The 144179-nt window shown below is 37.6% G+C and overlaps 1 protein-coding gene and 2 pseudogenes across 2 annotated transcripts; 1 reads left to right on the forward strand and 2 right to left on the reverse strand.

The window, feature by feature from the left end:
- Positions 1–4945: 4945 nt before the first annotated feature.
- On the reverse strand, positions 4946–62305 carry LOC149816550 (peptidyl-prolyl cis-trans isomerase CYP71-like). The gene is made up of 13 exons (XM_089987281.1): positions 62118–62305; positions 61831–61916; positions 57715–57803; positions 57231–57470; positions 56982–57103; positions 45990–46065; positions 34266–34373; positions 33822–33998; positions 15305–15522; positions 14428–14560; positions 12890–13113; positions 5552–5705; positions 4946–5339 (listed from the first exon to the last, which is right to left on the reverse strand). Exons 1-13 carry the CDS (start codon positions 62267–62269, stop codon positions 5256–5258), a joined length of 1863 nt encoding a protein of 620 aa, XP_089843407.1. The 5' UTR covers positions 62270–62305; the 3' UTR covers positions 4946–5255.
- Positions 62306–93288: 30983 nt separating this feature from the next.
- Positions 93289–95207, forward strand: LOC149816551 (AAA-ATPase At4g25835 pseudogene; annotated as a pseudogene). Its single transcript, XR_016427709.1, has one exon. The product of XR_016427709.1 is annotated as an AAA-ATPase At4g25835 pseudogene (transcript).
- Positions 95208–122506: 27299 nt separating this feature from the next.
- LOC149816552 (pentatricopeptide repeat-containing protein At5g66520 pseudogene) lies at positions 122507–123871 on the reverse strand (annotated as a pseudogene).
- Between the last annotated feature and the right edge of the window lie 20308 nt (positions 123872–144179).

Here is a 144179-nt window from a genome sequence, read left to right on the forward strand (position 1 = left end):
ATATTAGATCAAGGAGTTGATCCAAGTTCGAATCAGGACTTGTCCCAGTTTAGAAAATTGTTAGAAATAGTGCCCCGAGTAAATTTTTATTTTTTATTTTTGCCCTGTAGGGGTAAAACACAGTACTAAACTAGTCTGAACTAATTTGCATTGGGTAGGTTTAGAATGAACTGAATCAGAAGCCAGTTATACTAAGGTGAACTAAAATCGAAGCTAAAGCACTAGCTCAACCAGCTTGGGTTATCTCAATTTTGATTGAGTTGAGTTAAAATGAGCTAAAATGAGTTAAAATGAGCTAAAATGAAGGTCCGAATATGTGAAAAGTGACTTTGAACTGGAACCGAACATTTCAAACTCTTGATGAACTCAGATTAGATTCCTGGGATAGGATCTACTGGATTTGGCTTACTTGAGAATAGTCTGACTAAAATTTGGGCTAAAGATGAACTTATTTTGCGAGAAATGAACTAATTTTAGCTGAAATGGCCAGAAATGATCAGAATTCGCTCATCACGAGCTTAGGGGAGCTAGAAATGATAGACATTCTAAATATTCTAAACTTAAAAATGAGCTTGGCTAGGTCTGACTAACAAAAAGGCTAAAGGTGACTCAGGGGTAAAATAGTAATTTTTTTGGCTAAACGAGGTAGACTATCCTCCAGATTGGGGTAAACCTAGGGATGAGACTCTACGTCGCCTTGCAAGGGTTTGGCATCTATGAAAAGGAATGTCAGGAATGGACTTGAAAGATTTACGGTGTGTACAGATACCCTAAGAGGCTCTAAACATAGGTTTGGGGACACTTGGCTAGGTTTACAAGGGTTTAAGGGATCACACATGGAAATTGGTTAGGCCTAACAGGTTCATACTTACTTGATTTTGAAATCGATTGGTTTATTAAAAAATTTGTATTTGGTATACAGACCACAAAAAAACATAAAATTTAGTCAATAGCTGACCAACATATACACGAGTTCACAAACCAAAATTCAGGCTCAAACTCTCAAGGACATGAGAGTCATGATTTTTTAGATGTTGACCATTTCATAGGGTGAGGTGCAGGCTAGGGTGTGGACATGGTGGTTAAACAGAGCCTATTCCAGAATTTTTATCTCTCAATAAAGATGTTCAAAAATTTCAAAATTTGGACAATAGGTTGTAGATGTGTGTAGGAAGGGACGATACAAATTTCATAGGTATACACCAAAGTTTTTTTGAAATATTAATTTTTTAACATGGATAACAAAACATGCTCAGATTCTATTTAGTATAAAATGAGACAGGAGGGTCCTGATAAAAAAAATTATCTCCCCATTGAAAACTCAAAACATTTTGAAAATTTGCCAAGGCTTGAGGAACATGTGAGTCTAAGCACATACCAAAAATCATTGGTTAACTCCTCACAATTTGGGAGAAACATATTTTTCAATCTAAGCAAAATTTAAGGATTATACACATTATAACTTAACTGGTCTTATGCATGCACATTGATTCAACCTTTGAGAAGCACTCACCAAATCATAAAAATGTTTGCTCTGACGATGAAGAACGTTCGCTCTGATACCAATCTGTTGCACCCTTTGGAAAAATTTGGATTCGCAATGGACACATCAGAGATGGAATCAAAATCAGGCCCGACGGGTAGGACCGAAGTGCAACAAATGACACTTCAATCAGAGTCTTGCATACTCGAGCAGATCGAACCTACTGGATCTAGGCCAAGGCCTGTGGGTTATGGTCTTTGTGATCTATACCCCTGTAGGTATAATGGACAGGAGGTCGAGGGATTCTTGGGGTTTTGGAAGACGAGGCCTTGTAGGTTTAGGAGAAATTGGCTAGTTAGGTAAGTTTGCATTGGGTTCAGTGAGAGGTTCAGGTATGTCTATAGGGCCATGACTTGAGGGACTTGGTTTATGGGTTCCTAGGTTTCTTTGGGATGTGTGCAAAGGTTTGGTACATGTTTTAGATGTATAGAATTGAAGGCAAAGCTTCGATAATGGTTGATGAGGCTGAATGGTCAATTTTGCACGGGGTTTCCTAATTGGTAAAGTCATTTTAGGAAGTTCATGTCTAAGGGTTGTCACCGGGGTTCAACAAAGCTTTCCAAGGCTAGGTGATAATGTTTAGGATGTAACTGAAGGTTTGGACAAGGACTGATCTGTTGGAGAGGTTGTTTGATAGTCCGCAATCAGATCCTTCCAACAGGTGGGTCAAGTTCTTGACAAGGAGCAGTTTTAGTCTTCAAGTTCTGAGAATGGGGCAAAGACTTGACCAAGGGTAGGATCAGATGTTGGACACCACTTACAAGTCTGCAACAGGTTGAAGAAGTGCCTCACACATTCTAAAGTGTTGTTTTGCAATAAGGAAACACTGATAAGATCGTTGGGTAATAGGGCCACACTCATCGGGTGCCAAAAGAGCTTGAGCTCGTCGAAAGGGATGACCGACCAGCCTATGGAAGCATGGTCTTTGTATGAGCCAATGGAAGAGAGGGATCAACAAAAACACAACTGAGGATCCTCACCATAGAGATAGAGAGATCGAGAAAACTTGACTCATAAGTAGAAAATTCATTAAAATATCACAATCTAAAACAAAAGGACCCAAGCTTCTATTTATAGTGCTAGGCCTGGGTCTGGACCGACTGCAATCCAAAAAGTAAAACCCAAACCATAAAATCCATGCACCCTCTACCTATCAACATATGACCTAACTAGCAGTCAAAACTAGACTATGAAGGGGGTCAATTGGATGGACTAAAGTCTTTCCCTAATGAGATCCTAACTAGACCTAAACTTACCAAAATAATAATTAAAAATTAAGAAACTTTGACTTGTTGGACCCCTTGCACACTTTTGGAAAGTGGAAAAGACCGAGAGACATCCCCCTTGTTTTTTTTCTTCTTTACCTTTTAAGTTGCCCCATCTATAGGCCCCACTAGCTTGACTTTTTCTTCCTTTCAAGTTGGTGCCTCCTATGAGCTTGACTAGTCTTTATTCTCTTTCTCTTTGGTGTGAACATGTATTCATTGACTTTTCTTCTAGGAGAAGGGCTACATTACCAGATGAGATAGCTTTTGGATCCTGAAGCATGGATTAAACATTTTCTTTAAATTTCTGACCATAACATGTAACCATTTTTTGACAGAGATCATACCATGGTAACTCCGCCATGTTCAACATCAACTCCCACATGTTAATGCAATCGTCCTCTTTCTAATAGATAGAAGCTTTGTTTCCAATATTCAACCTGCCTCCCTACTTGGTCTTTTTTAAACCACCACCCCACTTGTGGAGTTCTATAACTCGTCTTCAACTACTCTCTATCTTTCATAGGCACATGTAGAACACACTAGTAAAGTCTATCACAAAGAAAATTTGTGTATCCTCAGTCGGTTCACACATGTGAAAGTTAAAATAATCATTTTGGCACCCAACATTTGTGGTTTTGATCATCCGGCAGATTTTGGCAAATAGTAATTTTTTTTTAAATGCATTGCATCATCTTTATTTCCTACAATACAATCATTTTTCATTCTTCATATACATCCCCTCCCTAGATAAATGCTACATATGTTCCTTTGACTGTTGATTCATATGCTGTGTGGGAATCAACATTTATCCAAAGGAAGCCTTGATGAAACTCATGTATGAAGAATACCCAATGTGTGAATTAAACCACGAATTACAAATGTCTAAAAAATCTCTATTGCTATTTCTCAAGGTAATCCACATTGATGCAATGAAAGCAAGGGAAGGGCCTACCACAATGATGGAACGAGTTATTCTATTCCACTTATAGAGAAAAGAACTTAAAGGGGAAAAAAAGGAGAGAATCACAAACTCATAAAAATCCCAAAATCAGGACAACAAAAATTAACCAGCATAATCCATATGAGGCCTTGGTTATTTGAGACAAGCTTCACTTATAAGGAAATTTAAGTGGACATCGGGCATGTTCATTCTTCTGAGACGACAGAAATATTGGACATCAAGCAAAGGATGAATGATCTTTTTTTAACCATGCTAGTGGGGAACTAGTACACACGACACGACCAATTTGATATTTGGTAAAAGACAACACTTTCAACACAACGAAATGCTTGTAGACCAATGGAGATTCGAAAATACAAAAAACCCACCTCAATTTAAAACCCCTTGCTCTCTCTGTATTTCAAAACTTAATAGTAGAAAAAAACATCACAAAAATAATAAAAAATTAAGTCTTGAAATACTTATTGTGTGCATTTTTACTTTACAATATGAATCTTGTGGGTAACTGGAATATGTAAACCATGTAAACTGGTAGGAACGAAGATTTTCACAGTTTTTTTTTCTAAAATTTCACCATAAGAATGGGATCTAGATGCTTGGTTTTATAAAAACACTCCGAGATCATCTGATTACAATGTATAAAAATGATCTTTTTTAAGTCCTGAAAATCAACAGCTCAATTTTTGTATATATTCAAGCATACAAAATCACATTTCTTGATCCGTTTGCAATGATTCAATAGTCTATTCCAAGCAAATAGGCCATGGCCCATGCCTAATGCATATGTAGGGTTAGATTTTGCAAAAACCCTATAAAAATCGCAGTTCATACTAGTTTACATATTTTGCTGGTTTACATATTTCAGTTTTTCTAAATCTTGTTATATGGTAAACATATTCTTATGCATAAAATTTATTGAAAATGTAAATCTATTCATTAAATATTAAATATCTGTTCTGTCCTTACAAAGTTCACATATTCTCATCTTGTGCCTATCATATCCATCATGCACATTCCGGTGCACGCACATGCACACAGACACTTAAAGATTCAAATAGTCAAGAAAACACAATTCACTCTTTGAGACAACCGGAGAAACCTGGATAATGGTCTTTTATCAAACCATCCTAAAAAAATCTACAAGCATTCAGCAGCAATGCAAGTGAAAGATATCACGGGAAAAGCCAAATTACTATAAAAGGAAAAAAATGCAGATGATACATACTCACAGTTGAAGTTCCTTAAATATTGAATACAGGTCATGAATATGTCCTGGAAACAAGCTACTTTCACATGCAAGAGGGTGAGACTGAAGCCATTTTCTTTGCTACCCCTCCAAGGAAAGCCTAAAGCCCATCTAGCCCAAAAACCAGAAAGGATTAAACGGTGGCCTCAAACAGGCAAAGACTTGCAGGCGATTTTGAGCACACACACCTTTAACTGTAGTAGATTATACAACAGTTGGGAAAAGAAAGAAGAGGAACTAGGTTTTTGGGACCGTTACATTCAATATCTTTACGTCTTGATATGGCTTATCTGACCTGTCCGTTTTCACTTTCTCAATAGCCTGCCAAAAGACAAATTTGTAGTACAGAAATTGAGAATCAGAAACAATAAAACCAACAATAGGAGGGGGACCCAATGACACATCTAGATGGCTAAGTTGGACTATCATAACTGAGGTGTCACGGTTTCGAATATCATGGGGATTATTATCCCCCAGAAAGTATCGAAAAATTAAAACAAAAAAAAAAAGTCAGAGACAGGAAAGGAATGTACCTGAACTACATCCATGCCCTTTATAACACGACCAAAAACTGTATGCTTGTTATCCAACCATGGAGTAGCAACAGTGGTTATAAAAAATTGTGAACCATTCGTATTTGGTCCAGCATTTGCCATTGATAAGGTGAAGGGTCTGTCGTGCCTTAAGCTGGAACCAATCAAAGAAACAAATATAACCATCGAGTTGAATCATGCACAATCAATTGATCAATGACGGCAAACTTAGCAATAAAAGGGGTCATGATTGCAGGTCCTCTTTTTTGGTTCACAATCATGTCCCAGCACCTTGGGATCATGCATCAGCATAGAGCCAGTGCTACACAACCAATTAATTGAAGACTCATGACCAGGATACATGCTCCAACCAAGCAGAAAAGCACTCTTAACAACAAACTCTACAACACTACGTGCCTCATTGACAAAAGAAAGACAGCTATACTGAACCATATATATATATATATATATATATATATATATATATATATATATATATATATATATAGAGAGAGAGAGAGTAGGTGGTAGCTGCCTACCACTTTTTTGGCCAACTGCCAGCCTACCAGGCATTTGAAGGGTTTTTTCATGTTTTCATTAAATCTGACCATAGAGATGTGTTTTGCATGCTTGATTGTATTGGAATCAACTCTTGGATTGTCCAATTCCGACATGCAGGTAGGTTTTTCTAAGGTTTAAAAATCAACTGTCTAAAATTTTCATAAATATTCAAGACTTTCAAAATCATGTTTTTTTATAGAAAAAACATAATTCAAGTGTCATTTTTTAGCAAGTCAATCATGTCAAACACATCTGCAGGGTCAATTTTGTAAAAAACAACTTGAAAACACTCGTCCACTCTGTAAGCTGGCGGTATGCTAGAAAAGTGGTAGGCAGCTACCACTTTTCCTATATATATAGGGTTAACATTGGCTACTAATGAAGGTAAGGAACTAATGAGTAGAAATCACCTTTTTCTTCAATATTTTTCACTTTTTTGTATATCAAATATTAAGAATATGGTCTACATGGTTTGTTCAGTAGGAAACTTGTTTTGAATCATGTGACTATGACAAGTAGGTTTCTAAAGGGTCCAAAAACCAGGCCCACAATGTGCCAAAAATTTATAACTCAAAAGATCACATTTTTACAATAGAAAAGCATGATCCAAGGCTTGATCCTTAGCAATAAAACCACGTTGAACACATCTATGCGGTTAGCTTGAGTCTATACAACTTGCACCTATGATTTCTAGTTCATTAGTTCCTTACATTCATTAGTAGCAAATATTTTCTCATATATATATATATATATATATATATATATATATATATATATATATATATATATATATATATATATATATATATGGGTCACTAGAATATGTTAACTAGAAATATGTGAACCATGTTAAAATGAAAACATGTAATATACGTATTATATATAATAATAAAATAAATATATAATATATATTTATTTTATTTTATTTTATTTTCTCTTTTCGTTTATTCTTTTTGTAGTTCAAATTAAACTACGTAGTCAAGATCTTTTTAGATCTTGACTAAACTCCTTGTCGTTGGACCAAATCCAATGGCTAGAAATAGAGTCGTTGGACTAGGTCCATTGACTCTATTGGAAGAGCTCTCCACTCCCTCTTCCATATTGTATAAATAGGGGTGATCCCCTCCTTTGTAAGCATCAATGCTTCTTAAGCATTTTTGTGCATGAATAAAATATTATTTATTTTTCAAGTGTTCTTCCATTTATACCCTTTCAAGGGTCATACTTGTAGTGTCTCCAATAGACACTTGTTTGTGAGTTGTTCGTGCATTTGTGGAAGACTACCATTTCATTACATGGTATCAGATATACGAAAACCTTAGATCTTGAAGTGCTTCGGCCTCGATTTTCATGCCTCATTTGCAAAAGGTGTTTCATAAACTTGTTTTTGGCTCAAGAAGATTTGTTTGAAATAAGAAAGACTTGTGCTACAAAAATCAGTTTTGTATCCTCTCTCTCATTCTCTTGTCTACATTTTTTTTTCTCTTTTCTCTCATCTATTCCTCTCTTACTCTTGTAAAAGATGAATAACAATGATAAGATCACCATCATACCCATGAAGCTAAATGATACTAATTATGTAATGTGGACTTCGATTATGAAGCACCACATTTGGGAAAAAGGATTATGTGATGGAGTGGATGGTTCCAATTCAAAACCTAAACTATCTCTAAACAAGAAAGAGGGTGACAAAGAGGTTCTTCTAATGGAAGAAGAGAAGAGAAAAGCGTTAGCCACTTATGAAAAGAAATGGAAAGAGTGGACGATAGGGCATGCAAAAATTATGCCATAGCTAATTAATAGCGTAGACATTAAAAAATGCTATAGTCTTGCTAAGTTTGAGCATACTCATAAGGCTTGGAAATACCTTTAAAATATGTATTCTCTTAAAGATATTGCAGATGTGTGCAATTTATAAGACAAAGTTCAGACAATGACTAAAAAAGACAAAATTACTTAAGAGTATTACAATGAGTTGTCTGGACTTTGAGAAGAGTTGGCTTTTCTTGAGCCCAAATGGCATTGTGTCGAAAATATCGAGCTTCGCCAAAAATAATTCGATATGGAACATTTTTATCAATTTGTGAATGGTTTAAGGCTGGAGTTTGAATCCACCAAATCGATCCTTTAAAATCGTGAAAAAATTCCCTTCTATTATTGATATTATAGAAGAGCTCACTATAGAGAAAAATAAACTTGGAAAAAATACTCCAAAAGTTGATGATGACTCAGTTCTAGCTATGTCTAGACCAGAAAACCATACTCGCACTTACAAACTCCTTAATTTTGGAAGGCAAAATAGTGACTTTGACAAAAGAAAAGTTATTTGTCAACATTATCATGAATCGGGGCATTATAGGCCTCAATGCCCAAAGTTAAAAAGAAGAGAAAAAAAAAGAGTTACATCTGTTGAATCTGAGTTAAAAGATCAAGATGCACCTGTATTTAATGCTCAATTATTGAAAATTCTTCAACCTCTTTTCAAAGGAGTATCCTCCTCAACTGAAGCCTCAACTGGAGCGGTTGTTGCATCTTTCTCAGGTCCAGGTGACTTTCCTTGGCTTTTTTATTCTGATGCTTCTTTTCACATGACCCCGAATGTCAATTGACTATCTGAATGCCTTAAAAATAACTCAAGTGTGTTAAAAGTTTTTACCGTCGATGGCACATCTCTTGAAATAAAAGGAGTAGGATATTTTGAAATTTTCAAAAATCCAAAAAAATTGTTATTCTAGAAGTTAGATATATCCCTAAACTAAATTTAAATCTCTTATCCGTTTAGATGTAATATCTCATTCTCTTCTCATGGTTGTTGGGTACAGGATTGTCAGTCAGGAAAGCTGATTGGGGAAGGCTATAGTGAAGGATGACTCTATTACATGTACTTTTTGGAATTGCTCAAGAATGCATTTTGTTATAATGTTAGAAATTAGAATTGGATTTATGGCACAAAAGACTTGGCCACCCTCACATGTCTAAAATTCAATATTTTCCAAGTTTGGGAAAATTTTGTAATTCTAAAAGTTTTTCTTGTAAAGACTGCATTCTTAGCAAAATAAAAAGATTATCATTTTCTAATAGAACTTTTGTTTCTTCACAACCACTTAAGTTAATATATTCGGATGTTTGGGGCCCTGCACCAGTTATTTCCAAAGGTGGTTTTGCATATTATGTCATTTTTGTTGATGACTTTTCTAGACATGGATTTATTTTCTTAAACATAAATCTGAAGTTTTTGTCAACTTTAAAATATTTAATAAAATGGTTAAAAATAAGTTTCAAAATGATATTTTCATTTTTTGCACTGATTCAGTGAGAGAGTTTATATCCAAAGAATTCAAAGACTATCTCAATTTACATAGCATTACACATCAAAGATCATGTCCACACACTCCACAATAAAATGGCCTAGCCGAACGTAAACATTAGCACATTATGGAAACTACTAAGACCTTGCTAATTGCAAATCAGGTTCCAAAAAGTTTTTGGGCTGAAGTGGTCCTAATTGCCACCTACCTCATCAATAGAATGCCATCTTCCTCTAGCTCCATATTATTCTATATTAAGAGTCTTTGGATGCAAATATTTTGTTTTTACCAACAAAAATGACAAACTCTCTCAACGTGCAATCCCATATGTGTTTTTGGGATATGCTGATAATAAAAAAGGCTACAGGTGTTTCGACTTTCAAAATGAAAAAATATGTGTCAAAAAATGTATCTTTTTTGAAAAAAAAAAGTTTCTTTGAATTTGAAAAATCCAAGAATGTCACTAAATATTCTTTTTTAATTAATCTAACTTCAAAATCCAATAAATGTGATTTTGAATGTGACTTTGACCAAGATCAAAGTCCTATTGCTGTTGAAAATGATGATAATGGAGAGTAAATCCATAGGGATGTTAGTCTACAATATTCAAGACGTAGAGAGCAAAATCTTCTATGTGCATTAGAAAAATACTCTGAAGTTTCACTCAGAAGGACGTCTAAAATTTCTAGACCTCCTGAAAAATTTGTGTCTTACGAATCTTTTTCACCCACATGTAGGGCAGCCATTGCATTAATACAATCATATGTTGAACCATCATCCAATTCTCAAGCCAAAAATCATATAGAATGAATAGAAGCCATGAAAACATAATTGGATGCATTGGAAAATGCCAACACCTGGACTATCCAAGATATTTCTTCGAGTAAGAAACCTATAGGTTGTAGGTGGGTATATAAAATCAAAACCAAAAGTGATGGAACCTTGGAAAGGTATAAAGCTCGTCTAGTGGCAAAAGGATACGCCTAAGAGTATAACATTGATTATGAAGAAACATTCGCTCTTGTGGCCCGTATGACCACTGTCAGAACCTTAATAGCCTTGGCCTCCATTAGAAAATGACCTATCTTTCAATTGGATGTCAAAAATGCATTTTTGAATGGGCATCTCATCGAAGAAGTATACATGGAAGCCCCACCTGGTATCAGTATCCCTAAAGATAAAACTCTTTGTCTAGAAAAAGCTCTTTATGGTCTTAAACAGGATCTCAAAGCCAGGTATGGCAGATTTAGTCATGTTATGCTTGATATTGGTTTTCAACCTTGTTTAACTGACAATGCTTTGTTTATTAAGAAATCTGATGCAGGCATCATTATTCTCCTCCTTTATGTGGATGATAGGATCATCACCAAAGGCGACAAACAGAGAGTTGCAAATATGATAACTCTTCTTAAAACTCACTTTGAAATGATTGACTTATGGTTATTAAGATATTTTTTAGGCATTGAAGTTGTTTATTCCCCTCGTGGGTATTTGATATCTCAATCTAAATTTGCTTTTGATATTGTTTTCAGGTCTGGAATTTCAGATGATAAGAAAGTGGACACTCCAGAAGTTGTCAACGTTCAAATGAAATTTGATGATGAAGAATTTTTTAACGATCCTACTCCTTACAGACAACTTATTGGAGTTCTTTCTTATCTTTCCATTACTAGGTTAGATATCGCACATGTTGTTCACACTGCTAGGCAGTTTCAGCATGGTCTCACCTCTCTACATATGGGAGCTGTTTTGCGCATTATTAGATACTTAAAGTTCTCTCTTTCACGAGGCCTCTTCTTGTCTGCTTCATTTTTTTTAAATTTAATTGCATATAATAATGTTAACGGGGAAGGTGATCCCAATAATAGGCACTCAACCACTGGTTTTTGTGTGTTCTTAGGTGAATCCTTGATTTTGTGGAGGTGCAATAAGCAGAAAAAGGTATCACTTTCCTCCACCGAAGCTGAATACAGAGTCATGGCAACCACCACTATGGAAGTTGTTTGGCTCAGACGATTGCTAGCATATATGGGAGCTGAAGCGACACAAGCGCCAAAAATGTGTTATGACAACAAAAGTGTCATCTACATTACAAGCAACCAAACATTCCATGAGTGCACCAAAGACATTGAGATGGACTATCACAATATCAGAGAGGAGTACTTACAAGGAACCATTGATCTGCCATATGTTACATCAGAGTATCAATTAACAAACTTCTTCACAAAGCCTTTTTTTGCTCCCAGATTTCACATTCTCTTAGACAAACTTTCGCTCATTGAACCGTAAGTTTGAGGGGGAGTGTTAAAATGTAAACATGTAATATATGTATTATATATATAATAATAAAATAAATATACAATATATATTTATTTTATTCTTTTTTTTTCTTTTGTAGTTCAAATTGAACTACATAGTCAAGATCTTTTGAGATCTTAACTAAACTCCTAATCGTTGGACCTAGTCCAACGGCTAGAAATAGAGTCGTTGGACTAGGTCCAACGACTCTACTCCCTCTTCCTTCTTGTATAAATAGGGGTGATCCCCTCCTTTGTAAGCATCAATGCTTATTAAACATTTTTGTGCATGAATAAAATATTATTTATTTTTCAAGTGTTCTTCCATTTATACACTTTCAAGGGTCATGCTTGTAGTGTCTCCAATAGACACTTGTTTCTGAGTTCTTGCATTTGTAGAAGACTATCATTTTATTACAAATCAGAGTGTGAACTAGGCATTTCCGACATTCTTTTTGCAAATTCAACCCTGCGGATGCATTCGACGTGGTCCATTTGCAAGTAATCAACTGTTGGATGATGTATTTTCGATGAAAAAATATGATTTTTGGATGATTGAATATTTACAAAAGTTCTAAGTCATTGATTTTCAAGCCTTAAAAGGTCCTTATGCATCGTAATCGGATGATCCAAAAGTCTGTTTATAAAACCAAGCATCTGGATCACATCTGTACGATGAAATTTAAGAAAAAATAAATAAAACCCATGAAAATCTCAGTTCATACTCCAGTTCACATATTCTACTGGCCCATATATATATATATATATATATATATATATATATATATATATATTTTGGTCAGACTGCCATTACGTACAAGTGAGTTTTTTTATTTCATTTTATGGTTGTTTTTCATGAAACTAACCTAGCAGATGTGATCTACATGGCTGGTTTGGTTAGTAGGAATCGGCTCTTGGATAGTCCCATTGCAATTTTCTCAGCTCACGAAATCATGACTTTTCATCGAAAAATACAATCCAAAAGCTGGTTCCTAGCACTTGGACCATGTTGAATCCCTCTATGAGGTCCAATTGGGTCCATGGTTATGATTTCTAGCTTGATCGGATGGTCAGGTCGACATGACCAAATATTACCCCTATATGTGAGTGTGTGTGTGTGCACGCGTGTGCGCTAATGAGAACACATTCAAACAACCAAAAACTTCATTTACCTTTTGTGGAACTCATCTTCAAATTCCCTTCCCCAAACGGACTGTCCACCGGTGCCATCTCCTAATGGATCACCAGTCTGAATCATGAACCCTTTAATCACCCGATGGAAAATGAGATTGTCATAATACCCATTTCGGCAGTGTGTTGTAAAATTTTCAACAGTTTTAGGGCACTCTTCAGGATACAGTCTCATGTGTATGTCCCCAAGTGTGGTGTGTAAAATCTGCAAAATATAAATGGAACTTACAAAAATCAAATTTAAATAACAGAACAATGCCACTAGAAACATTCAACCAAAATGCAATATTGGCCTTCACTTGCCGGAGCATACATAATATAAACTTTAGTAGTTAAAGCTCATATTCAGCTTCTTCCTAGTGGACTGACTAGACTAGCTATGTTCCTTTTTCATTGGTTAGGGATGTATGCCACAGAGACACCTAGGACTTCAGGGGCTTGGCACCTAGTGCTTTTGATATAAAGATCTAAATCACAGAACAGTAACACAGGAACTCACTAAGAGCTAATTAACCATCAACATGGGGGCAGGTATTGGTTAATTTCTAATATTTGTTTACCCAAACAAATTAATTTATGAAACCCAAACTTTTACTAAGAATGAATGCTGTAAAAAGCATGAAGAACCCTCAAGGGCTGAGGCCATCAATATCTTCAGTAACTTATCACCTAATTAGAAAAAATAAGAATAGATAAAGTAAAAGCATTTATAAATAACAATGCAAGAGTCTCAGCAAATTTTCAAATAAGAAAATAAACAAGAGATTCATATACAATAAAAACATAATAGTAATAGCAATAACCAAGGTTGTCAAACTAGGAAGCGGCAGCGGAAAACGATACGGGAAGCGGAAGCGAGAAGCGATGCATTTTAAAATATATAGAGAGCGGGAAGCAAGGAATAAAAAAAAAACAATATAAGAATTGAATGGGAATCGAAATGGAACACAAATAAAAACTAAAATAAAAGTGATTATTCTTAAATTTCATGTTTGTTTAGTGTAAGAATTAATTATTTAACAAAATCTAAAAATGATGATTGTCAATTTAGAGAAAGCACATGGATTGAAAAAACAAGAATGAGCATGGTATTCATGTTGAGCCAGCAAGAACAAGGATTGAAGTTGCTAGGGATAAGATAACCCCATAGACAATCTATAGCCTATGAAGAATTGATGAAAAACTTGTTTAGCTGATATGCACTACTTGCTGATTATGGAAGTAAAACATAACTGAAGGATGAAGAGAACTGATAATGATATAATATTATTAATAATATGCCCTACAAATCACAGATCTCACAATCAATAATGGCAATATCATATTACAGTTGAAAAACAACTCAAATATAAAATATGACTTACTACTCTTCATAATAATTTTGTTTATGTGCATCCACGTGCACACATGGTCTTCTAAGGTTCAAAATTTACACTGAATGGTTCTTTCAAAGAGATCGGAAAGGAAAATTCACCTTTGACTGTGAGTGTGTGTGAGAGAGAGCGATTTAAAATCTTACCACATTGTCAGGTAAAGATGTGGTTACAGCCTTCCCAATATCAGAAACTGCCATAAGTTCTTCAGGAGGTGGCTTTTCGTTGAAAACATCCCTCCCCTTGGTTGCATCTTCAGGCTCCTCTGGCTCTCTCCGACTATTGTAACAAAGCCACATGGCATGATTTGTATCACAGTCAGACACAAAATTCGACACTTTTAATAATAGACAGAATGAAACACATGAAAGTTGGTTCCACATGCACTTGGATCATTGATTTCTTTCAGTTTCTTATTTTAAAAATTTCAACAATCACTAGTAGCTATGATTAGCATGTACCTTTAAAACCCAATAAACTGAATCATTAATCAATGTCTCTTATAATGTTAAAAAAGATTGAACCACACTAGCTAATTCAAAGCAGTTAGTATGAACAGAATTCTCTTGCTACACAACTTGTGTGAATACAATACAGCAAAGACTGAAATACAGAAAGCAGGGAAGAAAGAAGCCTTTCAAAACAGTATCAAACAACCAGTTTTATCATGTGACTAAACTGAATAAGAACAAAAAAGAATTAAAATCGCCACAATGTGGCAAACTAAAGAGATGAAAAGCCACTGGTTCTTAGGGATCTTATTTTGAAAGATAGCACACACTGAATTTCCCTAACAATTGATGGATTTTGTCACAAAGCAGTCATTTTCTTCATAGAGTTGAGCATTTAAATCAACTTCTTTTGCTGTTCCACATGAGGTGACTCAGAAAAATCCAATCATCACCCAAAAGGATCAAGCCGAGTCCAAATTTGTGAGATTTTAGCAATTACAAGGTCTAAAATCCATGCCAACAAAGGAAAAGAAGATTAGCATAACAGACAAGAATATTTACAGTGAAGAACCTGAATAAGTAAATTCGGTGCTTCTTGAAAGCACAGCAAAGCAAGGTAGGGTCTGTCCAGGGCTCTTTGCTCTCATTAACATTTGCTGAAGCTGTAGGAATTTTCCTAGCCTTTTTACTACTTCTGTCACCTTGGTAAAGAGCAATTTTTAAGAAGCGTTCATTGTTCTCCACTTTTCCAAGAATTCTAGCAACTTTATTTGTATGCAAATTAACAATCTGAGCAAAGGAAGATGCAATTCAGATGTTAACAAGGAATTGGAGGTGATTACATACATAAAACAAGACTGATCTTAAACAAGAATATAATTTGACAGAACGATTAAAAAAGAAGGATGATAAACATTCAGATGTAACCACCAGGAAGTGGTGGTGATTACATACATAAAACAAGACTGATCTTAAACAAAAATACAATTTGACAGAACAATTAAAAAAAATGATAAAAAAAACAAACAAACATTTGATAAAGAAAATTTGGAAAAAAATCCAAATGTACAATACGATTCAGGCCCAAGACTTTGCTCATGCTTTTGTACAAAGGAACAGATATACCAGTAGAAAGTCAATTTCCTTTTACATGGTGTCATTCGTTAACAAAGTTCAAGACTTGAAGGTAAGTTTGGGAGCATCTAAACAAGCATTCTCATCATTATATTTTAGAACAATACAGGACTCGTACATGCATCAGGAATCAAGAATAAAAAGACAAAAACTGTTAGATCAATGTGCAGAAGGGCAGAAGGATCTAAATCCACATGCATAGATGCACATTATAATATAACCAAACCCACAAGCCCTCAAACACAAGTGGCCTTGTGAGGTACGGTAGCTGTAAGCAAGAGTGGATGCATCCCTAGGCAGCATAGCTATTAAAAGCTAGGGCCTCAGCTAAGTCACAGGGATTCGGCCAGCAGGGTGCCGCACCTGCGTCTACGCGATGCGACTCGGGTGCGGTCAAACTGACACCGGATGCGGTCAACGCATCCAGGGTCATAACAGTCCAATTCTGGACTTGAAAAAAAAAACTGATGAAATGGGGCTGGGCGGGGGATTAGGGCAAAAAACTTCCTCCCCCCCCCTCCCGACCCCGACACCTCCTCTTCTCGTCTGAGCCGCCTCCAACCCAGCCCATCTCCGGCGCAGCGACTCCAGGTACGTCTCCTTCAATCTCTCTCCCCCCATTTCTCTCGCTCTTCTCAGCTAAACCCATGCCCCGCCTCTCTCTCTCTCTCTCTCTCTCTCTCTCTCTCTCTCTCTCTCTCTCTCTCTCTCTCCAACCTCCTTCAATCTCTCACTCCCCCGTCCCCAACATCAGATAAGTCAAAAGGCAAACCCTGCGCATATTCCTGAACACTGTGCTCAACATCAGCAGATTGACACAAAATTGCTTCTACTTTTGAACCTAAACCCAAACAATTTAGAAAATTAATTAATCAGATATAAGATTCATCAAGTTTTTGATGCAATATGAACCATTGATTTTCAATCTCCCTAAAAAACACATCTAAACATGAAAAAAATATAATCTAATACATGTTTTCCACTAGCCTATAGAAATTAAATCTGTAAATTTGGATTAATCAAACATCTGAAACTTTTCTCCATTGAAGCCATTTAGGACAGTTTAGGAGTTAAACTTACATATGTACGTAAGAATATATATACATATATAACTATACGTGTGTGTGTGTGTGTTTCATTTGATATTTACTAAGTCACAGGGATTCGGCTAACCGGGTGCCGCACCCGCATTGACGCGATGCGGGTGCACGTGAGGGTGTGGCACTCAGTGCGGTCAACTCACCCAGGGTCATTTTTGTCCAAATTTAAAACTAAAAAAAAATGATGTTTTATTGCTTGAGAGGAGGAGGATTAGGGCAAAATACTTTTGCCTTAATGCTCCTCCCCAGCCTCCCTCCTGAAGTCGACGTCGACATCACCTCCGACGACTTCGCCGACCCCGACGCTGACGTTCTCCGACTCCTTCTGGCCGCTCCTCCTCACTTATCAGGTCTCTCTCTCTCTCTCTCTCTCTCTCTCTCTCTCTCTCTCTCTCTCTCTCTCTCTCTCTCTCTCTCTCTCTGTGTACCCTTACCTGCAAACCTACGCCAGCAAAGGCCTACGAAAATTAACATCATCCTTTCTTAGTTCCACCCTAATGAACAAATTCCTTTTCCGGCTCAAACTCAATGTCAATGGATAGAGATACAGACAATGCAGAAGCTGTGAGAATGGTTATCTTTTTGTGGTTGCACGGAAGTCAAAAGCATGGAACTGCAAAGGCACAGTTGTATTCCACCTCAAAAAGAACATATGACTATTATAGAGAGTAAAAGAATAGGAAAAAATGCTATTGATAGATTATTGGGATCAACAGTAAGTGAACTAATGCAGATAAATCTCCATATATGTCCTCTAAATTGGATGAGTCTTATGCAAACCTAAACAGTAGAACTTTTAACGAGAAGATGAATAACCGGATAATGGTACTTACATCTCCATTCCCAAATTCAAAACTACTTCCTTGAATGATGTCTGAACCAATTTTGTGTGCTTCTTTTTCATCCACATTCCACTTGAGATGAACATTTTGATTATTTTTTATTTCATTAGTGTTAATGTTGTTAACTGTTAAAACTTAAAAATTATATATATATATAATATATAATATATATATTGCCGCACCCTCGCACCCATGTTTTTTGAAAGTGCCACACCCCCGCACCCATGTGACAGGATATTTATGTAAGAATAGCCCAGAATTGATGAACAAGAAGCTGCAAAGGAGAAAGTGAATGGGCTGCAACTAATCACGTTTTTCCATTATGGAAAAATCGTGACCTCTTCAATACTTATAATGTAAAGCATAATACATGACCTAATACATGGCTATATGACACAAATAGCCCTAATAAGTTAGGGCATTTACAAGTTTGTCTAATATCAATTAGACATATTACATAAGGGGAGTTTGGATCCGGGTCCGGATCCAAACCTTAAGTACAAACACAAGTATACCCAGTCTAATATCCTCCCTCAAGTTGTGCATGATTTTGAATCATGGACAACTTGCCTTTTAGAAACCAAAACCGGCACTTTGTGAGTCCTTTGGTGAACAAATCGGCCACTTGGTCTTCTGTTCTAATATAATGAGGCTCCATCTCTTTCTCCTCAATCTTCTGTCTGATAAAATGTTGATCAATCTCAATGTGCTTGGTCTTGCTGTGATGAATAGGATTAAGAGATATTTGAATAGCACTTTGATTGTCACACAAAAGAAAGCAACCAGCAATCGGCTCCTTTAACTTTGTTAACAAATGTCTAGTCCATGTCACTTCTGCCGTAGCAGCAGCCATCCGTAGCAGCAGTCATCGCTCTATATTCTGCTTCCGTGCTAGATCTAGCCACGGCCTTCTGTTTTCTGCTACTCCAAGAAACAAGATTGGCACCAATGAAAACACAATACCCTGAAACTGACTTTCGATCATCAGGATCCCTGGCCCAGTCCGCATCTGAATAAGCAATGATGTCATGAGCAGTATTCATGGATCTGCTTTTGGTGTACAAGAGTCCATCTCCAACAGTACTCTTCAAGTACCTCAGTATCCTTTTTACTGCATCCATATGTCCCGTCTTTGGCTCATGCATGAATTGGGAAACTTGATTGACTGAATATGTAATATCGGGCCTGGTAAAGGTAAGATATTGAAGCATTCCCACTAGACTCCGATATTTGGTGGGATCATGATACAAGTCTCTGTCTTGCACACTTAGTTTCTGGTTAAGCGCACTAGGAGTAGCAAGAGGCTTGCAATCTTGCATTCCACCCTTTTCTAGCAGATCTAGGGTGTATTTATGTTGGGTCAAAGTAAGTTTATTTCCTTGATTATCCACCTCTACTCCAAGAAAGTATCGAAGGTTTCCAAGGTCCTTCATTTTGAACCTTTGACTCAGGAGATCTTTAGTTTCTTGAACATGATTTTCACTGCTTCCTGTAATAATTATATCATCAACATATATCAACAAGAAGGTGGTAAACTCCTTGCCTCGAAGAATAAAAATGGAGTGATCCAATTGTGATCGATAAAAACCATGTTTTTGAATTTCTAGGGAGAAACTCTCAAACCAAGATCGAGATGCTTGTTTCAATCCATAGAGTGCTCGATTTAGTCTACATACATACTCCTTTGAATCTCCTTCTGTATAGTCTGGTGGTTGTTCCATGTATACTTCTTCCTTCAAATCTCCATGAAGAAAAGCATTCTTCACATCTAGCTGACTTATTCTCCAACCATAATCTACAGCCAATGAAAAAACAATGTGAATTGTGCCCATTTTGACAACTGGACTAAAAGTTTCATCATAGTCTTGTCCAAACTCTTGGGTGAATCCCTTTGCTACAAGACGAGCTTTGTATCGTTCAACACTCCCATCCAGTTTGTATTTGATTTTGTAGACCCATCGTGACCCAACAACAATCTTATCTGGAGGTCGGGGGACAACTGTCCATGTTTGACATTGGTACAAGGCTTCCATCTCTTCATTCATAGCTTGAATCCATTTTTTGGAGTTAATGGCTTGATGAAAGTGTCTAGGCTCAGTCTCTTTCTCAATCTGTGACAAAAACAATTGAAAATCCATGGTGAAATTCTCATAACTGACCCACCTTTCAATGGGATGCCGAGCTCTTTCAGATCGTCTGATCGGAATGGCTACTGGATTAGAAATTGGAGAAGTAATGTCATTGGATGACATAGGCTCTTCTTGTTCAATATCATCCGGAGTCAAGGGTGAGTCCCTTTCTCTTCTCCTATAAACTTGCCCAGCAAACTTGTGAATCTCTGGAGGATGTTCTACTTCAAGTTCTTGTATGCTACTATTTCCATCTTGACAGGATGTTCCTTGAGCACAGGAAGAAGAATACTCATTGTTGGTTGCAGGAAATAGCTTTGCACTGAGCCATGGATCATAAAATAGCGCATTCATATTGGTTTGGGCAGAAACATATTCTCCTTCTCCAAAATCATTTTCATCAAAAACTACATTCCTAGATATCTTGATTCGTCTGCTGTCAGGATCATAACACCTGTACCCTTTGTGATGATCTGCATATCCGACAAACCTACACTTTGATGCCTTAACCTCAAACTTGTTTCGCAAAGAAGAGTCAATATGAACATAACACATGCAGCCAAAAATTTTTAATTCATCATAATCGGGATGTTTCCCAAATAGGATGAAATAAGGGGATGTATTTTCTAAAAGCTTCATGGGCAGACGATTAATAAGGTGAACAACAGAGTGAAAAGCCTCTGTCCAGAGTCCTATGGGAGTACGGCTGCCGTGCATCATGCTCATAGCGCTTTCCACAATGTGACGGTGTTTTCGTTCTGCAATTCCATTCTGTTGGGGCGTATGCGGGCAAGATACTCTACGAGTTATCCCATTATCTTGGAGGTAATTGATAAAATCCCTGGAGGAGTATTCCCCCCCACCATCACTTTGGAAATGTAAAATATTGCAAGAAAAGTGAGTTTTGACAAATGCATGAAAACAACGAAAAATAGAGAAGACTTCGGATTTATTCTTCATGAAATATATCCAAGTGAAGCGGGAGAAATGATCAATAAAAATAACATAATATCTGCTACCAGAATTAGAGGGATTAGGAGCCGGTCCCCATACATCGGAACAGACGATTTCAAAAGGCCTTGAAGCTCTCTCATTTATTGGATGAAAAGGAAGAACATGACTCTTACACATTTGACAACTTGAACACATTTTATTATCTGGTCTAAAAATCAAGCTAGACTCAGGAATAAGACCATCAGACACTAGTCGCTCAACAAAGACTCGACCACAATGACCAAGACGCAGATGCCAAAAATCAGGCTTATTACATTTATTTGAAGATTGCAAACTGAACACATGAATATTCTTTGACGACATAGACTTAGGAGATGTCTTCAAGGTAGGTTGAACACAAGTAGAAGGATCCTCCTGGAAGACATACATATTTCCCCGGCGTTCCCCTCTAGCGAACGTCTCCTTCGTTTGTAGATCCTTGACATAAACAGAAGATGGAGTAAATTCAACAGAAGAATTGGTATGATCAACAAGCTTAGAAACAGAAATAATATTTTTTTGTAATATCTGGGGCATGAAGAACATTGGACAGATGAAGTGAGGATTTAGGCAAGGGGATAGAAACATTTCCAATGTAGGTGATGTGGTGGTGGGACCCGTCTCCAGTAACGATGTTACTTTTTCCAAAATAGGGAGTTGAAGTAGAAAATTTACCCGCATTACCTGTGACATGAGTAGCTGCTCCAGAATCAATATACCACACTCCTTTATCATCACGCTTCAGATCAAGTTCAGACAGCGTTGCCAAGAGAAGCTCTTTCACATCGCCACCGAACTTTGAAGAGTTTTCCTTTCGTCCTGACGAGCTCTCACCCTTTTGGAACTTTCCTTTGTTCTGCGGATTGTGCCAACAATTGGCTTTAATGTGGCCTCGCTTGTTGCAAAGATAACAGGTGGGTACGTTTTTTACATTATAGAGAGGTGAAGCATTTGGGGTAGGTAATAGCCCACGTCCCCCTGGAGTACCTCGACCTCGTCCTCTGCCACCACCAAAATTATTATCACCACGTCCCGGGCCAAAAGAAACCCCAGTAGCAAGAACCTGTCCACCAGTCTCATGAGACATCCCTTTCAAAGTCATCTCATATTGAAGTAATTTGGCTTGCAAGTCTTCAAATGATGGTAGATCAGGCAGGCATAACAAGGAAGTCGAGAGAACATGAAATTCCGGTCCCAATCCATTCAAGGTTTGTCTGACCTTGTCTTTATCTGCCACTTCATACCCAACAACTGCAAGTTGATCACTGATGATCTTAACCTTATTCAAGTACTCCATGACGGACAAGGAACCCTTAGTCAGGAGTTGAAATTCACGCTGAAGAAAGGAGATTCTAGCTTCTGATATCTGAGAGTACGTCTTCACTAGTCTGTCCCATAATTCTTTTGTTGAGCATTCATCTGGAATCCCCACCAATACTTCTTGAGAGATAGTGGAGATGATAAAGGCAACTGCAGCTTGATCACGCTTCATCCAAATCTCATATTGAGGATTTGGAATTTGTGGTATGAGATCAGCCTCATTTACATTCTTAGCTTCCTGTATGATAAATTCTGGAGGAGCTGGGATTGATCCAGTGAGATGTCCAGAGAGACCTTGACTTTGAATAAAAGGAAAAATGTCTTTTCCAAATCAGGAAATTGGAATTGGTAAGTTTTTCAGAAATGAGTTGACCGAGAAAATTAGATGAGAGAAATGATTGAGAAGAAGCATCCATGGCTAAACCTTTTTTTTTTTTGAAAAGTGCAATCAGTAGAACAGAATGAAGGTATCTGCAGACAGATCACGATGCAACAAGTCTCGTTTTTTTTTTTTTAACTTGAGTACTTAACTTGAACGAGAAATAATAGATCTGGTGTACAGATCCAATCTGATTTCAAAGTTGCATACGTAAGATTGCACACAGCAGTAACAAATGTAAAGAGGCAGCAGGCTAAATCAAGGATTAAGGAAGATAGATAGAGAAAGGTAAATCTAAAAGGGAACTTTAGATTTGATTCTAGCCAGTTATCGGATCTGATGCACAGATCTGGGAAAACAAAACCCGATCCAACAAACAAACCTGATATGCAAGAGTAACGTGAGAAGAATCAAACAAAGCAACACAGAGAAAGAGAAAAAAAAAATGACGTGAAACTGATTTGGGGCAAGAATAAATCAGTTTCAGGAAATAGGGTTGTCGTGAAATGGATTTGACGCAAACCCAAAGAAGACGTGAAACTGATTTGAGGCAAGAAATAGGGTTATCGTGAAATTAGTTCAGCACAAACCCAACTCAGTTACAGATCTGAAGAGCAAAATCGTAATCCAGAGAAAACTGGAGAAGAATAAAAGAGAACAGCAAATGAATAGAAGAGAGATAAGAAGGAGAGTTAGGTCTCTTAGGTACGTACCTGCTGGAAAAACCTTCAGCCCTTGGATCAGAGTCGCTCTGATACCATGTAAGAATAGCCCAGAATTGATGAACAAGAAGCTGCAAAGGAGAAAGTGAATGGGCTGCAACTAATCATGTTGTAAAGCATAATACATGACCTAATACATGGCTATATGACACAAATAGCCCTAATAAGTTACAGCATTTACAAGTTTGTCTAATATCAATTAGACATATTACATAAGAGGAGTTTGGATCCGGGTCCGGATCCAAACCTTAAGTACAAACACAAGTATACCCAGTCTAATAATTTATATATAGGTTTCAATGGTTCAGGAAGGTTCTCACTTCCAAGCTTCCTAAACCCCTCTTTAGTATCAACAGGTATACTTTATATTCACTTGGAACATTAAAATGATCATACAGCTTCAATTATCACTTTTCATTTATCTCTCCTTTCCCCACTTCCCCTCTTCTTCATGGTGAGTGCATGAGTTCCAATCTCTACATGGCTTGTGTGCATTTGCGTGAGTGCAAGAATTCCTGAATGTTTCTGTTTTCTTTTTCGAAGATGATTCAGAATTTAGATCACTTGTTTTTTTTTTTGCTTTTTTATATCTAACTTCTTCAGAGTTTTGATCAAATGTATTGGATTTTGTATCTTTCTCTGTTTTTCTCCTCAATTATATGAAATTTAGTTCGTTTTCTTGTTTTCTTTTGCTTTTTGATTAATTTTGACCAAAATGTGTTGGATACTGAATCTTTTCCTAGTTTCTTATGGAACAGAAAATGTACATTTTCAGGTTATTCAGTTGTGCCAACTAGTCTAGTTATTATTTTTGAGAGCTCAGGCTCTTAAATAGGAAAATAAAACTCATTGAGAATCTTCTTTCTGTTAAGATGTTTTCAGCCATTTAGAATCAGAAAATTTACAGTGCCAAACATGAAAGATGAAATCCTTGAGATTTTGTTTTGACATTGCAGGGTTATTGATCAAAATTTACAGAAAATTTATAAACAGAAAATTTACAGTTCCAAACATGAAAGATCAAAATTCTTGGTAGATTGAGAGGGGTTTTCTTTCCACGGATATTTTTTCCTTTTTTCCAACATGTGCGAATTTTCTCCTTTTTTGGGCTTTCCTTTCCGTGGTAATTTCTTTCTCTCTTGAATATTCCGTAAGTTTTCCATTTTCCTTATTTTGTTATTTATGAGTTCTGTATTTTCATCGATGATTATTGTTTCTGTTTTCCTCTATGAATTTTATTTTAATATAATATTTTTTTTGTTTTAAGGACAAAAATGATAGATAAAAAGAAAGGACTTGTTAAAATATATATGCTCTCTCTCTCTCTCTCACACACACACACACAGATATATATATATATATATATATATATATATATATATATATATATATATATATATATATATGTGTGTGTGTGTGTGTATGTGTGTGTGTGTGTGAAATACCTGATAGGGGTATTTTTGCCATTTTACATAGTTGTTTTTAGAAATAACTATTTTATGTAAATAATTATTTTTAGTTTTTTATTTTTTATTTTTTATTTTTTATTTTTTATTTTTTCATTTTATTTTGAATAAGGGATCCACGCATAAGGGCCCCCACATAGAGTCGTTGGGGCCCTAACAATCACAAATGTGACCGTTGGGGCTCCCAACGTCTCTATGGGGAGCTCCCAATGGCTCCCCTTTTTCAGCCATCTTTCTTGTATAAATAGGGGTCTCTACCCCATGTATTTTTATGGCCTTTTAGGCCCTCATTCAATGAAGTATGTGCAACTTATGCCTCTTCGTAGGCTTCTTGTGGAGTCCCTTAGTGGACCATTTTGTTTTTCCCCATTACGGGGTTGTGTTTGTCCAATATTGGACCTTATGAATGCATTGTGCATTCTTGTAATTCATTTCCGCATACTTTCTAACATGGTATCAGAGCTCGGTTGGGATCGAGTTTTTCTTTGGTGCATCGAGAAGCATGTTATTCAAGAAATTTTAAAGAAAAATGGTGAAGTTTTCAGTTCTCTCTCTCCTTTCTTTCTTAAAGTTATTTGGTATGCATACTATTTCTTTAAGTGTCGAACATTACGAAGAATTAGATATGTTTTTCATATGTGTTCTCTTTGTCATTATGTCTTTTTATAAGAGTTTGGGTTACTTGATATTCCATTGAACCTTTTTCATATATTATACTTTTTCGTATGTTTTTCTTTGAAAATTTTTAAATGATAATTTCTAAAAACCGGTGAACTTGTTTTCTTTTTCAATTAGATATATGATTGCTCAAAACGTGCTTTAATGGGTCGGTAAAAATTTATGACCATTGGAGTTTTTGAATTTATATTTAACTTTGTTTGTAAGAATACCTTTTATATGAAATGATAAGTCTTTAAAGAAAGTAGTGTTAAGATTAAAATGCTTGTACAATATATAGTATTGATCACATACTCTTCTACACTCTCATCATATTTGTTGTTTCGTATTGAAGGTACGTGTTTATCCACTAAAAAGTCTTATATGTGGCTTCTTATAATATCGTGTGTTTTTTGAAAAAATGATTGACATATATCATCTATGAAAAATTCTTATTAAGTTTTGATTTCCTTACCTAATGTGTCTTTTTCATATGAACAATATTTGATTAAGAAGGCGTCTTATAATACCGGTTGAATTAAGTTTTAAAATGGTCTTATGGAATATGGTTATTCTCTTTACATCTTTATACTCTTAAAGATTCTTCAAATTTGATTTCAAGAGTTTGTCTCATTGTAAAATTTATGGTCTTAATTAATGCTTGTTGCATACTTATTGCATTAGGAGTTGGTTATAACCTATTAAGTCATATGTTTTTGATAAACTTGTGAGTTTTGATTTTTTTTTCAATAAATATTTGATTTTATAGAGTTATGCCATAATGCAATCTTATTTTGTTGTAAGGTTTTTTAATAAACCTATTATTCTTCTTTGTTGGGATTTCTCCCACTTTAATGAAGTTTTTCCTCTCCTTTTCGTGTGTACCCTCCTTTGGGGATCTTGCATGTTTTTTTGTGTTTGAAATCTCTTTGAGGAGCCTTTTGGTCCTTATAATCTTCTTATGAGTATATACTCTTTGTGAAGATTTCATAGTTATTGTGAGAAGATTGTTTGTGAGTATCTTTCTCTTGCATAATATCCTTCAAAGATTCATTAATAATTGTAAACCTTTGTGGATCTTTTGAGATTGGTTGTGAGCATCTTTTTTAAGTTACAATAGTAGTTTTCATAAGATTTTCAAACTTCATAATCTTACCATCTTTATGAATGCCTATGTTGTCATAAATTTGTTATTTGATCATTCAAGATTATTGTCATTTGACATCTTGTATTGCGTAAAAGTGCATGCTTGCTCACTTTTTTTTGTATTTTACATATTTGTGCAAGTGTGGTGTAAGTGCATTTGTGCACATTTGTTTATCAAGTATTTATGCGTGTATGCTTATAGCCTTTGTGCACATGACGTTGCTTAATATTTCATGTTGTGTTTGTTGCATAATAAACCTTTTTAACTTCTTTGAAGAATTGATCATGATTAAGCACAATTCGTGTTTATGCAAAATCATTGTTATAAAGCATGTTGTTGTGATTGATTATATTGGACCTTTGATTTGATTTTTTCAAATCGGTCCTCTTGTAAAATCATCTATTTGGAAAATGATTTCTCTAAGTGTTCATTGCCTTTTTATGGCATTTATATTTATCCATCACAAGTTGTTATATGATGCATCAATCCTTTTTTGTCTTATTATTGTTATATTAAAGATGTTTGTTGAGGTGAGTTATAGGCACCCCGTGTTATGTCATTTTAGATTGTCAACTTATAGTTTGACTCTAAAATGACTTGTTATGTGATCTCTAATTATGAGTGTGTCACTCATTTATTTTTTGCCATTGTTTTTATGAATGATCTTAATTATGTATACCTGTGATAGATGTATGAAGTTTGAAACCTTAAATGTTTTAAGGTATATTGAAATTAATGTTTTATTTATTAAATGTTTGTCATTACAAGTCTTATTGCCTCAAAAGTCTTCTCCTTTTTATACCTCTTATCTAAGTGTCATCATACGTAGACAAGACATATTATTACACCTTTGTGTGTTGGTAGCCCTTTAGTGGCATATTCTTATGCTTTTTGTTTAGTGGTTGAACACATTTGTCTTGAGTGTCATTATATGTAGGCAAGGCACATTGATTCACACAATTGTGTATGATTTTAGTTCATGTTGGCATTTGTGTCCTTGTTCTAGTCGCTGAGATGTATGCCCATGGTTGGCTTCTTTCACTCATTTCAAGTGTCATTTTATGTAGACAAGAGATGTTTTGTCACACATTCATGTGTGTTTTTGCACATGGTTGGCTTGGTACTCTTGTTCTAGTAGCTGAACATACTTGATTTTGAGTGTACTTTTACGTAGACAAGAGATGCTTTTGGTCCATGTTGGTGTGTATTCTCTTGTTCTTGTCGTTGATGCACTCATTTGAAGTATTATTACATGTAGACAAGAGGTATTTTTACACATCTTTGTGTGTGTCTTTGGCCTTTAATGGCAATATATTTATGTTCTTGATCTAGTAGCTTATACACTTGATTTATGGGTTTTGGAGGACTAATGAGGTAGTTGCTTGTAGTGGATGAACTATTGTTGAAATTTGCAAAATTTTATTCATAACTTGTGTTTTAAGATATTCTAGTGGATCATATCATTGATATGTATATTTGGAAACCAATTTAATATTTTGGCATTTAACCTATATATTAAGTGTTTTTTTATTTTTCGGCCACCTAATGAGTTTTTGTATTTGCAAATATTTGAGTAAGAATTTCCTCAATGTGCATTTGTCGGTGTCCGCTCTTGTACCTTTTAGATACATTTATTTAAGTATTCTTAGTATGGCCTTTGTGCACATATCCTTCTTCAAGAACATAGTGTGTTTTATCAATAGAATATTTAAGTTTAAGTTATTTTTGCATAATACTCAATTAAAATGCATGAAATATCTTTTAAATAGTTGTTTTGATGAAATCATATGGTCAATCTTATTTATCTTTTATTTGATTAAGATATAAAGATATTTTTTACTTGGAGTTCTTTTGGCTTGTTCTACAGGATCGCCAAGATGAGACGAAAGAAGTATCTATGATACATCGTGGAAGAAGCTTGAGGATGATCATTAAAGACAGTTAAAAGTTGACATTTGCAAAGTTCTTTCATATACTATAAAGATGATGGCTTCCATTGAAGATTCTTTGAAGACCTGGAACCCTCCTTTTTGTATCTTCAAACTTTTCGTTATCCCCACGTAAAATTTGAGGGGGGGGTGTTAAAATATATATGTTCTCATATCTATATATATATATATATATATATATATGTGTGTGTGTAAAATACCTGATAGGGGTATTTTTGTCATTTTACATAGTTGTTTTTAGAAACACCTATTTTATGTAAATAATTATTTTTAGTTTTTTGTTTTTTATTTTTTTATTTTATTTTGAATAAGGGATCCACGCATAAGGGGGCCCACATAGAGTCGTTGGGGCCCCAACAGTCACAAATGTGATCGTTGGAGCTCCCAACGTCTCTATGGGGAGCTCCCAATGGCTCCCATTTTTCAGCCATCTTTCTTGTATAAATAAGAGTCTCTACCCCATGTATTTCTATGGCCTTTTAGGCCCTCATTCAACGAAGTATGTGCAACTTATGCCTCTTCGTAGGCTTCCTGTGGTGTCCCTTAGTGGACCATTTTGTTATTCCCCATTACGGGGTTGTGTTTGTCCAATATTGGACTTTATGAATGCATTGTGCATTCTTGTAATTCATTTCCGAATACTTGTGTCATCCTCATCCTCACATGCAAGTTTTGCTGCTAGTGTTGTTGGCAGTGGTAGCGAGAGTGTTGATTTAAATTTGTTAGTTGCAACATGTGACGATGGGAGACTTCTCCATTCCTTTTCATGAGATAAATTTGTTAGTCATGCTCAAGATCTTGGAGACTTCTCCATTCCTTTTCATGAGATAAATCGTGACTTCATGCGCAAGATTCAAAAGAAAGAAATTGCAGAGGCTTTGAAGAAAATGAAATCAAGAAGGGCAGTTGGCCCAGATGGTATACCTATCGAGGCTTGGAAATGCTTGGGAGAGAAATGTTTAGAATGGTTGACAAATCTTTTTAACAAGATTTGGCGGACAAATAAGATGCCTAATGAGTGAAGGAAGAGTACTTTGGTGCCTCTATATAAGAATAAGGGTGATATACAAGATTGCACAAACTATCGTGGTATAAAACTCATGAGTCATACTATGAAACTTTGGGAGAGGGTGATTGAGTCTAGGTTGAGGAAGGTTGTCATGATATCGGAGAATCAATTTGGTTTTATGCCTGGAAGATCTACTATGGAAGCTATACATCTTCTTAGACAACTTATTGAGAGAAATAGAGAGAGGAACAAAGATTTGCATATGGTTTTTATTGATTTGGAGAAGGCTTACGATAGAGTACCTAGGGACGTTCTCTGGTGGACAATGATGAAGAAAGGTGTTTCTCTCAAGTACATTAGTATAATTAAAGATATGTATGAAGGAGTAGTAACCAATGTCCGCACTTGTGGAAGGGTGACAACCAATTTTCCTATAACGGTTGAGTTACATCAAGGATCTGCTTTAAGCCCTTTCCTATTTGCTATAGTGATGGATGAGCTTACGAGATCAATTCAAGAAAATGTGTCGTGATGTATGTTGTTTGCTGATGATATTGTTTTGATTGATGAGTCTAGAGTTGGGGTTAATGCTAAGTTAGAATTATGGAGACAGACATTGGAAGCAAAAGGTTTTAAGTTGAGTAAGAGTAAGACTGAATATATGGAATGTCGGTTTAGTAAGCAACGAAGTAGTGATGGGAGTGTAGTGAAGCTTGGTGAGCAAGATATACCGGTGAATGATTATTTCAAATATTTGGGATCCATCATTCAAAAGTATGGAGAAATTGATGGAGATGTAAATCATAGGATAAAGGTTGGGTGGATGAAATGGAAAAGTGTTACTCGAGTGTTGTGCGATCGTAGAATGCCATTGCGGTTGAAGGGAAAGTTTTATAGGACGACTATTAGACCCGCTTTACTATATGGTACGGAATGTTGGGCTGCCAAGAGACATCATATTCAAAAAATGAGTGTAGCTGAGATGCGGATGCTTAGATGGATGTGTGGAAATACAAAAAAGATAAGATTCGGAACGAAGAGATACGTAAGAAGGTAGGTGTTGCACCCATTGAAAATAAGATGCGAGAGAATCGTTTACGGTGGTTTGGACATATTCGGCGAAGGCCTAATGATGCTCCAGTTAGAAGGTTGGAGAAATGGGAAAATATATTAGTTAAAAGAGGTCGGGGTAGGCCTAGGAAGATTTGGATGGAGATGATAGGAAAGGATATGAATGCTTTGAACCTCACCAAGGACATGGCGTTGGATAGAAATGATTGGAGGAAAAGGATTCATGTGGAAGACCCAAAATGAATTTCTTTTTTGGTTCATATCGCTGACCCCAATTGTTTTGGGATGAAGGCGTAGTTGTTGTTGTTGTTGTTGTTGTTGTTGTTGTAACATGTGACGATGGAGGCTACTATGGGCACATGTGAATAAGCTTGAAAAAGCTGAAGAAGGCGGTGAAAATAAGAGATTTCGATGCAAGTTTCGTGAGAGAGATTATGTTGGGTATTACACAAGAGTTAAGGCTCATTTGTTGAAGATATCAGGACATGGCATTTCATGATGCAAAATAGTTGATGAGGCAGTGCGAAGACAATACAAGATGAATATGAGAAGAAGAAGACAATGAGTGATTCTTGTGCAATTAGTGTACCATTTTTAAGTCGCCGAGAAAATGCTAAAAAAAATGGATGTAGAAGGTAGAGGAAGATGAACGATATAAGCATCATTCAATACATATAAAAGGGAGGAGATATATAGAAAAGTAAATGGTATTTTTATTTTAGTTCACTTTCATTTAATGCAGCTATAAATCCTTATTAGAAAGGTTTAGTTACTTCATTGTAACTTGAGCGGCTATGTACCTCCAAACTTAGAAAAACTACGAACGATAATTCTTACAAAAGATAGGGCAAATATTGAGAGATTGCTAGAGATTAAAAAAAAATTATGAGAACAAAATAAAATTTTCATTATTTTTTATGGGTTGACAGATATTCAAAGGCGTCCATTGATTAATTTCATCGCTTCTTCGCTTAGTGACTCAGTATCCTTGAAAGCAATTAATGCATCTGGACAATATAAAAATGTTGAGTATTTGAAGGGATTGTTTATAGAAGCAATAAAAAAAGTGGTGATCAGAAAGTAGTGTAAATCATTACAGACAACGCTCTAGTTTGCAAAAATGCAGCATTGAGTTTAAAGAGTGAGTATCCTCATATTTTTTGGACTCCCCATGTAGCACACAGCTTGAATCTAGTCTTCAATAGCATCTAAATTCCCAAAGAAGAAAAAAATTCACCAACATATACTCTATGTTCATGAATTAAGGAATTAAAAAAAATGTCAAAAGCATTAGAAATTTTGTTGTCAACCACCATCATGCTAATGCTATATTTAATAGGCATTCTGATATGAAATTGTTAAAGGTTGCTGAAACACGTTTTGCGTTCGGTGACTGATGAGAATTGAATAGTGTATCGTGTTAATGATGATGTTAAGGATCAAGAAATTAAGAAATTCATTGTTGATAATGAGTTTTAGAAAAGAGTCGTATATTTTCTTCAATTTACGCAACCTATTTTGAAAATGTTGAGAGAGGTTGATAAAGATGAGCCCATGCTTTACAAAGTTTATGAAATGTGAGATAATATGATTCAAAAAATACAAGTTGTAGTTTTCAAGCATGAGAAAAAAAATCATGCATTGGATGAATCAAAATTAGTTAATCATATTCATTTAATTTTATTCAGAAGATGGGATAAGGGCAATACTCATTTGCATTGCATAGCACATTCTCTCAATCCCAAATATTATGCAAAGAAATAACAGAAAGGTGGTGTTTGTCGTGTCTCTCCAAATTTAGACCCAGAGCTATCAAGGCATAGAAATATGTGTATAGCAAGACTTTATCATATTCTAAATCAATTCACACAAGAGTTTGAAAATTTTTCATCTTCGAAATTATATGAACAAACATTAATAGAAAGAGATGAGGAGAATATAGATCATATTACATGGTGGTAAATATATTGATCAGAAACGCCTAGATTGCTATCACAACCTGCTAGTTCTTCTTATTGTGAAAGAAATTGGAGCACATATTCTCAAATCCATAACATGAAGAGAAACAAACTCACCATTAAGTGTGCAGAGGACTTAGTATATGTTCATTCTAATCTTCAATTACTTTCGTGAACCAATGACGAATACAGGTACTAATGACTCTCTTAGTTATTTGATTATTTTTTAGTTTCTTCATTTAAATATACTTGTATTTAACATTTTCAAATTGGGTTTGTAATGCAGACAAGGATCATCCAAATTTTGTGATGTAAACCCAAAAGAGTGTAACTTAGAGGGAGAGAATGATTTCAACATTACAAACATGAACTTATTTGAGCTTAGTCTTCCTTCTAACGATGCATTTGATAATGAAGCAAAAATCTATTAGGATTCATTACCTCATCATCATATACACTGTGTAGAATATACGTATGTAATTATGCATTGTTTGCTTCTTTTATTAGTATACTGTATAATTTACTAATTTTCTGCTTTACTTGTTTGATTGATTTCATAATATATTTAGGTTGATTTAATTGTGGTGTTAGTTTTTATGATGAAGAATATAATTGTAGATTATTAATTTGATTTATTGCATGCATGATGAATTGATTTGATGATATTATGCTAATTATTTTTTATTTCATTAGTGTTATTGTTAACTGTTAAAAATTACATATATATACCCTCCCGCACCCCAGCACCCAAGTTTTTTTTAAAGTGCCGCATCGCCGCAGCCACACCTATGTAACATAGGGCCCCAGTCACTTAGCTAGGTTGGAACAACATAGCATCTACTCAAATACATGCAATATAAAGAGAACGCCATGATCACATCAAAGCTAATCCAGAACCAGTCATGAAACAACATTAGGCACATGAAAACAGGTGATGACAATAGCATGACATACAAGAAATTAGACACCAAAATTGATTAATCAGTAAATTAGACACCAAAATTGTTTAATCATTACTGAAACCATATGATCGTTCATTGTAATGCAAAATAACAAGCCTTAACAACAAGATTTTACAGCACGATATACTCATTGATCACAAAAGCACATACTGCCAATTCTATGACGCTAAAACTGCAAATAAAGCCACGTAAAACAAAAGGCAAAGAAAAATCAAGTCTAGCCAAATAAGCATAAAATAGAGCACCTTACCTTTATACCCAGCAGTGTTGCATAAAGAAGAAAGTTAGAGCTTTCATCAAAAATGGCATTGATCTGTGGAACATTTTCTGTTTTCTCTATTTCTTTTTCAACAGCCATTCTTCTCCCAAAATCAATTGCTTCTAACCGGTATAGTGGAACATCACTCCTTTGCAGATCTTGGGCCACCTAATCAGTAGTAAATAGCTGATCAGTGAAAATACTGCAATTTTGCCTTCAGAAAATAACAGCAGAAGAGAGAAATATAATGAAAAAGTTTCTCTCAAGGGACATAGTGCAACAGGAAAAAAGAAAGCTTTGTTTGCACATGCAAACTAGAGAACCACTTCTGCAGTTTCATCGAGAAAATAGTGTGTAACAAGCATTTTAGCATGGCCGTGTCCCCAGTTAACAACCAACATGAAAAACATTTTCACAGAACTACTGAAGCCTTACCTCTAATGATTCATCATACACTCTCCTTAATTTCCCTGTCTCGAACCAAAATACACGTATTCTGCGGTCAGGAGATGTAACAGAGAACTGCTTGCCATCTGAACTGACCTGATAACAAACAAAGAAAACTTGCAATTACCTGACAAATGTAAGGCCAAAAAGGAAGTGGAACAATAATTGTAAAGTTTCCAGAGTGAAACTTAAAATTATAAAAAATTTCAGGACACAAGTTATACACGAATCATTTATCAGCATGGCATAAGACCCTTTGTTTGAATCACTTTATAACTTGCTCCTTGCCATTCATACCTGTTTTAAAGAGCAAGTTTTGGTGTTTGCATCTTTTACTTTTATGTTTTTGAATGACATTTTATAAATTTCACCCCTTTTTTTTTACAACTATTTATTTTCTTCCATTCCACCCCGATCATCACTACCACCACCACCATCACCATTGTCATCACCAATGCCACCATCTCCATCCACCATCACCATTACCACCACCACCATCATTGTCATCATCACCATTATCACCACTACCACCATCCACCGCTGCCACCACCACCATCATCACCACCGCCACCATCTACTGTCACCATCATCACTACTACCCACTAATCTTTTTTTCTTCTTTATTTTAATGTAAACAGTTGGTGAAACCAAACATTCACTTAATTAAAAGTAAATGTACCACCATCATCATCCACCACCACCACCACCATCTACTCTCACCATCACCACTACTACCCAGTAATCTTCTTTTCTTCTTTATTTTAATTTAAACAGTTGGTAAAACCAAACATTCACTTAATTAAAAGTAAAGGTAAGATTTTTCTTTATAAAATATGCTTAAATTTATATATGTAAATAATAAATAAAAATAGATGCAAACAGCGCCCAAGACTTTTAATAGTGATTTTTGTTCTTGGAATAATATTATGTTTACTGTCTCACTAAGTGGTACTTCTATCTTTAAGCAATATCAATAATTATCCATTGCTTAAACATCTTGTTCATGTATCCAGAGAATGTTTTACCCTCAACATTCAACTATACCTAGATCCAAATGCAGTCCTAAATACTCCATGATATGCAGTTCTTCTCATAGTAACAGTGCTATACTTTCTCCCCTACTTCCTGGAGATAGTAGTTAGGTATGTTCCTCTCCACTCTCCTTCCTCTACCTCTGGTGCCCCTCCTTCCAAACCCACCAGTGCCACCACGTGGCCTGCGTCCCATCTCCCAAGAAAAGGAGAAAGAAATGATAAAATGAAAAGTTAAAAAAAGAGCCAACAAAGATCCTGAACTCATTTATTTCATGATGCTCCACATGTAGATGACCATGTCATGTCCAATTAACAGAACAGATTTTCAAGCCTTGAGAGGGCCACCATGCAAATGCTAGCAAATGTGCTAGGTTAACCTTAAAATTTTGATGATCAAAGGGATGTACTTTAAGGAACTTCATTTGGCTTGATGCTAGAATATTCCATTGGAAATACCTACTCATATATTGTGTTTAATGGGTATCCAAGGGTACTACTGAAAGCAAGTTGAAGAATGAAAAAATACTAAGATAGCAGCACAAGAAGAAGCCATATACTTTGTAACGCCCTGAAATCTTAACCTAAAATTTGAGGATTTTTTTTCAATACAGCGAAAACCAGTCATACCGTAGGGCTAAGCATTCCAGAACATTACAAACAGAGCAAGACCAAAACATTCTTTTCATTTCAATATCAATGAAAATTAAGATCAGAGTTCTCATACTATCCTTGGAACAGTAAATCCAAAAATCCCGATCGAAGCCTCATCCTGCAGTCGCTCCTAAATCCAACTCTTGACCTGAAAATTTATAGAGATTAGACTACAACTGTCTAAGTAGGAATTACTGTAATTCTTCTTTCAGGTATGTCGTGTGGGTGCCGAATGTGAATTTCAACCCATACAAGAATAAGTAAAGAACTACGCTACAACAGTCAACAATTTATCAAAAGCAATCTGGGCAATAGCATGAATTAAAGTTCAAGTAGAACAGAGTATTTAACACGCACTAGAAATTAAACATCATGCATCCACCAAACAGATCACAATTAAGAGAGCAGATAACATATGCATGATCTAATGCATAGCAGGAAAATGCATGAATTCCTTTATTATCTTACATTTAAGTTTTCTTTTCTTTTTCCACATGCATGCCCTATTTAATGCATACATCTTTAAGTTCCTCTTTTTAATTACTGTTGCCCGCGGATACATCAAACGGGTACAATCTCCGAGGTCAAGTAGGTTCTCAGGGTAACTTAGCACACAATTTGTATTTTATTACCGGGTTCCAACTTAGCCCTCGACTGAATCACCTTCAGAACATTAGACCTCCACATCTAATGTCGGGGACACAAGGGACACTCACGCCCACAAGTGTCACTTCCTTGGTACCATAAACAACAACTGTGTCAAACACACCACTCCCGGGTAAAATGGCGGACTCTCCCTAAAACTGTGGTCAGGAGAAAGAACCTCAATATCGAGTTCAGGAGACAAAATTACAGCACACGAAGTTTTTGTATCCTCACAGTCTCCCCAAGACCGGATCTCTAAGATTCCCATACTCCAGATGAGATATCCCAGAACGTACATTACATTGTTCTTATTCATTATCTTTTTATTAAAAGCCAATTATTGAGTTTTGCAGTTCCGCATACAAAAACAAGGCAAAAGCTCGCATCTACCCCTGCGAAAACCATCACGAGACTCCAGCCCGTGAAAACACATTGAACAGTGCAATATCGAACAATAATATAAAATATAATTTTTGTGATGCATTTAAACAATTAAGGAAAGAGTGAACCAAAGCTCAAGGCTCTCCAGCCCTGTGATGATTCATTTAAACCATCGATGCATCGAATGCAAAAATCATAACTTGCAATTCGTTAAATGAGGTCAGCATGCCTCCAAATGCACATCCATTCAAACCAATTTAACAATGTGCATAAGTTACCATAATCATATGCATGTGTTTATCATCCACGTGCAAGTGTTTTTATGTAATCACTTAACACACATGCATTCATTCATAATTCATAAGTACATGAGAACATTTATGCATGATTTTACATGCTAAACGCACGTCGACTTCAAGTAGGCACATGTACTCAAAACGAATCCATACATGCACGATAAATAAACATGTCCCATCAATGTAGGCACAAGAAACCTTTTCATGTGTTAACATCCACACACATGAACATAGCCCGAATCTAAAACTTGAATTTCTAGAGTTGCACACATTCATATCATGTACGCACTTCCTAAAACAAGCTTTGCAATAACACGATAACAGGCATGCATTCATATCCAACATGCTAAAATCAAACTGAAACATGAGAAGAACTCCATTCATAAGATTAAGTCCACCATTCTTATGTCACTCTAAAGTTTACATCCATGGGTTTCTTTAACCATATGCCCCTTTATGCAACTGCAACATGACCCAACATTTCATATTGGTACATATTCACAAAATATCCATATAGTTAACATTGCCTTTGAATATCGACCACGCAAAACGTGTGAATCATAAGCAGGTAAGGATCTAGAATCTATAACGGCAGCACACAATGCAAATGATATATGCATTTTTTTTCTAAAGAAACTTGTACCCAAGTTGACAGTCCAAGTACCAGCATCAGGTACCCAACCCATATGATACGCAGGAGATAACATCACAAAGTATATCTAACTATGGATCCATCCTTAAGAACATCAATTTGTTCAGTTATACCTATCAATTTATTCTCCATGAGCCAGTCGTCATGCATCAAGCATGAAATTGATCATTGGGGAATAGGCCACTCAATGGACATTTTATCACAAGCTAATGTGCAACTTAATCCAGCATTTGAACATTCCATAAGGTATGCACTTTGAATAAGAAACAGTTACACACCTACACAGGAGAAAATTTTACATAGATAAATTAAGAAAAACCTGTGAAAGAATTTTAAATCAACATACATGCACACCATGCATCTTAGTGTGGTTACTTATCTCCATGCTTTTCTCTAATAAACCATCCAGCTCATACCCAGCCAAACACCCGGCTGGGTCTAACAGCATAACACTGTAAGTAGCACTGAATACGCTCCAGCACCCAAATGCATATGTACACGCTATGGAAGTTCTTTTCATGTGTGAACAAGAAAGTGGTGAAAGAAAATTCTACAAGTAATATTCCCATGTGTGCATGTACGTGTACAATAATGTCCATAACAAAAATTGTCATGAACTAGGTATGTAAGTGTGCTGCAAAAATACAGACAAGGATACTTATAAGACTTGAATACAAACTGAAATGTAAATAACTCCAACCGTTGTCAGATAAACCTTACTATCACATAATAGATGTCAAGGCTGATTAAAGGCATTTAACTCAACTAAAAATTTATGCATATAAACGAATCACAACATTAAGACATTCTAAGTATTAAATTTTCAGAACTTACACTAATTCAGACAAAAATTAATTTGAACCTGAATTCATTTTAGATAGTTTAATATAGGTTCCATAGTTGTAACACACTGATCAGGTGTCCTATATATATATATATATATATATATATATATATATATATATATATATATATATATATATATATATATTTCTTTTTCACACAAGGAGGGGTTTTGTGTTTACACAACATCCCTTTCTTGATATTAACAGAGGTTAATCGACTTGGATTTACAGCACTCCAACCGTGAAATTAGAATAACGTGATCCCTCTCGTAGGAGTAACATAACATTGTAACTAATAGTGGATAGTTTCAGTGATTTAACAGAATAAAATGGACATTCAGGAATCAATTATGGAAATAAAATAGGGAGGTCACGGTTATCAAGAATCAGGGTATATGCCCTTAACAAAAATCTGAACCCCTCTCTATTATTCGAACACCACTGTAGCATCTAGATTTTTGACAGCAGCCGAAACCCAAACCCACACCAAACATAATAACTCCTACTATCGATAATCCATAATCCCCAAATCAAGGATTTGGCATTTTCGGTGGCTTAAAAACCTGCGTTTGAAAGGCTTAATGCTCACAGACCTCTCTGTTGTTCGAAACAAAAAGATCATCAAGAACAAACTATGGTTGCTAGGTTTCTTACAGGTTTATCTTCAGAATTTTCTGTTGCAAAAGTCCAAATGTTGACTGGTTCGGATGTACCTACTCTTGCTGAGGCATATAACCGTCTAAGCAGACTTGCGATATCTCTTCCACATTCTCAGCCTGTGACTCAGTCATCTGCCTTAGTTGTCTCATCTGGTTATGGACGTGGAAATCTTCAGAACATCAGAGGACGAGGTCGCGGACGAGGTGTGGGAGGCAGAGGAAAGCTTCAATGTACATTCTTTAGAAAAGCTGGACATTTAGAAGATCGTTGCTGGGATAAGCATGGCCGACCAACCTCCTCTTCATCAAAGTCATATGCTCCTAGAGCTAATACTACTTCTCTCGAGGTAACAAAGGCACAAGAAAATATCTCTGCAAGTGACAGTAGTATAACCCTCAGTCGTGTTGAATATGATGAGATGATAGCTCTTCGTCCTTTGAGTTCTACCTCTCCTGTTGCTGGTGTTGCCTATTCAACTGGAAATCTTCTTCATCCGACTGACAGTAAGTGGATTATTGATTCTGGTGCATCCAGACATTTGTGTGAAAATTCACTTGCTTTTTCAGATCTAAAGGATATTAAGGCTCAGCTTGGAGTCTCATTAGCCGATGGGAGTACCTCCCCGGTTGTTGGTCAGGGAAATATTTCTATATCCTCCTCATTACAGTTGAAAAATGTTCTTCATGCTCCAAAATTTCCTCAAAGTTTATTTTTTGTTAGTTGTCTTGTAAAAGAACAAAACTGTAGAGTAATATTTGATCCAATGGGTTGTCATTTTCAAGATTTGCTGACGGGGAAGAAGATTGGTGGAGGCTATGAAGAAAAAGGAATCTACTACTTACATCATCCAATGGGTACTGTTCATGCTGCAGTGGAACATTCATTTAGTCATGTTCAGTGGCATCGTCGTCTTGGTCATCCTTCATTGTCAAAGCTTCGTTCGGTCTTTCCTCAGATTCCCTCCACCACATCATTTCAGTGTGAAGCATGTCAGTTGGGCAAGCATCATCGAAGTTCGTTTCCTTCGAGTCAGAGTCAGTCTAGTAATAAAGTCTTTGAACTTCTTCATGCAGATGTATGGGGTCCTAGTAAGATTTCTACTAGGACTCAGTGTCGATACTATTTAGTTATTGTTGATGATTTCTATAAGTTATCATGGGTGTTTTTAATAAAGGAATGATCTGATGTTCCAAATATTATCAAATCTTTAATTCTTGAAATAAAAACTCAGTTTAAATCTAGTGTCAAGATTGTTCGCACTAATAATGCTCTCGAGTTTAAATAAAAAAGTCTGTTACAATTTTACCAAGATAATGGCATCCAACCACAAACTTCCTGTGCCTATTCATCTCAACAAAATGGGGTGGCTGAGCGAAAACATCGTCACCTACTTGATGTTGCCAGGACCATTATGATCCAATCAAATGTTCCTGCGTTATACTGGGGAGATGCAATTACAACTGCTTGCTATCTGATCAACCGCATGCCTTCCTCTTCTGTGGGTGATCAAATTCCAATTCATATCCTAAAACCAAATACCCCTCTCTTCTCCCTCTCGCCCAAAGTGTTTGGATGTGTTTGTTTTATACACAAACTTGGCCCTGACCGTGATAAATTAGCTGCTCAAGCTACAAAATGCATATTTATTGGTTACCCCAAAAATCAAAAGGGATATCGATGTTATGATCCTACTTCTCGCCAAGAGTATGTTAGTGCGAATGTATCTTTCTTGGAATCCACTCCATATTACTCTAATACTGGTTCCCCGCTGCAGGTTGATCCAGCTGAGTCATGTCCATTACCTATACCTCCTTTTCCCTTGGAATCCGTGCCCTCATTCCCGAACCACACTTCATCCTCTTCCAGATTTCATAATCCTCCATTGGTATATGTGCGTAGAGATCCACCTCTGCAAGTGCCTCCATCTTCCTCTTCCCCTGAGGCAAGTTCTACTGACAATATTGATCTTCATGATGATGATAACAGGCTGATTGCTCTACGAAAGGGGACACGACAATGTACTTTATATCCCATGTCTCATTTTGTCTCAGAAGCCAGAATTGGAAATCAGTTGAAATCTTTTATTTCAGCTTTATCTGCTGAAGTTATTCCTCTGAACTATCAGCAGGCAGAGCTTGATACTCGCTGGAAGATGGCTATGCAAGAAGAAATGGATGCCTTAATATCTCAGCATACTTGGGATCTAGTTGATTCCCCAGTAGATGCTGACATTGTTGGATATAAATGGGTATATACGATAAAGTACAAATCTGATGGTTCAATTGAACGGTACAAGGCCAAATTAGTAGCCAAAGGGTATACTCAGACATATGGTATTGATTTCTTTGAAACTTTTTCTCCTGTTGCACAGATGGGTACCATTTGTCTTGTTCTCTCAGTAGTTGTGCAACATGGTTGGAACCTGTACCAATTAGATGTAAAAAATGCATTTCTATATGGGGACCTATCTGAGACTGTTTACATGCAACAACCTCCAGGATTCGAGGTTGAGGGGGAGTGTCAGAAGGTGTGTAGATTGAAAAAGGCAATTTATGGCTTGAAACAAAGTCCTCGTGCATGGTTTCAGAAGTTGTTTGAAGTGATGTCAGGTTTTGGCTTTAATAGGTCAGCAGCAGATCATACACTATTCATAAAGAAAACTAGCTCTGGCATAGTCGTTATGGTGGTATATGTGGATGACATCATTCTTACAGGTGATGATGTGAAAGCTATTGAAGCCACAAAGGCTCATCTTCAAAAACACTTTGTTACAAAAGACCTTGGTTCACTCAGGTATTTTCTGGGTATAGAAGTTGCCAGGAGCAGTGAAGTGATGATTTTGTCTCAACGGAAGTATGTTCTTGACTTATTAAAGGAAACAGGAATGTTGGGAGCTAAACCAGCAAATATTCCCATGGACCATAAAGTTCAGTTGTTTGAAGAAGGGTCAAAACTGGTTGATAGCAAAAGCTATCGCTCCCTAGTTGGGAAACTACTGTATGTAACTGTGACCAGGCCTGATATTGCTTTAGCAATAAGTAAAGTCAGTCAGTTTATGGACAAACCAACTGAGGTACACTGGAATGCAGCTATTATGATTCTCAGATATCTAAAATCTTCTCCTGGAAAGGGGTTATTGTTCAAGAAAGGTGAAACTCTGGATATAGTGGCATATTCTTATGCTGACTATGCAGGATCTGTAGTAGATAGAAAATCTACCACAGGATTTTGTGTGTTCCTGGGAGACAACTTGATCTCTTGGAGAAGTAAGAAGCAAAATGTGGTTTCTAGGTAGAGTGCAGAATCAGAATATCGGGCTATGGCCCAAACAGCTGCTGAATTGATGTGGGTTCGTACTGTTCTTCTTGATCTCCAGGTGAAGGTTTCCTCTCCCATGACCATGATGTGCGATAACAAAGCTGCAACATATATAGTGAACAATCCTGTATTTCATGAGAGAACAAAGCACATTGAGGTTGATTGCCACTATGTAAGGGATATGGCTCAAGCGGGTCATATCACTACCCAATATCTAAAGTCGGAAGACCAAGTTGCAGATATGTTCACAAAACCTCTTGCCAGACCAAATTTTTCAAAATGTTGTGACAAGCTGAGCATGATTGATATCTATGCTCCAGCTTGAGGGGGAGTGTTGAGAATAGGTGGTTTTAAGTAAAGTTATTTTACATTAAGATGCTATTTGTAATTTAGTTTTAGAATGGGGCTTTATTGTAATTATGTCTTTAAGCCTCTCTCTATTTAACATAGAGAGAGGCCCTAATATCGAACTAGTGTTTTGAGGTTTTCTGTGCAGCCGTCTCTCTCTCTTCCTCTCTCTCTCTCTCTCTCTCTCTCTCTCTCTCTCTCTCTCTCTTCTCTCTCTAGGACTCGGGTCAGATTTCTACAATAGTAATAATGAATCTTTAACTATTGATGATGTTGAATCAGAAGCTCAATCCAATATCCAAGGTGGTGTACATAGGGGTGGCAATCGGGTAAGGTTGGCGGGTCGTGTCGACGGGTTGGCGGGTCAGCATACCTCAACACGAACCTGACCCGTTTATTAAACGGGTCGGCTGTGGCAAACACGAACCCAACCCATTTATTAAATGGATAACTCGACACAACACGGTTAACCCATTTAATAAACGGGTTGGGTCTGGTAAACAGGTTGGTGGGTCGGGTTTGGGTAAACGGGTTGACCCGACCTGCCTAATCCGTTTATTAAACGGGTCGACGGGTTGGCATACCCCTAACACAAACCCGACCCGTTTAATAAACGGGTTAGGCGGGTCGACTCGTTTATGACACGAACCCGTTTAAGCCAAACCCGAACCCGCCTAAGAAGCGGGTTGGTGGGTCGTGTCAGAAATTGCCACCCCTAGGTGTACATATTGAACGGGTTAGGCGGGTCGACATACCCATAACACAAACCCGACCCGTTTAATAAATGGGTTAGGCGGGTCGATTCGTTTACGACACGAACCCGTTTAAGCCAAACCCGAACCCGCCTAAGAAGCGGGTTGGTGGGTCGTGTCAGAAATTGCCACCCCTAGGTGTACATATTGACCAAGAAGGAAGTGAACCTATAGTTATCTAATATAGAAGAGGAGGAAATGATAGGCACCCCAGTGCATTAGAAAGATATGCCAATATAAGAAAAATAAAAACCAAGTACTCTTAGAAGGTCAAATAGAGTCCCTAGACCACGAGATAGATTTGTATGATTTAAATCATTTTCTCCCCAATATAAAGCTTGCTTAGCTAGGATATTTTCTTATTTTGAACCTACCTCATATAGTCAAGCCAAAAATTACCATAATGGATAGGTGTCATGAATGATGAATTAGAAGCCTTAAAGAAGTCCAAAACATGGAAAATAAAAAACCATAGGTTTTAGATGGGTTTATAAAGTAAAAACGAAAAGTGATGGTGCCTTAAAAAGATACAAGGTCGGGTTAGTGACAAAAGGTTATTCTCAAGAGTATGGTATAGATTATGATGAAACCTTTGAGCTCTTAGCCAAGATGACCTCAGTTATAACCCTTATAAACATAGTTGTTGTTAAGAATTGACTCATCTATCAAATGGATGTCAATAATGCTTTCATAAATGGGAAAGTAAAGGAAGAAGTCTTATGGGCCCACCACCTGCATACGAGATTCAATCTAGAAAGATTCTTCATCTAAGAAAAGCCATGTATGGTTTGAAACAAGCTTTTAAAGACTAATATGATAGATTCATTTCTGTTATGATTAAGCTTGGCTATAAATCCCATTATACTAGCAATGCCATGTTTGTTAAGAAGTTTGATGCATGTATTGTTCTTTTGCTTATTTATGTTGATGACATGATTATTATTGGAGGAGAGACAGAGTTAGTTACATTAAAAGTGTCCCTAAACAAAACATTGAAATGATTGATTTAGGGTTTCTTAGATTCTTTTTGGGGACTGAGGTAGCATATTCTGCCTATGGTTATTTACTGACTCAATCCAAATTTGCCACCGAGATTATTGACAAGTCTGAAATTACTTATGAGAAGAGGGCGGATACTCCTGAAGTAATTAATGTCAAGATGAAGACAGATGATAGAACACCTTTAGAAGATCCCACTCCATTCCATTAGATTATTGGAGCTCTCACCTATTTGATGATTACCCGACCTAACATATCTCATGTAGTGTATACCACAAGTCAGTTCCAACACTGTCCCACTATTGTGCAAATGAGTGCTATGATGAGAATTATTAGATAGATGTAAAATATTGTTTCTAAGAGCCTTTTATTATTTTTCTCCTCTCCACTTGAATTAATTGCATATTTTGATTTTGATTGGGGAGGAGATTCAAATGATAGACGCTCAACTATTAGTTTATGTGTTTTTATAGGTGACTCGTTAGTGTCCTGAAAATGCAAAAAACAACAAAAAGTATCGGCAACAAAAGTTGAGTAACGCACTATGGCTACCACGACATCAGAAATCGTGTGGTTGAGAAGACTCTTAGAAGACATGGGGGTATATATTCAATCGGCTTAAAAGTTATGTTGTGACAACAAAAACATCATCTACATAGCTAGCAATCATACGTTTCATGAAAATTCTAAGCACATCGACATGGATTGACACTATGTTCGTGAAGACTATTTAAAGAAGACTTGCACTGCCCTATATAACATCGAAATTTTAGTTGGACTTTTGCACTAAGGCGCTTCCTTCTCTTCAATTTCATTTCTTACATGACAAACTTTTTGTGTTATCACCGTAATTATGAGGGGTGTCCCATTGAAGATCTCAGTAGATCTGAAGTCTAAATTTAGACAAACATGATCTATTCACCACATCAGGAAGGTGAGGTTTTCATCAGTACAGCTGCCAATTGTGCAACAATTTACTAGCAAAAGTTCTATCAGCATTGTATTGATTTCAAAGGTCAAAACAATGGCCAGGGAAATAAAAATAAAAACTGGTGATTCTAAGGTCAAACAAACCTCAAATGTGAATTCATTGAGCTGTTGAACAGAAAGTCGCAAAGTATGTAGACTTACCTCTACGGTAGAGACGGTTGTCTTGCATTTGGCAATATCAAAGAGACTTGTATCAGTTTTCAAGTTGAAACTAACTCTGCAAACCAAGTGCATAATGTCATCAGTTATCAGAAAGCCATGTTCCTTACAGTAAAAAATAAACAATAAATATGACTGCACATCTAGATATCAATGAAAGATCATTTGGATGAAAAAAAGACATAGAAAAGGGTCAAGGGTGATCTACTGTTGCATAAAAACAATTACTCAGAAAATACCAAAAAGCTAGGAATAAACATCAGAGGCAAACAATTACTCATAAGTCATAAAATACCACAAAACTAGGAACAATAATCACAGGAAATAAGGAACATGGCTAGCAAATATCAACACTTGGTTTTGCATTCAAATTCATAGTAGAGCAGCATGCTCAAGTAGGATCTGCGGAAATGTACAGAGCTCAGGAAGCCCACCTCCTTAGAGCCTGAACCACAAGGAGGAACATGCCACAACACATGAGATATACACCAGGCCAAACAAGGACATCTCCAATGTCAATTCCCATAAAGGTACGCAATAACACTCATTTTCCTGTTTTCTTAATAGAAAACCAACAAAAGTTGATAACACATTTTTACATCGTGTTAATCGTTCTCGGTATGGGGTTTGTTTAGTTTCCTATCCATAATAACCTTCATGAATTACAGTATTGTAATATTAATACACTATAAAAAATACATATTAAACCTGAAAATAATTCAAATATCAGATATTTGAGAGCCACCGCAATCACCTTTCAACAAGTAAAGAGAAGGAGATGCACAGAAAACGGCAGCCACACTCAGCAATGTGCGTGCCCTAATCTCTTTTATATATGTTTTGATATACATTAGAAATAAACCTTTAAAATACAAATAAATTACATGCCATTACACAATGTAAAACATGATTATAATATCAGACACATAGATCTGGATTGGATCCAGATCCAATCATGCCTAATCACCCTCCCTCAAGTTGTGCAAGGACTTGTACCATGGACAACTTGTTCTTTAAAAACCAAAAGTGATGCTTTGTTAGGCCTTTAGTAAACAAGTCGGCAACTTGACTTTCTGTACGAATATGATGAGGCTCAATCTCCTTATCTCCAACCTTCTGTCTGATGAAGTATTGATCTATCTCAATATGTTTTGTGTGATCATGATGTATTGGGATATAAACAATGTTAATAGCACTCTGAGTGTTGCACAACAAAAGAGATTGAGAAGCTCCATCCCCTTAATCAACAAGAAGATGTCTAACCCATGTGGCTTCAGTCGTCCCTGCTGCCATAGACCTGTACTCAACTTCAATACTAGATCTAGAAACAACTCTTTGTTTTCTGCTATTCCATGACACTAAATTTTTTCTAATGAATATACAATACCCAAAAACAGATCAACTTTCATCTGGATCCCCTGCCCAATCTGCATCTATATAAGTGATGATTCCATGCCCCTTGTTGTCAGGCCAATTCCTTTGATAAAGGAAACCATCTCCAATAGTTCTCTTCAAAAATCTTAAAATTCTCTCCACAACTTCAACATGACTAGTTCTTCGTTTGTGCATAAATTGGGATACCTGATTAACAGAATAGACAATGTCTAGCCTGTTGAAGGTAAGGTACTGAAGCATCCCAACAATGCTCTGATATCTAGTCGGATCATTATATAAGTCTTCGTCATTAGAGCTCAGCCTTTGATGCAAAATACTAGGCGTGTTTAGGGGTTTACAATCTGCCATTCATGTCTAGCTAAAAAGATCTAAGGTGTATTTATGTTGTATAAGAGTTAAAACATCACCTTTTCTATCAACCTCAACCCCAAGAAAATATCTTAAATCACCAAGATCTTTCATCTTGAAATTTTGCATCAACAATCTCTTTACTGTATGTATATAACTGAACATATATAAGTAATAAGGTAGTAACATCTTTATTCTTGAAAATAAACAGGGAATGATCAAGAGAGCATCTGCAAAAACGATAATTTTGAATTTTGAGAGAAAAACTCTCAAACCAAGAGCGAGAGGCTTGCTTTAATCCATAAAGTGCTCTTTTAAGTTTGCACACATAGCCCTTGGGATCTCCTTCAGCATATCCAGGGGGTTGTTTCACGTAAACTTCTTCCTTCAGGTCTCCATGTAAAAATGCATTAATTACATCTAACAGACTTAACTACCATCCATAATCGACTGCCAAAGATAATAATGATTCGTATTGTTGTCATCTTAACCACGAGACTGAAGGTCTCATCATAATCTTGTTCATATTTATGTGTAAAACCTCATGCCACAAGTCTTGCTTTGTATCTCTCAATACATCCATCAAGCTTTTATTTAATCTTATAAACCTACTTGCACCACACAACGTTTTTCTTCTCAGGTCTAGGAACAATTTCTCAAGTTTAGCATTCATCTAAAGCCTCAATCTCTTCATTCGTAGCTTCTATCCATTTATGAGATTCAATGGCTTGATAGAAGTTGACATGTTCATCATACTTCTCAACTTGTGATAAATACTGAAAAACCATAGAAAAATTATCGTAGTTGACCCACCTTTAAATGGGATGGCGTATCCTTTCTGATCTTCTTAAGAGAGGTTGACTCATATTCTGCTCTGCATTATATGAGACAGGATTTCATTCTCTTCGAACATAAACTTGACCAGAGAATCGCTGAATTTCTTCAAACCTTTCATTTTCTTTCATTTTTTGAAGTATGTGGAGGTTTGAGAGTCTCTCCATTGGAGCTTAACTCTTCACAAAATGGCTGACAAGTCCTCCCTTCACTTGCAAACAATTTTGCACTCATCCAAGGATCATAAACTTCAACATTTTGAGGTAAATTTTGTTCTTGAGACAATGGCGTGCTCTCAAAATTATGTTCATCAAATATAACATTCCTGAAAATCTTGATATGTTTAGTTACAGGGTCATAACATCTGTATCCTTTATAATAATTCGCATATCCAACAAACCTGCACTTCACGGCTTTATCCTAAAACTTATTTCTCAGAAACTTGTCAACATGAACATAACAAACACAACAAAAAATACACAAGTCATTATAATCAGGGTGTTGGCCAAAAAGAGTAAAATAAGGAGACTTGTCTTGAAGAATGACCATGGGCAGACAGTTAATCACATGAACTGCGGTGTGAAAGGCTTTTGTCCAAAGATTAATAGGAACGTTACTATCATGAAGCATGCTCATAGCACTCTCAACAATATGGCGGTGCTTTCGTTCAACCACTCCATTTTATTGAGGAGCATGTGAACAAGACACTTGTCTGCTTATCCCATTACTTTGAAGAAAATCAATGAAGTCATTTGAAGAATATTCACCTCTACCATCACATTGGAAATGCATAATATTAGAAGAGAAACAGGTTTTTACAAGTGCACAAAAGTCTTGGAATAATCTGAAAACTTCAAACTTGTGTTTCATGAAATATATCAAAGTTAAGCGAGAATAACTATTTATGAATAACCATAATATTGGCTCCCAGATGAAGAATACACAGGAACTGGTCCCTATACATCAGAATACACAATTTCAAAAGCTCTTGAGGCTCTTTCATTAACAAGATTAAAAAGTACATGACTCTTGCATAATTGACAACTTGAGCACTTTTTAGGATCCAAAACAGGGTGCAGACAGGACTCTGGAATCAAATTCCCTGACACAAGTTTCTTGATAAAACCACAACAACAATGACCCAAACAATTGTGCCACAAATCTGACTTATTATATTGAGAAAGACTTTAGACATCTGAATGACAAAACTTAAGACTCTGTGATGTTGGTTCCAAGAAAGAAGACTTCAAGGCAGAAGGTGAATGAGTAGAGAGATCCTCCTTGAAGATGCACATGTTTCCTCATCGCTCTCCCTTAACGAATGTATCCTTCGTTCGAAGATCCTTGACATACACAAAAGAGAGTGAATTCGACAGAAGAATTTGTATCATCAACAAGTTTTGATACAGAGACAATATTCTTTTTAATGTTAGGGGCAATAAGAACATTGGATAAACTAAGAAACGAACTAGACAAAGGAATTTGTGAACTTCCAATATGAGTAATGAGATGATGTGTGCCATCTCTTGTGACTTCAACTTTTTCCGAAATAAGGGGATAAGTTCGAGAGCTTACCAACATTACCTATAACATAAGTGGTTGCTCCAGAATCTACGTATCATTCTCTTTGCTCATTCTGCTTGATAGTCATCTGAGATAATGTTGCCAGCAAAAGTTGTTACATATCTCCAGTAGGCTTCTGTCCCTCAAAATCCTTTTTGTTTCCTGCTTTGCTATTCTTCCCTTTGATTTGGGGATTAAACCAGCAGTCAGCTTTCATATATCCTTTCTTATTGCACAAAAAACATGTAGGCACTCTCCTCTGACTCTCTCCATTAAAATATCTTGGTGAGTTCATAGTAGGAAGAATGTCACGACCTCCCTGTCCAAAACGGCCACGTCCTCTACCGCCTTGAAAATTGCTACCCCCACGCCCAACACCTTCAGACATGTCTAAGGCCAGGACACTATGAGTGTATGTATGTTCACCACCATATGTCATGGTCTTTATGTTCAGCTCATACTGAAGAAGTTTGGCTTGAAGATCTTCAAAATTAGGCAACACTGGTAGTAGGGGTGGCAATCGGGTCGGGTTGGCGGGTCAGCATACCTCAACCCGAACCTGAACCGTTTATTAAACGGATCGGCTGTGGCAAACACGAACCCGACCCGTTTATTAAACGGGTAATCCGACACGACCCGCCAACCCATTTATAAACGGGTTGGGTCGGGTAAACGGGTTGGCGGGTTAGCGGGCGAGTTGGCGGGTTGACCCGCCCGCCTAACCCGTTTATTAAACGGGTCAGCCGGGTTGGCGGGTTGGCATACCCCTAACACGAACCCGACCCGTTTAATAAACGGGTTAGGCGGGTCAACCCGTTTATTAAACGGGTTAGTTTAAGCCCAACCCGAACCCGCCTAAGAGGCAGGTTGGCGGGTCGTGTCAGGTTTTGCCACCCCTAACTGTAGGACCGACAAGGATGTAAAGAGAACATGGTATTCTGGACCTAGTCCATAACATGGTATTTTGGACCTAGTCTATTAAGAGTTTGATGTGCTTTTTCCTTGTTAGAAATTGCACTTCCAACAATAGCAAACTGATCTGTAATGGACTTTACCTTGTTTAAATACTCCATGAGTGACATTGAGCCTTTCCTAAGTATCTAAAATTCCCTCTTTAAAAAAAAAACTCTTGCCTCTGAAATCTGAGAATATGTTTGTGCAAACCTGTTCCATAATTATGCAGCGATACAATCATCTGGTATTGATATCAACACTTCATGTGATAGCGTGAAAGTAATATGTGCAACCAAAGCCTGATTTCACTTCATCCATGTTGAAAATTTAGGATTTGAAATATAACTAACTGATGCGACTCCTTTATCATCCTTCGTTTCTTATGAAATAAACTGTGGTGGGACTGGAATTGATCCATCCAGATGCCCACACAGATCTTGGCTCCTTATGAAAGGAACAATTTTCCCCTTCCAAGTCAGAAAATTAGTGTGATAGATGTTCGGAGTCAAGCTGACTCAGAAAATTTAAAGAGAGTCCAGCGTAGGTAGAAGAGTCCATTGATTAAAAGGAGAAGAGAAATAAGATAAAACAAGGAGAAGGACCGATTCAGTCATGTAATAACGTGCAGCAATCAAAATCAGATTCAGCCAAAAGACAGGGAAGAAAGAAAATTTTATGCAAAACGTGCTTATTTTTTTTAAAATAGGCACTTCTCCAGACACAATCTGATCCCTGTAATCAGGCCCAGCTAACACAGAAAAGCCGCTGCCAATATATAAACTGACTGAATATACGTGAAGACGAAAAAGAAGAATAATAACACTCCAACGATAAAGAGATGTCAACACAAAAGGTAATATTTCAGAATGATCGACAGATGAAATAAAATAAAATCTGGTTTAATACCAAAAAAGATGAGATTTGCAGTTTAAGATTTTTGCAAAACACGAAATACAGATTTGATGTCAATAAATTTGAGTTTTAGATTGAATATTTGACATCAAAGAGAAATATATGCTGTTTTGAAGAGAGAAACCCAAAAGAGAATAGAACGACTGATTTGATGTCAAAATACTTTGAGTTTTAGATTGAATACTTGATGTCAAAAAAGGATAATATGCTATTTTGAAGGAAAGAATTCAAAGGAGAATGAAACGACGAGAAAAGAAGAGAAAAGGATTTAGATTGAATAGGAATAAAGAGGGTTTAGTTTCTGACAAGAAGATCAAATTTCAGATCTCTATGGGCATACCTTTTGGAAGAAATCCACAGCCTTGCTCGGATACCATGAAAATAATTCAAATACCAGGTATTTGAGAGCCACCGTAATCACTTTTCAACAAGTAGAGAGAAGGATATGCACAGAAAACGGCCGCCACACACAGCAATGTGCACTAATCTCTTTTATATATGTTTTGATATACATTAGACACAAACCTTTAAAATACAAACAAATTACAACATGCCATTACACAATGTAAAACATGATTATAATATCAGACGCATGGATATGGATTGGATCCATATCCAATCACGTCTTATCAAAACCACCTGTATTTACAAAAATTACGCATGCACATATATCTTTCAAATTTTGCCATTCATTTGTAAAGCGGTTGGTTTAGGAAGAGGGAGTCTCACCTAGTAACATTTAAAAGTGGGGTTAATACGAATCAGATAGATTTTTTCCTACTTAGAAAAAGAGATAGGGGTTGTTGCATCGATTGTAAGGTTATACCGGGAGAAAGTGTAGCTACACAACATAGAGTCTTAATTTTAGATCTTAGAATTAGAAAATGCCGCAAAAGAGATAGACATAGGATAGATCCCAGAATTAAGTGGTGGGCACTCAAATGAGCTAAACAAGAAACGTTTGTAGAGCAGGTAGTTAAGGAAGTTGATTGGTGTCTCGAGGAGGATTCAGAATCAATGTGGAATAAGATAGCGGGTGGCATGAGAAAGGTGGCTAAGGAGGTATTGGGTGAGTCTAAAGGCGGTGCACCGCTAGGTAAGGATACATCATGGTGGAACGAGGATGTCAAATTAGCTATTAAGGTTAAAAGAGAGTGTTATAGAAATCTAAGTAAGAGTCGTGATAATGAGAATTTGGAGAAGTATATGATATCAAAGAAAGAAGCTAAAAAAGTAGTTCGAAATGTGAAGGATAAAGTATATAAGGAGGTTTATGACAAGTTGGATATCAAAGAGGGCGAGAAGGATATTTATAGGCTTGCAAAGATGAGAGATAGAAAATCGAGAAAATTGGGTATGGTTAGATGTATCAAAGATGAAACGCAAAGGGTTTTAGTCAAAGATGAGGAGATTAAAGAGAGATGGAAAGATTATTTTGATAAGCTATTTAATGGAAGTCATGCTCAGGATCTTGGAAACTTCTCCATTCCTTTTCATGAGATGAATCGTGACTATATGCACAAGATTCAAAAGAAAAAAATTGCAGAGGCTTTAAAGAAAATGAAATCACGAAGGGCAGTTGGCCCATATGGTATACCTATCGAGGCTTGGAAATGCTTGGGTGAGAAAGGTTTAGAATGGTTGACAAATCTTTTTAACAAGATTTGACGAACAAATAAGATGCCTAATGAGTGGAGGAAGAGTACTTTGGTGCCTCTATATAAGAATAAAGGTGATATACAAGATTGCACAAACTATCGTGGTATAAAACTCATAAGTCATACTATGAAACTTTGGGAGAGGGTGATTGAGTATAGGTTGAGGAAGGTTGTCATGATATCGGAGAATCAAATTGGTTTTATGCCTAGAAGATCAACTATGAAAGTTATACATCTTCTTAGACAACTTATTGAGAGATATAGAGAGAAGAACAAATATTTGTATATGATTTTTATTTATTTGGAGATGGCATACGATAGAGTTCCTAGGGATGTTCTCTGGTGAACAATGATGAAGAAAGGTGTTTCTCTCAAGTACATTAGTATAATTAAAGATATGTACGAAGGAGTAGTAACCAATGTCCGAACTTGTAGAGGGTGACAACCAATTTTCCTATAATGGTTGGGTTACATCAAGGATTTGTATTAAGCCCCTTCCTATTTGCTATAGTGATAGATGAGCTTACGAGATCAATTCAAGAAAATGTGTCGTAGTGTATGTTGTTTGCCGATGATATTGTTTTGATTGATGAGTCTAGAGCTGGGGTTAATGCTAAGTTAGAATTATGGAGACAGACATTGGAAGCAAAAGGTTTTAAGTTGAGTAAGAGTAAGACAGAATATATGGAATGTCGGTTTAGTAAGCAACGAAGTAGTGATGGGAGTGTAGTGAAGCTTGGTGAGCAAGAAATATCGGTGGATGACTGTTTCAAATATTTGGGATCTATCATTCAAAAGTATAAAGAAATTGATGAAGATGTAAATCATAGGATAAAGGTTGGGTGGATGAAATGGAAAAGTGCAACTGGAGTGTTGTGCGGTCGTAGAATGCCATTGCGGTTGAAGGAAAAGTTTTATAGAACGACAATTAGGCACGCTTTACTATATGGTACGAAATGTTAGGTGTAGCTGAGATGTGTATGCTTAGATAGATGTGTGAAAATAAGATAAAAGATAAGATTCGAAACGAGGAGATACGTAAGAAGGTAGGCATCGCATCCATTGAAAATAAGATGAGAGAGAATCATTTACGGTGGTTTGGACATATTCGGTGAAGGCCTAATGATGCTCCAGTTAGAAGGATGGAGAAATGGGAAAATATATTAGTTAAAAGAGGTCGGGGTAGGCCTAAGAAGACTTGGATGGAGATGATAGGAAAGGATATAAATGCTTTGAACCTCACCGAGGACATGGCATTGGATAGAAATGATTGGAGGAGAAGGATTCATGTGGAAGACCCAGAATGATTTTTTTTTTGTTCATATCGCCGACCCCAATTGTTTTGGGATGAAGGCGCAGTTGTTGTTGTTGTTGTTGTTGTTGTTGTATTTGTAAAGCGGTTGGTACTAAATAAGCCTTAGTTAAAGGACTATGTCATATTGAAAACTCAAGGATCTATCTTAAAAAAAGGTGTATGGGCTTCTAAATTGTTGGTAAACATGAGTTGGGATTTCAACAACCAACAAAGCTCAAAGATAAAAGTATAACTTCAGTCACATGATCATCAAATAAACAAGAATCTATGTCACATGGGTGCGGGTGCGGGTGCGGGTGCGGGTGCGGGTGCGGGTGCGGGTGCGGGTGCAGGTGCAGGTGTGGGGGTGCGGCACTTTCAAAAAACTTGGGTGTGGGGCTGCAGCAAAAATATAAAAAATTATATATATATATATATATAGTCCAAAAGTTGGACATAAATGACCCTAGGTGTGTTGACTGCACCCAAGGTCAGGTTGATTGCATCGGGTGCGATGCAGGCGCGGCACCTAGTTGAAGAGTCCCTGTGACATAGACAATAATCATTCCTCAAGGTCCTCTACACTTAGTTTAAATGCCAAAATAAGCAATCTAAATGTCAAAATGGGTGTATGGTTTTGGAGATATAGTGCTACCAAGTAGTGCATTCAGAAAAGACCAATGGTGAATAAAAGCATAACACACAAAAAGCTACAAGACTAAACTACAACAGAGGAAGAAAAAACAACAGATATTTGAATCTCAAAAGTCTTTGTTCCAAGTTGGTTCTCTCTCTCATACATGCATGTAAGCATGCATACATATTAAAGTAATCTCTCACATTTATAGGTATACACACAAACACAAGCATACATGCATACACATTTTTTAATGTGCGGATGCATGTGTTGTGCATGTGTGTGTGAATGTTCCAACATTATTTATTTGCATACATGTAAATCAAAGAGAGTGAAGACAGATAAAAATATCTTGAAGTAAAAGAATACAAGGTATCTGATGCATTCCGGTGGGCCTAGGTTAGGTTTATGGGTTTAGGTAGGCTAGGTTAGGTTTAGGGTCAAGTCAAAAGTCAATTCGGGTAACAAGGTAGGCTTGTTCTGACAAGGTTCGGTAAAAAATATGGTATGCCCAATTGACGTAACAGAAAAATCCCAAAAATTAGAGAATGATTCTAGACACCTTAAGGAACGAACACGTCAAATTTCAGGGTCAGGGGATTTGTATTTTGGAAATTTAAAATCGAACAGTTACAGGTCGAGATTGAATTTTCTGCAAGCTGAAGTGGGTTTGGGTAAAACATACTCGGATTGTAAAATCAATATCTCCATACAGAGACATGATAAAATCCTGATTTTCGGAAGGTCTGATATAAATATCATAAGAGTGTTTGGGTCCAAGTTTAAGGTCTAAATGACTAACGATTTGGGTTGGGAAGCTTCTGCAAGTCTGAAAAAAATTCTACTTCGTCAACAAACAGATTCTGGATAGGTTGGAGTTTAGGAGAGGTTAAGGCTTGAAGGGGGCTTAGGGAAAATGTTTCAATGACTTACATGTTTAAGGAGTGTCCTAAGGCTGGGGAAGGGTCTGGTTTGTCTAGGTTTGGCTAAGGTTCCTCGTACACTGCTGGTTTGGGTCGAGTACTCCACATTGATGATGTGGTCCACCAAACACCAAGTAGAAATGGTCCTGCTTGGCACTTAGGCAAATATACACCCAAGCAAGGTCTCAACCACCTTATGTTGATGAAGAGAAGAGCACTTATAGAAGGGTGAATGAGTCAGGGGGCATGGACTCGCAGGGGTAAGGAGAGAGAGAGAGAGAGACGTTTTTGAGAGAAAGAGTCTAATTCGAATTTTCATGATATCACACATACAAAATGAACTCCTTTTATATGCCAAGGGAGGTCATTTAGTGTCTGCAGGGGAAATGCATGCAAAGAAATAAAAAGTAATGCCTCGTACACATTTTCTAGGAATTGAAAAGTAATGCCACATACACATTTTCTGGGAATTGAAGAGTAGATGGAGACCAGTACTCCAGAACACCTTTAGTGTCTGCAGATATCACAGTATCATAGGTATGATTGTACTTCATAACTTTAACTGGTGCCATATGAACCTACAAAGAAACATGTGGCATAAGTTGGGGTCGGGGAGAGGGGAGGGGAACCACATTTTGAAGACCCCACAATTCAATTTAAAGCCAAAACATGTGGTAATAAAAAATAGATATATACAGAACCAACCTCCTTCGATATTATAGGTTCAGCGGAACCAGCATGAGCATCATAGACATGAACATAAGGGGAGTTCTTGTCACTAATGGCAAGTTTAGCCTTGACATCACCATGCTTGTACACCCATTCAACCGTACCAGGAATATGTGGTAAACACATCATAACCATCATGTCGTAGTTGACAACATCGTATATTTTCACAGAATGGTCACTTGATATTGTACAGCAAAGGAGACCATCAACACTAACCTGCATTACTGAACCACATTATGGTTGACAGCTGCCTATTAAAAAAACAATATCCAAGGACCTTTTTTCGTAATGGCATCTAAGGACATTCAGACACAAACATGTAGGTTAAACATACAACTGAAGCATCACACACAATCCATATTGATGCTTAAATGTAAAGCTTAAGTATAGGGTCAGTCAAATAGGCACCAACATGGACCATGAAATAAAACCTCGATGAGATGCATGCAAGATGACTCACAGCCAAGCCTTCGATGGCACCAAGATGAGATCTGAAATGTTTAGCAAACTCTATGCCAGCAGGCTTCTTCTTCCAAAATTTCAAGTGCCCTGGAAATATAGGAAAGATTCAGTGTCCTTGTGGATTACAAAGCAATGAGATATCTCTGGACTTTAATGTAATATAAATCATATTTCTTTGCTAGTAATTAATCAATGAACGTGAACTCCTATTTGTTGCAAGTCCACAGAACTTACTCACAAAACCACAGTAAAGAAAGAGTTTTAGTATCAGTAATAATGAACCAGACCCGTTACTTAAGACGGTTTTCTTCTTTGGAGACAAAAAAACAGGAAAGGAGAGAGAGAAGAAGAAAAACAAGTTTGAGTTCATCAAGCCAAATCTTTATTCTTTCATGCAGCTCTCCAACTAAATGGCCTATAAAGCCAGTCATGATTCATGAAATGAAGCTAATAAAATTGAAAAAATGCATGTAAATGGGTCAAACATGTCATAAAAACATCATGTACATTAATTTATATTTGCATTTATTACCAGTTAGACTATGCTATGAATTAGATATTGCCAAACTGCAGAAACTACAAATGGTACTTAATAGCAAACCACAATAGACAACTTATAATATATGATGCTCATGAACTGCTTGTTTAAAGTCTGACTATGCAGTGAATGTTATGTCATGGCCCTGTATATTCTAACTTCAAACCGCAATACAAAACAAACAACAACTACGCCTTCATCCCAAAACAATTGGGGTCGGCGATATGAACCAAAAAAGAAAATCATTCTGAGTCTTCCACATGAATCTTTCTCCTCCAATCATTTCTATCCAATGCCATGTCCTCGGTTAGGTTCAAAGCTTTCATATCCTTTCCTATCACCTTCATCCATGTCTTCCTAGGCCTACCCCGACCTCTTTTAACTAATATATTTTCCCATTTCTCCATCCTTCTAACTGGAGCATCATTAGGCCTTCGCCGAATATGTCCAAACCACCATAAACGATTCTCTCTCATCTTATTTTCAATGGGTGCAACGCCTACCTTCTTACGTATCTCCTCATTCCGAATCTTATCTTTTATTGTATTTCCACACATCCATTTCAGCATACGCATCTCAGCTACACTCATTTTTTGAATATGATGTCTCTTGGCAGCCCAACATTCCGTACCATATAGTAAAGTGAGACTAATAATCGTCTTATAAAACTTTCCCTTCAACCGCAATGGCATTCTACGATCGCACAACACTCCAGTTGCACTCTTCCATTTCATCAACCCAACCTTTATCCTATGATTTACATCTCCATCAATTTCTCCATACTTTTGAATGATAGATCCCAAATATTTGAAACAATCATTCACAGGTATTTCTTGCTCACCAAGCTTCACTACACTCCCATCACTACTTCGTTGCTTACTAAATCGACATTCCATGTATTCTGTCTTACTCTTACTCAACTTAAAACCTCTTGCTTCCAATGTCTGTCTCCATAATTCTAACTTAGCATTAACCCCAACTCTAGACTCATCAGCAAACAACATACACCATGGCACATTTTCTTGAATTGGTCTCGTAAGCTCATCCATCACTATAGCAAATAGGAAAGGGCTTAAAGCAGATCCTTGATGTAACCCAACCGTTATAGGAAAATTGGTTGTCACCCCTCCACAAGTGCGGACATTGGTTACTACTCCTTCATACAAAATTTGGTTCTTTTTTTTCAACTTCGTACTCTTGCTCAAAAGTTGAGACAGTCATATTTTAATTGTGTTCTATTTGACACCAATAATTAGTCATTGAAAGGTGTGTTCCAGTACTGCCAGCCATTACCAGCAGTGAAGTCTCTCAATAATGAATCATACAGACCGATAGAAAACATGAAACTAACGTCCAAGATTTAAGTATAAAACACTTGATTTCAGATTAGCTTACTCTTCTGATCACCCATCAATGACCACACAACAATTCTTTATCAGCATTCAGATATTCCACTCAAAAGATCTAGTCACATCCATCAACATGCTTGTGAGGTCTCTAGTTCAAAAAGAGTACAGCTGAAATGAATCCCTTACAAACCCCAGTATTTAATCAAGATCTACTTCATTTATTTTACAATGTCAGTACTTAGGAGTTTGACGCATCAAGAGTTGGATACAGATTTGACTTGGAGTGGTAATGATCACACTTTAACATATATTCATGAATTACTTTAGGAAGCATAAGTGGGAAAACCCAACAAAAAGAAAACACACAAGACGCTGCATTTGGAAATAATGGAGCATGTTTTCCTCTTTTTGAAAGAAAAGATGTGCTTCCATTAATAGTACTGAGGAGTCAATTAACAAAAGTTCAGAATAATTAAGAGAAAAACCTAAGATAAAGGCAAAAACAATTATGGTTAAAAAGCACATGACCCATGTCTCATTTTTATGGCCCAGGCAATATCCAATTCCCCCCATTTGTCTCTCACAAAGAATAGCATGGAACTGTGGATCTTTAGGATGATTATTAAAATATCTTCTCTTTTGTTTTTCAAAGATTCTTCTGGTTCTTTCCTACTAAATGGACAACCAAGCAACGAAAAGCCACCATTTCCAAATACTTGGTGCTTCCCTTTCTTTCTTTCCAAAGGAATCATAAGGGTACACATAAGGAACACTTTCCTAGCAGTCATACCAGTCAGGTACGTTTCAGAAAATTACTAAAGAATTGCAAGACCAGACAATGTGCCAAGTGGTTTCCTCCACAATCTGCAAGAGCATTGATTCACACTAAAGAAACCCTTCCGTTTAAGGAAAGAATGCATGGGAACCATTCCTATCAAGATCAGCCACACAAAAGTCACTCCTCTAGGATTAGGATTAGGGCCTAAAATAGTTCTTTTAGGATAAGTCGCAGCTAAAGGCTAAATAAGAGATAAATACCATAGCTCAGCGCAAAAGACACCTGAATCTAAATATCCCCAGAGTCGCAGCTAAAGGCTAAATAAGAGATAAATACCATAGCTCAGCGCAAAAGACACCTGAATCTAAATATCCCCAGATTCCAATGTCTTCAACAACATCTACTGAATGATCGACATTTTAATGTTGAGTTCTAAGTTCCAACCAATCCTCAATTTCATACCTCATGCATCTTTACAATGTAATTTCCCAAATACTTCCAACAGACGGCTACCAATAAAGTTCTACTTTTTGCAAGCTTGAAAATAATTGTTGTGGGTGTCTTGAATTTTAGACCCACTCAAATCCATGACCCGATCCAAAATACTTTGGTGACCATACAATGGGGATTTTCAATGGAGGTTTGTGGTGGTAGTGGAGGGATCAGGTCGTTGGGCCCGATACCAGAACCCACCACAAACCCCTCCGGGGGTGCAAGGGCCGAGCCTCCGCAGTATAAACCTGTCCAGTTTTTTAATTTTCCCTTTTGTACTGGCTAGGGTTTTATTCCCTTAGTCATGTATATAGTCATCTCCTTTTGAGAGTTGGGTATTAGAGTTTCGGGTGTATTGAGGATTAGAGTTTTGAGAGCTCTATTTCTCGCCTCTCTATTTCCTCACATCTTGCTAGTGGATTTTGCTCCTCCTTTTGCCCGTGAACATAGGCCTGAGTGCCGAACTGCATAAATCTTGTGTCTTCTCTTTTTTTGTTTCTTCTCTCTATCTTGTGGTTTGCTTCGTATTTGATTGTGGTTTGCATAACAATATTTTTGATATCTAGTTTTCAAGGACCCACCCTCTAAAAAACCAGCCAGATAGAACAAAACTTGTAGTTCATCATACAGTATGATACATTATGATACGAAAGACCCACATCTTAAACCCTTCCCACATGAGGAACGTTACACTCGTATCTTTACGACCATAAAGGAATAAGTGATTACTCTCAACTAAAAACCATCACTTCGTTAAACAAAATGTGGTACCCAGAAAATGTTAAGCAGATTCCAACCAATGGGATGTCATAATGTACATATAAAACGCACCACCAGCCGCATGAGCAGCATCCACGGACCATACAGCAGGCATAATAATGCATCAATGCATGTTCGACATTTTAAATTTTACAACAGAAAAAAAAGGAAAAAAGGGTCAAGTGAACATATTCCTACCATCAACACTTCCAGTTATGAAAAATTCCGCTGCAGAAACAGCAACATGCGTCACCACATCTCGATGCATATAACTTTTCTCATACCTACAGAAACACGACTCCCCGAGACGTCAAAATCGTGTGATTACAGTAGTGCATATTTCCGTCCAAAAGGCCCAAAACTCTAAATCTCAAGTCTTCGTTTACGTATAACAAAACCTTAAAAATATCTGATTAACACACTTGAGAGAAAAATGGAAAGACATGGAAGCAGAAACCCTATCCACTCAGTGAGAGAGAGATTACATGTTGGCGGAGGGAAGAGAGTCGAGGAAGGCCTGCTCGAACTGGAGGGGACGTTTGGGACGGAGGCGAGCGGCCGGGCCCGGCCCAATCATCGCCTTCTCGCCGTCGTCCGCCCCTTCCGGTGACTCCTTCCCGTTTCTGCCGTCTTCCATGGGTTAGGGTTTCTGGGGAAGCGGGGAAGCGAAGTCCTTTGGGATTCGAGAGGGAAAGGGAGAAACAGAGGGATTCTTCTTTATTGGCTGGCTTCCCGCGGTGTTTTCGACTGAATAGTTTCCGAGTCGGACGAGTCTTTCAAGATTCGTTCCGATTATATCTTTCTCGTTTCTCGGCCTTTTTTATGTTTTTTTCTTAATTTTCAAAAACACGCTGAAAGATTGGGCAATAATAAAAAACGCACTTAAGTTTGTAATATTTGCTACCTCATGGGTCAGGAATCCCTAGTGAAAAATATTTTTTTATTTATTTATTTTTAAAATTATTTATTTATTGTACATCTTTACATCTGACCCTTCAAATGTGATATACATATTAAATTTTGTAGAAATTGGCCTTTGGATCGTATTTTTCTGACACATATGTCAAATTTTACAAGGATTGAAAATTGAACAGCTTAAATATGCCAAATTTTTAAACTTAAAATGTTATTTTTATGAAACAAGGGTTAATTCCTATTATTTTGACTATGTTGAACACATCCTTGAGGTTATTTACAGTGTAAGGTAGCACATGCTATCTCATGTTAAAAACACACCTAAATTTATGATCTGTTAATTCATAGCACGTTTTGTTCAAATTTAACTTGGATGTACTCACTAAGCACAGTTCAGTTAGGATAAATTCACATAATTACATTTAGAATAATATTTTAAAAAAAAATTAACAAAAATACACCTAAATTTTTGGCAATAGTGAAATATACACCTAAGTTTTGTTAATTGCAACATACATTTAATAGCAACTTTGATGAACCCTAAGTTTTCTAATTAAAAAAAAGTTTAGGTGTCTTTAAATATTAAAAAAAACTTAAGTGTGTTTTTTCTTATCACCCAAACTTTAGGTGTGATTTTGAATTTCTCTGCGTTTTTTCTAGGGAAATCCAAAAGGTTAAGACTTGGCATGACCTAACTTTTATTAAATTTGGTGCATCGGTGTTTATTGAAGTGATTAACATCAACTCTAATAAAAGAATTAAGAATTTAGAAATTGACGTCAATTTCTAAATTCTCAATGTGTTCCGATTAAGACCCATGCCCGATCCGTGTTCCCATTAAGACCTGAAAATTTTCATTGTAAAAATGATAAAAAACAACATTTTACCGGGTATGGTCTGGGTCTGGTTCATGTAGTTCTTATCGGGTCCGGGTACAGTTTCTCTTATAGTAAATCAGACCTGATACCATACCTGAAAATCTGGTGGTTCCACCTTGGTCGGAACCTAACCCAACCCATTGACACCCTTACTCACAAGGGCCAGCCAATGTGCAGTCATTGATGGGAAGCAGCATTGTCAACGGATAAGGTTTGGTTCAGACTCAGGTGGAACCAGACTTGGCCCTGATTTTTTAGTATAATTTCATGTCCGGACCCGGGTCTAATCTTATCCACCATAAGAGAAACCATACCCGAAGCCCATACATGAAGCAGGCCTGGCCATACTCGGTAAAATAATATTTTTTATCATTTTTATATTGAAAATTTGTGGGTCTTAATCGGAACTTGGGTCGGGCCTGGGTCTGGTATAAAATTTCACAAACTATACCTGAATCCATGTGTTAATTGGGCCTTCGGGTCTGGTCTCAGGTCTTAATTGGGTCTTCTTATTTATCACCATACCCGGACCCTATAGGGTTTGGTACGGGTCCGGGTAAACCCGACCCCGTTGACACCCCTAATGGGAAGGTTTTCCCTTTGCCTAGCCCAAAAAAAAAGATTAATGTACAATAAATAATATACCATGTATAGAATACAGAAAAAGGTTGCCAGATTAGCACTAAACCTGTAATAAAATTGTATAAAAGCTAATCTACTTCCAAATCTAACTTGCTTTTGAATTAATTATCAAAATGGATCAAGATCTTTTTTCTGAATATGAATATTGTTTGGATATAGTTCTTCAACTCGGATTGCAGAACTTCAATTTGGATATATAGCATCTCGCTTTGGATCTTCTAGTTATGGTATACCCTGCAGGTTATAGATCGCATGTCGACCGATGTTGATAGATTGACCCTAACAAATTTAGGATTTGGGAGATCGATGTTGGGGTTAATTAATTAAAATAGATATGAGCTGTTTTTGGATCCAGATACTAGATATGATATGTGAGGTTTCATTGTTGTATGGGTTCAATCCAATCGATTTGGGCCCCAAGGGGAGTTGGCGTAGTGTGGTGGGGCCTTGTCTGTTAGATGAGCAGTCATGGTTTGATTCTCATGGGCATAACCCTTCTGAACAAGCCAATGCTTAGCATAGGCCCCGGGGCCAGGGGTCCTAGCATCATCTTTTTATGCTGCCGGCACGACGACCGTAGGTATGGCAGGCTGAGCCAGTGCGATCAGGTCTTCGTGTTGGGTGTGGTTTCTTCGGGTTATAAATTTAAAAAAAAAAAATCCAATCAAGTTGGATTTCAAGTCAACTTTGGCTGGCCTTGAGTGTGTGTCAAAGAGCAGTTCTGATGGGTCCAACAAAATGGATTTGGAATTATTAAGAGATAGTGGATGCAAATCTTACTTGATTGGCTTTGGGTTTGGTACAGATTCAGAAAGAGGCTCCTTTAGATGGCATTCAGTTTGGTTTATATCTGAGTCTACCTGGTAAGACAAGGAATGGACGTATGAAGGTTTGTGCTTATAGGGTGGATCCAATGTGGATTGGATATGCATCTCTCACATATCATGAAAGTAGGAAATAGATTTGGATTCAGGCAAACTTAGCGGGACACAAGGATATAAATAGATTGGATGTGTATGCATAGAATGAGAACCAGTTGTCACTAGTAGATTATTGGGCTTGGGTTAGATCTGATTGGATCATGAAAGGATTCTTTTGGTATGAATGATGAGTCAACAAACCTAGAGTATTGGGTTGAGCAGAATCCAAAATCAGGTTTGGTATGCTAAAAGTTTAGTCCAAACCCGATCCAAAACCATAATGATATTGGCTACAGTCTTGACCTAATCCAGCATACTGAAACTAGTGCTCTGTTCAAGTCCAATTAGGTCCAGTTTGGGACTAGTAAGATAAACTGAATAGGTATTTAGGTCAAAATAGGTTAGATTGGTCGGTTTAGAGCCGGATCATAGTCAAGAAGGGTCCGAAACCAGTTATGCATCACGAAACTGGTCATTTGGATTGATTCGTGACCGAACGGGGTCAGTGACAATTTAGTTTATCCCAATTGGAACCATCAAGCTATCTCGCCCACCTAGGGGCAGGTTAGAGCTGGATTCGGAATCTTGCATTATTGAATCCGACCTAGTTGGACCTAGCTGAATCAGATTCAGGTTCGGAGTTTGACGGGGAAAAGGATATATAACACCAAATCCAGATTTGATTAGTCATTAATATGTGGGCTGGATTGTCCGTTGAGTTCAGATTCACATTCCAATGCATAGCTACATACTACATTTGAATCCTATTGTGAAATCAACACTAGTTTTACCGAATCTGACTAATTGATTTGAATTTGGATTTGGATTTTGACGGAATCATGAGATGGATTGATATCCCTACTCCTACTGGCTGTTGAAGTCTTCCTGACCAACCAGGTTTCACTCATCTCCTATGTCATTCCCTATCATCATTACCCACAATGAAATTTCATTGATGCAAGTTGTTTTGATAAAATCACGGATTCAACATATATAGTTGATTTAAGAGAAATCGACCATTGGATTGTGTTTTTTTTTTTATAAAAAAAGATGTCTAAAATCGCATAATTTTGGTATTCTTTTTCAGCCATTGATTTCTAAATCGCTAAAAATCCTACACACAAGTCAAATTCTTGAAATTCAAATGTCGTTCTTCATTAAATGGATGATGTGGATCACATCTACAGGGTCCTATTTGATCAGAACAACTAGCAAATGAGATATCAAGGGTATGATGTTATGGATGACTTTGGGGATGATCAGAACTGAATTATTTCCCGACTAACATCTGTGTAAGCATCTGTTGTTCTAAGTTGGTATGCAACTGAACATCATAGGCTTTTTTTTTTTAAAAGAAAAAAAAAATATTTCATTTTTTTTTAATTTTTACTTGGAGAAACCACCTCACGGGCAAAGACCTAGACGTGCTTGCTTAGCCTGCCGTACTACGGTCTTTATCCATGTCGGCATAAAACTCCGAGGGCTTACCCTTGGCCTTCTGCTTACACAGGAAGGTAATGCCCATGAAATTTGAACCTAGATTCCCGTCAAACTAGGGGTGGCAATTTCTGACACGACCCGCCAACCCGTTTAATAAACGGGTCGACCCGCGTAACCCGTTTATTAAACAGGTCGGGTTCGGGTTGGGGGTATGCCAACCCGCCAACCCGGCTGACCCGTTTAATAAACGGGTTAGGCGGGTGGGTCAACCCGCCAACCCGTCAACCCGACCCACCAACCCGACCCGTCAACCCGACCTGCCAACCCGATCCGTCAACCCGCGAACCTGAAAACCCGTTTACCCGACCCAACCCATTTATTAAATGGGTTGGCGGGTCGTGTTTGCCACAGCCGACCCATTTAATAAACGGGTCAGGTTCGGGTTGAGGTATGCTGACACGCCAACCCGGCCCGATTGCCACCCCTACGTCAAACGGTGTAGAAAGAAAATATCGGAGCAGTTTTTTTGTTACATTTGAACAAAGGATGAAATCATCGCAAATTTGAGTTACCTCATTTAAAAATAACCATGAAAAAGACGTCAACCAGAGTTGATACCTAATTAGAAGCTGAATCGAACTGAATCAGCAATCTTTTACCCAAAATTTGACACGTGTTACAAAAATGTTAAAAAATTATTTTAGCTAATTTTTACAAAATATTGAAAAATCAGCCTGAATTGGCTTTTGTGGAAAAAAATAACTGGAATTTTATAATTTATATTTAAGATAAGAAATAAAGTAGTTTTTATTCTAAAACTACCCTGACCTTAGGAACGAAAACATTCTTATCTTATTTGATTTTTCAAAATTATTCTATACATGGCTTTGGGTTTGACTTATAAGAGAGACTATTATGGTCGCTCATCTGGTTGGGGCAACTTGTGAATGCCACCAAGTTGACAGAACGTCACAAGTTCGAAACCCATGAGTGGCATCCCTCGCTGACCGTACCTCTCGGTGGGCAGAGGGACCTAAAGAGTTTTACCAATCAAAGGTCAGCCAAAGTGCACTAGGTGATGGGGTGTTTTTTTTCTTGGATTATAAAAACAAAAAAAACAAAAATAGACGATTATGTAAAAAGCTCAATAAAGTAGTAATAATAGAAAAAAAAATCATCCATAACCCTCATAGCCCCTATATGTACTGATGAAAAGCTTCCAACCCTGCTTAACTTATAATTTAAAACTGTCAATGCTAATATGCTTTCAAATCTAATATACTTTAAATTAATTATCATAATGGATCAATACCTTTTTACCCACAAACCTTCTTTGAATCTGGATCTTCAACTCAGGTTGCCGATCTTCATTTTGAAATTTGAATAGCATCTTGCTCCGAATCTGCATCATGACCCAACCCATGGACAGTAATTGGATTTTGACGGACTCAATAAAACCTGACAAGCCATGCATATTGAATCAGATGGTGGGGATCCCATGAATGCAAAGCAATAGCTTTGACAGGCTTTGGCATCTGCCTTCTGGTACGACCATGACCCCACCACCAACGCAATGCCAAACCCTTCCTGTTCTTTCTGTCCACTGTTCACCCTACTGCTTAGTGAGAGAGAGAGAGATGTAATCAACCAGAACTTGCATTTCCACAAAAAACAAAGCTTGATAAACCAATACATTCATCAATAATCACAATATTCTGACACTAAATGGTACAAAATTCAAGCATACAGCTGCTGTCTCTTGTCTATCTTTCAGCAGCAGAAATTACACAAGAAAAAAGAGAAACAGAGAGAAAGAAATTAGTGGTCAGAGCAGGAAAACGAGGAGGAGGAGGAAGAGGACGAAGGCGACGCCCCAGGCGGAGCCTCCTTGGCCGGAGGTGGCGCGGTGTGCGACGTGGGAGTCGGGGAGGAGGGAGAGCCAGTGCACCACCGCCACCAGCAGCAGAGGGGAGACCACGAGGAGCCGCTTGAACTGCTCGGCGGCCGTCACCACGATGGCCTCGTAGAGCACGTACCAGCAGAACACCATCACCGTCACCAGAAAGAAGCCCAAGAAGAGCCACTCGTCCGATGAGTGCCGACTCGGCGGAGGCCCGGCGGGTTCCGAGTCGAAGGCAGCCATGAGAGAGAGGGTAAACAAGGAATGGGCGTGGGGTGTGGTATAAAAGATGGTGACGATGAGACAACCGTGCAATTATGTCTGATCCCATCGTAATCGTCCAAAGATATTGGGGTTAAGATTGACGAATATGCCCCTACATTTTTGTTTCTATGACCACAAGCCTGCCTAAGAACGGGCTTGCTCCGCCCACGCGCATCCACGCACCCTGCCGGTACAAGACAGGATGGTGCTTTCCTGTCCAGCACTGTCCGCAATTCAAACGGGCTCAATGGGTCAGGGGCCTCCCTTTTAGTTCGAGATAGTAAACCCCCCCGTTAGAGCACTACCCCGCAAAGGGCACCCACCGATACGATATAAACTAATTAGATCATGCATAAAAAAAAAATCAAAATATTTTAACAAGTTCAAGCTCATTGAAGTGTTTTCGGTAAGGGTTTTCTATATAGGTTCAACACAAAAAAAATCATGAAAATGTCTAATAAATCTATTCTAACAGACATGCGAGCATCAAATAAATATAGATACGATTTAACCAACAAAATGCATTTTCATTATTCATACATATAACAATCCGCAATCGAGCCCTTCGAGAAATTGAAATCGAATCTCAATCACATAAATACAACTCAAATTTAGTGATTAAACAAGCAAACAACAAAATCAAATCAGATTTAATCCACAAAATTCAGTTCAGTTTTTATAAATGCCTAATAATCTGATACGAATAAAAAACACAAAAAAACTGAAATTGCAATAGATTCGTAAACAATTTTTCCTACGAATTGAAATCAATGCATAATGATCAAGTAGTTGATTAAGTTTGAATCGACAACAATCACCACATCAAAAATCAAATCATTCAAACCAAACACACATGCATCAAAAGCAAAACAAGGAAAAATCATAAATAACTAAAGAGGGTGTCAACCAAGGGGGTTGGGGATTTCATAGCTCTCGTCCTTCACGTTCCGTTAGCTCCAATGCAGTTCCAACCAGACCAAAGGTCTCACAACCGGCTACCTTCCTGTGCAACAGCTCCACACACAAACAACTCCAATTCAAACGAGACACCATGAGCAAGAGAGAGAAAGGGGAAAGAGGGATGCCGCCTTCCAACTTCTTCTTCTTCTTCTTCAATAGTGTTCCACAAAGGGGATAACTTAAAGCACAACAACACAACAACCATCTCTAAACCCCCTCACAACTTGGGGTTTTAAATAACAAAGGGGGAAGAAGGATAGTCATTGAGAGAGACGTCGCTTCCTTGGTTTGCACAGTCCCGCCCAATGGAGCCAGCCCTACCTGTCCCCTCTTTTCTTTGCAACAAACAAAAGGGGAGGAAGAGACGTTGGGGAAGAAGAGGGAAAAATGAGAGTCTCGTTTTGGGGCCTTCACACAACTACCTAAGACTCCTCAATCGTGGGTTTTGGGTAAGGTGGTGTGTGTTCTCCCTGAAACACAAATTTGCATGTTCCTGTGTGTACGGAGGAATATCTTGAGACGCGCAATAATTCATATGCCAATGTTGCCCACTATGACTTTATAATAAAATAACATATAAAAAAGGTAGATATGCTTTTGACGAAAATGTCCTCCGATAAGATAGATATGCATTGGATGACAATGTCCTCCCGCTCCCCATAAATAGATTTGCATGTTTCGCCTTTGTTTTTAGCTTGTGTTACAACACATGGCCGCCTTCTCGTTCCTGCCTGATGAGTTGTGGAGCCTGATTCAAAGTTTTTGCCCTTGCAGGAAGGGGGGTCCGGGGGCTCCGCCGGTGCGGGTCCTCGATTTTGTTTTGGGCTTATGTTTGAGACTCGGTTTTTTATGGATCAGACCCAACTTGTTTAGGTTTAGGGTTGTCACCCTTGTCTTGTATAAATTCTTTCTTTTATTTCTCTCTTGTAATTGTTGAAAAGAGCAATAAGATTTCTCTCTGAGCGGTCGTGGTTTTTTTCATTCTCTCTCTGTTGAAAAAAGCGATTTACAGTAGAAATCAAATCAGAGAGTAACGATTTACAGTAGAAATCAAATCAGAGAGTAGAAATTTCATCCATAAGAGAGTATTTAACAACTTGTTCTTAAGATAATGCTAACAAAATTTTAAAAAAATCTAGATCATTTACCAATAATAAAAAAAAATATCATCTAACATAAAAAAAAGAAATGACTCTTTGCTATAAATATCACAAGATAATTCAAAACCCTTTTCCAAACGGAAAAATGTAAGAAAGGGAATAAAACACAATCTAAAAGTTAATAATTCAAAAAAAATTCAATTCTTAAAATCAATGAAAAAATACGATTAGCAAAAATCATGCTATTGAAATATGCAATGAAGCGACATCCAAAAGAAACTAAATTCTATAAACTATGGGCATCTATGAAAAAAATCAAAATGTGGCAAATGCTTAGAAACCATATAAAAATAACATGCCGACACTTCACATTCTATTTCATGCCTAACTAGAAGTGTGGTAGATGGTTTAGTTGGGCTATGCTTGGGTGTGAATAAGGGAATAGGTAGGTCTCTAGAGGGTCCTAACAATATTTTCAGTCATCCATGCTTGAACGAGTAAGTGTTGACTTCTTCTATTGCATCAACATATTCAAGGCATTCCTCTTGCACAAAAATCTTAAAAATTTGTTCTTTAATAACATGGTTTTCATCTCCTAGATCCTGCATCAAGGCCAAGCAAAGGCGATCGATCATCCTGACCTATCTCAAATCCTCAGATGAGGTCACTTCTACTGGTTCTTCTTCAAGTTCATCATCAAATACTAGAGCACCCTCAAATTCATGTGAGGGTTCTTCCTCGCCAAAGATGAGTTCACTCTCAAATTCACACAGGGGTTCTTCGGAATCCTCATCTACGAACATGACATTGAGCTGATATCCAAATGCCATATGTCTCATTTTGCCATATTCATGACACTCCACAATATCCCTAGAACCTATATTTCTCACTGGGGTGTAGGAAAGAATTGTGGTATTGTCTTGGCTAGTTCCATGGGCAAGTCGACTAGGTGGGACAAACAAAATAGGTTGTGCAAGCGATGCAAGAATAGGGACCTTAGTCATAGGGGCTGCCCTATAATAAGTGCTCTTTTGGAGAGTCTTCTTTCCACTCTTGGCACATTGGCGCACCTCAAAAATTTATATTCAAAGTGCGAGTGCATCCATGTATTTTTTATGCTCACGGTGTTGCTCTCGAATGACGTGTAACACTTTCCATGTGTAGACCACGTCTACATCTCTCATTAGACATCACGTGTAGTTAGATTATGTCAAGTTGGGGAACTTGACAAGCTGAGCTTTGATACAACTTGATGGTGATGCCTATGAGGGACATGAGTCACAAACGTGTTCCCAAATACCAATATACACAACTAGCACACATGCCCTAAGTTAAGCATAAAACTAAACTAACATAACCCTAAAAAATATTGTACTATATGTCCTAAAAAGTTAAAGTACTAAATGATGCAACATGTCCTACACAATTAAATTCTAATGCATGCAACATAATGAGTGCGGATATGCTAATGACGCTAAAAATGCACACAAGCACAATCTATGCAAAACCTAAAATGACTATGGCTGAATTTTAAAATGTATATTCAGACACCCAAATGACTTTAAAAAAAAACTAAATGCAACAATATAGACTAATTAGAACATGCATTGAAAAAAAATCAGAATATTTTAACATGTCAAGCTTGTTGTGGTGTTTTACCGAACACCTAGTGAGCGCCCCAAAATCAAAAATTTGGTAAGGGTTTTCTATATAGGCTCAACACAAAAAAATTATGAAAATGTCTAAAAAATCTATCATAACAAAATGGAAACATACAATATATATAAAACTGATTTAATCAACAAAATGCAGTTTCATCATTCATGCACATAACAATCTGCAATCGAGTCCTTTAAGAAAACTAAATCAAATTTTAATCACATAAACACAACTCAGATTTAGCGATTAAACAAGCAAACCTCAAATTGAAAATTCAATTTAGCAAAACTAACATTCAAACAAAAAATCAAATAAGATTTAGTTCACAAAATTTAGTCCAATTTTCATAAATGCCTAACAATCCGATATGAATAAAAATCACCAAAAAACTGATATTGCAATAGATTCCAAAATAGATTTCCCTACTAACTGAAATCAACACATAATGATCAAGTAGTTGATTTAGTCAGAATCAAAGACAATCACCACATCAAAAATCAAATCATTCAAACCGAATACAGGAGTATCAAAAGCAAAATAGGGAAAAATCAGAAATAACTAAAGAGAGTGTCGACCAAGGGGGTTGGTGATTTTTTAGCTCCCATAACGAGCACTGGCCAAATCCTTTATGTTCCTTAGCTCCAATGCAACTTCAACTGGAATGAGGGTCTCACAACTGCCCACCTTCCCGCACAACAACTCTACACACGAGTAACTCCTTCACATGAGGCACCACGAGAAAGAGAGAGAAAGGGGGAAGAGGGATGCCTCCTTCAAACTTCCTATTCATCTCCAACATTGATCAACAAAGGGGATGACTCAAGGCACAACACAACCACCATCTCTAAACCCCCGCACGACTTGGGGTTTTAAACAACAAAGGGGGAAGAAGGAGAGTCGTTGGAAGAGATCTCTCCTCCTCGGTTTGCACACTATCGCCCAAGAGAGCCAGCCCTACCTGCAACTTTTTGTTTTGAGCAACAAAAAAAGGGAGAGGAAGAGATGTTGGGGAGGGAGAGGGGAAAATGAGAGACCCATTTTTGGGCCTTCACACAACCACCAAAAACCCCCAATCGTGGGTCTTGGGTTCTAATGGATGGAAGGGCAACTTAAGTGCCAAGCTGGATCCAACTCACGACAACTGTGTCCCGACCCACCCAGGCAAAGATCCGGCTTGGCTAGAGTTTACGTCAAAAATAAAAATATACAAAAATTAAGAAAAATATAAACCTACTTAGAAAACCTACAACACTCGCCATTGGCTTAAATAAATCCTAACGACCAACAAAACTAAAAAAATACAATTATATTTGCATAAAATAAATCTAACTACTAAAAACTTGAGTTCCATGCTCCTCATGCTTGGTGTGAGCTGAGTTCGGGTGATCAGACTCAAGCTCGTCCATATGTGTGTGTTACAAAAATTCGTCTACACAAGGACATGTGAAATTGAGTTTGACTCATAAGTTAAAAAGAATGTTTTAGGAAATGGGACATGAGGACATGATTTTTTATAATTTTAGAAAATAAAAACTATTTTTAATGTTTTAATAATAAATATATATTTTTACTAAAATAATATTTAATAAATTAAAAATATTATTAAAAATATTAAAATAATGTTTAAACATGTCATTGTCTATAATGACATGCCAGAGCTTTTCTACTCATGTCACCAGAGACACACCCAAGATGGTGTATCCCTTGACATGGATGGTACTCATTATTTTAGGGTGTTGCAGCTACTACCCATAATCCCAAGATTTATATCATGATATATCTCAATGGTTTGAAAGGTAAAAAAAAAATAGGGTCAAACGGCTAAATCGGGTAGGTCAAAATTGTGAATGATATGCAAATCATGAAGAGATTCTGTCCTAGATCTAAAAGAACTTAGTCTAAGGCTTCTAGAGAGACCTAGAAACGTGTTGGGGTCTCATATAGTGTTGGGGTCTCATATAGACGCTAGAGATTAGAGAGGTAAGGTTGAGTCATTGAAGAGGTTGATGAGGTTAAATGAGTAAAACTACATGTTCTGCCAAATCGACAGGGTGCCATTTTGGTATTTCAGGTCCTGAACATGAATAAAGTCTTATATAAGGCTGAAGATAAGTTTCAAAGATTGAATAGCAGGTCTAGGGAGGTCATAAAGGGGTCTATATGCTTATGTGTGGTCAAGGTACGCGCATGAGATTAAAAAAGAGAACAACTTGCAAAACGAGACTACACTGCTCTTTTAGGTGCGATCTTGGCTTAGTGGGCTTGGACAACTTTAGGAAAGGTAATGGCTGGTCCTAATATATAATAGAGGCTCAGAGAGTGGTATAAATACTTGAGACATGTTTGTAATGAAGGTTGATAAGCAAAACCGCGATTGATAAGACTTCTACATCGATTTCCAAGGTAGAAATCACTCCACAACAAAGATACATGTACAAAAAGGGCTTGGGCCCTTGGAATGAATAAAGGACCATCTTAAGGAGGCCTGGCATCATGTAAATCATATAGAGGAGAGGGAAAAACGTGAGGGAGTAGAGAGATAAGAGAGAAGGAAAAAAGAAGATATAGACATATATAGAGAGAGGCTCTGAGAAAACTTTAATATTATTTCATTCCCTAAAAGAGAACCTTAGACCTCTATTTACAAATGAGAGGGCTAGGATAGAGTTTTTGCTTAATTACATAAGTCATAAAAAGTCTTATTGTGAAACAAAAACTAGACTAAAGAGAGGATTCTAGGGTCCTACTTCTGTCATAACTCATACTCTAATTAAAATTTTATAATTAAAAATAACTTGAGAAGACCTAATTAGACACTTCTTAATCACTTGTTTAGAAGGTGAAAAAATCCTCTATAGAGGTGGAGACATTTCATCCTAGACTTCTTAATTAACACTTTCCCATGTGGGCCCCGCTGGCTCTCTCCCTTCTTTTGGCGTGGACAAGTGTTATGCTCTTTTTTCATCTGGTATGGACATGTGTCCATTGAGTTTTCTACATATAAAGATGATACCTCATATGCCACATCATCTTTATGGGTCCCACCTAAGCCTGAACGACCCTCATTGCCTGTAGAAAAAGGCATGTGGATTTTGGAGCTCGAATCTGCATCAACTTCTAAAACTATTTAAAATGATTGTTGTGCCTCCACGAGTTAAAAAATGAATGCAACTTCCTGATGTTTTGCAAAAAAGGTACTTTAATGAGAGATAAATGATCATTTTATGAGCATTTATCAAGATAAGAAAAAGAGGGACCAATTTGTAAAATGGAATAAGACATGGAGAATTTTGTAAATCCATTATAAGGCAAATACTGATGTGAAAAAAGCCTTTTTTTTTTCTAAGACAAAAGATGCTTCCTCCTATCCCCACCCACACATTCACAAGTATTTGCTTCGTAAAACCTCGAGATCCCTCAAATCAATGGACACTATAGTCAGCTTCAACCTTGCTGCAAAGGAAGCATCCTATGGGTTTTGAGCTGAGGCATGTCAGATGACAAATCAAGGTCACCCTTAGTCAGGCAAAACCCTAATATGCTAATTGAATATGATTTTTTTTTTATATATTTATGAGGTTAGACTATCCATCAAATTCATAATTTGTTTCAAATGTATATAGCTGCACAATCCAATTAATTTATGAATCCCACTAATCAGATCGATTTCGCCAGTCTAAATGATTCTCCCAAAATAATGATTTTTTTGCAGTATTTTTTGGGAAAATCATTGTTTCATTTTTTTTATTCTCAAAGTATTATTAAAAGAAACGTGTATTAAACAGAGTTTTGCTAACTATGGACATTTACACTTGGTTAAACTAGAGATGGGTTTATTTTATTTTATTTTTTTCAAAATAGAAACTGCAACTATAGTTACCATCATATATTTGCCAAGAAGTCAGGAGATCTTACAATTAAATGCCAAAGTAAGTATCCACCATTCCCGACACTATTTTGTGTTCTAAACATGAATTGAAATAGAGTGTGTATCAAGTTAGAGCGGGCTCTGACAGATTACCATCAGAGCATACTCACCCTGATACTATTCATTCATGCGATGAAAGAGATCCAAAAGTGTTGTCTTTTAGATGGGTGTCTCATTTTTTTTTAGAGCCATTGATGCCTTGGATGAACAATATCTAGAGTATGCAAAATGAACAATTGAAAACATATATAGATTCATCCATGGCATTCTAGATGCATGTCATTCATCCCATAGATGAACGACATCAGGGTGAGTTGTGATGGTAATCTGTTATGCACTCATTGAAATATATTAACCACATAATTAGATGAGCTTTAACCAATTCTCAAGCTTGTTTCGTTCAATTCGAACCTGGACTCTTGGATATCCAACCCATTAGAGTTGGATTAAAATGACTTCGTCGAAAAAAATGAAATCCCAAGTACATGCATAATTTAGAGGGTACTTAAAAAATAAACTTTTTTTTTTGGATTATCCAGCTGGGGTTAGGAACTTAGGCCGACCCCTACTAGTTACATCGAAGATCAAAAAATCATTCACCCAAGGAAAACATTCAGGTGATTTATCCTTCCAACTTCTGTAATTCCCAAGAACTCCAAGTTGTGCAAGATGCACTGTAGTGTAATTACACTCTTTAGGAGTCCATATACATTTAATCCAATAAAACTTGAAACGGCGCCACAACCCCTATTTAACTTGATTCCAGCAGCTGGTCTCTCCTGTAGTTTTATTTAGGATCTTCACAACATCGCTCCTGGAACTTTCCACTATGAGTTGTGAGGTAGGAGCTTGAAAATTCTCTAGAATGGCCTTCTACCACACCCATTCACGTGTATTCATAGAAGATTGTGGGACCATCCATCCAACCTTCAAGAATATGCCCGCATTATTTCTAATTGCATATCCCACCTGCCATATGCACTGGAACTTGCCAAATTTATCCAGCCCTCTGGAGGAGGTTTCCATCGGATTGGTGAGAAGAATTCCTCATGATTGGAAGCAACTGTTCCCTAACTCTATTAATGATTCTTATAGCAATTGCAGACCTGTCAAGATGCTCTTCATTGAAAATACTATAGCTCCTAATCTCCCAAATGAATCTCACCATTAGTTGAAGGACCAGAAGCCAACACAACCTGATCATCTTCTGAGGAATAAGAACCTTATGGGTTGAATCTGTCCCAAGGACGTGTTCAAATCATATTGGGATGGTGATACTCACGGACCAGATCAGGTATGTCTCTAAAGAAGATTGTAGAAGTATTGTGCAGGCTGGCGGGGAAAAAAGATTCTATAAAGATTTTATGTTCATTGTAGTTTCCAAATTGAAAAAAGTTAAGCATCTTCTGAAATAGTGGAATCAAAATGAAGTTGGAAACATCCATGATAAAATCAAGATCTGTCAAGAAAAACTCCTGAAGGTCCAATCTTGTACTGACAAGGGAAATATTGGTCTCATTGATAAAGAATCCTTGATCAAGGATGAACTTCAGGAGCTGTGACAATGTGAGGAAAGTTTTTGGAAGCAAAAATCTTGTGTGCCTTGGCTTGAAGGAGATAGGAACACAAATTTTTTTGATGCAAAATTCAAACAAAATAATATGCATAATGGGATTAGTGTCCTGAGAAGCGGAGATGGTAGTTTTTGTCATGATCAGTATGATATTATGCAAGAAGCCACAAATTTTTACAAGATCTTTTTTCTTTGCTTGTGATGGAGACATGTTGCAGTATTTATGAATTTAAAAATAACACACGTGACCTATTAAGGCTCATGTATCAAATTTAATACCAAATTCATCCTAGAGTAAAAAATCACAAAAATCCTAATCACATAGGCACATAAGCATTCATTTCAAAAACATAGGCACCTCACTTACCGTTATTAAAATATATTTCAAAACCTAATCATATAGGCACATAACATTCATTTAAGAATGAATATTTTACTATCAATTTTAGATAAATGACATATATACAATATAATGTTACTAAAACAAATTTTTTAGAAGATTAGTTAAGATATATTCAATCTTTTTTGATGAATGGCTTTAGTGCAATACCATGCCTCAAAAGATCAAAGTACAAATTTGTCAAAGAAAACCAAGAGCATGAGAAAGGAAGAGTACAAGCCTAAAATCAACAGTGGCCACAACATTGTAAAATCAAATAAAAATCAAATAAGTACATAACATTCATTTGAGAATGAATATTTTACTATCGACTTTAGATAAATGACATATATACAATATAATGTTACTGAAACAATTTTTTTAGAAGATTAGTTAAGATATATTCAATCTTTTTTGATGAATGACTTTAGTGCAATACCATGCCTCAAAAGATCAAAGTACAAATTTGTCAAAGAAAACCAGAAGCATGAGAAAGGAAGAGTACAAGCCTAAAAGCAAACAAAATTGCTTATTGACAATGCAAAAACCCGATTTATTAAGAAATAAAATCAAACAGTGTTTTCAACGTATCATCTTTATCATACAAGATACACAACATATAAACAACAAAACTAGAGGATAGAGGCATACTAATCGTCAAAACAAATGAAAATAAAATGATGTTTCAAAAAATTTTTTTTGGTTCGGACCAGTCAATGGATGGCCGACTAGCCAATTTTTTTCATGTTTTTGTTAATTTTTCAAATTTTTGAAATTCAAAACTTTGTTTTTAAGGTTTTGAGTCATCCAAACACAAAGAAAACCTGGTTTTGGGTAAACTAAGTTTTCAAAAAACCAAATTTACAAGAAAACCATGTTTTTGAAAACTTGGTTTTGCCTTCCAAACTATTCCTAAGCCCCGGGTTTTTTTTGGGGGGGCGGGGGGGGGGATAAAAAATGCACATAAAGTTTGGGCATTAATAAAAAATGCACCTAATTTTGAAATTTCTTAAGAAGGAGCCTAATTTTTTGCACCGTAATAAAAATCAAACTTTCATCTATTTAACTTAAGTTCTCACTAACCCAAGATGAGTTAAGAGAGTTAATTTAGTAATTGATCCTTCAAAGATGAGTTAAGCCTTTTTTTTGCCACCAATGATTAAGGACCAAGTACTCAAGTTACCCAACCCATGGATATCTGTTTTTTTTATTGGTAAGGGATAACCCCCCATGGCATTCGAACCTGAGACAATGCAGCCTATCTATCCAACTATCTCGTTTGATCCCAAATATTTCTCTCTTTATAAAGATTCAATATACAAAAAAGTAGCCAAAATAGAACAATGGGGGAAAGCCATTAAGACTTATCACATAACCATTCCAAATCACCCTTTGGCAAACATTTCATTGAACTCATTTTCCTTTTTCCATGGATATGACAACTTTTCATCATTCAATATCTTTAAAACCGTTTGTTTTACTCAGAGAAGGGAAGGCTCTTTCATGGGGAATGGGCTCGAGTTCCTAAAAACTATCCTGAACTCAATTTTTTCATAAAAGTATTTTCATATGGAGGAGGTACCAAAATATGTTCTCATAAAAAGATAAAGATGGTGGGAATATGAGCTAGCATATAATTTTTTCACCATGGTGGTTGAGTGTTCATTTCACCCACAGTGGGCAAGAGATGCCACCTCAACACTTTCTCATATTTTCTTTTTTTGAAGGAATCACCTTCTCGTAAAGTTATATAAACAAATAGGCCAAACAAGTGTTTAATCTTCACAGATTTTAGCTTTGTTTGCACGCCATTAATAATTGGTTACATATCAATCACTAATGATAATATACAAAATAAATGAAAGAATGTGGCACTATAAAGTATGAGTTACTTACAAAGATGTCTTCTGCTTCGCTATGTTTGAATGTTGTGTCATATGAATGGATGTATGTCTATTTGTAGAACGCACTCGTTGTCGGTCTCTATCTATTTATTTCAGTCTATAAATAACAAATTATGAATCTATTAGATCAAACATATTTAGCATTATAAGCATATAAAAAAGAAAACCTTACACTAAATAAACTTACCCTTGTATGATACCTCTGGAGGTACGTACATGATCCACTAGTATGTTGGACTGTCTATTTTGCTCTATTCGTTGATTTTTTTTTACATTCATTGTTAACCAAAAGAAGACCAGTTAGTACACGAAAATCTAAAAAATTAAACATTTATTTACTTATAAATATATATTCAATATTTATCGTCTAATAGTCTCCAGTGAAAAATATGCAAATTCCTTTTTACACTTCAGAGTTGGCTCCCTCTCGAAGATGTTGGTCTGCTACATCATAGTTTTGAAACTTTTGGTAATGCTTGTAGAAACCTTCTAACATCTTTGAGTATGATAGTTGAAGCTTATTCTCTACGCACCACTGATGTTCAGGTATATATTTATCTAAATCAAACTCTTCTTGAACTAAATTATCAAAATATAATTAGTAACATTTCTTTCATGGATTAATTTGTTTATCAAAATATAGTTTGGCAATATACTTACATAAACTGCCTCCTGCAACACCATTTTTTCATCGTCTAAGACATTCTTCCATGAGTTGTGAGTGAGAATGACCCGCTCCCTGATAATGCATGAAAGCCTCTTATCGAATAGAGAGGAGCACTCGCTCACGACTCCTTGCATCCTAGGCTTGATAGTTATCGACGTCTTTCGTTGCTTAATTTACCTTTGGTGGGTTACACATTTGTTCTTATCATGTTTGTACTGAAAATATTTTGCAATTGCTAATTTATAGTAAGAAACAAAATAAATATTAATAAAAATGATAATAATAAACTTTTAATTATAATAAAGAAATACTAGATTAATATTTACTTGAAGTTGATACGGATGACTCTGGGGCTCCAATGGCCTATGGTGTATGGGGGGTCACCTCTTTTGTCCCTTGAAGTATCATTTGTGATCTGAAGTGGATCTTGTCTAGGTGTCCACCTTAGCTGGCAGGTGGTGAACTAAATCTTAAGGAGGAAGAACACTCACATCCTCATCATGAATATATCGACATCTGTTAATTTCATGTAAACAATATTATATCAAACTAAATTGTACATAATTGAATCATACAAGAACAACATTAAATTTAATATATATAATAAAGAACCGATCTGCAAATTACAAATATATCAAATGAATGATAGCAACAAGAACATGGAGTTAAAATATCACACAATTATGAAATATTAACAAAGGCCATATGCATTTTTTAACTTGTTTTGAAGAGAAACAAATACAAGAGCAGAAATCAAAGCAATAACACATGCACTTATCTTACACTTTTTTTGTGACCCTATATACTTTGTCAACTCTTCAATAGGTAAATGTTCAATTGCACTTATATCAATTTATGAGTCTAGTCATGAGTCCTCTAACCAATTAGGACTTTCTTGTAACACAAGGTCTTTCTTCTTTGTTTGTGATGGAGACATGTTGCAATATTTATGAATTTAAAAATAACACATGTGACCTATTAAGGCTCACGTATCAAATTTAATACCAAATTCTTCCTAGAGTAAAAAATCACGAAAATCCTAATCACATAGGCACATAAGCATTCATTTCAAAAACATAGGACCTCACTTACCGTTATTAAAATATATTTCAAAACCTAATCACACATTCATTTATTTCAAAAAATATATTGGCATTCATTTTAAAAATATATATTTCAAAACCTAATTATATAGGCACATAACATTCATTTGAGAATGAATATTTTACTATCGATTTTAGATAAATGACATATATACAATATAATGTCACTTAAACAAATTTTTTAGAAGATTAGTTAAGATATATTCAATCTTTTTTCATGAATGAATTTAGTGCAATACCATGCCTCAAAAGATCAAAGTACAAATTTGTCAAAGAAAACCAGGAGCATGAGAAAGGAAGAGTACAAGCATAAAATCAACAGTGGCCACAACTCTCAAGCCATATCACAAAGATATTGCTTTGACCCAACATGCGATAGAGGTTCAATTCACAAGTTCAAATTTTCTTTTTGTGAGACCAGAACATGGAATTTTTTGCATTTTTTAATCAATAAAAACCGTTTTTGATAGTTTCATAGATAGAAACATATTTTATTGAAATATTATTAAAAAGTAATGAAAACTTATTAAAATTATTAAAATAATAGTTGTACAAATCCATGTCCATATCAATGTGTCATTAGCTTGTCCAGTGGTGTGACCATCGATATGAAGTCAAAATGGCGTCTATGTGACACAACTTTCAATGAATTGTGTTAACAATATATGATGTTATTCTATAATCCTTTTAAAACCGTATGCAATACCATATATAAAGCACAACCAAACACTTACATTTAGGAAAACTATACTTGTGGGAATTGATTAGCCATCATGATGTCTAGAGCTACAAAACCCAGATGTCCTGGATCATTTCATATTAAGGTTTTCAACAGGGATTATGCCACGATTTTATAGGAAAACATGTTGTTTGAGATCAAAGAGGTGAAAATGGTTCTAACACAGAGATTGGCAGGTTAAAAGCTATGCGTAAAGCTTGTGATACATAAACCCTAACCTTGTAGGCAAGTATCTATAAATATGATAAAGAAAACTAAACTGATTTAGTGAAAGAACTAAAGCAAACTTTTTCAAGTTGTCATCATGCATGAATCTTGAAAACTTGACCATGACAGCAACAGAGCAAAGCAAACTTGAAATAGTACTGTTGGGTGGTTAATATCTGAGCATTGTAAACAGTGCAGAACAGAAAAAGATTCAAGAAAAATTGAAATAGTTTTGCTTGTTGACGTCTTCTGCATAAACAAGCACAGAAATCATATTTGTAATAGCCATAGAGTGCGTGTTCAAGGTATTCTGCATCTGCGTTCTCCTTAATCGATCGACACCCACGATGAGCTCAAGCCTAAAGTCGACGGTGAGCAAAACCCTGTACCACGTAAACCTTATGTGATATATGGAGTAGGCTTATAGTTATAAATCTAACATCATTTTCATGGCAGCCTACCTTCCTTATATAATGGGAGGAAGAATCAGTTACGTGAATGTGGTCTCTCCACATTCATGTAATTCCCACCCACTAACACCCCATTATGTGGCCCATTAATAGTGTCAAATCGGGTCACTTAATGGGTTAGACCCAAATCCATTATGTCCAACACGGCTGCCGATATAAAAGAGAATCAAAAGAGATGGGCTGATACAAAAGTTATCACTCAATTCATATCATATATGGCGCTAAAAAATGAGATGAGCCCCTTGTGGCTCGGCTCTTGTTTGGTTCATAAAGCTATGAATCTAACGGTTTCTTCACATTCATGTAACTCTCACCCACTAACATCCCATTATGTGGCCCATTAATGGTGTCAAACCGGGTCACCTAATGGGTTAGACCCAAATCCATTATGTCCAACACTGCTGCCGATATAAAAGAGAATCAAAAGAGATGGGCTGATACAAAAGTTATGCTCTTGTTTGGCTCATAAAGAGCCCATTAATACTTATGAAATAGGCTGGGCAAGCTGAACATGAACAATAAGTTTTGGTTTGGTTCAGATTTTTACAGGCTCGTTAACTAATTATGTCTTACATATATTTTGCATCATAGATTGTAGATTTTTAAGTGTTTAGTTTGAAGTAATAAGCCTAGAGTTCAAATTGTACTATGAATTATATAATGCATTTAGTTTCTAAATCAGTCAGCTTGAGCTCAATGGGTTTAGAGTCCAATTCTATTAGTTTCAGCATTCAAAAATGTATTTCTTTGTAAATGAGCCAGCTACACTGATTTAGCTCAAGCTTACCTCCACAAGAACAAGCCGACGCCCTTTTTTGGGCTTGATCATTTACCAGCTCTATGAATTATATCCTATCAGCAATCTTCACTTTCAATCATCAGTTCATCGCCACTCTCACTTGTAACATTTTTCTTTGATGTTGAGCATGAAGAATGATTATTCATCAATAAAAAAAATTCTCGCAACATGAACAAAGGAGAAATTTAAAGGTCTACTTATAAATGCTCTCTCCTAGAAAATCTGGACATGTCAAACAATACATTAACCGGCCCTATGCCCAGTTGCCTTTCCCAACTGACTTGTTTAAGTGCCTAGGGTCCGCTCCAAAATAAGAGGTCCTAGGCAGTGGCCTCAAATTTCAAAGAGGCCAGCCAACCCTCATCACAAACATGAAGATTGTAGAACTTAACCAAATGAAAAATAGACAATAGTATGCAGAAATTTTTGATGTTGATCAATAGAGAAAGAGAAAGAGATACTAAAACCCTAAAAAATAAAAAAGAGAGATGCCACAATGCTAAAAAATTAAGAGAGAGAATACAAACCGAAAAAACATAGAGGGAAAGAACTCGATTATGACCCTCTCTGCCCAAACATGAAAAAGATTTCAAGAGAATGGATCGGGAGGTGATCATCGGCGGTGTCACTCGAGCAAGGAGGAGGATCGAGAGGTCATTGTTGGCGGTGTCACTTGACCGGGTGGGGGGTGTTAAAAAAAGGCTCGTCGGGCTCTTTTTAAATACAACTCTATAACAACGCGAATAAGTCTCACCGTTATAGAGTAAAAACCTATGACGGTGCGGTCTATATCTCGTTTTTATTGGTCTAGTCCACATAATCAAGTACCAAGAATGAACTTGTCTGACCAAGCCACCAAAAGAGCATGGCTCACAACTTCAAAAAGTTGACCTGGCTCTTTTACATGTTGAAGGTAAGGGCTCAAACAGATCAGATACATATCGAATCATGCTAGATTCATATTTGTGTCGGAAATGCAAACTGTAGTTCCGGATCTACGTTCAGATCTTGTTAGGTAGGGTTGAATCTGGATCCTAAATATATGTGGTTATACTAAATCCAATAAAGAAAGTAAAATCGATCCAAATCGGAAAATAACATGTTGGATTCCGATCTGATATCCAAGTATATAATATCCGTTTGTACCCCTAGTTGAAGAGAATAGTTCATGGAAAGATTCTGGTCCAATCTCTATTGGTTCAGGTCCAGATCCAATCAGCGACGACCCCAAACTGTAGGTGCATCTTTTAAAATTTCCCAGAGAGAGAGAAAGGGGACACCATGGCACATGTAAAACGTGAACGTCTAGTCCTCCAGCAATTCAAGCTGCCAGTTGCAGGAGGACATTAGTCACAGTCACTAAGGATACTTTGAAATTAATAGAAAATATAAAGGGTGATTTGAGGAAAAGCTTTGGCTTGCATCATAACGTGGCAACAGTTAGCTTAAGACTTCATTTAAAAAAAAAACATAGCCATTGCACTCGGATATAAATGGTCTGGATTCAGATATCCGACTAACCGGATGTTGGCTAAATGGATTCCAATTCAGATTCAGATTCAGATTCAGACAGTGAAAAACTCATATCAAATACTCAGCTCTTTTACATGTAAAAGGATTCAGATATCCATCAAATTTGAATATTTGTCGGATTAGGTAGCAAAAACCCAAAACCATATCTGCATCTGATTATAATCAGATATGGCTCTAGTTTACCAAATGCAACTAAATGAAATGAGATTCAGTCAGATATCCAATAAAATCCGATCCATTGACATGCACGAAGAATTCAATAAAAAAGTGGTCTAGGTTGGACCCGGGTCCAACTCAACTTTGCCTCCTGTGATCCACATAATATACTTCTTCCAGAAGCATGCCCCAAAATGTGCGTAAGATCCAACCCGACACATCATCAAGGGTTTGGTACATCGGAGGTCAGATAAGACCCTGGTGTTACTGGGTCATGTTAGAACTGAATATGAGATACAATGCAAGCCAAACGGATTGACATAGCTGGACCCAACCTATCAGCAAACTGTATCCATATCCATCCATCTCATATGGATCGATCATGGACGAGGATGTAGACTGAGCTGAAGCGGGTCCATATTTTTTTCAGCCCCATATTTATCCATCTTGGCTCCAATAACCTAAACGAGGCCAGGATTCTAGAAGGGAGGTGTAAAGCAAGGAGCTAGTGTTTAAAATATGCTTTCATGTGTGAAGCGTGAAGCCTTTAAGAAGCATAAGGATAGAAGAGTAATAAGCTATAATGAGATCATGTAGGAAATAACATAAAAAATAGATATAAAAATTTGTAAATGCATCTTTGAAATACTTATCACATGTTGATTTTATAATAAAAATTGATTTTTTAAAAACAAATACAAATTTTCTAACATGAAAAACACATTTCCTCAACCCAGAGTTTTACCTCGCAGTCTTTCGACATGTTAATGAATTATTTTTTTCTTTTAAAAAACAAAAAAAAAAGTTACCCAGTTCTCTCGGTGAGGGTTTTCCTTAGTCATAAAAAAAAAAGGAAAAAAAATGCATTTACATGAATAAAGGTTTAATATATAAACTTTCGGAAGTGTGTGGCTTTGCACTCATGAAGTGAGCTTCCGAGGCTTTTTTGAAGCTTATAGTAACTATGGTCTTATGAGAAGTTTAAAATTTCCATTTTTCTCACATTTTTTGGAAAAATATTAGCAAAAAAATTAAAAACAAAAGCTACTTTTTTACAAAGAAAAATAGAAAAATTCGAATTTTCACAAAATTTACGTTTTTATCAAATAGGCAATTTATCGCATTTTTTCGTGATTTTCTTAAACACCAAAGTTTTGTCACTATGACTAGGGCAACAAGTGTTGGCAATGTCTTAAAAGCATCATGATATTACGCTTGATACTTTCAAAGACCACTATTATACAAGAAAATATGATATTTTCAAAAATATCGCCCAATTTGAAATATGTTGGCTTAATTTATTGCACTACTAGTTTCTAAAGTTATACATATTTTATTTATACCTATATATATTTACGTATTTTATATTTTTACATACACTGATACTTTTCTTTGAAAAACTAGATTTTCAAAGATTTTTGCTCACCGATGCGCTTCATGTCTGCATTTGCACCACTGAAAAAACAGAATATTATGTGCAAAAGTCAGGAAATTTCTGATGAAAAAAAAATCGACATTTTTACTAAAAACTTTAAATTGGCAAAGTTTTTTAACGGTTTCCAAAGAAAAGAGGAAAGGGCACGTTAAAACGGAAAAGAATAATGGCATCTTTGCCTTTCTCTCCTGTTGTAATAAAGCAGTCGGAATAGATAACGTGACTCGGTATGGCAGAAATTGCACTTTTTAGTGACTGATAAAGGAGATTTTACATGACAAAGTGAATAAATAGCAGCCAAGTATCTACCTTTAGCCTATATCACAAATGTCGCCGCGATATTTTCAAAGGCCGATTTAATACCAGAAAAAAATGTGATATTTTCAAAATATCGCATATTTTAAAGATATCGCATTTTTTTAAGGTATTAACTCAATAAACACAACTTTGTGATAGTTTTATATTATTTTATTTTTTTTTACACATTTTTTAATTTTTTATTTATACCAATATGTTCCCAAGATTTTCTTGAGAAAAGCTAAAATTTTGAAAATATCCTGTGATTTGCAATATTACCTTCCACTAACTCTGCAAATAAGGATGAGCATTGTGATGAATTGGGCTGGCTGGGTGATGCAAATCAATTGCCCAACGGGTCGGGTTTGGTTCGGACCCAGGTGGAACCAGACCTGGCCCCAATTTTTGGGTATGGTATTGTGTCCGGACCTGGATTTAAATGGATCCGCCATAAGAGAAACTATATCTGGACCCGATAATAACTACATGAACCAGACTCGGGCCATACCTGGTAAAGTAATATTTTTTATCATTTTTACATTGAAAATTTGTGGGTCTTAATCAGAACTCGGGCTGGGCCTGGGTCTGGTATAAGATTTCACTAACTATACCCAGCTCCATGTATTAATCGGACCTTTGGATCCAGACCCAGGTCTTAATTGGGTCTTCTTATTTATCTCCATACCTGGACCCTTATAGGGTTTGGTACGGGTCGCACACCTAATTTGCAAGAGCTTACCAATCTACAATCTATGATCTACGCCTACACCACCAAACTACGTAAAAAGCAAGCTAATAGGGTTTAGAGAGAAAGAGAGGAGTTCAATCAAGTTTAGGAAAATCAATCAACCAAATCCTCTACAATTAATATTTATAGGCAAAAAAATGAAAACCCTAATCTAATTTGGATCTAAGATAGCTCCAAATCCTAACTAAAATCCGAAAACACAAACCAGATCTATAAATGGATCCTGAACACAGATAACGACTGTCCTATGACATTCTATTTGGGTTTTAGAAGACTCGCCCTTGAGTCTGGCGCACCTTCAGTTCTTCCAATTTCTTTCAACCTATGCAAACCATTCATCTAATACACCTCCTTGTGCATGGACCAAGAGGATCTGGTACTGGTGGGATCTGATCCATGGTAGCCCCAAGCATGAAGAGTGGGATGATCTGATCCATTGGTAGTTGATTTAAGATGGTAGCAAATGGATCTTCATGTAGGATTTGGGTCAAACTAGAAAGGTTCATTTGGAAATGCTCTTGGAGCCAATTAGGTGGGATTGGGTCCAGATATTCTTTGACTGGGTTTAACACAAGTTCGGATAGAGGCTCAACTGGTATGGGCTTTGAAATGGGTGGTCCAAAAGGCCTAAGTGGGTTTGGATCCAAAATAAGATTTGTTTTAGGGTTCAAATTTAGGAGGATCAGAATCTGTTTCATCTGGATCTAAGCATCTAATAAGCTTCGGTAACAGCTCCAAACGAGATACATGTGGTTTGGGTTCATGTGGGGTCACATCTAATTCGATAGTTTTGGATATAGGAGTATAGGATGGATATGGATCATCAACAAACCTGGTTTGCATTAACTCGTTCATCTTGTCTCACGTTGGAAATCCATTTAATCCTTGACTCTCATAAAAACTCTTTAGCCTGATCCACCAATCTTGGCTACATCAACTAGTCAAGCATATGCCATGATGACCTTATGATAATCAAGAATCTGGTCTCGCTTGAATATGCTCGAATATGGATCCAAATAAGAATTTTGGATTGGATTTGAAGATGGGTTAAGGTTTGAGTAAGTGTTTAGGTCAAATCGGGGTTAGTTTTGGTGTTTTGGGGGATGGATACAGATAGAAAACAGGTTTAAAGGTCTTAGGTCAAAGATCTAGGTTGATCTAAGTCAAATCTAATGGGACTTTAGCAAAATAAGGTTCAAACCTGAATTAGGATGGTTTATTGGAGGTTGGAACCAGTTCTGACTAACAAAACTGATTTCTAAATAGATCCAAGTCTTAACTAAAATACAAAAACACAAAACAGATCCATAAATGGATCCCGAACCCAGATACATTATGACTCTGTCTTGCATCACTAGGTCAGGTTGAACACAATTGATTGAATCCACCAGGCTTTTATTCAAAAAAAAAATGGTCTGAGACTACCCCGACCAAGTTCTTACTAAATTCCTGCTTAAGGCCCGTTTTAGTCAAGATTAGACCCAAATTATGCTCATCATCTGTAATGTGGGTGAGTTTTGATGAGTCTTGCTTGTGATCATGGGCAAGTTCGAAAAGGGTATATATTTAGGTACAATCTAGTTTGAATCTCACTATGCAAGATGTTTCGACTCAATCTAGCATCATGGATCTATTCAGCATGGTCGATTTAGTGGGAATTGACCCTTGGATCATGTTTTTTCGACGAAAAAACAATTTTTTTAAGTCAAGAAAAAACTATGCATCTACAATTATCGATTTTTGCATCACCGGAAATGCATGTACACAAGTCAAATTATGGCGATTCAAGAGCCTGTTCCCATCAAAACCAATATGTAGATCACATCCATGACCCAACAAAAAATGAGTTTGCTATGTTGTTTGTACATGCAAATGATTCTAGCAAACTTTAACCCTTTGTTAAAAGCTCTTTTAGAAGCTGAAAGGAAATGAGTGTGTATGATGGTCCAGATTTAGCATTTTTTGTTGTGTTTTCAAATGTACACTTGATGGATTTTTTTTTTCATTTATTACATAGAGAAATTGCTCAACTGTTCCACCTGAATTACTTTTTAACTTTTTATTCACCTAGCTCTAGTTAACTCTTAAAACAGTTTTAACCTTTCCTTTTTTTTTATAGGTAAGCTGGGATTAGGCAGAAGACTTCTACCAGTTATAGAACTATACCATTGGGTTTTGAACATGCAACGTGCCAACACATGGTGTCGTCTGCTCCTACCAGACAAGCAGAGCCCCCGTTGGTAATGAAGTACCAATACTTGGTACTTGGTGACCACATGAGCGGAGCCCTCTGTTCATGATGCTAGTGTGTGTGTGTGTGTAGAAATATCACCATTTTTTTCAATCTTTGCAGGCCCTACTAATAATTGGTTGCCAGCACCTTCTCAATCAACATCATCTTCCACTTCTGTGGCCTGCTTTCAAAGTTAGCTACCGATCTTACCACGAAATGTGGATCTTTCTAATGCAGGACTTGCCAATCAATTTCATGTTCTTGTCAGGTTTTCCATAGGCTTTCTTTGACAGAGAATCATATAAGAAGTATCGATTCCTCAGGCTGTTCTTGCGTGATATCAGCAGTGGCCAGCTGCATCTTGATATTTCCTACACAAGTGTGGAAGCTTTTGTCTGGATAATGGTCACCCCTTTTCACAAGGCTGACCTCCCACTCTCGTGTCTGCTCCACACTTTCTTTCTTTTTTTTATGTTTAAAGAACGCTGAAATTTCAACTTAAAAAAGAAACTCATGATGGCTGTAAAACACCAAGATACCCACATTTTTTGGCCTCAATGTGACCCATGCAGATAGCCTTTTTTTTATAACAAAAGTGAAGCAACCAGACAGAAATTTGAGCCTTTTGAGAAGACAATTTGAAGCAAAGAGCACAAAGGTTCAATTTTCACTTTAATGAGAAAATGATTGATAAATTAACATCCCACGGAAACTTAAGCCCTCACATGCATGTAACATGTAAAAGCATTTTATGATCTTGGTGCCGAGCTATATATTTTATAGGACCTTCTCCCCTTTGGAATCGTCACTGCAGTAAAGTTGAACCACCAAGTTTGGGAAAAATGATGTGATAAAGTCACAAAGGAATGAAGCATGCCTGCATAGAGAATACAAGTCCCTCAGCATCACCTGGTGGGCTATTAAACTCACCTGGCTCAGCTAAGACTTGAGCAGCTCAGCCTATTCAAATTTAGCTCATGCCAATTGATATCTGAAATCCAATCATCATCATTGATATCAAAGCTTCTGAATCTGAATGGGATTATCTATAGGCCATCTTCTATGCGCTTGTATTGTACTCATCTCCTATGTGTGTCAGCAGCCGATTCACATGGCAGCATTCTATGGGCCTCACGGCAACAGAATGCGGGCTTCACTCAAAATGCTGTCATTTGATTCGCTGCACGCACATAAGATGAGTTAAGAGATTAGTGGATCCCCAGTACAATATCGGGCAGGAGAGGCTGTGAACTGGTTATGGCATTTGCCTTAGGCCTAAGCCTCATCAACCACCTCGTGGGCCGTCCATTTGTGACTGAGAGATGGACGGCTGCAGTTGTTGCATATTGGTGAGCTCGTTCAAACTCATAACTAGAAATAAATACATTTTACATATATTTTAATTATAGAATATAGATGGTTGAAGTGTTGGGTTTGCAAACAATAAGTTTATAATTATTCAAATCCTATTGCTTACATCTTTACAACAATGTATTATTTTTTAAATGACTCAGAGCTTGGCTAGGTTTAGAGTCTAAGTTCTCTTATTTCAAATTTTGAAAAATGTCTTCTTTTGTAAATGAGCCAACTTGAGCTCAGCTTGTTTAACTCAGGCTCACCATGAACTCAAGCTTGGCTTAGCTCGCTACAAGGAGGAGCAAAGCTTGTTTACCAGCCCTACATGAGGTGTAACACCATTTGATTTACAAATAGGTTTTCTTTAGTATTGTGAGATCTACCAAACAACATAAGGAAAGTATCTTATCTGTTGTCCTTGACAAAGATATATATATATATATATATATATATATATATATATATATATATATATATATATATATATATATATATAAAAGATTGATTTCCAAAAGAAATCATAAGAAAAAAGTGGGAGGGAAAGAAAAAGTAAAAGCCATAGTCTGTGAGCGTGCGGGAGGGACACCGTTTATTCTCCTTTCCTTCTAAAGCTCAATATTTACTGTAACCCTAATGAAAAAGAAGGTCGTGTCTTCTTGCTTTACCTTTTTATCCCTGAAACACAAACTTTACTCTCCAAAAGAGAAACCCACTCAACTCTCCCCAATTGAGAAAAAGTTTACAGACTACCCTTCCTATTAAAGAATTAGTTATTATATTACCCTCCACTTTTTTTTTCTTTTTTGCAGACTCCTACCAGATTACAAAATCATCTATACATCAAAAATAGAGTTCAAAGTAGGATACCAATCTGGCGGCTTATCCTTCCAAATTCGATAGCAACTGAGGATTACCCCGCATCATATTTGAGCATTACAAGGCAAATCCATTGCATGAATTCGTAGCCATTTCCTTTTTAAAGAGAGGAGATTTCACACACACACACACTACCCAGTTTGAGAATGAACTGATGAACAGACCGATTAGTTCTCAATGTTGCAGGTGTTTTCTCCTCAATCTAAACCCGTAGTTGTTTGCAGTTGTACTATTGCTTCTTTACAAGAAAACATGCTTTAGATAAAATTACTCGATAGAAAGAAAAAAAAAATATTTTTCATAGTAAAGTTTTAGTGTAATACGAGCCATAGATTTTTGGTTCTGAAAACCTGTTAAAACATAAATAAGTTTCTGCACTTGGAGAGAGAGAGAGAGAGATGAGATGATCATAAGCACGAAACACGATACTACAACATATCCTAAATGTTCAAATAGGCTATTATTAATCCAAGATTTCATAAGCAAAACCTAAGAAGCTGAAAATCAAGATTCGTATAAATGAGCCAACTAAGTTCTTAGTTTTACCCAAATACCAGGGAAACTAAACCACCCCAGTAGTGGCAGTTATGAAATACATCACCATAGCAAGGGCATTCTTGCAAGCACGACAAAATAAAATGAACGAATTGCAGCTTGGGAGAGAGTCCATGTGAGACAGAAAACAGAGAGAACAAAAACCAAAGCAAAGACAAAGTATCGGGTACTGATGGAGATCTTGACCCAGTTGTGGTCGTTCCTGGGACTAGTCACAGTCCTCCAAAACGTCCTCCCTTCTCAACTCCTCTCCCTCCTCCAGTCATGGTGGGAGTCCCTCCAGGACGTCCTCAACCACTACTACTACTTCGAGATCCCCGAGTTCAACAGCTACTGCGGGGTGGACGTGAACGAGCTCTACAGGCAGGTCCACCTCTACCTCAACACCCTCGATGAGTCCTCCCCACGCAGAGTCACCCTCACCCGCCCCAAGAACTCCTGCATCATCTCCTCCATGGTCTCTCCCAACCACACCGTCGAAGACTCCTTCCGTGGACACCGTCTCTGGTGGACGCACCACGTCGAGACCGCGCAGGACTCACTCGAGGAGAAGCGCAGCTTCTGCCTTGAGCTCTCCAAGTCTCACCGCAAAACCATTATTCCCGAGTACCTTGCAGAAATCGCCGCTCGTGCCGAAGAGTTCGAGCGCATGTCCCGTGACCGGCGTCTCTACACCAACAATGGCCATGGCGCATGCGAGCTCGGCTGGGCCTCCGTCCCCTTCCGCCATCCTGCTACGTTCGACACGCTTGCACTGGAGCCGGAGCTGAAGAAGTCGTTGATAGCTGATCTCACTGCATTTTCCAATGGAAGAGATTTCTACAGGAGGATCGGACGGCCGTGGAAGCGGGGGTACCTGCTCTACGGCCCTCCTGGGACCGGGAAGTCGAGCTTGATTGCAGCAATGGCGAACTTTCTGCACTATGATGTCTACGATCTTGAGCTCACCAAAGTTGTGGACAACTCTGAACTGAGGGCGCTGCTCATCCAGACGACCAACAAGTCGATCATAGTTATCGAAGACATTGACTGCTCGCTTGATCTGACAGACAGACTTGCGAGGCCGAAGAAGCCAGTTCAGAGCAGGAGATCTGGGCACTCAAGCTCGGAGTACAGTGTGAGGGAGGAAAGCCGAGTCACACTCTCGGGGCTGCTCAACTTCACTGATGGTCTGTGGTCATGCTGTGGAGATGAGCGGGTCATAGTCTTCACCACGAACCACAAGGACAACATCGATGCTGCACTTGTGCGGTGCGGACGAATGGATATGCATGTGATGCTCTCCACTTGCAGGTTTCATGCATTTAGATCATTGGCCTTCAATTACCTGGGCTTGGCTGAACATAATCTGTTCCCAGAGCTGGACAGGTGCATCGAGGCTGGTGGCAGCCTAACGCCAGCAGAGATAGGGGAAATCCTGATAAAGAACAAGGATGATGCTGATACTGCCATTAGAGCAGTTATCATGGCATTGCAGATGAGCATCCTGCATGGCCGTCATGAGTCGAGTGTTGGGAGCTCAGTTGAGCTTGGCGATGACGTTGTGGCGACAAAGGAGAAGAAGATCAGCAGTTTCTTCTTGGAGTCACCTGAAACTGAGGGTGAGGAGCCTGAGGACAGCCTCGCAAGCAAGAAGGCCAAGGTTCAGGGGAGTTGGCAGAGGAAGGTGAGATGTTTCTTGAGGATGAGGAAGCTGATGCGGACAGCGTCTGTAAATGGCATCTGAATTTTCTTTGATTTAAAGGCTGTCTTGTAATTTGGATCCCCTTTGGCAGTGTGTGTAACTAGTTAGAAATAGGAGGCAATGCACGATTTTCTCTCTTTTTCCTTGTCTTTAGTGATGCTGTTACAGAAGGGTCTGACTATTTAATTGCTCCTTGCTCCCAGCCACTTGACAGTTGCAGATGGCAATGCATGATATTCTTCTCCTTGTCTTTAGTGATGCTATTACAGAAGGGTATGACTATTTAATTGGTCTCAGTCACTTGATAGCCGCAGATGGACTGCCCATTGCAACCACCAAAGGTCTGCATCATGCATGCCCACAAACAAGGATCATATAAACAATATAGAACCACTATGCCGTAGGGTTGCACAAGCGGGGGCGTAGCTAGGATTCATGTGAGGGGGGGGGGGGGGGGGGTGTAGAAAAAAAAATTGGTGTGATAGTCTTGGGTTCGGGGGCAGCGCCCCTGAAAAAAAAATTGAGATAAAATAAAAAATGGCTACAATTATTAATAAATATCTATTTCATATGGATAAATCAAACTATTTCCTGCAGTCGTTCTCAACCTCAACAGAAAGTTCTTAAACATTATCTAATGGCAATATATAACACTGGTGCGATAATTTGAAGTTCATAACAATGCATAAATTTTATTTATAACAAAATAAATCAAAATACAAAAGTACCAACTAAAATGGACCCCGACGATTACCCGCAGCATAAAATTCATCTACAAGAGAATCTATAACTAAAGTCATAGTATATTCTCGTTTGATGTACAATGTCATATAGTCAGCAAGAAAACCGTCGTCCATTTTGTTACGAATTTTCGGCTTCACATGCTTCATCACTGAAAATGCTCGTTCTGTAGTGGTCGTAGAAACTGATAATGTCAATACAAGATGAAATAATCTAGTTAGCATGACATAACTTTCTGACATTCCACTTGCAACCAACTTTTGATACAAATCAGGTAGAGTAGGTACTTGAAATCGATGATCAGAAACCACATCAATCTGATAATGTTGTAACTCTGCTTTCAAGTAAAATATATCTTGTGGTGTAAAATCTTGAGGATAGAACTTCTCTACAAGCTTGCAAATATAAACTATATTAAAGGATTCAAATGAGTTTCTAGGATCTAATGTAGCACTGAGAGAAAGAAGTTCGACTGATGTGTGATTAAATCTAGTATTTAACTCCACCAACAAGAAATCTATAGCTTTATTGAAAACATCAAAATGATAGTGATGCTCAACCGAAGGATACTCACGACCACGGGATCGACCAACCATATATGAACCACTGAAGTCAAGTAGGCAAATATCATTTGTTGAACAAAATTATGTTACCTCTTGAAAGAATTCTTCCCAACCATCTTCTCTAAAAGCTTGAAGCACAATCTTTGTAGTGTAGACAAATCTCATAGCAGTTAAGATATCTTGATTTTTCTTTTGAAGGGCCTGACATAGAATATCAGTAACTGCGAATATTCGATTCATCAAATGCAAGACAAATACAGATTTGAAACTTGTAATGCAAGTGTATGCACGATCAACTTCGGCCTGAGATCTAGCACTTGGAGAATTTTCAATCAGGCACTCAAATACTTTACATGTTGCAACGTACATATCCATCAAGCTCTTTACAGATTCATAATGAGAACTCCAACGAGTAGCTTCTGCTCTATGCAAGTTCTCAATCTGATTAGCCCCACTTCTTGTCGATCATTCCCCAGTTTCTAACAAATGCTTAATTTTTTTTATGTGCAACTTTCAACTCACCAACACGCTTAGGCGAAGAAGTAATAATGTTAACATTATCCAAATGAGAAAAGAATTGCCAAATGTCACGAACATCCTTAGCTGCAGAAACCAATGTTAATTGCAAACGATGCGCAAAATAATGGACATAATATGCATAAAGACAATCCTTCAAAAATAAAGCTTGGAGCACATTCCAAGCACCCCACATATTACTAGCACCATCGTACCCTTGTCCTCGTATATTCTGAATTTGAAGGTTGTGACTACTAAGAATATCAGAAATTTGATTTTTCATATTCAACGCAGTAGTATCACTAATACTTTTAATTGCAAAAAAACGTTCTCTTAAAATTCTCTCTTCATTAACAAACCTCAATACAATGCACATTTGTTCTCGTTTAGATGCATCTCGTGCTTCATCAACAAGGATACAATACAATGCATGTAACGCCCCAGAAGTTCGACTTGAGAGAAAAAAGTTTGCATAGAAATACCTTCGAAAATCAGAGTTTGCAGCAAAGATTTTTCTTTAAGACACCAAAGGATTTAAAAGCACAAGTCAATTCTTCTGAGCACGTTAGCAAAAAGACTCAGCGCAAACACAAACTCATTTTCTAAGCCAAAATAGTGAGCAAAAGATAGAAAAAAGTACATTCATATAAAGGGTTTAGTTTATACAAGGCAAAAGGGTATCCACTCCAAAACAACAAAAAGGTACAAAACCGAATAGCCAACGTGTCAACGAGAGATGCGAGGCTTTGATCATGTAGCATCTGCATCGCCGCCTGTAAGAAGAGCTACCTGTCACCTACACCCATAAAGAATGGGGCCAGTCCTGAAAACTGGTAGGTACGCAAAAGGAATAAGACGAACTAATCTAAAGCATGCTTAAATAGAAGCAAGTAGAAACTGATACAACCTATGCAAGTGAACAGCAAGGCTAATCAATATATTATGAACTCAAGCAAACTAGTGTTACAATGATAATAATCTAACTGTAAGCAATCACAACCAGGCTTATCATGCATACCTTCTAACTATCGCAACAACAAACTGATAGTAAGGTAAAAGCATTCAGTCTGAGCGAAGAACAAAAAACAACTGTGAGCATGCCATACTGTGATCTGATTATTATATGAACATTGTGGGTACGCACAATGTGTAAACGTAGAAACAACCGAGATTCGTTCGGGGGTTCATTATGCTATGTATTTTATTATACCCCGAAGGACTGACTGAGTCCGCTCCTAAGAGAACGACCAGTGGTCGAGAGAGTAAGTCCCCAAAGGCTAAAAAGGGCCCACGGATGCATCCAACTTCTGCAGAAGTGTCGGGCGACTACCACCTAGGATACTTATGGTAACGCCATTCCCCTACCTCCGATGACTGGGAAAGCCGGATCTTTGCCCGAAGTGGCCATGAATGGTCTGTCCATCGAAGGTTTTGTACCATCCATCCTCTCTCTTGATGAACCAGCCCCAACAAGCACGATGATGGGTTGTTCGTCATCATCGCCTTGCTTTGTATGCCCTGGTCTATACGACCCACTCGAGCATCTTGCCTGTGAAGGCGCATGATTACATTTAATGAGATATCCAAATGCAGGATATGAGGCCCATTCACTTTGTGCTACGCATCATAGCATCGCGTAGCACCGCCAAGAGATGCGGCTAAGTTTATAGCCACAAGCCACCAGAAATACTCAAAGGAGTTCAAGTGTTGACAACAATTTCTAGGGATACCTGCAAGGCAGAACAATAGCGTAATCGAAGTCTATATGGCACAAGCAAGAAGTGAGTCAGCATAAGCAAGCAGGGCAATAAGTAAGGTGCTGAAACATAAATAGCCAAGGCGCATAAAGCGCGGGGCAAAAGAAAGTAAAGCGCTGAAACATAAATAGCCAAGGCGCATAAAGCGCGGGGCAACAGAAAGTAAAGTGCTGTAAAGTAAACAGGACAAGGATTGCGAAACCGCGTCCTTGAGTTTAAAAGACAGAAAGTAAGGTACTGGAAAGTAAATAGGGCAAGGATCGCGAAACAACGCCCTTGAGTTTAAAAGACAGAAAAGAAAGTCTGGGCACATATAGCGCGGCGGCAACAGAAAGTAAAGTGCTGACAAATAAACAGGACAAGGATCGCGAAACCGCGTCCAACCCATAACCCAAACCCATACTATCCCAATCCTACCCACCTAGAGCCCGAGACCCGACCAACCCTTCTACCTTTAGCTGGACCACCTGGCATACCAGTGCCTCAACGCCAGCCGCAGATGGTTCCCACTCACGGGAGAGCCAGACTGAGGCAGTTTCCAGCAGCCGCCATGCCGATTCAGCAGGGACCGGCGCGACTTGAGCACCGACCACACATCATGGGAGTTCGTCAGCACCAGCCTCTAGGAAAGCAGTACCGTGAAGGTGGTGATGAAGCAGTGTTGGATGATGATGCTTTTTAGAATGAGTACCATGCAGGAATGGTAGAGACTCATCAGCAAAGAGCACCAGAGCACCCCTCCACCTACGGGGTGAAGCTAGACCTTCCAGAGTTCGCAGGACGATTCGATGAGGAGCAGTTCTTTGACTGGGCCTATGCCATACAATTTTTCTTCGACTACCACATTGTAGCTGAGCCCCATCGTGTCTCTCTAGCATCCACCCAGTTGAGGGGCCTAGCACAGACATGGTGGGTGGAGTTGCAGAGGTCGAGGGAGCGGCAGAGACTATAGCGCATACAGACATGGGAGGATAAGCAGAGGTTGATGTAGTCAAAGTTCGTGCCTTCAGACCAGGCTGAGAGAGCCTACAAGGAGTACCTGACCCTGCGTCAAGGCATCCGTACTGTGGCGAAGTACACTGCTGAGTTCCATTGTCTATCCCTGCGAGTGCAGATCGAGGAGACCGCCCGCCAGCAGGTCACAAGGTATATTTATGGTCTCCGTCATGCTATTTCTGACGATTTCAGTTGTATCATAGTTGAGTCATTAGATCAGGCAAGCAGTTATGCCATGAATGTGGAGAAAAAATTGAAAAGGAGGCAGGAATATAGGACCTCCCATAGTGACCAGTCCAGTCAACCCAAGTCGAGTTTCCCAACCAGGGGAGCAAGCTCCCCTAGAAAGGAAGACTCAAAGTCCAACCATAGAATTGACCCTAGCAAACCTGACCAGTCCGGACCCGCATACAATACCAGATCCAAAGTCAAACCTAGTGAGTCCACCACCCGTTGTTTTAGGGGTCAGGAGTTAGGACATGTCGTGTTAAAGTTCCCCACCGTGAACAAGAACGGTCATCTCGTCGAGGGTATTGTTGACTCAACGTCCGATAGTGAGGGTGAGTCATTGGTTGAGGAAGCGGATGAGAGGGAAGTCGTAGAGTTCGACTGCAACGTCAAAAATTTATTGTCCATCCATCATGTTTTGACCGCACCCCGAGAGTCGACCCCTGCAAAATGGTTGCGGAACAACATTTTTAAAACCCGGTGCAACTGTGAGGGGCATGCGTGTGATGTTATTATCGACACTGGCGCGTGTGAGAATATGGTGTCTGAGAGTGTCGTGTCCACCCTGAACCTGAAAACGGAGAAATTGTCTCAACCATACAAGATAGCACGGTTCAAAAGAGGAAACGAGGTTCCTATTACCCAGCGTTGTTTAGTTCGGTTCTCCATGGGGGAGTATTACCACGATGAGGTGTGGTGTGATGTAGCCCCTATGAGTGTGTGTCATATTCTTTTGAGACGTCCCTGGCAGTTTGATCGCACTACCATTCACGATGGCCGCAGGAACACATACTCATTTATTTTTAAGGGTCATAAAATAGTTCTTCTCCCTATCAAGGAGACCGGTCTTCTCACTGTGGATAAGCCTGAGTGAGTTCCCCGGCTCGCGGGCCTATCTTACCGGTCTTTCTTGAGCCATTGTCAGGAGGATGGTTATTGTTATGCCCTGGTGGTTAAGTCGTCGATGAGTATGACGTTGCCCGTTCCCGCGGATATCGTGCCCCTTGTTAAGGAATTTTGCGACATTATGCCAGACGACCTTCCTGATGGTCTACCTTCGATGAGGGTGGTGCATCACGCTATTGATTTTGTCTCGGGATCGAGTCTCTCTAACCTCCCTGCGTATCGCATGAACCCATCCGAGCATGTCGAGTTGTTGAGGCAGGTTCAGGAGTTGCTGTAAAAGAGGTTTATTCATGAGAGTGTGAGCCCTTGTGATGTACCCACCCTGCTCACCCCTAAGAAAGATGGGTCCATGCACATGTGTGTTGATAATCGAGCAATCAATCGCATCACTGTCAAATACAGTTTTCCCATTCCTCGTTTAGATGATATGTTTGATATGTTGGTTGGTGTCTCTATTTTCTCCAAAATTGATTTAAAAAGTGGGTACCATCAAATCCGTATCCGAGAGGGGGATGAATGAAAAACGACATTCAAGACACGTGATGGATTGTATGGGTGGTTAGTCATGCCATTTGGGTTATCAAATGCCCCGAGTACTTTCATGAACATGATGACCCAAGTATTGCACCCTTGTATAAGGAAGTTTGTCGTTGTATATTTTGATGACATTTTGATTTATAGCACATCTTTGTCTGATCATTTGAGTCATTTGCGTCAGGTCTTAGAGATTTTAAGGAGGGAGAAGTTGTATGTCAATGTCAAAAAGTATGAGTTTATGACGTCAAGTGTGGTCTTTTTGGATTTTATTGTGTCGTCTGATGGGGTGAAGGTAGATCTCGTCAAAGTCCGTGCGATTGTAGAATGGCCTACCCCAAGGACTATAGGAGAAATCCGTAGTTTCCACGGGTTAGCCACTTTCTACCGTCGTTTTGTGAGAAACTTTAGCACCCTCATGGCCCCTATTACGGAATGCCTAAAGGGTACTAGTTTTCATTGGACGTCTGTTGCAGGAAAAGCCTTCACGCTCATCAAAGAGAAAATGACTAGTGCCCCCGTCCTAGCCCTTCCTGGTTTTAACGCAGTCTTTGAGGTCGAGTGCAATGCCTCTAAAGTAGGGATTGGTGCTATCTTGAGTCAGAACCGCACACCTATTGCATTCTTTAGTGAAAAGCTGACTCAGGCAAGGTGCCAGTACTTCACTTATGATGTCGAGTTCTATGTCGTTGTACAAGCCCTTCGTTATTGGAGGCATTATCTCATTTATAAGGAGTTCGTCTTGTACATGGATCATGAGGCATTAAAGTATTTGAATAGTCAAAAGAGGTTGAGTGTCCGTCATGCCAAGTGGTTTAGTTTCTTGCAAGAGTACACTTTCACTATTCGCCATCAATCAGGTACTCTGAACAGGGTAGCTGTCGCACTTAGCAGGAAGAAAAGTTTGTTGATGACTATGTCGGTGCAGGTCATTGGGTTCAAGCAGTGCAAGGAGTTGTACCCAACAGACCCTGATTTCCAACAGGTCTGGGAAGGGTGCCTCTCCCCTAATAGCACAGCTGACCCACAGTTCAGTATACATAATAGTAATCTCTTTCGAGGTAACAAGTTATGTGTGCCTGCATTCTCTCTTAGACTCCAATTGATTTCTGAGTTACATGAAGGGGGACTAGCTGGACATTTTAGACATGATAAGGCATTCACCCTGTTAGATAAATGATACTTTTGGCTCAAAATGCGCAGAGATGTCAAGTTTGTCCAAAGTTGTCGAGTGTGTCAAGTGTCCAAGGGTCGACGTCAGAATAGTGGTTTGTATACTCCTTTGCCCATCCCTGAGCGGCCTTGGAAACATGTGTCCATGGATTTTATTGTGGGTCTTCCCAGAACCTCGCGTCGTTTTGATTCCATTTTAGTTGTGGTTGATCGATTTTCCAAAATGGCAATTTTGTCCCATGTAAGCGAACCACTGAAGCCTCGTTAGTAGCTTCATACTATTAGAATATAGATCGGATATGGATCCAATAGAGATCCATATCCGATACAGCCTCTTATACATATATGTAATATGTGTTTCTTGCAAAGGACAATTTATCATGGTATCAGAGCAGCGACAACTCTGGGCATAACAGAGTCTTCCACGTAACGTGACAGGCTGAATCTTCCTCATCACTCTGGGCGTAATAGAGTTTTCCTTGTCGTTCCTCAGCTTCACGCTACCCTCCTCGTCACTCAGACGAGTACTCTTCTGACCATCTAATCTCGTCAGGCGCTGAGCCTTCCTCCTCGTCCTTCAACCGAGTACATCTTCCTCATCGTGACAAGCTGAACCCAAAGGTCGAGTTCTCTTCTAAGCAGGTCGATTTCTCGTCAGCCGATGAGCCTTCCTCCTCTTCCTTCAGTCGAGTACATCTTCCTCCTCGTGACAGGCTGAACCCAAAGGCCGAGTTCTCCTCTAAGTAGGTCGATTCTTTCTTGTTTCTTGTTTCACGATTCAAGTTTCCTGTTTTTCCTTCGTACATTATCATACACGATCTCCCAATTCTCCAATCTTAATTCCTCTTCAATCGGGTCGAACCCAAAAAGGCTGAGTTCTCTTCGAAGGGCCGAGTTTTTCAGTCAAGGTCTATTGCTACTCCTTTTACCAGCCGCGTCCCTTGATCCACATTTTTCTGGCCTAATACCAGTCGAGTCCTTCCCGTTCGTGAATCTGCTCACGCCTCCTCCTTCCTTTAATACCAGTTGAGTCCTTCTCGTTCGCTTGCTCAAATATTGCAAATGGATACTTCAGCTAATCAAGGTCTTTCCTCTAACTTCCTAGGGCAGCTAGTTTCTGAAAAGCTAAACACAAACAACTATTTGACTTGGAAGAGACAGATTACTCCTTTCATTCGTAGTCAAGACCTTTTAGGTCATTTGGATGGCTCCACTCCACCACCTGCAGAATTCATCACACAAGAAACAAAAGAAGACGGCGGTTTGTCCAACATCATTCGCAATCCTGCATTTGTCGATTGGATGAAGTGCGATCAGGCTCTCGTCGCGTACATCACTTCCACATTATCACAAGAAGTATTGATTTCTATTCCTGATGATTGCACAACCAAGATATTGTGGGAGAGTCTAGCTCAGACCTACTCTCAGATATCAGAAGCTAAGGTGTTATATCTTAAGCGTGAATTTCAACTTCTAAAAAGGGAGACAATGACCATTATTGAATTTTTAAATCAAGTCAAGAGCATCACAGATCAATTAGCCATTGTTGGATATCCAGTGTCAAATAAAGAAAAAATGCAGCAAACACTGAATGCCCTGGGACCAAAGTATCACGTTCTTGTGACTTCTTTATTGTGTTTGCCGACATTACCTAGTTTTGAAGATTTAGGTGCTAAATTGTTCCAGTACGAGATGTCCTTGAAAAGCATCTCTGATGCCCCAGCAGGGCAATCATCCATACATGATGTTCTTGCCACAGGGATAACTGTTGATCGTGCACGAGGAGGGCGTGACAGAGGTAGAGGAGCACAAGTTCAGAGTGGTCGTGGTTTGTTACCTACACCAAATGTCACTCCCAGTCAGTCAAAGAATGTTCCCACGTGCTACCAGTGCAACAAATGTGGCCACATTAAGGTCAACTGCTGGTTCAATGCTCAAAATGCTCAAAACCGCAATAGAATACAAAATAATAGAAATGTTGCTACATCATGATCTACGGTTACCTTTTGGGTTAGTGATGATGCTAAAGATCTTCTCTTGTCTGCTATGGCTAACCTGAACTTGAAACAGAATGATGATGGAATATGGTATGTAGGCTCAGGGGCAGCAGCTCATGTCACTGGCAATGCAGGTAAGTTCTCTACTTTGATCCCCTATTTTGGTAAGTCTAATATTGTAACTGGAAATGGGACTCACCACCCCATTTCAAACGTAGGCAACATTCTCATCCCTTTGTCTGAATCTTCATCCATTCCTCTATCCAATGTTGTTCATACACCAAATATAAAGAAAAATATTGTCTATGTTTCTAAGCTTGTTGATTCTACCAATTCTTCTATTGAATTCACTCCTACTTTTGTCTTTGTCAAGGACCTTCAAACGAAGAAGATGTTCGCTAAAGGAGAGCGACGTGGAAACATGTATATCTTCAATGAAGATCCTGCCTCCAGTGTTCTGAAGCCTCCTAAGTCTGATTACACTTCTAGAAGTATTCTAAGTATGTCCCAATGTAATAAGCCAGAAATTTGGCATTCTCGTCTTGATCATTGTAGTCAAGTCTTTATTGAAAAACTAGTGTCCAATGGATTTCTTCCAAAGTCTGTTTCTCCTTCGTTGAAGAATAAAATGTGTTCCAGTTGTCAGGTCTGCAAAAGTCATGTACTTCCTTTTCATCAAATAAATAAAAGAGCCTCCATGCCTTTCGAGATAATATGTTCTGATGTTTGGGGCCCAACCCCCAATCCTTCTTCTTCTGGAAGTAAATATTATGTATCCTTTATTGACAGTTTTTCTCGCTTTACCTGGATATTCTTTATGAAACACAAATAAGAGGTTTTTCTCATCTTTCGTCGTTTTCATGCCTACGTTAAAACCCAATTCTCTCAAAACATCCAGATTCTCCAATGCGATGGAGGTGGTGAGTATTCCTCCAAAGAATTTTTAGATTTTCTCCAAGATAATGGGATACATCATAGAGTTTCTTGCCCGTACACTCCACAACAAAATGGAATTGTTGAACGTAAGCACGGACACATTGTGGAAAGTGCAATGAGCATGATGCATGGTTCTAATGTGCCTATTAGTCTTTGGACAAAAGCCTTTCATATTGCCACTCATGTGATAAATCGTCTTCCTATGCCTATTCTTGAAAATCAGTCTCCCTGTTATGTTCTCTTTGGTGACCATCCTGATTATGATGAGTTACGAGTTTTTGGATGCATATGTTATGTTTACATTGATAGATCCATGAGAACTAAATTTCAGGACAAAGCCTCTATATGCCAGTTTGTAGGTTATGCAGATGAACACAAGGGTTACAGGTGCTATGATCCTGCCAATAGAAAGATCAGAATTTCCAGAAATGTTGTTTTTGATGAAAATAGTTTTCTGGGAAATAAAGCAGATCACAATCATGAACATATTGACACCAATGATAATTGGTATCATCCATGGCTCAATGCTAAACTTATTTCACAGACTGGGGTTTATATCAGTTTGACTCCTGAAAGCACCAATCATGAGACGGTTTCAGATGAGGCATCGAAGACAGAATGTCTGAGATACAAAGGAAATGTCTATACCAGGAGACCCAAAGAGCGAACGGATATGCCTACTGGAGAACACGTGGCATTTTCCAATGACAGGGGCATTAAGAAGATAAGGCAGGATAAGGCATCCTATTGAAAAGTGGGTGAGTTATGATAAATTTTCAATGGATTTTCAGATTTTTCTATCTAAGATTGAGAAACACGAAGAACCACTTGTTTTTTGTCAAGCCATTCACTCTAAAAAATGAATTGAAGCAATGAATGAGGAAATCGAGGCACTCCATGAGTGCCAAACATGGGAGATAGTTGGACGTCCTCCAGATAAAAATATTGTTGGCTCAAAATAGGTTTATAAGATTAAATATAAGTTGGATGGTAGCATTGAACGTTACAAAGCACGTCTTGTTGCCAAAGGTTTTACCCAAGAATACGGTCAAGATTATGAGGAGACTTTTAGCCTAGTGGTAAAAATGGAAACTATTCATATCATTCTTGGCCCGACAATTGAACATGGGTGGACCCTTAGTCAGCTTGATGTTAAAAATGCATTCTTGCATGGAGATTTAAAGGAAGAGGTCTACATAGATCAACCTCAAGGTTATGCAGAGGGAGATCCAAAGGCATATGTATGTAAATTAACTAGAGCATTGTATGGCTTAAAGCAAGCCTCTAGATAATGGTTTGAAAGTTTCTCCTTAGAAATTCAGAACCACAGTTTCATCTGTTCCCAACTAGATCATTCTCTATTCATATATAAGGATGATACCACTATGGTTTTCTTACTTATATATGTTGATGATATTGTGATCACTGGCAATGCTTCAGACCACATTCAGCGAATTAAGGCGCTTCTAAGTATGTGATTCAAGATGAAAGACCTTGGGGAACTGAGATATTTCCTTGGTGTAGAGGTGGACAGGCAGGATGAAAAAATGTCATTAACCCAACACAAATACACCCTTGATCTTCTAGCCAAAGCAGGAATGACAGATTGCAAACCTCTGCCTACACTCAGCATTGTCAATCAAAAGCTCAACATTTGTGATGGAGAGTTGTACCATGATGCAAGCAAGTATCGCAGTATAGTGGGCATGTTACAGTACCTCACTTTTACCAGACCAGACATAGTATACACTGTAAATCAAGTATCTCAGTTCATGCATGAACCAAAAACTGGTCACATGGATGCCATTAAACGTATTCTTCGTTATCTAAAAGGCACGGTGGGTGATGGACTCACATATGTTCAGTCTTCATGGGGGACACCAAAACATGATATATTGGCATACACAAATGCAGACTGGGCAGGGGACCCAAATGAAAGGAGATCTGTTTCAGGTTACTGTATTTTTATTGGAAAAAATCTTGTCTCATGGAGCAGCAGAAAACAGAAGGTTGTAGCAAGATCTAGCACCGAGGCAGAGTATAGATCTATGGCAACTGCCACAGCTGAAGTGACCTGGATTAGACATCTACTTACAAAAATGGGAGAGAGTGTCTCAAGTTCAACTCTTATGTGTGATAATAGAAGTGCCATACAAATTGTGATCAATCCTTTTCATCACAGTCGAACAAAGCATATTGAGATCGACCAACATTTCATCAGACAAAAGATAACAGACAAAGAGATTGAACCAGTTTATGTATCGTCAGAAGACCAAGTCGTTGATGCGTTCACAAAAGGTCTCACAAGTAACAGTTTCTGGTATCTGAAGAACAAGTTGCACATGGTTTACTCCCATGTACAACTTGAGGGAGGGTATTAGAATATAGATCGAATATGGATCCAATAGAGATCCATATCCGATACAGCCTCTTATACGTATATGTAATATGTGTTTCTTGTAAAGGACAATTTTGTACATATAAAGTTGTTTGTAACCCTATTAATGTTAATGAAGGATTAGTGCAACATTAAGAAAACAATGGTTGCTGATTCCAAGCAAGGACTTGAGTTCTCTCCTCTCTCCCTCTCATTTTCCCTTTCTCGATTTATGAGACAGTTTATCACATACTACTTCAACGACGTGTCCCGCTTTTATGGATTGCCTCACACGATCAGCTCATATCGTGACACACGATTTATGAGCCATTTTTGGAAATCGTTATGGGCCTTATTGAAAACCAAACTCTAGTTCAGTAGTGCATACCACCCACAAACCGATGGCCAAACCAAAGTCGTGAACCGCACCCTAGGGAACTTGCTAAGGAATCTAGTTGGAGAGAATGTCAAAACATGGAACCTAGTATTGCCGCAAGCTGAGTTCACATATAACAGTTCCATCAACCGGTCCACGGGCAAGTCTCCTTTTCAAGTTGTTTATGGGCGGTCACCAACCCATGTAGTAGATTTAGCACCTGTGTCTAGTCTCCCAGACCCAGCACCAGACGCATTTGATGCTGTTGAATACATGCGTGACATCCACAGACAGGTCCGAGATAAACTTGTTGAGAGTTACGAAGCTTACAAAGCTTTCGTAGACCAAGGTCGTCGAGATGTCCAGTTCTAAGTTGGTCAGTTAGTATGGGTTTACCTGCGTCTTGAGCGTTTCCCAGTGAGTACTTATGGTAAATTGAGTCCTAATTGTGAGAAAGTTCAACCTGCAAGAGACAAAAGTGAGGTAAAGAGAGAAGAGAGGAGTCGGCGGCAATAGGGTTTTCCCTTTTCTCTTATTATTTATATGTATTGTACAAAGTATAACATTACACAAGTAATAAAAATAAAATACAATATGCCACCGCCCTCTTGGGGCGCACACGCATCCCTAGGTGGATCCTTGAAATGTGGTGCGGGTCGAATCCATGATTCAAAACTAACAGGCTCCCTCAAGTTGAGTATGGTCTTTGATCATGCTCAACTTGTCTTTGATTGCCCAAAACTGATGAGTGGATAATCCCTTGGTAAAGATGTCAGCAACTTGCATATCTGACCGAACATATGCAGGTTCAATTTCTTTTTCTTCCACCTTTTGTCTAACAAAGTGTTGATCGATCTCGATATGCTTCGTGCGACAATGAAGGATGGGATTGAAGGCAATATTTATAGCACTCTGATTATCACAAAGAAGCATAGAGGAAGAGATTGGTTCTTGTAATTCTTGCAGTAGATGTCTCACCCATGTAACATTGACCGTTCCTGCTGCCATTGCACGATACTCTGCTTCAGTACTAGATCGCACCACTGCCTTTTGCTTCTTGCTACTCCATGTTACAATATTATTGCCGATAAGAATGCAATACCCCGAAACTGATTTGCATTCGTCAGGATCACCAGCTCAGTCTGCGTCTGTGTAAGTGAATAGTCGATGCCCTGACGTATAAGTTGTGTCCTTGGTATATACATCAAGCCATCTCCAATCGTACCCTTTAAATACCGAAGGATCCTTTTCACTCCTTCCATATGTACATCTATAGGAGCATGCATAAACTGTGAAGCCTGATTGGCAGAGTATGCTATGTCAGGCCTAGTGAATGTTAAGTATTGTAACATCCCTACAACTCGACGATACAAAGTAGGATCATGATAAGTAGTGCCTTCTTTAGCACTTAGCTTATGATTTAGAAGGCAAGGTGTGCTAATTGGTTTACAATTTTCCATCCCTGTAGCAAGTAAAATATCAATAGTGTACTTATGTTGGCTCAATGTAATAGTCTCATGTCGACTATCAACTTCCACACCCAAAAAATATCGCAAGGGACCCAAGTCTTTCATCTTAAATTTAGCCATCAGCATAGACTTAACCCAAGATATGTGAGCCTCATCACTCTCGGTGATAATGATGTCATCAACATAGATAAGTACCCAAACAATAGTTGAATCACTTTTGAATATGAACAATGAATGGTCTAGAACACTTTTAGTGAACCCATGATGCTGGATCTCCGTGGAAAAACTTTCAAACCAAGATCGAGAAGCTTGTTTCAAGCCATAAAGAGAGCGTCGAAGTTTACATACCCAATTGGATGAATCATGCATGTTATAACCAGATGGTTGCTCTATGTAAACTTCTTCCTTTAATTCACCATGCAGAAATGCATTTTTAACATCAAGTTGACTGAGTGACCATCCATGTTGTAACGCCAATGCAATGATAATCCTGACGGTGCCCAATTTTACTACTGGATTGAACGTTTCATCATAGTCCTGCCCATACTGTTGTGTGAAGCCTCGTGCAACCAGACGAGCCTTATAGTGCTCAACACTGCCATCCGGTTTGTGTTTGATCTTGTACACCCATTTGGATCCTACAAGAGTCTTGTTATCTGGCCTTGCTACAATCTCCCATGTATTGCATTCATGCAATGCTTCCATTTCCTCATTCATCGCCTCTACCCAGGCACGGGAATGTACAGCCTCATGAAAGGAGAAAGGTTATGTTTCTTTGGACACTCTAGTTAGAAATGTTTAAAAATCCAAAGAGAAATTGTTATAACTTACCCAACGATCTATAGGATGTCTAATCCGAGCAGAACGTCGTAGAGGAGTCTCATCATTGACTGGATGAGCTCTACGAGAATAAACAAGACCAGAAAAATGTGAGGATGTTGTCGTAGGAGGAATGTCTTCTATATGCGGTTCCACATCGAAAGTATAAGGTTCATTGTCTGTCAATAAAGATGAATCCTCATCAGGCAACAAATCATATAAAAGTGAGTCACTGAGCCAAGGATCATAACTGTCCTGTGTATCTGTAGAAGATGAACCCAGAATATCAAAATTTTCATCATCAAAAACAACATTTCTAGATACCCGAATTTTGCCTGTATGAGGATCATAACACATGTATCCCTTATAGTCATCTGCATACCCAAGAAACTTGCACTGTATAGCTTTGTCTTGAAACTTATTTCTCAATGAATGATCAATATGAACATAACATACGCAACCAAAAGGATGTAGTTCCTCATATGATGGATGACAATTATAGAGAACAAAATACGGAGAATTATCTTCAAGGATGGTCATGGGCAACCTGTTGATAACGTAAACAGTTGTATAGAAAGCCTCTGTCCAATAAGAGAAAGGAATGCCCACAGTGTGTATCATGCTCAAGGTTGTCTCAACAATATGCCTGTGTTTTCTCTCAGCCACTCCATTTTGTTGTGGAGTATGAGGGCAAGAAATGTTACGTGTAATCCCATGCTCCTTCAAATATTCACTAAAATCATGAGATATGTATTCTCCCCCCCCCCCATCACACTGGAAATATACAACATTGGTATTGAATTGATTTTGGACTAGTGCATGAAACTGTTTGAACAACTTGAAAACTTCATGTTTGTTTTTCATGAAGTAAATCCAACTAAATCGAGTGTAAGAGTCAAGAAAGAGTACATAGTATCGAGATCCAGAAAGAGAGGCAGTGGGCGCAGGACCCCAAACATCTGAGCATATAATCTCAAAAGGCTTTGTTGCTCTTTTATTGATACTATGAAAAGGAAGTACATGACTTTTGCATAAATGACAACTTGGACATTTTGACTCTAAACTGACTGCGGGTATTAAACCTTTTGCAGACAAAACCCAAACGAAGATGCCATAAGTCTGGCTTATTAAGTTTCAAGACTCTAGAAGAAGAACTATGATCTGTAGATCGACTCAAAAATGTTGGAAAGGAAGAAGTTGAAGAACCCACGGCTACGGAAGACGACCTCTTCAAAGGCAAATGAGATTCTTCAAAGACGTACATGTTCCCGCGCCGTTCACCTTTAGCGAGCGTCTTCTTGGTGTGAATGTCCTTAAGATAAACAGAAGAAGGAGTAAATTCAACTGAAGAATTTGTTTCATCAACTAATTTTGACACAGATAGAATATTCTTTTGAATAGCAGGTGTGAGTAAGACATTTGACAAGGGTAATTGAGATTCAGGCAAAGAAAGGGAGACATTTCCAGTATGAGAGATGGGGTGGTGAGATCCATCTCCTATGACTATAGTGTCATTTCCAGTGTAAGGAGTCAAGTGAGAAATTTTACCTGCATCAGAAGTAACATGTGCTGCTGCCCCTGAATCAATATATCATATACCTTCATCATTTTGGCGCAAGTTTATCTGATTGAAAGTAGTCATAAGGATATTTTGTATGTCCTATGGAAGAACCTGTCCCTGAGGAGTGCGAGCAAACGTCTGAATTGCCTTCTGCCCTGGCCTACTATCTGGCCTCCCTGTTTTGTTCTGGTTCTGAGGATTGTACCAGCAATTTGCTTTAACATGTCCCCGCTTATTGCATAGAAAACAAGTTGGAACACGTCCCCCTCGTGGTACACTGCCTGAGCCACTACCTCCTCCACTTGGTGTAGGTAGCAATCCTCCTTTGTTCATAGGTGTTCCATTGGGACGAGGAGGAGTAAATAAGACTCCTGTTTGAATAGGCGTATGTGCCATCATCACAGGATGAGCATCATCTGACGCGTGTTCCTGATTTAAACTAACCTCATATTGCAAAAGCTTAGATTAAAGATCATCAAAACATGGAAGAACTGAGACAACCTGGAGTGTTGTGCAAAACATGCGATATTCAAGTCCAAGGCTACCTAATACCTGTTGTACCATATCCTTATCTGATACAGGACTTCCAATGGCAGCTAACTGATCTGTAATCACCCTGACATCCCCCATGAACTCCGTAATAGATTTGTTTCCTTTTCGCATGGATTGGAATTGTCACTTGAGTTGCAAAGCCCAAGATTCAGAAACCTGAGAAAAGGAATGAGCTAGTTCATTCCACAACTCGGCAACGGATTGATCATCAGAAATAGTTTGTAAAACACGATCAGAAAGTGTGGAAGTGATGTAAGCAACTAATGTCTGATCCCGTTGTACCCATATATCATAAACAGGATTGGTGGTTCGAAGTTGACTCACCTTCCCATCTTCACCTGTTATCTCTTGCACGATATGTGTAGGTGGGGTGGGTGATCGCCCATCTAGATGCCCATAAAGACCATGACTGCGAATAAAAGGCACAATCTGACGCTTCCAAAGTAAGTAGTTATCATGGGATAACTTGTGGGTCATGAGGTGAGTAAGAAAACTAGGGTTCAACTTGGAATCCATGGATTATACGAAGAATGAGATGTAATAACAGATAGGAAATAGGAATGGGATGATACCAAAATAGAGTGTCGACTGTACTGACAGTGTATTGAGAGAAAACCAGCAATGTTGTGTGCTGAAAATAATATTAGCGCCTTCGTCACACAGAGGAGCAGTGACGTGCGAACCAGAAAAATATTGAACAGAAATATTTTGGGGAGAAAATCCAAGATTCGGCAGACTGGAACATAATATTAGGACGTGCGAACTAGACTAGAACAGAATATTAGGACGTGTGAACCAGAAAAATATTGAAAATGAAAAGAACTGAAAGAGAGAAATAAATCTGATTAAGGAAAAGAGAAAGAAATAAATCTGATTAAGGAAAAGAGAAAGAAATAAATCCTACGTCCTTTAGAAGCACGTGCTGGTCCTTATAGGTCTTCTAGATGATTGATTTCCGCGCCTGTGCTCTGATACCATGTGAGAAAGTTCAACCTGCAAGAGACAAAAGTGAGGTAAAGAGAGAAGAGAGGAGTCGGCGGCAATAGGGTTTTCCCTTTTCTCTTATTATTTATATGTATTGTACAAAGTATAACATTACACAAGTAATAAAAATAAATTACAATATGCCACCGCCCTCTTGAGGAGCACACGCATCCCGAGGTGGATCCTTGGAATGTGGTGCGGGTCGGATCCATGATCCAAAACTAACACTAATAAGTATGGTCCTTTCAAGATTCTTCGATGATTGGGTCTGAATGCCTACCTCCTTGAACTGCCCGAAGATTGGCATATTTCGTCTATCTTCAATGTATCTAATCTATATGCTTACTGTGGAGACAACAAGTCGTCAGAGCCGACTTCTTCCCAACCAGGGGAGAAAGATGCAAAGCAGGATCAACCTAGATCCATACCGCCTGACCCAAGCAGGAGACCGGACCTGCACGAGGAGATTGAGGATCGAACCCAAGTAGTGGATCTGATCCAGAACATGGTACCAAGACGCAGGGATGGTGTACCCCTGCGTACTTATTCCAGACGAGCACAGGTTTAAGCGTCCTAGGTCCAGCAGCAACAAGAAGACGTCTCGGGTCTAGGACCAGACCCGAGACCCGGATCCAGTTGACGCCTTTAAAAACCCTATTTTAGGGTTGCGTGTGGCAGAGAATAATGGAGATTGCAGCAGCGTTTTTTTTTTTGAGTTATTTTCTTTCAGCAGATTTCCCTTTTGGCTCTTTATTCCTTTTTATTGCTTATTCCCCTTTAGTTTAAGATCGTTCTATTGTTCAATTGAAGTTCATATTGCAATAAAGAAAACCCAATACCATCGATTTCGATGGTCAGTCCAATTATTTTATGTATATCGCACGGTGTGGGAGTCGTGCTCTTCTTTTCAAGTTTCAAGTGCCTCTGAAAGTCGATCCCCTTGCTGCATCAATTTCTCAAAAACTTGCTTTAATATATATATATATATATATATATATATATATATATATATATATATATATATATGTTTGAGCATGTATTGTTGGCCTTAGTTGGTTCATTTGAACAAATCATGATTATAAAAGTCAATCATGTTCGTATAGGTACATATCTTAAAATAATTTGATATTTCAAAATAATGATGTTGTATTTCACAAAGTATAATTTTACTTGAACTTCATTGTAATATTTTAAAATAAACTTGTGTATAACAATAGTGATGATATTAGGTATCTCATGGAATTATCTTACATACCTTGCATATGAATAAAATATTGTGTTGCATACTTGGGTGACATGAGTGTTCATGTTTAAAACTCTTGACTCATTGTATACTTAAAATATAAATTTTTATATGATGCCTTTAATGCCTTTAGTGCCTTAAATCTATCACTTGCATACATGCTTAAATTTGTTCATATGCATGTCTTTTGTATGAGATATGTGGCTTTAAGTTACTTAGATTATTGTATGTACATGAGTTCTTTTGATCTCTTTGTGAGAATGTATGCACTTGGTTTTTCATATGGTTTTTTGATAATCTTTATATTTGCTTTGGTTCTCTTTAATGGCATTGATTGTCTTATAGTAGACTTGTGATTTAAATCTAAATAGATTATTTCTAGATCATATATATTGTTTCTATCTTCTCTTTGAGAGTCATTGGATCCTTTGTAAGTGATATGCCTTAGTGCACTTATTCCTTGATTGGTGTATTCATGAATTCATTTTTGAAGAATTGCTTATAATAAGCATGATTCTTATTTGCTTATTAAATATCGTAAAAATTGTCATGGGACATATTGTTGGACATATGATTGCACTACATTCATTCTAAGATTTCATCTTCTTTATTGAAGTTTTAAACTTAGAACTCTATATTTTCAAATCGATTCTTTTTATGAACTAGATTGAGCTATATCTTTATATAACTTGCTTATGTTAACAATGCTTATAATTGCATGAGCATATGAGTCCAAGTTTTCCATATACCATTATTGAATTTGATTTGAAACTTTGCTTTTCAAATCGGTATTAAAACTCACTTATTTGGAAAATAATTTTCGTGAGTATTTATTGCTTCCTTATGGCATTTGTGTTCCATCATAGACTTTTATAATACATCAATCTTCTTGGCCTTATTATTGTTGAATTAGAGATGTTTGTTGGAGTGAGTTGTGTGCACCTCATTTTATGTCATTTTAGATTGTCAACTTGTAGTTTAACTCTAACTGACAGTTATGTGATCTTTGATTGCGAGTGTATTGAATCACTCATTTGTTTTTTGCCATTGTTTTTATTATGGGTGCTTTTAATTATGTATATTTGTGATGGATATCTATTTTTTAAAACCATGATGCTTCGAAATGTAGTTAAAATTGATATTTATTGCATTAGTGTGTTTTCATTATAAGCCTTCTTACCTCAGGTGTCTTCCTCATTAATGCCTCTTATCTAAGTGTCATTATATGTAGAGAAGAGATGTTTATTCACATTTTTGTGTGTAATTTTTAGCCTATTGTTGGCTTTGTACTCTTGTTTTAGTCGTTGATACACTTGTTTTTAAGTGTCATTATATGTAGACAAGAGATGTTTATTCACACTTTCGTGTGTGATTTTTAGCCCATTGTTGGCTTTGTACTCTTGTTCTAGTCGTTGATACATTTGTTTTTAAGTGTCATTATATGTAGACAAGAGATGTTTATTCACACCTTCGTGTGTGATTTTTATCCCATTATTGGCTTTATACTCTTGTTCTAGTCGCTGATACACTTGTTTTTTAGTGGCATTATATGTATCCAAGAGGTGTTTTTACACACCTTCGTGTGTGTCTTTGGCCCTTTAGTGGCATGTTGTTTATGCTCCTGGTCTAGTCGCTGATACACTTGATATTTGATGTTTGGAGGACTAGGAGGTGACTGCTTGTGATGGTTAAACCGATGTTCTAATTTGAAAAAATCATTCAGATATTCAAGAATTTTTAATATATTCGTAATTTGTCTAAACTCATCTTCTCTCCTACGAGAAATTATTGTTAAAATAATTTCATGCATTTTTGCATTGTACGGTTAAAGTTTGCAAAATATCACTTCTTGATATTTGTGAGAATTTAATTTTTATACTTTTCACAAATCAGTGTCGATTTGCAAATACCTTTTTTTTTGTTATCTTAGATTTTAAAAATCTCTCTTTGAAATTTCTAAACCTTTTTTGTGGAAGATGTTTTTAGATAAAAACTCCAAGCATTTTTTCATACTCTTTATATTATAAGTCTTCTTGTGTACCCCTTTGAGGGTTTTGAGTATGTCCCTTGTATAAATACTTGTGTATTGTTATGATAGGGACGTTGGTTTACAACTGAAGGCACTTGATTCTTTTCATGCTTGTTATGTGCATTTTATTAATAAAAATAGTTATCCTTTTATTGTTGTTTCATACGCATTAGAAATGCTTTAATTGCATGATGCATATATGTGTGTATTAGCTTGGTTCACATAATTATATGCATGAAGTTAATTAGCTCTTTCTAAAGCTTTTGTAAAGCTCTCTCGTTCATTTCAATAGTCTCTTTATTTTTATGCCTTTGTGCATTTGTATTCTTCTGTGAGTGTTCTTTTTGTGCCTTTGTGCACACATTTCATATTGAGAATCTAGTGCCTTTGTGCACATATCTTCCATTAAGATTGTTGTGGGTTAATCATGTCATTTTTCAGACTTGATTCATTTTCAAGTTTGAAGACATTTTCACACGGTGCTTGATTAAAATGCTTAAGATATTTTTTATGCATAATTGTTTATCTCTTCTTAATGAATCATATGTCCTTTAAATAATCAAATCTTCTTATGATCAATGTTATGGTTTCTTGAAAAATAAGTTGATTTTATTATTGAATTTATCTTTGTTGGGGACCTAACGACTTGTTTAAAAAAAATATTTTTGTTTAAAATATATCGGTTTTAAAACTTTATAACTGTTTGGCAATGATATTTTTCTTGTATACTTGGAGCTCTCTGGTTTGTTCTACAGGTTCTTAAAGATGTGATGGAAGGGTACCTTTGATACATCATGGAGATAGTAAATAAAGGTGCTTGAGAATGATCACCATTAAAGACAATTGATGACTGACATTTGCAAAATTCTCTGATATGCTATAAAGATGGCAATTTTCATTAAAGGCTTGAAGTCCTTTTCGTATTTCCAAACTTTTCATCCTCTCCCCGTAAAGTTTGAGGGGACGTGTTAAATATATATATATATATATATATATATATATATATATATATATATATATATTATCCAAAATACCCAATAAAGGTATTTTATCCAAAATACTGGATAGGGGTATTTTGGTCATTTTATATATAATATAAGTTGTTTTAAAACAACTTATTTTAGGTTCTTTTCATTTTCTATATTTTATTTTTTCCTTTTCTACTTCTCCCTTTTTAGATCATTGGGATCCTCACAAAGGGAGTCGTTGGGGTCCCCAACGGTCATAAATATGACTGTTGGGGCTCCCCAACGACTCCTTTTGTGAAGAGCCCCAATGCTCTCTCTCTCTCTCTTACTTTGTATATAAAGGGGTGCTCCCCCTCACATGAAGTAGTGGTTCTCTCACCTTTTCTCAATAATATTAATTCTTTTTTACCTTTTGACATTTATTCTTAGTGGGTTTGTGTATTTGCACCTTATGTGCTTGTGATTTCTCCTTAATGGGTGTATGTATTTGCATTTTATGTACTTGTGATTTCTTGTCCATTATTGGACCTTCAAGTGTTATTACTTGTTATTTGTATTTTCGCTTATTTTCTTACATATCTATGCATGTATATTTCACATATATATGTATATATTTTTTATATGAATGTCTTTTGTAATGCCCACTAAAGGTAATTTAGTCTTTTTTTTATTATGTAAATAGACATGTCCACTAAGAGCATTTTTGCTTTTTTCTTATTTTTTGTTTTTTTTATTCTTTTTCCCATTTGTGTAAGGGCAAGAGGGTCCAACTCATAGAGTCGTTGGGACCCTCCCCATCGGTTATAAATGTGAATGTTGAGGAGCTCCCAACGACTTTATGGGAGCTCCCTTGGTCCCATAAAGTGTATAAAAAAGGAGACTTTGCCCCCACTCCTTTCTAATGCTTTCTAATAGCATTTCAATATATTATTCTTTATATTTCTAGCTCTCTCTCTCTCTCTCATTGTGTGTTTGGTGCTCAGCCTATTGTGGCTTATTGTATTTTGCCTATTAGTGGCTTATTGTTCATGTGTTTGTACATTTCATTACAATTATATAATGCGCCCAGTATGGTATATGAATAATTTATGTTTACAAAATAAACACATCAGAAGGCTTTTCTTGGACGGTAAACTGTTAACCCTCTTAAAAGGAGGCGGGTAGTTCAAACCCACTGTCTTCACTACACATTAAACTTTTTTTAAATAAAAAATGCTCAGCTCAAGCAGAGCCGAGCCAAGTTCAAGTTTGACTCGAGTCGAGTTTGGACAAAAGTCTCAAACCAAGCTTGAACAGCTTTTTTTTCTTTGAACGAGTGTGTGCACCCCTACTATGCCGAACTAGACCATGGATCACAACTGTAATAGAGAACCCAAAAACTAATTACTCAACTAGCTATTTTACTCACTGCCAAATATATGGATGTTTTATAGCACATGCCAAAATACTAATACCTTATGAAAGGCCTCTACGGAGATTGGCAGATGTAGAACTGAATAGCTTTGGAACCTGCATCAAGCAAAATTCATGTAGAAGATGATTTTGTTTGATGATGAACCACAATGCTGGACTAGGCCATGGATCATAACTGTAATAAAGAACCCAAAAACTATTATTCAACCAGCTATTTTACTCACTGCCAAAGATATGGATGTTTTATAGCACAGACCAAAATACTAATGCCTTATGAAAGGCCTCTACAGAGATTGGCAGATGTAGAACTGAATAGCTTTGGAACCTGCATCAAGCAAAATTCATGTAGAAGATGATTTTGTTTGATGATAAATAATTGTTTGCATGGAGCAGATGTTGCTGAGATTCACATAGCAACACAAAAGTAGTTGCTTGTAAGACCGAAAGACTGCATAAAGTTTTTTTCATCTCTTCTTTTTTTAAAATTTTGGATGTTTCTTTCTAAAAAGTATATCCATCTATAATCAAGCCCATGAAGGTGCTGTCACTGATACAGGTCAAGCGGTTAGACATTTTGAATTTACCAGTTCATATATTTATAGTACATCCTCAGGAAGATTTAGTTACTATTATCACAAGAATTTACTAGCTATTGCCTTACAAGCATAGTCACAAATCTCATTATCAAGATTTCCTCCGCAAAAGAAAATCATGGGGTAAATTAACAAAATGTGTTTTTCTCGAGAAAATCTCAGAAAAAACATCGATATATTTAAATTTCAAAAATAGATAAGAAAATATATAAAATATAAAAACATTAAAACATAAAAATATATGAAAAATATAAATATTGCAATAATAACCTGATAATATTGTGATAAAAACATGATATTTTCAAAATAGGTAACATTTTGATTCTTGGAATTATATCAGTCTTTGAAAATCTTGCAATAAAATCGGGTGATTTTCAAAAGTGGCCGATATTTGAAACTATGCTTATGAGTATATCTCAACCGCTACCATGAATTAGTTTAAAGCAATTTAATCAAGGAGTAAGGCAAAATGCATATACTGCAATTTGTTGACAGTACATTTTTTCATTACATTTTACCTGTAAAAGCAAAGTCAATCAAACAAACACAAATATTTAATCCTCCAAATGTTTAAACAGGTCTTCAGCTTGCATTATGCTCATTGAAATTCATAATTTTCCCCTTCAATTTAAGGTTAGTTCTCACCAATCTCAATAGCATCTTCTCAGTTGTTCACTTGTTGCCATCCTGCTCTGAGCTCATAAGCCCCAGTTTACACTGACTGATGGAGTTGGATGTTAATCTGGTATTTAACTCCAAACAACTAGAGCCACCTATCTTCATGAACTGCTACCATTTTGTAATTTTCCTTAGCTTGGAAAGAGACCTGATATGTCAGATACATGCAGTGAGAGTCACAGTTTCCCCAAGATCCACTTCTATTGTGACGTTCAAGGAATGTTCTTCAGCACAAGCAAATATGCCATATCTGATAAACGCACCAATAGAAGCCCTAAGAAAAATGGTATTAGGTTCTACTGTCAGCTTCCCATGCACTTGCATTTCTGCAATCCAGGCATACCAGAGCACATATTTCTATGCAACATATTTCCATGTGCAATAAGTCTCAACACACTCTTCATATTTAGAAAATTTTCAAAATTCCTCCAACCATGTAAATGCAGAAGTCCATAGCACTTAACAAAAAGCATTTTCATTTTCCAGTTGTGTGCACAAGGAAATTCTGTTGTCTCCAGGACAGTGGTAATCATCCTTTTCAGAACACTGAAACTCTTCACACTCAAACTTTAGACTAGATTTCTTGATATTTCCACAAGCACACACATAAAGAAATCTGGAGCCTAGAACACCAACCTGAAGACCAAATTCATTTTCAGACAAAAAAAAAGTCTACATGCATTTTTTATTAGTTCACCAATACACAAAGTACCGAGGGATGAGAATTCAAAAGCCTAGGAAAGTGACTGAATTGGTTTCAAATTCACCATATTCATTCCCAAAACATTAATAAGAACCTCTGGAGAGAGATCATGATGAGTCAAAATGTGATATGGTTTGATGAGTGATAGCTGGGTTCTCCTGAAGCAGAGTGGGGTCTTACAGATGCAAGACTCACTCTGTCAACAAAAAATGAAATTATTATGCATGTAAAGGGGCAGATTAAAGGTTATGCACTAAGAAATAACAGCAATCTTCCCACCCTCGCCAAATATCATTAAATCAAGCAGTGCAATAGACACCCCTATCTGGATTTCCACTAACATAATGTACTCTATTCACAGTGACAAAAGTTAAAAATGGCAAAATATCGGCAGCAAAAAACTCGAGAGAAATTGAATTTTTTTTAAATCCCGTATTTTTCAGCAAAATCTCAGTAATAAAAAATAAATTTAAAAAATAAAAATATAAATTTTTACAAGGAAATATAAATAAAAAATATTCAAAAATAAAAAACACAGTTTTTTCATGATAAGTAGCCGATAAAAACATAAATATTGTGTTTTATTTATGTTTTCGATGAAAAACTTGCAAGAAATTAAAAATATCATGAGAAATTACCGTTTTTAACTTTCAGGTCATTTCTCGCAAGATTTTTCACTATGACTCTATTTTAAGGGTGATGTGCAAGCGTTTGCCCAGAAATTGCTATTGGAACAATCTACCAGTGTGATTCCTGTTGAAACATATACTTCAAAATGGATTCATCCATTCATTTGATAGAGAAAATCGCATATCTTTTCTATTGTATCATATAGTCGAGGGCCCAATGGGGTTTAAGGTTCCCTCCTTTTATTACCAAAATTAACAATTTACAACATGATCATTACAAGGCTCAGGTGGCTTGAATTTCGAGCACCCTGACAAAATTTTTTAGAAAATTAAGCAACAAACACACAGAGAGACAAGGACATCTGTTGCTTTCTTTTAGACCTTCAGTCCATACACAACACTATCCTCTCAGTCCATACCTCATGTAGCGTATTGATTTTTTTCCCCTAAAAAAAAAGAGAATCTTTTCTTAATAAAGAATAGGAAGAGGTGATGAGGGATCACCCAGCAAACAAAACATCAAGCCTGCTGAAAAGCAACCAGAGCAGCTCTCCAGGACCAATCCTATGAATATAGTGTACTGCTTTTAAATTATTCAACCTTGTCAAACTACCATATGCAGCTATCAGCTGTACATTATGTACAAAAGTAAGATGCCGCCCCTTTAGTAGCATGATCCTCTAATTTATATGGGTTGGACTTCTGCTCCACATGTTGTACTAGGAGCTTCCTATATAATTTTACAGTCCTGATGCACCCGTGCATGGTCTTCATCGCTATCTTCATTCTTGCAATGCCTATGATGTAAATTCGCTACAATTCAACCAAACTGGACCCAGCAGTCTTCTTCAAACCCTTCTCTTTCATAACTCTCCTTAGCTCCGCCATATTATTCCAGTGGCCTGATAGAGCAGAAACATTTGCTACAAGCACATAGTTTGCTCCAAGATCTGGATCCACTTCAAGCAAAAGTTCCATCAGACCTTCTTCAACACCAACAAACCGGCCATGGCTGCTACAGGCACCAATGAAACTTCTCAGTATAACAGCATTTGGTTTGACTGGCATCTTGTTCATGAACTCATATGCTTCTTCTAACATCCCGGCACGCCCAAACATGTCAACCATGCATCCATAATGCTCCATCGTGGGCTCAATCTTAGAAACGTTTCGCATCTTATCAAATAATTTCTGGCCTTCTTCTATCAAGCCAAGATGACTGCATGCAGATAGAATACTCGTGAAGGCCATACTATCAGGCTCAATTTTTTCAAGTTGCATTTGTGAGAATAATGAAATGGCTTCTTGTGCACGACCATGATTAGAAAAAGCACTAATCATGGCAGTCCATGTTGCTAAATTCTTAGTAACCATACTATCAAAAACTAGAAAAGCACTACCAACATAGCCACAAGAAGCATACATATCAAGAAGAGCAGTGCCCAAAGAAGCATCCAAACCAATCTCGTTCACAATAATATAACCGTGAATGCATTTACACAAACTCAAACTACCGAGACGAGAGCAGGCGGAAAGAAGGCTTACCAAGGTGACCGAATTGGGTATCACGTTAGCAAACTTCATATCACGAAATGCTAACAGGGCATCAGGAAAGAGGCCATGATGCACATATGCCGCTATAATCGAGCTCCATGACACCACATCTCTTTCAGGCATTTCAACAAACACTTTGTCTGCTTCTTCGATCGAGCCACACGCACCATACATCCCAACAAGGGTATTAAGAATATGCAAATCCCGATCAAAACCCAACTTCAGAACGTCAGAATGTATCTGCCTCCCTTCTCGTATCAAGAATGAAGAAGAGCATGCCTTGAGAACGAAGGGATACGTGAAATTGTCGGGCGGAACGTCGCTTCTTCTGAGCTGGACGAACAACCGGACGGACTGCGACGATTTTGAAGGCGAACGCGACGATGGTGATGATGGGTATCTGGTGTAGCCTCTAAAGATTGCATTCCAGGCGAAGAGAGAGGGGAGCGTGGGGCTGTGGTCGAAAATGGAGCGGGCGTAGTCGACGAGGCCGACGAGCGACACTGCGCACAGGTGAATGAGGTGGGCGAGGGCGTCGGGGTCTCGGTCGAGAGCGGATTTGATGAAGAACGAGTGGATCTGCGTGGCGTGGTGAGGGACGGTGCAGCGTTGGAGGAGGTACATGGCGAGCGACTCGTATTGGTGCTCAATGGGTGATCCATGAGATGGCCGAAGTAAATATAACCAGGTCTGGTGAACGAATTAAGCAGCTCGTGACTCGGCTCGGCACGAAGTCCTTCGTAATCGGTTCATATAGTTGGTGAGCCGAGTCACAAGCCGCTTGTTTAGGTTAAGCCAAGAGCTCGTATAGATCAAAAGTATATATTTTATATATAATATGTATTTTAAGTGTGATAAAAAAATGCATAATATTTATATATATATATAAAGAGAAGGATGAATAAAATATATATATAATATGAACTATTAAGTATAGTATATAAAAAATTTATTTTAAATATAAATTATAAAAATAAATATATTTCATGTATAAATATCATATAATGTTTTTACACCAGCCAGCTGGCATTCCACTCGTCTCATTCAAGGATAAGCTCGGCTAATCGCAAACATGAGTCAAGCCACGAGTTCAATCCACTAGTAAATGAGACGATTCCGAACATGTCCTGTTTGGTTCGTTCGAACGGATAGGGTCAAGGTTGACTCGGACCAGCCCATATAACTAATTAACTTTTTTTTTTCAAAAACAGAATCCCAAACCGGGACCCGCATAATTTTTAAAAATTTATGTGCACCGTAGTAAGGAAAGATACCATGGAACAAAACCACAATATATATATATATATAAGTGCCCACGCAGCACTTACTCACTGGATCTATTGATATCCAACGGTTATGTTGGGGGCAAATATGTACGAATATCTATTTTTTTAATGAAAAAAAAAGTTAAATGTGTCGAAATCTAAAAAGGCAACGGGTAAGTGTTCAGCATTAATTGGTTATTAACTTTTCATAGGTCTCTTATGCACGCATATTAGGGGTGGCAAAACCTGACACGAGCCGCCAACCCGCCTCTTAGGCGGGTTCGGGTTGGGCTTAAACTAACCTGTTTAATAAACAGGCCAACCCGCCTAACCCGTTTATTAAACGGGTCGGGTTCGTGTTAGGGGTATGCCAACCCGGCTGACCCATTTAATAAACGGGTTAGGCAGGCGGGTCAACCCGCCAACCCGTTTACCTTACCCAACCTGTTTAAACAGGTTAGCGGGTCGTGTCGGGTTACCCATTTAATAAACGGGTCGGGTTCATGTTTGCCGCAGCCGACCCGTTTAATAAATGGGTCGGTTCGGGTTGAGGTATGCTGACCCGCCAACCTGACCCGATTGCCACCCCTAACGCATATATATGAATGAACATCCCTTCCTTAATACATGGATGGACATGGACATTACATTTTAGTTGGCTTCTCTCTCTATCAAATGCATGCATGAAAAAACTCTATGAAAATGGACCCTCTTTTATCTCTCTAAGCATGCATACATGCTAAACAAAACCAAGTTTGTTGGATCAGGTCCCGGTAAGGATTGACCATAATCCGCCCCCATTAGTGGCATCCCAATCTGGCTTCAGGTTCATATATGTTGTCAAGACTGCTGTTGGAGCCATACCCGACCAAATATGTTTTGCCAATGCCCAAACCCACTTTTTCTAACAAACGAGTCAGTTAATACTAGGGGTGTCAAACGACCGGGTTTGGTTCGGATCCAAGTGGAACCAGATTTGGACAAGATTTTTGGGTATGATATTAGGTCCAGACCTGGTTCTAATCGGACCTACTATAAGAGAAACCATACCCGAATATGATAAAAACCCAATGAACCAGTGTGATCATTGCAAAAATTTTCCTCTTTGTTCCCTCTTTTTCCTTCTCTTTGCATTTCTAACCTCTATTCCCTTTTTTAAGGGGGATAAAATAGAGAAAAGAAAAGAAAAAGAGAGATGAACTATTTTGCAAAGGTCTCACTTGACCTTAATTTTGAAAATATTTTGAAATTACTCACCTACATTTTTTGAAAATTTATGGAAAAATAGAGAGACAGGATTCGCTCGTTGGTACGAGGTTCGACTGTTCCTAGCGCTTTACCAGGGGTAATCGAACCAAAGATCGAATTTTATGCCTTTTGTTTTGCCTAAATATTGTCTAAGAATTTATTCTAAGTCTAGATGCATAAAGAATCATGCTTGTGCAATGCAAATGCATAGATGTATGCTTTTAAAAAGAAGATTTTAAAACTTTCATTTTTTCAAGTGATTTTGAAATACATTTGAAGATACTTCAAGAAATGATTCAAAGGGTTGAAATTAGTTTGAAAAAGTTGGATTTTGAATCTAACTGAGAACTTGAACAATGGATATGGAAGAATAGACTTTGAAATTCTAAGTCTTGGAATAATCAGAGTTTGGGAAATAAATCTTGGATGAAGAGAAAAGGAGAATTGGAATTCAGAATTTTTAAAGTAAGAATGAAATTTCAAAGTCAAGATTAACTTTGAATTTGGATCGATTTTCAAGAATCAGTTTTGAAAAAGGATCTTTGGTTTTGAGTTTTGAATTCATAACTCAAAATAAGAATTTTTGACTTTGAAAATTGAATTTAGACTTGAAGAAAGTTAATTTTAAAATAGAGTTAGAATTGGAACCCAGATTTGAAAATAAATGTGAGATTTGGACATGGAATTGAGTTTGAAAATCAAATTGAAAGATGGGATTGGATTTGAAAATTTGAATCCAAGATGGAATTGGATCTGAAATTTGGAATCCTAGATAGAATTGGATTTGAAACCTGAAATCCTAGATGAGATTGGATCTGAATTCTAGAATCCAAGATGAAATTGAGTTTTAATTCTGGAATCCAATATGGAGCTGGATTTGAAGTATGGATTCCTAGATGGAATGGGATTTGAAATCTAGAATCCTAGATGGAATTGGATCCGAGATCCGGAATAGAATTGGATTTTAAATCTGGAATCTGATATAGAATTGGATTTTAAGTCTGGAGTCCTAGATGGAATGGGAATTGAAATCTGGAATCCTATATGGAATTGGATTTGAAATCTGGAATCCAAGTTGGAATTAGATCTTACAATATGGAATTTAAGATGAGATTGGATTTGAAAATTTGAATCCAAGGTAGAATTGGGTTCTAAATCTAGAATCCAAGATGAAATTGGATTTTGAAAATCTAAATAGGACTTTGAAGATGGATCTGGATTTTGGAAATCCAGATTGAATTTGAAAGTGGGCTTAAATTTAGTGAAAAATAAATTTTGAGATTCAGAATCAATCTCAAAACTTTGATTTTAGATAAATGAATTAAACTGAGAATCAAAATTCAATCTTTAGATAGAACTTTGGAGATTTTGAAAAATAAAGAATAAACTTGATTTTAAACTTGAATCCTAAAATCAGGAGATGAATCTGGAAATTCCAAAGTTTAAATTGAACTTTGAAATACGACATGACATATTTAATTGAATTTAAAATCGAATCCTGGAAATGGAATTTAGAATTTCAAAGTTAAATTGAACTTTGAAATTTGATTTGAATTAGAAATTGAATTTTGAATTTAAAGATGAAGTTGAAATTTCAAAGTCAAATTGGATTTTGAAATTGAAGTTTGAATTTAGAGATAAGATAGAATTGAGAATAAGAATATGAATTTGAATAAGAATTGAAGATTGATTTGAGAAATGAAAAAGATATTTGATGAATTAACTTAAAATCACTTGGGTTTTTGAAGATTTTTTTAAATGAAATGATACAATTTTATCCTAAGTGATGAATGAATTAAAGAATTTTAAAAAATGGATATTGAAAAGCATATTTCATCATTTACATTCCTGACTATGGTCATAAAATGTATTATAAAATAATTTGTATTTAAATTCAGTTAAAGAATAAAATACATTTTGGTGCCTTTATAGAGTTTGAAATGAAATTAACTCTCAATATATTCTGACTATGGCCATTGATATATATTTTAAGTTAATTTCAAGTTAAAGTCTGATAAAGAAAGAAAAATTCAAAAAATATGATGATTTTTTAAAGAGATTCAGTGTGGATCCAATATTATTCTATAAAAGGTGAAAACCCTAAGTTTTGTTTGCATTTATTATGGACATAAATGCAAATCTTCAACTTAGGATTTAATCACCTTTTATTAGAATGGTGCACGTGTTGTTCATGTTCTCATTCATGATTTTTTGAAAGAAAAGAGCAAAATGATATGAAACACATTAAAATGCATGCTCATACATTCTATTCTAAGACTGAAAATATAAATTTCTCATTATGATCTAACTATTACAAATTTAGGAATTGAAATTCGAAGTTAATATCCCTAATCTAAGGGGATCAACATTTTACATGTATTTCCTGCAAAATAGAGTTAGTGCAAAACAAGATTGCAAATCTGAAGCAAAATCTAGATATCATACTCATATTGAATAAAAAATGCATTAAGATATCCATTTAAATGTACACAGGACTACATTTGTAAAACTCACAAAATTTCAGAAAAATTTTGAATAAAATTTACGAGGCATTTACCGATAAAAATAGCATTTATACTCAAAATGCAAATTGAACCGATTCCTACGAGCCAGATATACTTAGGATATTCGTATCTTCGTGAATATATGCTCAAACACTCTGGAAGTCATAACTTCCTACCTGAACGAAATCAAGATATTTGTACGAGCCAACTTTCTTAGTTACGTCAATACGAAAAGAATAACGCACCCAAAAATTTTCAAAAAAAAAATGCCGAAAACATGAAATTTTTGCAGGACCCACGGAAATGTTGGTGGGACCCACAAAAATATTCCTCAAAAAATATCCCATAGAAATATCTGGTAGGGCCCACAGGATAAGATCAGTGACTCATCTGGATAAGATCAATGAGTCATCTAGATACGATCAACATGAAATTTTTAGAAAAGCCAAGGGCAAAAAGAAAATTTTGATACTTGGGGCTCAAGTTTCAGAATCTATAAATAGAGGAGCCCTCCCCTTTGAAAAAAATCGTTTAGCCCTCCCTCTCTCCTCCTTTTACAAACTTCCCCTACCTAGCCTAGTCCACCTGAGTCTGCCTGATCTGGTCTTAGCCTGCCCGACCTGGTTCTAGCTCACCTGACCTGGTCCAAACCAAGTTGACTTGACTTGAACCTAGTTGGGTTTTAAGTCAAAGTCAAGGTCATTTTTGGTCTTAGATTCGGGTTTGATTTTTCTGAACCCAGACTTAGTCTCGCCTCTCAAAGGAAGGATCAAACCCCGTTTGAAGCAGTTGGAGCATTTCAGATTCGTTTCTTTCATGATTTGAAGTAAGTTCATTTTGTTGATCCATCTCTCTCAAGTATTTGCTTGTTTGTATATAGCATATACTTTCTGAAGTAGTATTTGATCCTAGTTCTTGGTTGATCCCTCTAGGACACTTCAGTGTTCATGCGCTCACCTCGTAACTATTGTTGTATATATATGTTCAAATGCGCAGTATATGCGTTCTTAAAAATGGTATCTCGCCCTAGTTTATGGTTGAGCCTTATAGGACACTTCGGTGTTCACTCGCTCGCCTCATAACTATAGTTGGATACAGATGTAACCGTCCTACTATGGATAGGGTCAACAGGCCTCTAGAGTATCTAAAATACATAGAATAATCAACCCCATAACGTCGAGTTAATACTCGGACAATGCTTCGCCGGCGTACCAAGGGTGAAAGATGTTAAATATTGAAACAATGCATTAACTCTAGGTTCAGCGATGCTTGAATGTATGAGTGGATGAACATTGTTGAGTCAGTCCTGCATAACCCTTGTGAATATGTCATGATCGGTATATGATTGGATCGACTGGGCAAAGACCTGTGTTGTATCTGCATGACTAAGTTGTCCTTAGATGCATGAGATACAAATGTGCCAAGTATAAAGACTTGAGCTAGACATCTCTTTGAGACCCGGAAGAGGTCAAGGCTAAGTCATGGAGACTTGAGCGGTTATTTAATCATAGCCTAGAAGAGGCTTATGCTAAGTCAAGAAGACTTGAGCGAATGTTCAACTCATAGCCATGAGGAGGCTCTTGCGATATATGCTAAGTCGTGGAGGCTTGAACGTCATTATTGTGAACTGCAATCATGAGTGGTCAACACATTTACTTGAGTTGAATGGATAAGTGATTGGTTGCTTACCAGACCATCACTGGTTCTGACCCCGTTTTATGGGGATTTCAGGTGTTGAACCTGCGTTGAAATATGCGGAGCAAGGCGGTATCGAGTTTCAGGGTTTCTCTAGACAGAGTTGTATTGCTTCCTTTTATTTAACCTATACTGTTTTTTCAAAGAAGTGATGTTGTAATAAACATGTGATCTTCGATAAAATGAAATACTTTGGTGGTCAATGAGTTGCTTGGCCATATACCTGTAATGTGCCGAGGGTTTTCTAAAACTGACAACTCATTATCGTCTGATTCCGCTGCTAAAAACTTTTCTAAGTTCCGTTGCAAAGAAAAAAAATCATGAAACTTTTAACTTAGCTTTGTTTTAGAAATCCGGAGAGTTACAAAATTGGTATCATAGCATGTATCTGAGAAACCTGGTTTGAGATCTGTCATGTTCACGGTATTGCACTGTAAGTACAAATTTTATACTTTTTTTGATTTAGGTGCATCTTTGCATATATGACAACTCACGATTTGTGCAGATATTGCTATCACTGCAAGTTTATGCATGATGAGTGGATATGCCTGTATAAGGTCCAAGACTGCCAATATTGTGGCGAAGATGGGCATTTCGCCAACAAATGCCAAAAGAGGTATACCGCTGATATGGGTCGACGATGATCGCTTGGTCTTAGGGACGAGTCCTCGCGTATTAGTGGATCACATCATACAAGTGTTGGAGTAGCCACACTCTATCGACTTCAAATGAGCTACCACATCTGGTGAAATTTGACTCAAACTTTATTGAGGGATGCAACAACTCCTTCTATAATCCCATTATGATTTTGGATTCCTCGAGTCATAGTGCTATTATATGGGAGAATAGAGCGACTTAACAAACGTTGAGTCTTAATGTTCAGGATGAGAGATACAACTACTATTATCCTGTTATGATCTCGGACTCCCTGAATCATAATAATACAGAGTAGGAAAGTGGACCGGCATCACTGATCTATCCACAGGATTCACTTGAGAGTGCGGAAGTGCCGCTCAAGCCAACTCTAGTTATGCTTAAGCCAAGGCAATGTGGCAGTCGACGCTATTTTGGGTTGTTTGCATTGAAAAAGAAGTCTAGTTCTTAAAAAAACTGGTTGTGTTCTGGAGTCAATAGACTCATGTACATAGTTTCTCGCCGCCAATGTTTGTTAGTGTGGCATGACGCTTATATATAATGGTGATGCTTGTGTGATGAAATGTATATAAGTAAATAAATAAAGTTTACTTCGCTATATATATCGAGAAACTAAAATAAGTGCTCGTGTGTGAATAGATAGATGACTCCTACGACGAAGAGAACCATGCCGAGCGAGGAGTCCCATACCCAAGAATTCCTATTAAAAACGCTCAACAACCTGGTTACAACCATCCGTGAGATGAGGCTAGAACCAGTAATACCTCATAATGAGAATCTAAGAAGAATAACTTATGAGAAATTCCTCAAACTTGATCCACTAGTTTTCGTTGACAGAGCCGATCCAGTGCTTGCAGAAAGCTGGATCCAAAATACAGAATGTGTCTTTCTAGTACTGGGAGTACCAGAAGAGAAAAAGATGAGCTTTGGCACGTATAGACTGAAGGATAATGCACGAAAGTGGTGGGATACCACTAAGTTGATCCAGTTCTCATAACTCAAAGTCGTTCCTTAGGAGGAATTTTATGGATAACTACTTCTCGTTGCACTCCAGAAAAAAAAAGAAGATGGAGTTTCTGGGATTGGAACAGGGTGGTATGAGTTTTACCGATTATACCACCAAATTTCAAAACCTTGAGCGGTATTGCTCTCGGTTGTTCGAGACAGACCAGAAAAGGGCCGACAAGTATGTAAATAGCCTGCGAGAAGGGCAGCGAACTCGTGTGATAACAAGAATGCCCTCGACTTTTCAAGTTGTGGTGGCAGCAGCTTCGAGAATCCAAGAGGATTGGGCGTGATCTAAAGTGATCATAGCAAAAAAGCCTATAGTTAACGATGAGAACCATAAGAGAACGTTCCCAAGTAACCAGGGTTCACGACAACCCTTTCAAAAGAAGAAGTTTTAAGGTGAGAACAATACTCAACAAGTTGTGAGTCCAATACAGAACACGACTCTGAATGGTCAGAAGTCCAACTTCAGCTGCCCGAAGTGCCGTGTGAACCACCCTAGGATGTCATGTCCTTATGACATTGGTGGTTGCCTTTATTGTGGCAAAATGGGTCATTTTATATGGGATTGCACCAAGAAGGTTGTAGATGAACAGAGGAGTAGTGTTGGATCTGGTGTACCCTCTCGACAAGCACCGCAATGTCCACAATTTCAACGACCACCACCTAGAGTAGAACAAAGGCTTGTTGCAGGTCGTGTATATGCTGTAACGACTAAACAAGTCAAAAATAGTGACCTGATTGAAGGTACTATACCTGTTAATGGACATGCAACTTACGTCTTATTTGATTGTGGTGCTACTCATACATTTATCTTCGATGATTTCACCGAACAACTCCACGCTTCGGTGCAACCAGTTGTTAAAATGATTAAAGTATATAACTTGTTGGGTTCACGCACCAAATGTATTCGGTGTGTGAAAATTTTGGATATTGAGATAGTAGGGCAACACTTGTCTACTGATGCTATCCTAATCGATATGGTGCAGTATGATGTCATTTTGAGAATGAATTGGTTGGCCCAAAATAATGCCAGGATTTTGTGTCGTGAGGGTCGGGTGATTCTATCTCGACTGGGATTGCCTAAGGTGGAATACCGATTATACAAATTTGTCCCATAGAAACGACTCATATAAGCACTTAAGGTAGAAAAATACCTTATGAAGGGTTGTGTGGCCTTTCTGTTGAGTCTCTTAGTGAAAAATTCCGTTGACCAGTCCCTTGAGAGTTTGGAAGTGGTGTGAGAGTTTTCCGATGTATTTTTTGAGGAATTGTCAGGACTTCCGCCACTTTGTGAGGTTGAATTTGGGATTCAATCCTTACCTAGAACAACACCGATATCAAAGACCCCCTATCGAATGGCGTCGGTTGAACTTAGTGAGTTGAAATGTCAGTTGGAAGAATTGATGGAACAAGGGTTCATTTGTCCGAGTGCATTACCGTGGAGAGCCCCGATGCTATTTGTAAAGAAGAAGGATGGATCAATTCGGTTATGCATCGATTACCAGATGCTTAACCAGGCAACCGTTAAAAACAAGTATCTGTTGTCTCGGATTGAGGACTTATTCGATCTGCTCAAAACAACATGAGTATTCTCCAAGATCGACCTCAGGTATGGGTATCATCAACTCAGAGTTAAGGAGGATGATATACCCAAGACTGCCTTCATAACAAGATATGACCATTATGAGTTCGTAGTAATGCTCTTCGGACTCACTAATGCACCTGCTGTCTTCATGGACCTGATGAATCGAGTATTCAGACCATACTTAGACAACTTTGTCATCATCTTCATTGATGACATTCTTGTATATTCAGAAAACAAGGAATAACATATTGAACACTTTAGAATCATCTTGAAAACCCTCCAGGATAATCAACTCTATGCGAAGTTTTCGAAATGTGAATTCTGGCTAGATAAAGTGATGTTTTTTGGCCATGTAATATCAAAAGATAGGATCATAGTGGATCCTACGAAGGTAGAAGCTGTGATAGACTGGAAGCAGCCAGAGAATATCACTGAGGTCCATAGCTTCCTCGGACTTGCGGATACTATCAGAAGTTCATACAAGACTTCTCCTGAATCATCGTACTTATGACGAAACTGTTGAAAAAGGGAGTCAAGTTTGAATGGAACGACCAGTGTAAGGAATGCTTTGAAGTTCACAAAGAGAGGCTTACTACTGCCCCTGCCCTTACTCTACATTCTGGTCAAGGAGGATTCATAGCTTATACGGATGCCTTAAGAACGGGTTTGGGTTGCGTGTTGATGCAACACAGCAAAGTGATCGCCTATGCGTCACGACAGTTGAGAATACATGAGAAAAACTATCCAACCCATGACCTAGAGCTTGTCGCGGTGGTGTTTGCGCTTAAAATCTGACGACACTACCTGTATGGAGAGAAATTTAAGGTCATGTCGGACCATAAAAGCTTAACATACCTATTTTCTCAAAAAGAACTCAATATGTGGCAACGACGATGACTGAAATTCCTCAAAGATTACAAATTCACGCTTTTCTATCACCTTAGAAAGGTAAATGTAGTAGCAGATGCCCTTAGTCGCAAGACTATTGGCACTCTGGTCAGCCTCGCAGGACAATGAAAGTTGATGGACGATTTTGTCAACTCGAGCCCATTTTTGGCTGATTCAGGCAGAATCTGATTATCATATTTGACAATCTATATCGAGATCCTTGATTGAATTGTAGCCGAACAATTCAAGGACCCTCAGTACTTGGAATTAAAAGCCCATGCCAAAAATGATGACACTTCCTTCCATTTGAAAGAAGATGGAGAAATGTGGATGAAAGAAAGGATATGAGTTCCAAATAACCCTGAGCTAAGAGAGAAAGCACTTTGGGAAGCTCATAGTAGCAAGTACACTACCCACCCTAGAGGTACCAAAATGTTCTGGGACTTATAGCGGAAGTACTGGTGGAGGGGTATAAAAAGAGACGTGGCTACGTTTGTCTCTAAGTGTTTAATATGCCAGCAAGTCAAGATCGAACATCAACGACCTCACAAAAAAATACAACGGATCAAAATTTTAGAATGAAAATGGGAGGGTATTATAATGGATTTCATCATAGAATTACCTCGATCCAAGAGACAACACGATTCAATATGGGTGATCGTGGACAAATTCACCAAGTCTGCTCACTTTCTGTCAATCAACACTTCATACTCTACAGAAAGATTGACAGAAATCTATGTTCAGGAAATCGCCAGACTCCATGGAGTGCCGATATCAATCATATATGATCGTGACCCGAAGTTCACCTCTCACTTTTGGGAGCAGTTTCAGAAAGCCCTGGAGACAAAACTCAAGTTCAGTACTGCATTCCACCCCCAATCTGATGGGCAATCTAAACAAACCATACATACTCTTGAAGATATGCTAAGAGCCTATATGCTGAAATAGAAGAGTGATTGAGATTCCCACTTAGCGTTGGCTGAATTTGCTTATAATAATAGCCACCATGCTAGCATTGGGATGACACCGTATAAAGCCTTATACGAACGACCCTATTGATCACCAATCCATTAGGGTGAAGTGGGTGAGCGAACCTTGGACTCGCCCATTGTGTTACAGCACTACATTGAGCAGGTCCACATGATCATAAAGAAGCTATTGACTGCTCAGAGCCGACAGAAAAGCTACGCAGATCAACGGCGTAGGGAGCTCACTTTTGTGGTTGGAGATAAGGTTTTTATCAAGGTCTCACCAACCAAGAGTGTGTTCCATTTTGGAAAGAAGGGAAAGCTCAGCCCCAAATTCGTTGGTCCCTTCGAGGTTTTGAGTCGCATCGAAGAGACTGCCTACCGAGTAACATTGTCACCGCAATACGCGTAAATATATGATGTATTTCACGTATTAATGCTTAGGAAATACGTTCATGATCCTTCTCACGTCATCTAACTTGAAGATATTGACATTCGAGAAGACATGATGGTGAAAGAAAGGTCAGTGGAGATCATTGACCGACGGGAGCAAGTGCTAAGAACGAAGGTCATTCCACTTGTTAAAGTGTGATGGCAACATCATGGAATCGATAATTGCACTTGGGAGCCCAAATCTAATATGCGGGATAAGTACCCTAAACTCTTTGTCTTATACTCTTAACTGAATTTCGTGGACGAAATTCCTTTAAGGGGGTAATAAAGTAAGACCCGCAATTTTTTAGAAAATTTCTGAATAAAATTCATGAGGCATTTACCGGTAAAAATAACACTTATACTCAAAATGCAAATTGAACTTATTCCTGCAAGCTAGATATACTTAGGATATTCGTATCTTTGCGAATATATGCTCAAACACTCTGGAAGTTATAACTTCCTACCTGAATGAAATCAAGAGATTTCCACGAGCTGACTTTCTTACTTACGTCAATACGAAGAAAATAACGTACTCAGAATTTTTCAAAAAAATTTCGCTGGAAACCCAATTTTTTTGCGGGACCCACGGAAATGTTGGTGGGACCTACAAAAATATTCTTTAGAAAATATCTGATGGGACCCACAAAATATCTCATGAAAATATCTGGTGAGGCCCACTGGATAAGATCAATGACTCATCTTGATAAGATCAGTGAGTCATCTGGATAAGATCAGTGAGTTATCTAGATAAGATCAACGTAGAATTTTTGAAAAAGCCAAGGGCAAAAAAGAAATTATGAAACTTGGGGCTCAAGTTTCGGAATCTATAAATAGAGGAGCCCTCCCATTTGAAAAAATTGTCTAGCCCTTTCTCTCTCCTCCTTTTTCAAACCTCCCCTACCTAACCTAGCCCACCTGAGCCTGCCTGACCTGGTCTGAGCCTACCTGATCTAGTCTTAGCCTGCCTGACCTGGTCCTAGCTCACCTGACCTGGTCCAAACCTAGTTGACTTGACTTGAACCTAGTTGAGTTTGAAGTCAAAGTCAAGGTCCTTTTTGGTCTCATGTTCTGGTTTGATTTTTCTGAATCCATACCTAGTCTGACCTCTTGAAAAAAGGATTGAACCCCGTTTAAAGCAGTTGGAGCATTTCAGAGTCGTTTTTTCTATGATTTGAAGTAAGTTCGCTTTGTTGATTTATCTCTTTCAAGTATTTACTTGTTTGTACATAGCATATACTTTCTGAAGTAGTATCTGATCCTAGTTCTTGGTTGAGCCTTCTAGAATACTTTGGTGTTCATACACTCATCTCGTAACCATCGTTGGATATATATATTCGAATGCGCAGCGTATGCATTTTTAAAAATGGTATCTTGTCTTAGTTTTTGGTTGAGCCTTCTAGGAAACTTTGATGTTCACTCGCTCACCTCGTAACTATCATTGGATACAGATCTTGGTGTATATCATCTGGAAATGGGTTGTTGCATCTTATATCGTCAAGGATGTATAATTTATCATTCACCATCGTGTCGTATGATGCCGAGACTCCCTACTTTCTGCAATTTTCAATTATGCACTTTCGATTATGCATTTACTTATGCCGTCGTGTTGATTGACGCAAAGGCTTCTGCTTTCTGCAAATATATATGTAGAATATTTCGTTTAGTTATACACAATGAACACTAAATATATGTATTTCCTTTACGTCGTCGTTGTATAAGGCAAAAACTTCTGCTTATACTAAATATATGGCGCTTAAGTGAGCGTTCAAATGAAGATCAACTCCAAATCGTCAATGTGATTCCCTTGTCGCTTCTCGTTCAAGATTTTGCTTGACGAATGAAGCCTCTATTGAAAAGACTTCACTTTTTGGCAAAACCGCTCTTTACGTAAAAACTAAGTCATTTACGTATGGCCTGACTATGACTCAGGGTTCCCAACAACCTTGATGGATGCAAAGTACGCATAACGGTGCACATCCATTTTCTGAGTTAAGCATAATGATTTCCTGTCAAAGAGAGAAGATGTCGCTGAAATGGATAAAAGAAACACACACTTTTTTCGTTAAAGAGAGAAAGTGCTGCTGAAATTTTTGAAGAAGCTAAAAATAGCTCAGAAATAATATAGCAGGTTACTCCGTCATATAGTAGAGTGTTACCCAGTTCATGGAATATTTTTTACAATGTAGAAAGGATCATCGCAACATTGCGATAGAGCATGGGAGGTGCTGACGAAATGGTTGGCAGAAGAATTGTCGGAATCGGATGAACGACATAATGATGTCCGTTGTTGGAACGATGCCAGAATGGCTCGTCTCCCAAATACTTGTAAGAGCACCTTACTCGTAAGGGCCACTGAGCCAGAGTAGAGATTGCGCCTTGACAATGTTTGGACTCATTGCGTAAAAATACACCGAGCAGTCGATCTATTGAGATCGAGTCATATGCATGCTCATTGAGAATGGTTACACAAACAGACTCGTCAGGGCCGTAGAGCCAAAGTGTGTTGTTTCCATCCGGAAGAGGTGAGATGCTCGTGATGGCCGCAATGTCGAGAGCAGAGTTAAGCATGCATATGAATAAAACTTAAGGTCACACATACCCTGCAGTTGATGATCGTGTTAGGGATATCCACCTCGGTTGATGACCATGTTTGAGGCATACTAAATGAGGTCGGGTAAATATTTCTGTAGTTGTGAGGCACGGGTTGCCTAAATGACATGCAATATCTGACAAAGTAATCGTAAGACTGGTAGACCCCTTCAAGAATTATGCTCACTGTGGAATGGCAGTGATGGTACAACCTTGAGTGACACATATTAAACTTTGGACCTGATGGAGTCCACGATGGCCTCAGTCACTCATGGGTTTTGGGGTCGTGGTTATACTTAAGATCTAAGGATTGAACTCAACTACTTCAAGTAGATGATGCATCTGAATATGGGCCTAATAGAGTTCTCCCGGTTGAAATACACCACCCTACTATGAATATGGTCAACAAGCCTCTGAGGTATCTAAAATACATAGAATAATCAACCTCAGAACATCGAGTTGATGCCCGAACAATGCTTCGCCCGCATACCAAGGGTGGAAGAGGTTAAATATTGAAACAATGTATTAACTCTAGGTTCAACAATGCTTGAATATATGAGTGGATGAGCGTTGTTGAGTGAGTCATGCATAACCTTTGTGAATGTGTCATGATCGATATACGACTCGACCAACTGGGCAAAGACCTGTGTTGTATCCACATGACTAAGCGAAGCCCAAGAAATTGTCCTTAGATGCATGTGATACGGATGTGCCAAGTATAAAGACTTGAGCTAGACATCCATTTAAGACCCGAAAGAGGTCAATGCTAAGTCATGGAGAGATGAGCGGTTATTCAATCATAGCCCGAAAGAGGCTTACGCTAAGTTAAGAAAACTTGAGCGAATGTTCAACTCATAGCCCTGATGAGGCTCTTGCGATATACGCTAAGTCGTGGAGGCTTGAGCGTCGTTATTGCGAACTGCGACCCTGAGTGGTCAACGCATTTACTTGAGTTGAATGGATATGTGATTGCTTGTTTACCAGACCATCACTGGTTCTGACCCCGTTTTATGGGGATTTCAGGTGTTGAACCTACGTTGCGATATGCGAAGTAAGGTGATATCGAGTTTCAAGGTTTCTCTAGACAAAGTTATACTGCTTTCTTTTATTGAACCTATACTGTTTTTTTCAAAGCAGTGATATATTAAACAAGTGGTTTTCGATAAAATGAAACACTTTGGTGGTCAATGAGTTGCTTGGTCACATACCTATAATGTGCTCAAGGTTTTCTAAAACTGACGACTCATTATCGTCTGATTTCGCTGCTAAAAACTTTTCTAAGTTCCGCTGCAAAGAAAAAAAAATATGAAAATTTTAACTTAGCTTTGTTTTGGAAATTCAGGGTGTTACTACATTTATCTAATTGAAGGTGAAGGTGAACCAAGAAGTGAAAATGAGGGTATGGAGGTAATATGGGATGAAGGTTAGGCGTCAAGGAGTGGAATGATAAGTGTTGTAGCCATGTGAGTACAAGTCACAAGGGTTGAAGGTGAAGGTAAGTGGGCTGTTAACATGTTGCTATAAGGGGTATGGATGCTGTGAAGGGATGAGGGGATGATGGGCATAGCATAGGTGAGGTGGAAAGGGAAATGTATTGGAAGTGTAATGTTGTGCACTTACAGGTGAAGATATGTGCATAGTGGTGAAGATGTGGTGGCTGCACATGCTGGAGATGGTAACAATGTAGATATGGTGGGAATTAGATATTCTGCTATAGTAGAGGAAGTGTCATGCCGTGAGTGATAAGTATGATGGAAATGGAAGATGGTAAGAGATGTGGCAAGTGTTGTGGGATATAAGCATAAAGCAAATGGAAGGGCTTTTATATGGGTAGCTAAAACAAAATTACAACAGCCTTAAAGGTGCTGTGAAGGGAGATGGGGCTACAAATATTCTGAAATGCAATGGAGGTGTTTGATGGAAGGTGGGAGTTGTGATTTGGTATGGCTACAACAATGGGTTGGTGCTATGAAATGGGTGAGAAGGATCTAGGAAATAATGGAGATAGTGAGTGCGAAGGTATAACACAGAGTGTGGGAAATAGAGAGTTAACCAATGAGGAAACCAAAAGGGGAAGGTATATGGTGAATAGTGCCATTTGCAGGTGGGTACTATGAGTAGATGCTTCAACAATGGGGGTGAATGACATTGTAGATGATGATGCACATAGGGTAGCAAGAAAAATGTAAATGATGGATGCAGCATACAGGTAGTTGGGGCATGCATATGCATAGTGTGGTATATAGATGGAAGGTTGTGCTGCTGTGAAAGCGAATGCAAGTGTGTAGTACGGGTGTAACAAGATGATTGAGGAATGCAGTGGGAGATGAGTAGAGTGAAGTAGTGAGTGTACTGTTGCAGGAAGGTGGATATGTGAAGTTACAGGTGAATGTGATGGTAGACAACAAGTGGGTAGATGCTATATAACATGTAGAGGAGGGGAGCTAATATGAGAAGAGAAAAATGGTTGTAGAAGAGACAATGTACAACATTGCTTTCTTTACTGTGCTTTAAATCTTTATACCTTCACAATATAGAGAGTTGCTTGGTAAATAGTTGTTGCACTCATGATCTCAGTCAGGATATTCCTCCTTAGCCAATTAGCATCAACAAAGTGCTAGTTTGGTCCTCCACCCTCCCAGTACTGGTATCCGCATTTGCATTTTTAGCAGTCTCTTCTCTACGTCTACTGCTGCTTGTGAGCTTGTTTTTCGTAGCCATGCGTACATGCATTTTGGGTTGAATTGCTGATGCTGCGGATAGCATCATGAATCATGCTGTTGTTGCAACTTCCAAGAAAGATGAATGCCTTCTCAAGGTAATCATATATGTCATTCATGACAGAGAAGATGAGCAACATTTTTGTTGTTCCTCATGGCCAACGAGTATTCGAATAGGACGGAAAGTGACTCTCCAATTGCCGGACATGACTCTACAAAATAGCCTTGGACCAAAAATATCACGTTGGATTCTTGAGGTGAGCCATTAACCCTCAGACAGAGTCCTAAGGCAGAGCACCAACTAGCCCTGGACAATTGGTCTTATATTGTTTTCCAGAATCATGAGTTAAGTCAACACATCACAAATTTTCAGCTCTTAGAGACAGATCCGTTCACCATTAGAAGCCTCATGAGACATGATAGTGATTTCTAAAGTAATTAAATCTTTTCACATCCAACCATAATAAAACGTATAAGTGGTTTTGCATTTATATCACAAAGATGCTTTAAGAAACATATTACCAGGTAACCTGGGTTGTTTATTGATATTGACTGGTTGAACATCCTGGGATGTCCGGTCAGCTATAATTCTATGAGAACTTGAGTTAGCAAAATATGATCAAGACTTGTTATTCTGATCTACAACATCCTTTAAGAAACTGATCAGTCAAGATGACTATTGAAATAATAATGTAATGAGACAAAGCCTGGAATGATGAATTGCAGGAATGCTATGCAAATATATGAGAAACTAACTGATACACACGGTCCATGATGCAGTGTAGATCGATAATGCTGAACATACCATTGAAATGGGGGAAAAGATGACAGTCAAATGTGAAATATAAAAATCGTAGAGAATGTGATGATCAAACTGATAACATAGATGAAATATAAAGTGTAAAATGCAAAAGCACACCTTCGAATCAGGTATATTTAAAAAAAAATGAAATACAAGAGGGATATAAGCATCACTTATGATGTAAAATGAAAGATGAAAAACAGAGAGTCGAAAATATAAACAGACAATCAAGGCTCAAAAGACAATTAAAATGAGAACAAGAAGTCGAAAAACCCAAAGAAAACAAAAGAAACAACAAAAAAACAAAAAGAAAAAGAATGGTGCGAATGAGAAATTATAACAAAATGTTAAGCATATTACATAAATCAACTGAAGAAATTCAGAAAAAGGGGGCTATAAAGAAAAGAAGATGTTGGAATGTAAAATTCCATTAATGTCGCACAGGGTAGATCGATCCTGCTATATGCAGGTCGATCAGATCCTTGATGCCTAAAAAGAAAATGAGGAAGAGCAAAAACCAACCAAAGAAAAGAAGGAATACAACAAAGTAAAAAAAAAAATGAAAGAGGAAGATGATAGTTATTGACCTTGATTTGAGAGGTCGACCCTCTTCAATCGACGGGGAAGAAGTCAGATTACTTGGAGTCCCTGGAGTTTTGATGGCAATCAGATGGGGCTTCAGCTATAGGACCTCTTTCCGTAAGATTGAAGAAGAAGGAGGAGGGGTAAGGGGAAGAGGAAGAAGGTAGAAGGCAAGGATTTTGAAGGATCTTCTCTTTTACGCTCTTCTTTTCTGATGCATAAGAGGAAACGGGGATCACGAGGATGCCAAAAAGGGGAAAGGTTAAAGACAGATAGTGAAGGAGAAGGCAGGTGCGGGGGTGAAGAGGCGATGAAAGAAGAGGACCTGCAACTCTCTTTTTATAACGGGAAACTGTTAGAAAATTTTTAAAATCAGTCATTCCTACTTTCAAAATTTTTCAAAATAATGGTTGTTTTAAAAAAGGTTTCTCAAAAGAGTGGTTTTCACAAAAACCCGTTTTTCAAAAGGGGGCTTTAAAAGGCCATTTTTTTGTGTTTTCTTTTTTGATTTTCTTGTTTTTTTTTGCTCTTTTCTTTATATTTTCTACATTTTTTGTGTTTTTGAAATAAAAACTTTAAAACTATGAAAAAATAAAGAATTTTAAACTTTTTTTGCAAAATTTTTAAAATATTTACAAAAGAAAAGTTTTCTGAGAATTCGGGGTTAAAAATTTCTTTAGAAATCGGGTTTGGATCTGAGTTTTTAAGCAATATTCGAGTTTTGGACCTCAAATCGAGAAATACAGAGCAGTGGATCCAAACGGATACCGGATGGACTGTCTGAGACATTCAAAAAATGATTTTAGTATATTTGTAATTTCGAATTGAAAATTGGATAACAAGGCTCCGATTTGGTCTTGATACTAGATCCATATCCGAAATTGAGTCAGATATATAAAATGAATTTGATTCCAATAAAATCAGAGGAATAAACTGAAATTTTGCTCAAATTGACTTAATTTATTCAGAAAATGGAGGCCAGGGGCAAAAAGAATTTTTTTATAAAATTTTGAAAAAGTTGGGGTGTTCACAACCAGACCCGAACCATAGCCAGTAAAATCATATCATTTCTACATTGACAATTTGCGGGTCTCAATTGTAACTCAGGTTGGGCCCAGGTTTCGTATAAAATTTCACAAACTATACCCGAGCCTATGTATTTATTGGACCTTTAGGTCTGGAACTGGGTCTTAATTGGGTTTTCTTATTTATTACCATACCCGAACCCTATAAGGTTTGGTGTGGGTCGGGTCTAGTTAAACCAGTCCCGTTGACAACCCTAATTAATACTAGGTGGGCTCAAAGTTTTAGATTCAAATAATATGAAGTACATAAGGAATTATCTTAATTCCATTACAAGTACTAGATCGGTTCGATAGGGCACACTCAGTGGATGACCAACTAACTCGTGTGGGTGTTCATTTGGATCTATGCACACAAGGGAAAGTGTTCATGGGACCTTCACAAGTGACCATCTTTTCTTTTTTCTTTTTCTTTTTTTTATTTCTGATTCATTTTCACAAGCGACCATCTTAATATTTAAACCTTCAAACTTATTTTTTATAGCAATGAAAAATGAATCATTACGAGCATAAGATGGTAAAGGTGGAGCTACAGTCAAGTTTGTGAAATTTTATATCTGACCCAGACACTACCCGGGTTCAAATTAAGACCTGTAATTTGTCAATGCATAAATGATAAAAAGAACATGGTTTTATAGGGTTTGGTTCATGTAGTTCTTATCTGAATTGGGTATGTTTTTTTCTTATAGTGAACCCAATTAGATCGTGATTCAGACCCGATATCATACCCAAAAATCTAGTCTAAGTCTGGTTTTACTTGAGTCTGTCTGAACCAAACCTGACCCTTTGACACATATTAAGTGCAGCCCGAGAGTAGGGATGCACACCTAACCAAGCTGGCTTGGTCTCGGCTCAATTAAAACTCGGCTCAAGCTCGTCCGCTTCATAAATGAGCCGAGCTTGA

Source organism: Nuphar pumila, chromosome 14, assembly GCF_984573655.1.
Source record: "Nuphar pumila chromosome 14, dmNupPumi1.hap1.1, whole genome shotgun sequence".
In the NCBI taxonomy this organism is placed as follows: domain Eukaryota; kingdom Viridiplantae; phylum Streptophyta; class Magnoliopsida; order Nymphaeales; family Nymphaeaceae; genus Nuphar; species Nuphar pumila.

What these genes read in the sequence shown, in the direction of transcription:
- LOC149816550 (XM_089987281.1), bottom strand. Translation starts at nt 62,269, where the DNA reads ATGGAAGACGGCAGAAACGGGAAGGAGTCACCGGAAGGGGCGGACGAC. An exon ending in CATCTTTACCTGACAATGTG is followed by an intron (nt 13,114 to 14,427) that starts GTAAGATTTTAA and finishes TATATTTTGCAG; the next exon opens with ATTTTACACACCACACTTGG. An exon ending in AGGGCATGGATGTAGTTCAG is followed by an intron (nt 5,340 to 5,551) that starts GTACATTCCTTT and finishes GTCTTTTGGCAG; the next exon opens with GCTATTGAGAAAGTGAAAAC.